The sequence below is a fragment of the Nyctereutes procyonoides genome, unplaced genomic scaffold, assembly GCF_905146905.1.
Source record: "Nyctereutes procyonoides isolate TBG_1078 unplaced genomic scaffold, NYPRO_anot_genome, whole genome shotgun sequence".
Lineage (NCBI taxonomy): Eukaryota > Metazoa > Chordata > Mammalia > Carnivora > Canidae > Nyctereutes > Nyctereutes procyonoides.
Genome location: NW_026575120.1, coordinates 27,118,478 through 27,262,656, shown reverse-complemented (window position 1 = coordinate 27,262,656; position 144,179 = coordinate 27,118,478). Strand labels below are relative to the sequence as shown.

Here is a 144,179-nt window from a genome sequence, read left to right as displayed (position 1 = left end):
TCTGGTGCAAGAGAGTGGTCTAGTTTCATTCTTCTGCATGTGGATGTCCAATTTTCCCAGCACCATTTATTGAAGAGAGTGTCTTTCTTCCAATGGATAGTCTTTCCTCCTTTATCGAATATTAGTATTCTATCATTCTTGGTTTATTTATACCACCCACTCCCCAGCCCCTCTGTTTGATTATTACTATTTTTTAGAGTTTTTATGGTAAAATTTACATACACTGAAATGCACAATTAATTGAACAGTTTTGACAACTAGATACACCTGTGTAACCTGTGCCCTTACCAGAGTTCCATCTCTTTTTTTTTTTTCAGAGTTCCATCTCTTGAAAGAATCTTCCTCTGTCCCCAGGTAACTCCTCAAGTCCCCCAAAAGCATCCAGTGATTTTTCTCACCTTAGATGAGTTTTGCTTATTCTAGAACTTCATATAAGTGGAAACATACAATATTTCTAAACCCTTTTGTGTCTGGCTTTCTTTTCTCTTGTGAGATTCTGTCATTTCATTGCAGGGATCAGTACACTAATGCATCCTTTTTTATTACTGAGTGGTAAAATAATACCACAACTTGTTTGCCCATCCTCATGTTGATGGACATTTGGGTTGTTTTCAGTTTGGGGCTATTTTGAGTGAAACTGTTATGAGCATTCTTTATATCCTTTTGTGAAGGATATATTCCCACTTATCTTGGACAGTGACCTAGATCTACAGCTGCTGGACTATAAGGTAGGTATATGTTTAACTTTATAAGAGGCTACCCCACCCTGTACCACACTTTTACACTCCCATCAGCAGTATATATGAGTTCTAATTGCTCTGCCTCCTCATCAACACTTGGGATTTGTCAGTCTTAAATTTTAGCTACTCAGGCAGCCGGGTGGCTCAGTGGTTTAGCACCGCCTTCAGCCCAGGGTCGAGTCCCGCGTCGGGCTCCCTGCATGGAGCCTGCTTCTCCCTCTACCTGTGTCTCTGCCTCTCTCTCTCTCTCTCTCTCTCTCTCTCTCTCTCTCTCTCATGTATAAACAAAATCTAAAAAAAAATTTTTTAGCTACTCTAGTGGATGTAAAGTAGTATCTTAATTTAGTGTTAATTTGCATTTCTGTAATGACTAAAGATATTGAGCATGTTTTCATGAGCTTATCCCTTTGGCCTAATGTATTTTTCACACGTGGTTCCCTTGTCCAGAACACTTACTATCTACCACCCTTTTCTAGTTAGCTACTTACACCTTATCTAGTCCTCAACTTATTGAAAGGAATCCTTCCTCCCAAAAAGTTAGGAGTTGAGGAAATCAGCCTGAAAGCTCTATCAGAAACAGTTTTCCAGAATCAGCATCAGCCACTGTCTTTTCGCAGTGCCCTTGAACCTTAAGGCAAGGAAAACTCTTTTCTTTTACCCTCCTCCAATTCCCAAATTTGGAAATACAAACAGCCCAAGTCGTATTTGCTCATTCATTTTGATGTTACCGGGGTCAGAAGCAGAAGCTCGTAGGGCTGGGACTCCTGTGGAGACAGGGGCTTACCATAAAATCTAAAAGGGAGTACCACGGGAAATCTTCTTGAACAGTAAGCACCTCAGCTTCAGTATTTCCCTTTGAAGGGATAATCCTGTGGCTTTCAAGCCTGTAGAGAAATAGGGTGATTACAGTTTACAGCATGAGAAAGAAATACTTCTGGACACCTGGGTGGCTCCGTGGTTGAGCTTCTGCCTTTGGCTCAGGTGGTGGTCCTGGGATCGAGTCCCACAGCGGGCTCTCTGAAGGGAGCCTGCTTCTCCCTCTGCCTATGTTTCTGTGTCTCTCATGAATAAATAAATAAAATATGAACATATAAACATAAACATAATAAAACAATAAAATGTAAGCAACCTAATAAGATATAGAAGTATATAATTTCTTTGGAATATAGACTCTTAAGTTACCATTGACTAGAAAAGCATCGCATTCTCTTGCTGTGTTCTGTAAAGCTTCTTCCTTGACCTGCTCCCAATGTCTGCTGAGAAGATAAGCAAAAAATGTTCTCAGGCTTCTCTTAGTCTGACCTCCAGGGATTGCCTGGGGGTCGAGGAGGATCCTGTGTGGGAAGAGTGTAGGACTGCTATCAGAAGGGTTACAGTTTATGCTTCTCCTATCTTTCCACCCTCGGTTGCTGGCCTTTTGGTTTCCTCCCATTAAAAAGAAGCTTTAGTAGTGTGTTTATAAACAGTTATGCCTCTGAGTAGGTGCTTTTGGCACACCATTTATATCCCCTGGTCACTCAGCATCCCTATGCATGCTGATAAGCTTTCTGCTGCCAATACCTGCATCCCTTAGCTCTCCCCACAGGAGCATTCTTGGTGCCCGGCGGGCTGGAAGTGCAGGGAGCTGACATCCCTGGGAACAGCCTCAAACTCATGACAGGTGGGAGTTAGTGGCTAAGCCCTCCATCTTTCTTATCCTTTGGGTGAGACAACTCTCGGGTCTGCTCTACACCACTTCCCAAAGTAGCACAGTGGAAATGAGCCCAAGTTCCCCACAGCTATAACATACTCATAAATTCATCTACTGGCTTCCTTCCCTTCCCTGGCTCACTGTCCCCTCCCCCACCAATGTTTCCTGAGATAGTCTTCCAAATAAACTCCTAACCTTGGTCCTAGTCTCAGGGCCTGTTCTGGAGAAACCAAGTGTAGGCTAGCTTAATAATACCAAGCAAACTCACTAATAAAATATTGGTATAAACATATTGTTAGTAAAGCTTCTAATACTTTAAATGGTTCAGATCCAGCATTCCTAAAGACCTAGAATTCATTTTGTTAAATTTACCTAGCATTATCCCCAAAATGTTACTGTTTGAGAATTCTTACGAGGTAAAGATCTAGTTTGAGGAGTAATCTCAAAACCAGGGATGTGTGTCTCACATATTTGAGTTTAGATGAAGAGTCAGCGAATCGATTTTTCAAAGCCAATTGGTAATAATGTATACTATTGTTTCCTAGCATATTAAGATACTTCTGTGTATAATAAAAGATATCCTCAACATGTTGATATTTTGGTTTTACTCTCTTTAGCCCATTTTTTGGAAACAAAAATGGGAAGGAAGTGTAATTTTGCTGAAGAAAGATCGCTGATGCTGGTGTATAGGTGTGCATGTATATGGACCCAGGAGTCCTCAGCATCCCTTGCCCCCCACATACCCAACTAAAATATTTTGGCAAGCTTGGGCTTATGGATGTGTCATGAGTTAAGTTCAGTAAATAACTCCACATAACATTTTAATAGGTCAAGAAAACACAAGAGTAGCACAAAATTGAAACTGTGTCAGGGATTCATGGCATAAGGTATTAGATATCTTCTGTCACCAAATATGCTTTGCTTCATTATCCATTAAAATATTTCATCTTAAATCCCAGTTCCAAATCCATAAATTCAGGCCTAAGCTTAGTGCCATATCCCCTCCTCAAAATAATTAACTTCCAGATGCTTTAATATTAATTTCACTGATGCCTTCTAGTGCCATATGCTTATCTCAAGATGCCTTTAGAGAAATTCTTGATGTCTGTTTTTGTGCCAGTACCACACCGTCTTGATGGTCACAGCTTCGTGGCACACCCTGAAATCCGGCATTGTGCTGCCCCCCCCCCCCCCCGCAGTGAGTTTCTTGGCTACTATTCCCGTGGCCATTCGGGGTCTTTTCTGATTCCACACCAATCTTCAGATCATTTGTTCCAGCTCTCTGAAGAGAGCCCGTGGTATTTCTTATAGGGATTGCATTATTTGTGAAAATTGCCCTGGGTCACATTGACATTTTCCCCAATATTAATTCTTCCAATCCAGGAGCATGGAACCTTTTTCCATCTCTTTGTGTCTTCCTCAGTTTCTTTCAGACGTGTTCTGCAGTGTTTTGGGTAGAGATCCTTTACCCCTTTGGTTAGGTTTCTTCCTAGGTAGCTCATGCTTTTTCTGGGTGCTGCAATTGTACAAATGGGATTGACCCCTTCCTCGATGTCCCTTTCCTCGGTCTCATTGTTCATGTATAGAAAGGCCACTGGTTTCTGGGCCCCGAGTTTGTATCCTGCCACACTGCCGAACTTGCTGTAGGAGTTCCAGCAATCTTGGGGTGGAGTCTTTTGGGTTTTCTAGGTGCAGTATCATGTCATCGTCGAAGAGGGAGAGTTTGACTTCTTCTTCACTGATGTGAATGCCTTTTATTTCTTTTCGTTGCCTGATTGCTGAGGCCATGACGTCTCATATTATGTTGAGAATAGCAGACTGTCTCGTTATCTCAGTGGCTTCCACAAAGGTGCCAGCAGTCAAGAACCAAGCAAGGCACATTCTGTGTATGCCTTCATGAACTGATGTCCTAGGACCCAGTATCCCTCCCACATATACCATGGCCCTATTAAACCCTTGGATCTTCAAATTGGCCCTGGATGGAAAAGAGGATGAATAATGTATTGATGGATTTAAAATCCAAAATGATGATCAAAACCAAAATGGAAACAAAACAAACCTTAAAGTAAGTAAGAATATGAATAGATTGTTTTCTGCCATCGGGAAGATAAAAAGTTACTTTAAAAAATTATAGTCTACATACTATTTGGGGTTATAATAAAGGGTTAACTCAGTGATTGAGGGTTACTCAAATCCTGCACATTCCGAAGAAAGAACTGGTCCTTGATGGCTCTTGGGAGATGCTCTTTGAACCTTTATCCTACCTGATAAGAGGGTTGCTGTATGCCAGAGGCTTTGGCCTTACTCTTATCAGTTTGATCATAGTTTATACTAACAATATGACTTATGGCTCATGCTGTTTTTTTATACTCGAGGCTCTGGGCCACAGTATGAGTTTGACCCCTGGGAAGACAGGAGTCTGAGTAGCTACAGTCAGTTACCTGGGTACCCCATGCCGGTGTGACTGACCTCCAGTTAAAATCCTGGATACCAAGGCTTAGGTGAATTTCCCCTGCTGGCAACACTTTACACATGGTGTTACTCATTGTTGCTAGAGAATGAAGCCTGTTGGTGAGACTCCACTGGCAGAGGACACTGGAAGCTCACTCCTGGTTTCTCCTGGGGTTTGCCTATGTGACTTTTTCCTTTACTAATTTCAATCTATATCCTTTTGCCCTAATGATTTGTAACTGGGATATAGATGCTTTTTCTGATTCTTATGTATCCTTCTAGTGAATTGTTGAAACTGAGGGTGATCTTGGGGGCAGCCAACACAAAGGGCATGCCATTCCTCCTACTGGATTGTAATTCCTTGAGGTTAAGAACCATCTCCTCTCTTTTGTGATTCTTTAATATCTCACAAATCACATGGAAGCAAAAAAATCTAGAGCTTGGTTCCTCCTGTTTTATTCCTTCCACCCTTTGTTTCAGTCCAAGTCTTTGCCTCAATTTTTTCTTTGCTCAATGGTTTCGTTGGCTTGTTTGTTTTTTGCCTCTTGTGAAGCAAGAAGCTTCTGCTGAAGAGGAGGGCCGGGGAGAGATAATTGCAGTGATTTCCCTTTCCCATTACTTCCCCTCTATAGTCATTTTTTTTCTTCTAGGTAAACATTGTTTTTAGAACATGAAGTATGGAGGAAAAGGAGTCTCGAAAGGGCTGGGGTCTGACAGGAGAAGGGGTGTATCTATTCCCTGGTATGAAGGACAAGAGTAATGAGGTGAGATGTAAACTGAGTGTTGACTCACTACGCTTTATGAAAAGAAATGTTTACAGACAGCTGGAGCAAGTCAGCTTACATGCTGGGAGCAATACCTGTGCAGACCATTCTGGAAATGTCTAAGGGCAGAGAGAAGTCCCACATTTTAATATTTGTCCTGCTCTGTGGAAGCAGTTTTATTGGAGTTTATTATGAGATTAGGAACTGCAGAGGGGAAAAAGAAGAAAGAAACAATGGAAATCTCATAGATCAAGAGCAAGTCAATCAGATGACCAAGATTAAAAAAAAAAAAAAGACTGTGAGAACAAGGAAGATAATAAGGAACAAATGAAAGAAAACAAATGGAATAAAGAGAAAAAGGAATAACACTTGCAGATAACAAGAGAACAAAACGTGGAGTTGCTAGCAGCTGGAAGAATGAGGAGATTCATGACACTGTAGGGAAGGGGCAAATAGGTGAGAAACGAGTGCGTGGACCAAAGTGGGGGTTTGAAAGGACTCTGAAAATTATGATGTGATTTATTCTGAGAAATAACTTATAAAATATCCTAGCACAACTCAACATCAAACAGAGCCAGAGCAGATGCCATTTCTACTTTCCAAGAAATATTTCACTTGATAGAATTCATTGTATACATTTGGACTTTTGAAAACTACCATTCTTTTGAGGTTTTTTCCCTAAAATTTACTCTATATGAAACAAATCTTCATTTGTTACATAGCTTTTGTTTGCTTTTATGATGGTGATACACATCAAGGATTACTTGTAGCTGTGCCTGCTTGTCTGTTCTATAACGTGTTCTTAATTTAGCCGAAAGATGGCTGACATAACCTCCCCAAGCCCCACATGTAGAATTTATTGCTACTGGGGAGCATATTTTCAGAATCCATGTAAACATATTCTACACATACACAATGACACATACATAATTTGACATAACTAGAGTCATAAGAAACATGATTTTAGGATTTTTTTTTAAATCAATGCTATGGACGAATTGTGTCCTTCTTTAAATTCACATGTTGAAACCCTAATCCCATATGTGACTGTTTTTGGAGATAGGGTCCTTAGGAGTCAATTAAGATTAAATGAGGTCAGGGATGCCTGGGTGGCTCAGTGGTTGAGCATCTGCCTTTGGCTCAGGGTGTGATCCTGAAGTCCCCAGATCGAGTGCTACATCGGGCTCCCCACAAGGAGCCTGCTTCTCCCTCTGCCTATTTTTCTGCCTCTCTCTCTCTGTCTCTCATGAATAAATAAATAAAACATTTTTTAAAAAAAGATTAAATAAGGTCATATGAGTAGAGACCTAGTCTGATAAAACTGGTGTCCTTATAAAAGTAGGAAGAGACCAGAGTGCATTCTTTCCCCCTCCTCTTCCCCAAGCACATGCAACATGGAAAAACCATGTGAAGACCTAGCAAGATGGCCATCTGCAAGCCAGGAAGAGAGCTCTTATCAGAAACTGAATTGGCTAGAACCTTGATCTTAGACTTCCTAGCCTCTTGAACTGTGAGAAATAAGCTTCTGTTATTTAAATCCTCCTGTTGGTAGTATTTTATTACAGTGGGTCAAGAAGCCTAAAAAACCCCAACAATACAGGTAGACACCTGTAGATTTATCAAATCACTTCAAATGATTACTTATAATTCCATTATACAAATTTATAATTACAAAACTATATTGACCGACATATAAACCTATATTAATTAGCTTATGGGCTAAGCTGGTATGACAATTCCAGCCCCTCAAACAATATCAAGTTTATTTTTCTTTTATGTAATATGCCCTAGTGTGTGTCTACAGCTCTGCTTCTCAATCATTCAAGGCAACATTTCCTTCTAGCTTATTACTCTGTCATCCCTTAAATTGTTGTCTTTGTCAACATGGCCCAACCGAGCCCACAAACACTATGTTTTCACTGAGAAGAGAGAGGAACTATGTTTTCACTGAGAAGAGAGAGGAACTGATGATTTCCATCAAGTAACAAAAGTTAGGCATTTGCTTCCACTCACATTATGTTGTCACGGAGCCACACCTAGCTTCAAGGTAAGCTACTCTTCTTCAGTGGAGTAGTCATACATCCTAAAACTTGGCAGAAGTAGACATTCTATTAGTAAAGGGATAAGGGAAAATTGAATCAGGTAGATGGGGGCAGAAATTTGTAATCTGACATATGACTATTTTTCAGCATTTCACTTGTCCCTGTGAACTTACACTGAATTCCTAGAAGTGAAATTTGTAGAACAAAGGTTGCACAATTAATATTTTTATATTTATTGCCATACAACTTTCAGAGATAATTTATATTACAATCCCACCAATGTTGTATGTGAATACCAATTTCCCCACCTCTTTGCCATTATTCTAATTAATCTTTGCTAACCTGAATTTTTTTTATTATTCATTTATGATAGTCACAGAGAGAGAGAGAGAGGCAGAGACACAGGCAGAGGGAGAAGCAGGCTCCACGCACTGGGAGCCCGACGTGGGATTCGATCCCAGATCTCCAGGATCGCGCCCTGGGCCAAAGGCAGGCGCCAAACCACTGCGCCACCCAGGGATCCCTAACCTGAATATTTTAAAAAAGGTAACTCAATATTGATTTTATTTTCATTTCTTTAATTAATGCTGAGACAGAACATATCTTCATATATTTGGGGGTCATTTGTATCTTTTTCATTTGTGATTACCTAATCCTGGCTTTTGCCTATTTTTCCTTTGAGTGCTCATCTTTTTTCTTATTGATTTGAAAGAGATTATTGTTTTTCTTATACCATATCTTGCAAAGAGGTTTTTCCTACGTGTCATTTCCTACGTGTCAAACGTTGCCTTTTAATCTTGCACATTTCTTATTCCATTAGGCAAAATTGTTAACTTTTTAATGTAGTCAAATTTATCATTTTTTGGTTTTCTGGCTTTTGATATTGTGGCATATTCAGAAATGCCTTCCATACAGAGATTACACAAGTATGATCTTCTAAGCTATATATTTTAATGGATAACACATCTGTATGGTGTAAAAATAAAAATAGAAAACTACACAGTGAAAAATCTTGCTGCTATGCATGGCCTCTTCGATCTCATTAACCTCATGACCCTCCTCCTCCTCTAGAAAATCCACTATAAACTCATGAAAGCAGAAATGGAAAAAAACATATTAGTATTACTTTGACCTCATGGACCCCCTGAGATAGCATTAGAAAACTTGAGGAGTTCCCAGACCACATTTAGAAAACCACTGAGCCAGCCCATGACTAGCAGGAAGAAGACTTCATGAAAGCTTGCTGAACAGATTCATTTATTAAATAATTAATTTTTACTACCCTTTCCATGTGACTGTTCCATAATATTATTTCTTTTTGAATTAAGCAGTTATGGAGGTTTGGAATGAAGACTAATATACTCCCACATATACTCCCACCTGGCTCTAACACTCCTCCTCGTGGTCACCACGGCAGCAGTTTGTTGCATGTATATACTTTTTCTGTTCATATGTATTCACATATACATGTATATTGGGGGTTTCATGCATATTCATATATACATGAGTATTGGGGATTTCGGGTTTCTCACTCCCCTCCCTTACACAAACACATGTGAATAAGATTGTGCTGTATAGATTGTTTCTATAACTTGCTTTTTTTACTTTACAGTCTGAAGATCATTTCAAATTTTTACACATAAATGTACTTCATTCCTGATAACAACCATGTAATAGAGTAACAGCTCTGTGATGTGAACATTTGTTTTTTAGGGGGAGGAAGGAAAGGAAAACCAAATTTTTTCTTGTTTCCATATGGATAACCAGTGGTACCAACAACTTTCATTAAATGGTTCATCTATTTCTTCCTAATTTGAAATGCTACCTGTAGCTGTTACCAGATTTCCATATATGCATGGATCTGCTTCAGATACTGTTTAATTAATCTCTGCCTATGTCTCTCTGCCTCTCTGTGTATGTGTGTGTGTCTCTCATGAATAAATAAATAAGATATTAAAAGAAAATTCTACTACCTTCAGAAGAATCCCAATCCTAATTCCTCCAAACATACTTTATTTAATCTTTTTTTTAATTTTATTATTATTATTTATTTATGATAGAGAGAGAGAGAGAGGCAGAGACACAGGCAGAGGGAGAAGCAGGCTCCATGCACCGGGAGCCCAACGTGGGACTCGATCCCGGGTCTCCAGGATCGTGCCCTGGGCCAAAGGCAGGCGCCAAACCGCTGCGCCACCCAGGGATCCCATATTTAATCTTTTTTTTTAAAGATTTTATTTATTTATTCATGAGAGACACAGAGAGAAAGAGACAGAGACACAGGGAGAGAAGCAGGCTCCATGCAGGGAGCCTGACGTGGGACTCCTCCCTGGAACTCCAGGATCATGTTCTGGGTGTGAAGGCAGGCGCTAAACTGCTGAGCCAACCCAGTAGTAGAATTTCTAGTCTGCTGGGAAGAATTCTATCCACAGAGAAGAAACAGGAATATAGGATATTGAGGAAGGAAAGCTGAATTCTACTCTGAACTGCAAATAATTAATATCTACACTCCAGGACTGTTGGACTGGAGCTGGCTTGTTGTTATGTTGGTTCTTGGCTGGCAAAAACTGATTACCAAGTTTTCAAGAATCTTGCAAGCTGGTTGTTAGACTATTAGTAGCTTAAAATTGGCCCTGGTGGGAGTATTTATACTATGGAAATCTATCAGATAGAAGCAAACATCGCAATGGGCTTTTTCTAGCAGGTAGAAGCAAACACTGAAATGGGCCTCTCTCCCCCTAGAGAGCTAGTTGTTAATCATCTACAGGCACATTACTGACTCTAGGTAAAAGAGATGGACTCAAACACATTCCCCATTTGCCTGGGACAGTCTCATTATATTGCAGTTTTCCTGATGTAGGTATGAATAGCTCCGCTTTCACTGCTGAAAGTGTCTACTTTGCACAATATATATTTGGTTATTCTAGCTCAAGGGCACTCTTATGGAGCAGTAAACTGTCCTCTGGCTTGTGGTCAGGCTCAGGGACTCCTTAGTATAAGACCCCAGTTGAGATTTGGACCTACAGAGTTTGAGAAACACCACATTCAACTATCCTCTTGTTTAACATCTTTAATTCATTCTCCTAAATACAGTGCTAATTAAAAATCCATTTTCAAAAAAAATAATTTTCACTAATTTTAATGGGAAGAATTATGATGCCTTAAATCCCAGCCCAAGATCTTATATAATTTTTGCAGAAAAATATAACAACTGGGATCCCTGGGTGGCGCAGCGGTTTGGCGCCTGCCTTTGGCCCAGGGCGCGATCCTGGAGATCCGGGATCGAATCCCACGTCGGGCTCCCGGTGCATGGAGCCTGCTTCTCCCTCTGCCTCTGTCTCTGCCACTCTCACTCTCTCTGTGACTATCATAAATAAATAAATAAATAAATTTAAATAAAATATATATATAACAACTAAATAATACAAATGTGTATAAGTAACAAGTGATAATTTGAAAATAAACAAACATGATTTGTATGTAAAACCTAATGTAATGAAGGTTAATTGTATTTGCCAAAAGATGAATTAAAGACCTGGTGGTGGGTGGAGGAGGAGGAAGGAGGGGAATCTAATGGACTTTCAGCCAGACATTCTGGGTCAGAGTGAGACACACTTGATAATTTTCTCTTTCTTGAGACTACAACCAGAAGCAGCTTCTTTTGTGGGCATGATCAATTTACCAAAATATATGACTGATTCAGAATTTTTCTTTATCTTCTCATAATTTGCAAAAACTTTATATACAATATGATGAACTCTCCTTTTAAAACATTCAAAGTATCTTATTTTTTCTCCCTCTTCATTCTGTTTATCACACCCACCTTTTTTGAATAGCTAGGTTTCTCATTCTTCTCTTCTTTCTGTACCATTTCCTTTCCACCAATATTTGAGCTTTTGGAGGCTCATACTATTTTGTAACTTGCAATGCTCTTAAAAATAAAATCATAATAAAAAAAACCCTTTAGGACAAAATGAAGGCTAACCAGAAAATCACTTCAAACACACTGAAGAATTCCTCTCACTTAATGCATGTGAAAAACAGACACAGTACAAGTTAAACATAGCACACAGGATCTGTTCCACATAATACCCTTTACCTAGAAATTGTGTGAAGTGAATTGGCGAGTGGGTCTTTGTCTAAAATGATAATATCAAAATACGGCTGCTTATAGAATATTCGTTTAATGTTTTTGAGTGAAAATATGCTATACTGGAAAAATGACTTGTCAGAAAAGTGACATTATGGCTATCGTGGTGGAAAGTTGTATACTGAATTGACACTACGGGTCAAGAATGATAAATACAAAAAATTTAGCCTGATGTGTTAAAATTCCATCCTGAAATCATTAAGCATTTAGACAAGTCTTATCAAATGTTCCAGCCAAGTCTTAGCTGCCATCGTTGGGAATGGAAGGAAGTGTGCATGCCCACACTTGAAATGGAGCAAGAGGAGAGAAGAGGGGGTGGCTATGTAGAACACAAGGGAACAAAAAAAGAAAGGAATTGAAGGGAACTAGCCATCCTTAAAGCCTCTAAAGAGAAGATGAACAAGTCAGATATAAAAGACTAAGAGTCAGATGGAATCAAACTTTTCAAAGGCCACATGGAAAGCTGGAAGACAGTGGTGAAAAGCCTTTAAAATCTGTATCTTTGGGATTTACCCCAAAGATACAGATGCAATGAAATGCCGGGACACCTGCATCCCGATGTTTATAGCAGCAATGTCCACAATAGCCAAACTGTGGAAGGAGCCTCGGTGTCCATCGAAAGATGAATGGATAAAGAAGATGTGGTTTATGTATACAATGGAATATTCCTCAGCCATTAGAAACAACAAATACCCACCATTTGCTTCGATGTGGATGGAACTGGAGGGTATTATGCTGAGTGAAATAAGTCAATCAGAGAAGGACAAACATTATATGGTCTCATTCATTTGGGGAATATAAATAATAGTGAAAGGGAATAGAGGGGAAGGGAGAAGAAATGGGAAGGAAATATCAGAAAGGGAGACAGAACATGAAGACTCCTAACTCTGGGAAACGAACTAGGGGTGGTGGAAGGGGAGGAGGGCGGAGGCTGGGGGTGAATGGGTGATGGGCACTGAGGGGGGCACTTGATGGGATGAGCACTGGGTGTTATTCTGTGTGTTGGCAAATTGAACACCAATAAAAAATAAATTTATTGTTTCAAAAAATAATTATAAAGAAAAATTATTGCCAATCCTGAAATTGTTTCTAGATTCACTTGATTTTTAAAAAGATAACATCAGGGATCCCTGGGTGGCGCAGCGGTATGGTGCCTGCCTTTGGCCCAGGGCGCGATCCTGGAGACCCGGGATCGAATCCCAGGTCAGGCTCCCGGTGCATGGAGCCTGCTTCTCCCTCTGCCTGTGTCTCTGCCTCTCTCTCTCTCACTGTGTGCCTATCATAAATAAATAAAAATTTAAAAAATTTTTTTAAAAAATAAAAATAAGATAACATCAGGGTGCCTGGGTGGCTCAGCGGTTGACCATCTGCCTTCAGCACAGGGCATGATCCCAAGGTCCCAGATCGAGTCCCACATTGGGCTCCCTGCATGGAGCCTCCTTCTTCCTCTGCCTCTGTCTCTGCCTCTTCTCTCTCTGTCTCTCATGAATAAAGAAATAAATGAAATCCTTAAAAAAAAAAAAAAGATAACATCAGTCCATAGCTCTGTGGTTATATGTATTCCTAACCCCTCACAAGCCTGAAAAGTAATCGCATAGGAACACTGTCTCTGCCCTGTTTTAACGTTAGAATCATAGTAAAATATTGCTTGTTACAGACTTTATGACAGGATGCCCTAAAAGGTTGTGAGGTCTTCCTGGAGTAGCCCTGCCCCTCTCATTCCTGCCTCTCAAGGAGAATTCATTCTCCTTTTCAGAACTTCAATGTCACTTATTTTGTGTTATGATTAACTGTCTCCTCATTATATTGTAAGGGTCAGAAGCTCAGCTTAATCATCTTACTACACCCACTTGCCTAGCATAGGACCTTGAACAGGATAGCCATGAGTTGAATGCTTCTATACCTGGAGTTATTTTTTATCTTTGGAAATCTGTTTAAAAACTTTTCCATTATTTCAGACTTCTTCCCCAAGGAAATCAAGGTAAAAAGAGAAAAATTTCTCCTAAAACCATGATTTCCTACAATTTGTTGCATAGGAAAAAAAAATGTTGAAATCCTGAGGTCCGATCACACTTCATCCCCGATAATATTTTCCTTCTTTCATGTAAGTATCAATCATTAAGAGAAATAACTATTTATTACATTCAATTCATTATTCATTGCTCATAAATATTTGAATGGAATCACTCCAAATGATATTTGGTAATAAAATATGCAATTTGAAGTCTTGTTTTCTATCAGAATAGTTGATTTCAGAACTTTTCAGAGCTTCAAGTGTACTCTTGTTCTAAACTGTACAATGAACAAATCCAGGTTGACCCTCATACTGCTGAGCATTTGTTCCTTAGAATTGAAAAAGTATATTCATTTAACTTCTCTAGACTGCATGACCAGAAGGTGCTATCTGCCATTTCTTTTTATAAAAGCATAGTACTATAAAAGTATGAGTGTGCTGGTGAAAGTATAAATCAGTTCAATTTGAAATATGTAGCAAAAATCCTTTTGTTAGGTTATTCATTTATTTATTTACTTAAGTAATGTCTACATCTGATGTGGGACTCAATTCATGGCCCTGAGGTTAAGAGTCACGTACTTTTCTGACTGAGCTAGCCAGGCACCCCACAGCAAAAATTTTAATTGCATGTAGACATTTGACCTCAAAATTCTACTCTTAAACTTTATTTTATGGAAAAGTATGCACAAATTTAAATAATTGCATATGTGCAGTTTTTTTTAAAAAAATCTTAGCAGTAGTTATGATGATAGCCAAACAAATAGAAATAACCCATAAACCAGTACTAAGTTTGCTTAAGTAAAATGTGTTGTGATCATGTAATAAAATGCTATGTAGCCTTTAAATATTCTCTTGTCAATAGGTGAAATACTAAGTTTCAAGAGACAAACAAAAAGAGGAAGAAGGAAAGAAGGAAGGAAGGAAGGAAAGACCTGAAAGTCTATATACCAGAAGTTTATATTTCACTGTTTTTTTCCGGAGTGAGAGTGCAGGTGATTTTCATTTTCTTCTAGGTGTTTTTCTGCTTTTCTAAGACTCTAGACAATACTAGGCAACAGATTTTCTAAGTAAAAATGCAAAGCAACCCAGAGCACATACCCTAATGTCAACTATGGACTTTGAATGATAATGCTGTGTCATTACAGGTTCATCAGTTGTAATAAATGTACCACTCCGGTAGGGAGTGGTGATAGTGGGGGAAGCTATATATGTGTGAGAGTAGGGAGTATATGGGAAATCTCTGTACATTCCACTCAATTTTGCTGTGAACCTAAGACTGCTCTAAAAATGGAAGTTTATTAAAATAAATATAAATAAATAAATAGGGAATAAAAGGGGAGGAAGTCAAAGCATTAGTACTGGTGTTGGGTAAAGTAATAGATCCAGTAACTAATCTCCTGATTTTGTTAATCATCTCTATCCTGCTTGTCTCTTCTCTCTGAATTATATCTTCTTTAAAACATTGGAACTTTGCATAGCTATAAGTTTACCTTCTATATGGTTCTTTAAATAATTTATGAAACATTTTACTATTTAAGAGAAGTAAAAGTGTCTCAAAAAATTTTTTTTTATTTAAGGGTGCTTGCCTTTTGTTGACTTCTTTGAAAAAATCAATTTGTAAACTTTTATCACAAATTAAAAATGAGGTTCTTAAAAATCTCAACTTGACCAGATATGAAACAATTTTAAAAACCTTTAAAGGTGTATTGAGAAAAAACAGGCTTTTTTTTTAACACGTTTATCATTACCAAAAAGAGACATCTTTAGGTAAAAATAATAAAAAAAAAAACCCCATGCTGCATAGATAATGCAGATAGTTCTATTTATCTGGTCAATGGGCAAAAAGCAAGCACTTAAGGTCTTCAGCTCCAATCTTTTGTTCATTTCTTATTGCTGGAATTTCATCTTCATTTCTCCATGTCGGATGACTAAACCGGATGATGGTGGAGACGGAAAGCCGGCATTTACTCAGCCCCGCCCTGCTCAGCCTCGGCGGACCAATTCTCAGCTGGTGGATCGGCTGCTCTTGTCTCTCTCTTTTTTTTTTTTTTAATTTTTTTTAATTTATTTATGATAGTCAGAGAGAGAGAGAGAGAGAGAGAGAGAGAGAGAGGCAGAGACACAGGCAGAGGGAGAAGCAGGCTCCATGCACCGGGAGCCCGACGTGGGATTCGACCCCGGGTCTCCAGAATCGCGCCCTGGGCCAAAGGCAGGCGCCAAACCGCTGCGCCACCCAGGGATCCCGGCATTTTATAATGTATGTAATTGTCTAATCACTATGTTGTACACCTGGAACTAGTATAATTTTATGTCAACTATATTTCAGTTAAAAAGTAAAAGATTTTAAAAGAAAAACATGTTGCATGGAAAGTAATTGATAGATTTTATATACAAAATTGTTGACAGTATTTTCCTTTGGTTGGTCAGAATATGGGCTCTTTTTACCCTTTTGTTGTATTTTTGGAAAGTTTCTAGAGTAAGTAGTCATGTTATTAATAATATTTTTTGGAACTTGAAAAATGTGGCAAGTCATATGTAAAGGGAAACTGGTGCAATTGTAATAAAGAAGCCAGGAAATCAAAGAGACAGTTTTGAGACAGCTCATGGAAGAGTGGCATTTCAATATATGGACACATGTGACAGAGGTAATTCCATGCTGTGTCTAAAAAATGAAGACTCAAAAACCATATGAAAAGTCCAAGGTTGCGTAAGCCAATATGAGGCGTGATTGAGTGTATTGATAGATAATGAGTGTAGGTTATGAGTTTGAGAAGGTACATTAGGACCATGTTATCCAGCAGGATATCTTAAATCATGTAAAGTTTGCTGAATATACATGCCTAGGTCACTTCCCAGAATTTGGTTTACAGGGCCTCTAACAGTTAATTTAGTTAATACTGTTAAATAGGAACTCCTTGCCCCATTGTAGTGTATTACACACTACAAAAAAATCTGGAAGGAAAGAAGTATACTTTTTGTAATGTGGGTTGCAAATTGAAGTCCAGAGTTCAGTTTTTCGTAATAGCATTAGCATTAACTAGGAGAACAATAAAGAATCTGGGTGTTTGGGACGCCTGGGTGGCTCAGCAGTTGAGCCTCTGTCTTCAGCTCAGGACATGATCCCAGAGTTCTGGGATTGAGTCCTGCATCGGGCTTCTGCATGGAGCCTGCTACTCCCTCTGCCTGTGTCTCTGCCTCTTTCTGTGTCTCTCATGAATAAATAGTAAAAAATGTTAAAAAAAAAAAAGATTCTGAGTGTTTTAAGGTACAAGTGACATTATCTTCTCTGCTTGAACATCAGCTTTCTCCATAGAGCCTTCCTCAGAGCCCCCAACACCTCCTTGTTCCTCAGGCTGTAGATGAGGGGGTTAAGCATGGGAATAATGATTACATCAAACACAAAGAGATGCTGGTCCATCTCTGAGGGGAGAGTGGAACCTGGAGTCATGCAGATAATCATGGCTGGACCAAAGTAGAGACTTACCACACAAAGATGGGAGGAACAGGTAGCTAGAGCTTTGTTTTGTCCCTCAGGAGAGTTCCTGTGGAGAACAGTAAGGTAGATGAATATGTAGGATGTCAGAATGAGTCCAAAAGGGATGAGAAGGAAAGCAATGCTGGACAGTAACACCACTTTCTCATAGATGGAGGTGTCCTCACAAGAGAGCTTCAGAAGGGCCATTATCTCACAGAAGAAATGGTCAATTTTCCTGGAGCCGCAAGTAAAAAAGTGCATGGCATAAATTGTGTGCATTAAGGAGATAAGCACACGCCCAGCCCATGAGCCAGTGGCCATTTGCATACAGACTCGGGGAGTCATGATTATGGGATATCTGAGGGGGTTACAAATGACCAAATAGCGGTCAAAGGCCATGAGAGTGAGAAGAATGCACTCAGCCACTCCTCGCATCAAGTACAGAAAAATTTGGACTCCACAGCCAATATGAGAGATAAATTCATGTCCAGAGAAGAAGTTAGTGGCCATCTTGGGGACAGTGGTGGAAATTAACATTAGATCCATGAGGGAGAGCTGGCTGAGCAGGAAGTACATGGGCATGTGGAGGCAAGCATCACTCCAGATCAGCAGGACCAGGATGGAATTTCCTGTGACTGCCACCCCAAAAATCAGACGGACAATAGAGATGAGGAACCTAGGATGCTGGGAGTCAGAGAAAAAGCTAAGGAGAATGAAATCTGTGGTGGAGGATTCATTTCCTTGCTCCATGCCTTAGTCTACTGGCTTGATCTAGAGGACCATGGAAGAAAAACACACACACTGTTATTGCTCTTCCCATATAAATGCACTACTGATTTGAATCTATTCTGGAAAGTTGAATAATTGCTGAGCAAATCCAGGGGGGCCTGGGTGGCTCAGTGGTTGAACATCTGCATTGGGTCAGGTCATGATCCCAGAGGGGCAGCAGGCACAGGAAGAGGCCTTCCCAAGGCAGCAGGGCCAAGCCCATGGCCCCGTGTGTGCCACCCTACGGCGACACAGTGCACAGGTGTTTCGGGAACCTGAGCTCCCGCATCAGTGGATTTGAGTGATGGGGCATCACCGCATGAGAGCATTGGGGTCATGCAGGTACCTTAGAGTATGCTCAGGGCCAACGCCAGTGCTTCTTGGGCATAGAGGACGCTGCTCGACAGAGACCCAGAGAGCTCATGGATGGCGATGGATGCTGATGGATGCTGATGGATGGTGATGGATGACGATGGATGCTGATGGATGCTGATGGATGGTGATGGATGACGATGGATGATGATGGATGACGATGGATGATGATGGATGGCGATGGATTGTGATGGATGATGATGTATGATGATGGATGGTGATGGATGGTGATGGATGATGATGGATGGTGATGGATGGAGATTGATGGTGATCGATGGTGATCAATGGACAGGTACCTGATAGACTAAAAGATGGGTGGGCAGATTATGGAAGGATAGACAGCTACCATGCCCGTTTCCCCTGAGAGAACCTCGCCTGCCTTCCTCTCCAGGTGTTTCTGGGGCCCTGGTACATGGGATGCGCGGTGTGTCTGTGATAACCCTCGGACTCCCCTGCCATCATCCCCCTCAGGTCGCCATTTCTTCCTTTTTTCTATCATTGGGTTCTGTCCTTGTTCTGCTCCACGTGTCACTCACTCACCCTGTGTCCAAGTGCGGAAGCTGTGCCTGCACCTGGGAGCAGACGTTACCAGTGCAGGGCGCTGTCAGCGAGTGCGCAGGATGTCCCGCGGGGCCAGGAGGAGGCGCAGGTTCGCAGCTTGTAGGTAAGGGAGCTCCTGCTGCCAGACAGTGGCAACGCCCTGCAGGGGCATATCCTGCCGGGCTGCACTCCCAGGACAGGGACACACATGTCCCCGAGACATCACTCTGACTGACCTGAGCTCAGGATGAGGCCCGGGTGGGACAGCAGTGTCATGTGGCTGCAGGTGAGCAACGGGATCTCATCACACAGTGAAGTCTTCTGGCTCTGACGCGCCACGGCCCAGCAGCACACCTTGCACACACTTCACACCTCACACCCAACACACACACCTCACACCCAACACACACACCTCATACTGCACACCCAACACAACACTTCACACACCTCACACAAAAAAACACACCCACCTCACAAACACCTCACACCCAACACACCCACCTCACAAACACCTCACACCCAACACACACACCTCACAAACACATCACTGTCCCCTTGTGACCTCATCACTCCCACACCAGCTTCCTGAGCCTGATGGCAAATTGATCACAAACTGAGGAGGACAAGCTGAGGTGTGTGTTCTCCTTGGTCCCACAGCCAGGCAGCCAGTCTGACCATGTTTAAGGCATGATGGACACCGGGCTTGTGAGCTCGGTCCTGGACACGGAGAGTCGCAGGGGGGTGACCCCCAAACAAGACAGGTAAAGAGTGGCTGTCATCGCAGGAGTCGTCAAGGGCAGAAAGCAGGCGCTCAGGCGCAGGGAGAGCAGCAGGAGGTGCCCAGTGTGGCCCGTGGGCCTGGGCCAGCTTCTCCCAGGGGCTGACGAGGGTCAGAGGGGCCCCGGCTCGGGAGGCCTGACCGTGGCCGAGGGGCCGGTGCGTGGGCTCGAGGGAAGGCCGTGGGCTGGGAGTGCACGGAGCGGGCCCCCAACAGCCCGGGAGCTCCCGAGGGTTTCTGGTCGGGACCCCACTTGCCACGTGGGGAGACTGCCCCAAGTCTCGGGCTGCACCCGCGCCGGCTTTTATCCAACACCAAGCATGCGTCCTCCGCGCTGACACTCTTGGGCTCTGCTGGCGCAGGGCGCAGACGCCGCAGGGACCGCTGTCCTGCTGCCCCGGGCCGGGCCTGGATGCGCTCGGCTCAGCTCTGGGCTGCGGGCGCCGCCACCAGCGCGGGCTCAGCGGCCCTCCCCAGGGACCAGGGCCGCAGGCTCCCCGCACCTGTCTCCCCGGCCTCTCCTCCCGGGCCCCCTCCCTGCTGCTGTCTGCCATGTGCCCCGTCCAGCACGCCCCGTGCAGCAGGCGGGGGCGGGCTCCCTCGCCTCCCCTCCCCTCCCAGCCCCTCCCGACTCCCTCCTGCGGGGTGCTGCAGCCTGGGCGCCTTGTGCCCCACTCCGCCTCCTGGGCTCGCTGAGCACCAGCTGCCTCGCGCTCACCTCGCTGACCTGTCTGCGTGTAAGATCTTGCCCCACTCCACCTGCAGTGGTGCTCCCTCGTCCCCTTCCCTCCATCCCCCTGCTACCTTCCTTCCCTCCCCCCAGCCCCTGTTGCCCCCCATCCCTTCCCCCCACCCCCTGCTGCCCTCCATCCCCTTCCCCCCACCCCCTGCTGCCCTCCATCCCCTTCCCCCCACCCCCTGCTGCCCTCCATCCCCTTCCCCCCACCCCCTGCTGCCCTCCATCCCCTTCCCCCCACCCCCTGCTGCCCTCCATCCCCTTCCCCACCCACTCCTTCCTTCTTCTTATCTCCCCAGCCTGTGGCTGCTGACTCTTCCAGCAGGACATGTCACTGCCCTTCACATTCTGTCAACTGCAGATGCTTTTCTGGTTAGGACATGTCCTCACATATTGAAGTCATATCTTACACGCGGGCCTCCTCCCTGCTGCTTGATGGGTTCTGGCAGCCCCATTAAGAGGACCTTTTCCAAGCCCAGCTAGCAACAGTCTCATGGGAATGTAATACATTTCTGTTTCCAAGAAGGCTGAGAACACAGACCCCCTCAGTCGGAGGGCCTCTATTTTCTGCATCTGCTGTGGAAGCACTGAGTGATGGAGGAGAGATGTTAGGGTTCAAAGCCCGGGGCCAAGAAAGAATTCTTGAGATGTCTTTAGTGCAAAAAGGTGGTTTTATTAAAGGACAGAGATGGGGACGGGACCTGTGGGGTTGTGAAGGGTGGCCGAGTATATACTCTCAAGTTGGGAGGGGGTCAGGGAGAGCGGGAGTCTCTGAGGAATTTGGAAGCCAAGTTTCCAGGACCCTAAGGGACCACCTACTGTTGGGAAAAGGTCATTGATTACCGTCTAATAAAACCTGCGTCCTGGGATCCCTGGGTGGCGCAGCAGTTTGGCGCCTGCCTTTGGCCCAGGGCGCGATCCTGGAGACCCGGGATCGAATCCCACGTCAGGCTCCCGGTGTGTGGAGCCTGCTTCTGCCTCTGCCTCTCTCTCTTTCTCTCTCTGTGACTATCATAAATAAATAAAAATTAAAAAAAATAAAAAAAAAACCTGTGTCCTGAGCCCCTTCAGATGGACATGGGTGGGCCATGTGCTTGGGGGTGATGCCAACACATATCTCGGGGGCTTTAGAGATGCAGGAAGTTTCTAAAGGAACTGTTATATGTTAGAGGAGACTCACGGGGTCCTGGGGTTGGCCCAAGGTTGTCTTTGTCCTCAGCAGGGTGTCCACATGGAGGCAGCTGAGTCCAGAGAGGAAGATCCCTCTGCCTGGTTTGAGGACGTGTCCGTGGGCTGCAGCGAGCAAGGAAATCTAAGTTATAATCTGCCTTCCTTTCCCACGTCACTGTGTGTGGAGGAGAGAACACAGTTGGGTCTTGTTTGGTTTCTCCTCCTGGGAGCATGTTTGTGGGGTGGTGGCAGGGTGCCTGTCCCACCCACTCCAAATACCCTCAGTGATTTAGTGAAATCACCCTACTAGAAATGGTACTGATCATACAAAAAAGAGGCATCTACAACTGAAATCCACCCTGACACGAGCAGCTGTAGGCTATGCCTTCATCCGCTCTGATGTGCGATGTTTGGAGTCGGCCTGCACAAAGTAAAGACTAGAGCATTTCAGGAGCGCAGGCCCTGGCATGGGTCGCCCCAGAGCATGCCAGTGATCAAGCCAGACAGCCAGTCCCACAGCAGGCACTTAACAAACCCCTTAGGGGGATCCCTGGGTGGCTCAGCGGTTTGGCGCCTGCCTTTGGCCCAGGGCGTGATCGTGGAGTCCCGGGATGGAGTCCCGTGTCGGGCTCCCAGCATGGAGTCTGCTTCTCCCTCCTCCTGTGTCTCTGCCTCTCTCTCTCTATGTCTATCATAAATAAATCTTAAAAAAAACAAAACAAAAAAAAAAAACCTTAGGTCTTGTTTTGGAAAGGTTTTCTCTTTTTGGTATATTTTCCCATAATGCTGCGAAGAAAATATGACGGGACTTGTTTAAAGCATAAGATCTATGATCTGTGGGGAAATCTAAAACTCATTTTAATTAATTGAGGTTAAAAGTTCTGTTCTGAAAATGTTATTTATTCGCATTAGAAAGTATGTGCTCTGGAGACATAAAAATGTTGAAGACATAAGAAAATAAAAAATAAAAAATGTTGCACAGTGTACTGTGTCATTTGAGTCCTAAGAGAGGCGACTGGGATTTTTTTCTGGTGGGAGAACGGGTTTCCCAAACTGGGGTCCTGTCAGCGTTTCAGGGAGCTCCACCCCAGAGGATGTATTTAATTTCAGATCAAGAACACATCAGACAGGACAGCAATAGTTTTTCAAAATATGCCTTCATTCTCAATCAACAGGATGACTGCTCTATTGATCCGCCTGAAGAGGGGATGAGAGCTGCTTCTGACAATACCCAAACCCCACGTCGCCCATCACACATCACAGAGTGGAGCATCTCAATGTCGTGGCAAAGGTGCAAAAGCAAATGCAGAGGTGAACTTCAAGACAGGGCCAATCCCCACTGCCCAAAATGAGGAGACAGTGCAAAGCAGAAGGGATGCTGGGCCTGGACACGAGCCGCCGCCTCTAGAGAACACATAGGATCACAGCAGGAGAGGGTTATCCAGCAGAAAACTGGCCTCATGTGCTTGGAGGGTCCGCAAGGCAGAAAGTCACTGCGGAAACCCCTTAAAAGCACAAAGCTGAAAGAAAATCAAAATGGCTGTGCTCACGCTTCAGCAAAGCTTAATTTCAACATGACCCTGACCTTTTACTCTCTTCTGCAAACCCCCCTCCTCCTTCTTAGGGTTTTGTTTCAGGAACCTACTACCACCCTAAGGACATAGGCATGAGACTGTCAGCAAGTACACCTTCCCTAGAAACAGGCCAGATCTTGATTTCCGGACAGCCTCCAGCCTCTGCCTTGGGTCGGGGGGTGGGGGTGAGGGGTTGGTTTGCAGGTTTGGAAGGCCAGAGTCTGTGCAGCCTCTTTCACCCTGCAAAGCAATAACACTATTGTATCTCTCTCTCTTTTTAAGACATTTCATTTATTTATTTGATAGAGAGAGAGAGCGAGCACAGGCAAGGGGAGGGGCAGAGGGAGAAGGAGAAGCAGACTCCCTACTGAGCAGGGACCCCAATGTGGTACTCCATCCCAGGACCCCGAGATCATGACCTGAGTTGAAGGCAGACGCTTCACCAACGGAGCCTGCCGGGCGCCAGCTATTGTACCTCTTTATCCCAAAGCCCGTCTTCATGAAACATTTTGGTTCCAAAGCTTGGAGGTCAGTCTTCAACATCAGAGGGAGAGGGAAAGGCCAGCTGGCCTCCCTGCCTGGCTTTTGATTAGAAAGAAAAAATAAGTCTTCCCTGAGAATGTGTTAGACAAGGCTTGTCCTCGCCTGTGTTTGGGGCAAGAATTCACACTATCTGGCTTCCACCAAAAAGCAAACTAACAAACACCCAAGCTGTGGGTTTACATCGTCCTGATACCTGTCAGGAGCCAATGCAAAGGCTCACTAGAGGAATGCACATAAAGGACCCCCATGCCACCAAAACGTTTCAATGCACATGAGTTCACAAATTTAGAAAAAAACAAACGTTTCCAGGTATATCAAGTAACAAGGAACAATGAGTGAGCATCAGCAGGAAAAAAAAACGAAAGAAAAAGGAAACAGACTTCAGGCAGTGAAATGCCAAATAAAAATATGAAATAAATACATCTAATAATTTAAAAAAGTGAACAGTGAATGTGGAAAATCTGAAATATTACAAAAGAAATCATGCAAATTTGTCATGCAGTCATTTGAGATGGAAAAAATAAAATTTTTCTTTATTGTTTTTTAAAATGAAACCTGGGGGAAGAGAGAATTCATTGAAATGAGATGTTGATAGTTGAAAACAGCAGATTTAAACAGATCAGGAATGAACAAACGTGAAGGCATGGCTGAAGAAATTAAGCAGAATGCAGTGAGAAAACATGGAAAATAAGTTTTAGGTACCCCTGGGTGGCTCAGTGGTTGAACGTCTGCCTTTGGCTCAGGTTGAGACCCCGGGATCAGGGACTGAGTCCCGCATGGGGCTCCTAGTGGGGAGCCTGCCTCTCCCTCTGCCTGTGACTCTGCCTCTCACTATCTCTGTGTCTCTCATGAATAAATAAATAAAATATTTTTTAAAAAAGAAGTTTTTAAAAGATTGGGATGGGAAACTGGCTGAGGTGGTGAATATCTATACATGTACACACCCATGTGTATAAGTAAGAAGAAACTAAATTATCCCAGAAGTAATATCTAAGATACAAGAGGGAATGAGGGGCAGGAGTGGGTGGGGATTGCAAGCTTGCAGACAAATCTAAACAAATAAGCTATATAAAATAATATTTATGATAATTTCTAACGTATAGAGTTAGGAAACCAAATAAAAGACTAGGCAAGTGCAGAACATAAATCAAGAGAAAGATAATTGTAATTACATGTCAGAAGACCTCATTCCATTTTAGAAAGAGATAAAACATGTCTTTCAACCAGTTTGTTAGGTCAAACATGCATGTGAAAGCGTTTGGTGCATGCAAACAGAATTTAAAAAGTAGATACCTTTCAAAATTAGAGGGTAGAAAACAAAGAAAAAATTTAAATGTCAAAGGTTATATACAGGGAAGAAAAAATAGTTGTTAGAAAGCAGGCAGAGAATCACAAACTAAAAGGCAAACGTGAATTTAGGTTTAAACAGGATGCACTCCCAATAACGTGAATGACTCAGACTTCGTGCTTGAAGGCAACCATGGTGGGACTGGATTTTAAGGTGTGGTGGAGAGCGATGTTGTTTAAAGAGGCCTGTCCTAAGGTGTGAAAACAAAAAACTCGAAAGTAAAATAACAAAAATACTGTGGTGAATAAATCCTCAGTCATCTATAGCCACAGAATGAACACATAATAAAATTCTTAATATTTTGCAATCTTTCTTATATTAATGAGAAAAGACCTCTTGCATATAGTGCACTTCACATTTGTGTGCCTATGCATTTCAAATAAAAGCAAAATCAGATGCCCAGGCAGTGAGGTCCACCCCATCGCTTTAATGACTAAGGTGAAGGATTCCTGGGAAGGGAAGGGTGCGCATTCTCATCGAGACTCACTGGTCGGAAGGCAGGTGCATCTCCACAGGTGACTAGGGATCCCAGGTGGTCAACTCAAATTCCCAAGAAGACGTTTTGTAGATTCAGTTGAAGGAACTCTAATTAATTTTTGGATTCCCGAAAGAAATAACAGATGATGAGTTGTCTTCTGTAACAGGAAGGCTTATGTTAGGGACGCCTGGGTGGCTCAGCAGTTGAGCGTTTGCCTTCAGCTCAGGGTGTGATCCTGGGGTCCCGGGATCGAGTCCCATATTGGGCTCCCTGTGAGGAGCCTGCTTCTCCCTCTGCCTGTGTCTCTGCCTCTCTCTGTGTCTCTCACGAATAAATAAATAAACACACTGCTCTTCCTGTCTCTGACACCTACCACATCAAGGCCATCCACCCACGAGTGATCTCGGTGAAGCACAGACATGGGCACGAGATTCCCCTCGGTGTTCACCACCCACTGATCTGTTCTGCACCATGGGACATGGGCGACACCAGGGTCTGAGGTTCAAGGGCTTGGGTTTCCTTTCTAGTCTCCCTGCCTCCCATTTGCCTTGGATTCCTCCCCTCTCCCAAATATCCTGAAGCGTCCCTCACCCCTGCCTTCCTCTCCATGTGGAACATGACTCTCTCTCTCCTTGGCCCAGATAACCCTTCAGGCTCAGTTTTTGTACAGTTGTCCTGTTGTCCTGAGCACGGTTGATGGAGGTGGGTCTTCCTGGCATCCTGTCCTTCCATATGCCAGCACCCATCACACAGGCCACCCCCTGTTCCTCCAAGCAAATCTCCAGGAAGACCACATGCTCTGAGGATGATGAGGAGCACACCGGCACCTCTCTGGGGCAGCTGAGGGGTGGCTAAGGTGTGGAGGAGAGCAGGTGTCAATAAGCAGTCGCTGAATAGCTAAGTGGAAGGTAGTCATAGAAAACTTCCACTTTAGATACAAAGAAGTCCATAGACTTAATTTAAAAACAAAAAATTTTGGGACACCTGGGTGGCTCCATGGTTGAGCATCTGCCTTTGGCTCAGGACGTGACCCCAGGGTCCTGGGATAGAGACCCACATTGGGCTCCCCACAAGGAGCCTGCCTCTCCCTCTGCCTGTGTCTCTGCCTCTCTCGCTGGGTCTCTCATGAATAAATAAATAAAATCTTTAAAAAAATATTTTAAGAACACAGGCTTTGGAGAGACTCCGTGCACAGTTCTGTAAAAGAAGAGGGTGGGAGGGGAGAGGAGGAGAGATGGAGGGAAGAGGGAGGAAGCAGCTGAGTCTGATTCTCTCTCTTTCTCAAGTCCTATTTCTCTGGTTCTGGAAGGAGAAGTAGGGGTTGGAATCAAGTGAGTTGGCTCAAAGTTGGGCTCCCTCAGGTGTGGACACTGTGACTTGGAGGGCAGGTGTCCAGCCTCCATGTCTTCCTCCATCAGGAGGACAATAGAACTGAGCTCCAAGGTCAGTCCATAATCGTGAGCTGGGGGATTGGAAGAACAGGGCCACTGCTGTGGGCCAGCTGGAGGCCCCGAATCTACGGACACTTCCCAGGAACCAGGCACCCCACCCTGCCCCTTGCTTCTAGGGCGGGACGTGGTCGGGACCCTGCGGGTGCAGCACCAGATGCCAGTGACAAGACCGCCTGCACGGGGAGGCCTCTGGCCAAGCATCCTTGGTGGAGATCTCCTCACCAACAGGGTCAGGGGTTCACAGACAACACTAGGAAAGAGCCAGCGGGGTCCGGATGTGCACCCAGGGCCACGTGGTCTTTGCTCCTTCCCAGGCCCCTAGACCCCCTTCCCAGGCCCCTAGACCCCGAGCCTAGGAACAAGTCTCCATGGTGTGGATGCTACCCCTGGGGCCTCCCTCCTGCCGAATGGACAAACAGCAGATCCGCTGCCCTGCCAGCTGTCACCTGGGATAAATTTTTTTTTTAAGATTTTATTTATTCATGAGAGACACAGAGAGTGAGGCAGAGACACAGGGAGAGACACAAGCAGGCTCCCCATGGGGAGCCTGATGTGGGACTCAACCCTGAGGCCCCAGGATCACGATCTGAGCAGAAGGCAGATGCTCAACTGCTGAGCCACCCAGGCATCCACCCCAGGATAACTTCTGTCTTATAGACTTCAGGAATATACGTTTGTGATGTGAGTGCACATAATTCAATGCTGAGAAGGAGACACTGACCTGAAGCTGTTTCATCAGTGGATAAACAAGCATGGGCCAAGCGTCCCTCCCAGCCCACGGCAGCCAGGGGACATCAGCTCTCCGAGGAAGGGTCACCCATGTGCCTCCTCAGCAGCCCCGTGGGCGCCATCACCCACAGGTGTGAGCCCATTTGGCACTTTGTTATTTATTATTATTATTATTGGTTATTATTATTTGTTATTACTTATTATTATTGCTTTGTTATTACTTATTACATATGTGGCATTCATGAAACGACGATGTGTGGGACAAACCAACAAATAGAGAACTAACATGATAGCTGAGGACTGGAGCGATTTTTTTCTACTTAAAAATTCTAAGTTTTTCTTGTCTTTATACAAAAAAAAATGTTTCTATAAAAAGGACTTTTGAAGGGCATCCTGGCCACAAATTCCTTGCTCTCTTTCCAACCCTGCATCATTTTAGGAAAACCCCTACATTCATGCTATTTTGACCACGCAGAAAGCTTTGCAACACACAGCGGAATGCCACGTTTCGAGTTTTATTGGCACCAGGCACTTACTCCTTCCCCGCTCAGAACGTGGTGCCCAGTTAAATTGTGGACAAGAGCCCTGCTCTCAAGCGTGACTCCACCAGCATCTAGTGGCTTCTCCAGCGGCAGCTTAAGCATGGCGTGCACGGGTCGGCCAGTGGCGCAGGGCCAGCCACGCTCCTGGCAATGCCTGGAGGATCTAGGTGGCACTGCCCCAGGGCACGGTGTCACTCACACCAGCCTAGGAGCTCCCTGGGGGCCTGAGGGTTTGTTAGGTGTTTACAGAGTTGCCTGAGGTTAAAACTCCTCTTAGAAATCACAGAAAGGGATCTGTGCGTGGAAGGGAGTGCTAGAATTTGGGGATCAGCAAGAAAATGGAAATAGGACATTCGTTTGCTCGTGCTGCCTGGTTTAACAGCATGAACATTGCATAAGTGAGGTAAAGAAGCCTCTACTTTTTGGACAATTTATACAAGAGCAGATTATGACCAATTTATTGTTTCTTTAAGCAAATGATGATAAGGTCACCTTGCGTGTGTCAGGCTCCATTCTAAGTGTTGGGGGCACACCGGTAAACCATCTTGGCAAGACCCAGACTTCCTGGGGTCCACATTTCTATGGCCAAGGCAGTAGACAAAAGGTTAGTAGACCCAGAAATTTAAAAAAAAAAAAAAATATATATATATAGGGCACCTGGGTGGCTCATGGTTGAGTGTTGGCCTTCAACCCAGGGCGTGATCCTGGAGACCGGGGATCGAGTCCCACATGGGGTTCCCTGCATGGAGCTTGCTTCTCCCTCTGCCTGTGTCTCTGCCTCTCTCTCTGTGTGTCCCTCATGAATGAATGAATGAATGAATGAATGAATAAATAAATAAATAAATAAAATTATATATATATACACACGCACACATACATATTTAAAATAAATAAAATTCTAAAATTTTAATTGGGTAGTTTGACAAGATTCTAGATGATTCAGATCTAGAGGTCAAAGAAAAGTTCTTCCAAGACATCTCTCTAGCTTCCTTTTGGAAAGCTAGCAGTGTCATTTTCCAAGGAATAGCAAATTTATCCAGGGAGGAGTATGACCAAGAAACAGGGACACATGCATCTGTAATGGCGGCTGGAGGGTCACAGACCTTCATGTACTCCACCTCCATCATCATGGTGACAACACCCATCATGTGAGCAGCACTTGGTTGACCCCTCATGTACCACTAGCGACCAGGCACCAGGCCCTCTTGGGCCAGAGTGCTGCGACGGTCCCCAGCCCCATTTCCAAGGAAATTTCACTAACTTTTATCCCCATCTGCCTCACAGCCACCCTGAGATAAGGCATTACTATCTTCATTTTTCCAATGAGAATACCAAGCCTCAGAAAGGGATGGGGTGCTAATTTTTACCTGCAAATGCTAAGGACACGAGAATCCTGCTGCATTTCAGAGAGGACTCCACATGGTGTCGCATCCTAGAGTTGGAGTCCTGCTCCTTCAGGAGTCCTTGGGCTTGGTCACCGAGAGAGAGCTTGTGGGCCAGATAGGCGTCCTATGAGCCAGAAACCGTAGAACCACAGCACAAGCCATTTGGGGGGATTACAAGCTAGATGTCGATATATGGTTGGGTGGTAAAAGTAATAGGGTGCATATAAAGTGTTTATAAACTGTAAAGTGCCATTAAGAATACAAGTGTTGGGGAGTCCAACAATGGATGGAGACATTCTCTGAGAACAGACTTAACATTTCAAAATTGTCAATGTGACCTTTCTCTTCAAATAAAAACAAGCTTTTTTAAAATGTGTTTGTTTCTTTTCATGGGAAAATCATGTAGCCTTTCCAAAACAACCCTGAAACCTTCTGAAATGGTGCGCAGGAAAGATTTGGTCACACTCTCCGCTGGTGCCATGAGTTGGTGCCAGACCAGTATGATAAACCCATGCACCCACACCAGGCCACCCCATCCAGCCTTCCAGGAGGCCACGGAGCCTCCCTGGGGACCTGTGCCCTCTTGAGTAACTCTTTCCAAGAACAAACGGTGTCGGCTACCCAGAATCCCACCTGGGGTCACTTGAGGGTTACAAGTGCTCCTGCCTACCTCCCTTTCCCTGACGAAGCCCCTACTGAGCCTGGCATGTAATTCACTTAAATCTGATGTGAGTTCTAAAGGTGCCCGAGGAAGGCTGGCGCTGCTTCTCTTTGACCGACCCCCGCAGGTGGAGGGTCACGCAGGTGCCAAGGCTGATGATAACCAGGGGTCCCATTTTGTTTTTCACACTAGAGTCATGATGCTTAGAATTTGCAACTTTGAAAATTCAAAAGCTCCTCCCGCCCCAATCTCCCCCTGACCCCCCTTCAAGTCTGCAATCCCTGACATAAGGGCGTTGGCCAGAATGCCTGCTACTCCCAGCCACGGAGGAAATAAAAGTGGCCACCCGGGGGGTGCTCTCAGATGTCCACTTATGGTGATGCCTCCAAGCCAGAGTGAGGTCAGCAGCATTTATTTCAGGACGGATTAGGATTAGGAGCATTTAGTTCAGGATGCCGGGAATTCCACAGGAACCTGTTTCCTCAACTGCGCCGTGGAGGCAGCGGTCTCTACCTTGCAGGTTCGCTGAGAAGGTGAAATGAGGTAGGAAAAAGAAAGAGATCGCCAGAGAGCCGGCGCCAGAACAGAGGGGACTTGGTGTCATTCTTTGTCACTGCCACTTGTCATGACTATGGGTGTGAGTGTTACTGTTCTCTGGGTGACCCAGGCCTTGTTTCCTCCTCCTTTCCTGGCAGCCGCACCCCACACTCTGCGTGAAGTGCACCTTTGCCTGTGGGAAGCGGGCGTGGAGAGCAGATAGGCCGGACCAGCTCTCAGGAAGAGCTCTTGGGGCCCAGGCCGGCCGCCTCCTGCTAATCGCCTGCTGATTTAAAAGCCACATGCCTGCCTTTCCACTGGCTCCATACGTTTCTCATTTGGAAACGGACACAGTTGCTTATTTCCACAGGAAAAATACCTTGCTTTCAAACAAGCCCGACTGCAATACTTTTCTTTAAAAATAGTGGTAAGATAACGATAGACTTCTTCAGAAGCAAGTGAAAATGACGTATGCCTGTTAGGTGAAGTCTCATCCACCGAGTAATGATGTAAGAGCTGCCGGATTCTGACGACCTTGAGAAAGCAGCGCATCTTGTCTTCGACCTGAGAACACACTGGAGTCAGGGAAACACATGGCAACGCGTGATGTGTTAAAAAACATGCCAATATGGGATCCCTGGGTGGCGCAGCGGTTTGGCGCCTGCCTTTGGCCCAGGGTGCAATCCTGGAGACCCGGGATCGAATCCCGCATCGGGCTCCCTGCATGGAGCCTGCTTCTCCCTCTGCCTGTGTCTCTGCCTCTCTCTCTCTCTCTCTCTCTCTCTGTGTGACTATCATAAAAAAAAAATGCCAATATGCTTAGCACCGTGTGCGTACACAGATGGCTATTTTGAATCAAAACCAACTCATACCCCAAATCACTGCCCTACTCCTCAGTCCTAACAATTAAGTTTTATATAAATTGGGAAATTCGTGGAGTAACAAGACCGTATGTTGTATTTCTAGGGTTTTGTTGGTTTGTTTGTGGTGCTAGAAACCAAACAGTTCTTTTTCTTGTAAATTCAAATTCATTTATGTTTTCAAAGGAAATCCAATCCATATGTTTCTTATTTATTTACTTACTGTAATTCATCAAAGCGCTATTTAGTGAGCTATTTATTTTTTTTAAAAAGTTTTTTTTTAATTTTTTTTTTAAATTTAGTTATGATAGTCACAGAGAGAGAGAGAGGCAGAGACACAGGCAGAGGGAGAAGCAGGCTCCATGCACCGGAGCCCGACGTGGGATTCGATCCCGGGTCTCCAGGATCGTGCCCTGGGCCAAAGGCAGGCGCCAAACTGCTGCGCCACCCAGGGATCCCTAGTGAGCTATTTAATGTCCAAAGAGTCTCCATCAAAGGACGTTTAAAAAACAAAAACAAGGAGGAGGGGCAAGATGCTGAAGAGTAGGGTCCCCAAATCACCTGTCCCCACCAAATTACCTAGATAACCTTCAAATCATCCTGAAAATCTACGAATTCGGCCTGAGATTTAAAGAGAGACCACCTGGAACGCTACAGTGAGAAGAGTTCGCGCTTCTATCAAGGTAGGAAGACGGGGGAAAAAGAAATAAAGAAACAAAAGGCCTCCGAGGGGGAGGGGCCCCGCGAGGAGCCGGGCTGAGGCCGGGGCGAGTGTCCCCAGGACAGGAGAGGCCCGTCCCGGAGAAGCAGGAGCTGCACCAACCCTCCCGGGCGGAAAGGGGCTCGCAGGGAGTTAGAGCAGGACCCAGGAGGGCGGGGATGCCCTCGGCTCCCTGGGACACTAACAGACACCTGCGAGCGCAGGAGAGTGCTCCGAGCTCCCTAAGGGCTGCAGCGCGCACGGCGGGGCCGGAGCAGCTCGGAGGGGCTCGGGCGGCGGCTCCGCGGAGGGCGCTGCGGGGCGGGAGCGCGAATCCCACAGCGCAGGCCCCGGAGCACAGGGCGCCGGGACACAGCCCAGGATCCGGCCTCCCCCGGGACAGGCAGAGGCCGGGAGGGCCCAGGACAGCAAGGACGCCCCTGCCCCAGCTGAGCAGATCAGCGGCCCCGCCCCGGAGCCTCCAGGCCGTGGAGACCGAGAGCTCCGGAGTTACTGCGGGAGCTGACTCCAGGGCTCCAGGGCTGGCCCCGCCACTGGGGTTGTTCCTCCTGGGCCCTCACGGGGTAAACAACCCGCACTGAGCCCCGCACCAGGCTGGGGCAGAGCAGCTCCCCCAAGTGCTAACACCTGAAAATCAGCACAGCAGGCCCCTCCCCCAGAAGACCAGCTAGAAGGACAAGTTCCAGGGGAAGTCAAGGGACTTAAAGTATACAGAATCAGAAGATACTCCCCCGTGTTTTTTGTTGTTTTTTGTTTTTTTTTTTTTATTTCTGATTGCTTCCCCCACCCTTTTTTCCCCCTTTCTTCCTTTTTCTCTTTTTCTTCTTTTTTCCTTCCTTTTTTCTTTTTCTCTTTTCTTTCCTTCTTTCTCTCCTCTCCTTTTCTCCTTTTCCCAATACAACTTGTTTTTGGCCACTCTGCACTGAGCAAAATGACTAGAAGGAAAACCTCATCTCAAAAGAAAGAATCAGAAACAGTCCTCTCTCCCACAGTTACAAAATCTGGATTACAATTCAATGTCAGAAAGCCAATTCAGAAGCACTATTATACAGCTATTGGTGGCTCTAGAAAAAAGCATAAAGGACTCAAGAGACTTCATGACTGCAGAATTTAGGTCCAATCAGGCAGAAATTAAAAACCAATTGAATGAGATGCAATCCAAACTAGAAGTCCTAACGACGAGGGTTAACGAGGTGGAAGAACGAGTGAGTGACATAGAAGACAAGTTGATGGCAAAGAGGGAAACTGAGGAAAAAAGAGACAAACAATTAAAAGACCATGAAGACAGATTAAGGGAAATAAACGACAGCCTGAGGAAGAAAAACCTATGTTTAATTGGGGTTCCTGAGGGTGCCAAAAGGGCCAGAGGGCCAGAATATGTATTTGAACAAAACATAGCTGAAAACTTTCCTAATCTGGGAAGGGAAACAGGCATTCAGATCCAGGAAATAGAGAGACCCCCCCCCAAAAAAAAAAACAATAAAAACCGTTCAACACCTCGACATTTAATAGTGAAGCTTGCAAATTCCAAAGATAAAGAGAAGATCCTTAAAGCAGCAAGAGACAAGAAATCCCTGACTTTTATGGGGAGGAGTATTAGGGTAACAGCAGACCTCTCCACAGAGACCTGGCAGGCTAGAAAGGGCTGGCAGGATATATTCAGGGTCCTAAATGAGAAGAACATGCAACCAAGAATACTTTATCCAGCAAGGCTCTCATTCAAAATGGAAGGAGAGATAAAGAGCTTCCAATACAGGCAGGAACTGAAAGAATATGTGACCTCCAAACCAGCTCTGCAAGAAATTTTAAGGGGGACTCTTAAAATTCACCTTTAAGAAGAAGTTCAGGGGAACAATCCACAAAAACAAGGACTGAATAGATATCATGATGACACTAAACTCATATCTTTCAATAGTAACTTTGAACGTGAACAGGCTTAATGACCCCATCAAAAGGCGCAGGGTTTCAGACTGGATAAAAAAGCAGAACCCATCTATTTGCTGTCTACAAGAGACTCATTTTAGACAGAAGGACACCTACAACCTGAAAATAAAAGGTTGGAGAACCACTTACCATTCAAATGGTCCTCAAAAGAAAGCAGGGGTAGCCATCCTTATATCAGATAAACTAAAATTTACCCTGAAGACTACAGTCCCTGAAGAGGGACACTATCTCATACTTAAAGGATCTATCCAACAAGAGGACTTAACAATCCTCAATATATATGCCCCAAATGTGGGAGCTGCCAAATATTTAAATCAATAACCAAAGTGAAGAAATACTTAGATAATAATACACTTATACTTGGTGACTTCAATCTAGCTCTTTCTACCCTCAATAGGTCTTCTAAGCACAACATCTCCGAAGACGAGAGCTTTAAATGATACACTGGATCAGATGGATTTCACAGATATCTACAGAACTTTGAATCCAAACTCAACTGAATACACATTCTTCTCAAATGCACATGGAACTTTCTCCAGAATAGACCACATACTGGGTCACAAATCGGGTCTGAACCGATACCAAAAGATTGGGATCATCCCTTGCATATTCTCAGACCATAATGCCTTGAAATTAGAACTAAATCACAAGAAGTTTGGAAGGACCTCAACCACGTGGAGGTTAAGGACCATCCTGCTAAAAGATGAAAGGGTCAACCAGGAAATTAAGGAAGAATTAAAAAGATTCATGGAAACTAATGAGAATGAAGATACAACCGTTCAAAATCTTTGGGATGCAGCAAAAGCAGTCCTAAGGGGGAAATACATCGCAATACAAGCATCCATTCAAAAACTGGAAAGAACTCAAATACAAAAGCTAACCTTACACATAAAGGACCTAGAGAAAAAACAGCAGATGGACCCTACACCCAGCAGAAGAAGAGAGTTAATTAAGATTTGAGCAGAACTCAACGAAATCGAGACCAGAAGAACTGTGGAACAGATCAACAAAACCAGGAGTTGGTTCTTTGAAAGAATTAATAAGATAGATAAACCATTAGCCAGCCTTATTAAAAAGAAGAGAGAGAAGACTCAAATTAATAAAATCATGAATGAGAAAGGAGAGATCACTACCAACACCAAGGAAATACAAACGATTTTTAAAACATATTATGAACAGCTATACGCCAATAAATTAGGCAATCTAGAAGAAATGGACGCATTCCTGGAAAGCCACAAACTACCAAAACTGGAACTGGAAGAAACAGAAAACCTGAACAGGCCAATAACCAGGGAGGAAATTGAAGCAGTCATCAAAAACCTCCCAAGACACAAGAGTCCAGGGCCAGATGGCTTCCCAGGGGAATTCTATCAAACGTTTAAAGAAGAAATCATACCTATCCTACTAAAGCTGTTTGGAAAGATAGAAAGAGATGGAGTACTTCCAAATTCGTTCTATGAGGCCACATCACCTTAATTCCAAAACCAAAGACCCCACCAAAAAGGAGAATTACAGACCAATATCCCTGATGAACATGGATGCAAAAATTCTCAACAAGATACTAGCCAATAGGATCCAACAATACATTAAGAAAATTATTCACCATGACCAAGTAGGATTTATCCCCGGGACACAAGGCTGGTTCAACACTCGTCAAACAATCAATGTGATTCATCATATCAGCAAGAGAAAAACCAAGAACCATATGATCCTCTCATTAGATGCAGAGAAAGCATTTGACAAAATACAGCATCCATTCCTGATCAAAACTCTTCAGAGTGTAGGGATAGAGGGAACTTTCCTCCACATCTTAAAAGCCATCTACGAAAAGCCCACAGCAAATATCATTCTCAATGGGGAAGCACTGGGAGCCTTTCCCCTAAGATCAGGAACAAGACAGGGATGTCCACTCTCACCACTGCTATTCAACATAGTACTGGAAGTCCTAGCCTCAGCAATCAGACAACAAAAAAACATTAAAGGCATTCAAATTGGCAAAGAAGAAGTCAAACTCTCTCTCTTCGCCGATGACACGATACTCTACAAAGAAAACCCAAAAGCCTCCACCCCAAGATTGCTAGAACTCATACAGCAATTTGGCAGTGTGGCAGGATACAAAATCAATGCCCAGAAATCAGTGGCATTTCTATACACTAACAATGAGACTGAAGAAAGAGAAATTAAGGAGTCAATCCCATTTACAATTGCACCCAAAAGCGTAAGATACCTAGGAATAAACCTAACCAAAGAGGTAAAGGATCTATACCCTAAAAACTATAGAACACTTCTGAAAGAAATTGAGGAAGACACAAAGAGATGGAAAAATATTCTATGCTCATGGATTGGCAGAATTAATATTGTGAAAATGTCAATGTTACCCAGGGCAATTTACAGGTTTAATGCAATCCCTATCAAAATGCCATGGACTTTCTTCAGAGTTAGAAGAAATTATTTTAAGATTTGTGTGGAATCAGAAAAGACCCCGAATAGCCAGGGGAATTTTAAAAAAGAAAACCATATCTGGGGGCATCACAATGCCAGATTTCAGGTTGTACTACAAAGCTGTGGTCATCAAGACAGTGTGGTACTGGTACAAAAACAGACACATAGGTCAATGGAACAGAATAGAGAACCCAGAAGTGGACCCTGAACTTTATGCTCAACTAATATTCGATAAAGGAGGAAAGACGATCCACTGGAAGAAAGACAGTCTCTTCAGTAGATGGTGCTGGGAAAATTGGACATCCACATGCAGAGGAATGAAACTAGACCACTCTCTTGTACCATACACAAAGATAAACTCAAAATGGATGAAAGATCTAAATGTGAGACAAGATTCCATCAAAATCCTAGGTGAGAACACAGGCAAACACCCTTTTTGAACTTGGCCACAGTAACTTCTTGCAAGATACATCCACAGAGGCAAGAGAAACAAAAGCAAAAATGAACTATTGGGACTTCATCAAGATAAGAAGCTTTTGCACAGCAAAGGATACAGTCAACAAAACTAAAAGACAACCTACAGAATGGGAGAAGATATTTGCAAATGACGTATCAGATAAAGGGCTAGTTTCCAAGATCTATAAAGAACTTATTAAACTCAACAGCAAAGAAACAAACAATCCAATCATGAAATGGGCAAAAGACATGAACAGAAATCTCACAGAGGAAATCATAGACATGGCCAACATGCACATGAGAAAATGCTCTGCATCACTTGCCATCAGGGAAATACAAATCAAAACCACAATGAGATACCACCTCACACCAGTGATAATGGGGAACATTAACAAAGCAGGAAACCACAAATGTTGGAGAGGATGTGGAGAAAGGGGAACCCTCCTGCACTGTTGGTGGGAATGTGAACTGGTGCAGCCACTCTGGAAAACTGTGTGGAGATTCCTCAAAGAGTTAAAAATAGAGCTGCCCTCACGACCCAGCAGTTGCACTGCTGGGGATTTACCCCAAAGATACAGATGCAATGAAACACCGGGACACCTGCACCCTAATGTTTCTAGCAGCAATGTCCACAATAGCCAAACTGTGTAAGGAGCCTCGGTGTCCATCGAAAGATGATGGATAAAGAAGATGTGGTTTATGTATACAATGGAATATTCCTCAGCCATTAGAAACGACAAATACCCACCATTTGCTTCGACATGGAGGGAACTGGAGGGTATTATGCTGAGTGAAATCAGTCGGAGAAGGACAAACATTATATGGTCTCATTCATTTGGGGAATATAGAAAATAGTGAAAGGGAATAAAGGGGAAAGGAGGAAAAATGAGTGGGAAATATCAGAAAGGGAGACAGAACATGAAAGACTCCTAACTCTGGGAAACGAACTAGGGGTGGTGGAAGGGGAGATGGGTGGGGGGTGGGGGTGACTGGGTGACAGGCCCTGAGGTGGGCACTTGACGGGATGAGCTCTGGGTGTTATTCTATATGTTAGCAAATTGAACACCAATGAAAAATAAATTTATAAATAATAAATAAATAAAAATTAAAATATTTAATTTTCCAGAACTTTCAATGTCTTAAAAAAATAAATTCGAACTCAAGAAGTGGAAAAAAATAGTGAAAGGGAATAAAGGGGAAAGGAGAAAAAATGAGTGGGAAATATCAGAAAGGTAGACAAAACATGAGAGACTCCTAACCCTGGGAAACGATCAAGGGGTGGAAGAAAGGGAGGAAGGCAGGGGGTGGGGGCGAATGGGTGACAGGCACTGAGGGGCACTTGATGGGATGAGCACTGGGTGTTATGCTATATGTTGGCAAATTGAACTCCAATAAAAAGAAATAAAAAAAAAAAGAAGCTTGATCAGGCAGTAACAACCCAAGAGAAGCAATATTGCAATTATTATTATTTGTTAGAGGACGGGCACCTGGGTGCCCCAGTTGTGAAGGGTCTGCTCAGGTGGTGATCTCAGGGTTCTGGAATCAAGTCCAGCTTTGGGCTCCCTGCACAGCGGGGAATCTGCTTTTCCCTCTCTTCTGACACTCCTCCTGGCTTGTGTGCTCTCTCTGTCTCATAATTAAATTTTAAATTTTTAAAAAATATTTGTTAAAGGAAAGAAATCCCAGCATTATTTGTTGAAGGAAAGGAAGGAAAGCATCGAACTGGAATTCAAGAAAAGGAGGTTGTATTTTATCAGTCACCTGGAGCAAGTTCACTTGCAAGTCACCCTCTGTAAATCACTTCACCCATAAGATGAGGGAATTAGATTATGATCACTAAGGATTTTATTTTAATATCTTTTTTGTTTTTGTTTTGCCTTAGTGAAAAAAGGCAGTAAGAAATTATCACATTTCTTGGGAAACACTTTCAAATTAGTCAAAGAATCAGGAAACTGAGCTACTGTCACCCCTGGGGGGGGGGGTCTTTGAAAAAATTGAAACTAAAATAAGAGTTGGGGCCATCATAAGCATTTTCTGAACAACTGCTGTTAAAGTGACAGCCCCTATGACTGCAATTTAGAATTGTCCCCCTGCGGGACTTATTTCCTTTTCTCAGCCATAACCTCCTCTGCTCTACTTTCTCCCATTCTGCAACTCAGCAACATGCAAGCTGAGCTTCAGGGAAACTGCAACAGCCAGAAAGCCCGGGGCTGACCGCGGAATCAGTGGCTAAGTGCGGACTCTCATTTATTAATTCAACAAGCGTTCGGAGAGCGCCCACTGCCGCCGCACACTGGGTGGGGAACCAGAGAAAAATATCCGTCTCTGCTTCCCGGAGCTAAGTCCAGGGCGGCGCGTGCCTGCCCGGCCCGCTGCAGACCCCAGAGCCCGAGCTCAGGTGGCCCGCCGGACCAAGCACGCCGATGTCACCTGCGACCGCGGGCCGCCCCTCGACCGCTCACACCCGACGGCACCGGCAGCGTCCGCGTAGTCCTAGACCCCGGGCTGGGCCGCCGGTCCTGCTTCTGTGGGGAGGGAGGGCGGGTGTTGTCCCTTCCCCCCGGCGAGCCGGCGTATAGTGCGGCAGGGGAGGTCCCGGCGGTCCAAGAGTCGCTCCGGGGGCAGGGCCTGCGCCCGGCAGCCCGCCCCGCAGTCCCCGCCCCGCGGCAGCCGTCGCCATGGAGATACGCAGGGCATCCTGGGAACGTTGCCTTTCCAGCGCGTGAACTCGGCCCCCACAGCGCCGCCTGAGGGCAGGAGGAGCAGATTGCTCTGGCGGCATCTGGCGGGTGTGTGCACCCTTTAACAGCATCCGGACCTCCCTCTCCTGCTCTCTCGACTGGGAAAACCGGAATTGCACCAGACTCCACAGCTCTGACGCTTTCTCTTTTGAGGGCTACCCAAGGTTAGATCTAGAGTTGATGAGCATATAAGTCAGGGAACTGAATCTTGTGGAACATTCCCTTTCCTACTGCAATTTTTGCTGCCCCGATTGCATCTCTTCAAAATGAAATTGTGAGTCATCGCACAGCCATTCACTACTGCATCCACCCCTCCCCCACTCACCTGCTCACCAAGCTGGTCTCTATTGCTTCGGCGTTTTGGGAAAGGTTTGGGCTGTCTTGGGCAACAGAAAGGCCTCCTTGAGGAACATCTTACCTAACTTGTCACAGACTTTGGAAGTTAGGCATATTCTAGTTTCTCCTAGAAGCTTTCTACTGTGACATTCACCAATTCAGCCACATAAATTTTCATTTCTATGTTTTGCTTATGCCTCTAAGATAAAGACTTTTGTAAAAACAAAACACTTCCTCTTGTCCTTAAAATACTAACATTTCAAACTGTCTCCCTTCTCTCATAAATTCTGGGCATTTGCTGTGCAAATTTCTGTTCAAATTTCCACACCAGTCAGAAAGGTCCAGATTGCCTTGAGATACTCATAAAGACTTACCAAGTGTGCTCAATGTCAGACATCCTACTAGGTGCTTCTGGCAGTAATGTAGTCCCAACAGGTAAATTTTGCAAGGATTCAGGTGACCCCTATTTTCATATTTTTCCTCTAATTTCCCCTATTCTAGCTTAGCTAAATGAAAAAGCCATCAGATGTGAACTGTCCATTCTACAACCAGGTCAACATTTGTAGCAGCAGCCCTCTCCTCCTATCCTCTAGTTACTTGGGAAAAGGCCAACTCCTCCACTTGTTTGGCTTCCTCTCTCTGCTACATCTTCACTGTCCTCCTTTTTGAGAGTCCTTCCCTATTAGCAGGCAGATTTGCTCTAGTATCAGTAACAGTGACTTTACTGGCTACTGTCAGCTTCTCTGCTCCACTTTATTTTTTTTAATTTATTTATTCATAGACACAGAGAGAGTAGCAGAGACACAGGCAGAGGGAGAAGCAGGTTCCACGCAGGGAGCCCGATGTGGGACTAGATCCCAGGCATCCATGATCACACCCCAGGCTGCAGGCGGCGCCAAACTGCCGCTCCACTGGGGCTGCCCTCTGCTCCACTTTAAACTTCTGGAAAGAGTTCTCTGTATAGCCTGTGTCCAATTCCCTATTCACACTGTGCACCAGCCAACCAAGATCTGCCTTTCTGCTCAAACACAAAGGAAAAGTGTTCTCTAAGTCAATATCTATCTCGATCCTGCCAAATCTTCTGGCCTTTTCTTAGCACCTGACTTCTCAGCAGCACTCATCTCTGTTGTTCTGCTTCTTGCAGTATTCTCTTCGCTTGGCTGTTGGGGCACCACTCCCTCCTACCATCCCTCCTGTCTCATACTTCCTTTTTGTTCCTTTTCCCTACTTCTCCAAATATGTTGACCCTGAAATTGCTAGGGTTACTGAGGACGTGGTTCTCCGTTCTCTACCCTCAGTGATCTCACAGCCAGGGAAGTTAAATATTTAATGCTGATGACCAAGTTTCTCTCTCCAGTCCAGACGATTGCTCTGAGCTCTAGACTCACAAATCTGTTAAGCAACTCCACTTGCATCTTTGCCTTTGCCTTTGAATAAAGAAAACTGTAGGAAGGTTTTGAACAGGAAAATGACATGATATGACTTTTCTTTTTAAAAATATTTTATTTATTTATTTGAGAGAGAGAATGAGCAGAAGCAGGCTCCCCACTGAGCAGGGAGTGTGATGTGGGGCCCAACCCTGGAACTCCAGGATCATGACCTGAAGGCAGATGCTTAACAGACTGAGCCACCCAGGCACCCCTGACTTTTTTTTAAAAAGGATCAATCTAACTGCTCTTCAGAGAACGGACCGTGGCAGGTAAGGGGAGGAACTGGAAGATCAGTGAGGGTAGTGATATAATCAGGCAAGATATACATCTATGTATATATCTTGAGAGAGAGTATGTGCTGGAGTGGGGGGTGGGGCAGAAGGAGAGAGAATCCTAAGCAGGCTCCATTGCCCGGTATAGAGGCTGATCCAGGGCTCGATCTCACAACCGTGAGATATGACCTGAGTGAGATCAAGAGAATGATGCTTAACCAAATGAACCACCCAGACACCCCTTAATTAGAGATTTTAAATTTTAGCTTTTATTTCCTGAATTATCCATGATCTGTCTGGGATATTTTTGTTACTATTATTCATCTTGATTTCTCTCTTTCCCATATAAGTTTTTTTTTTTTCCAAGTGTTTGATAATCCTTGCAGGTTCATACTTAAGAATGCAGCAGTGGAGAATTTAATCAAGGTCTTTGTGCATACAGGTGGGGCTTGTGTGACAGTTTCCTCTGGGGTGATTGGTTGTTTGGGAGTCCTCTAAGTGCCAGAAGGAGGAGGGCTTTTCTCCCAGACAACATCTACAATAATTATTTCTAGATGGTTTGTTCAATTTTCCTTGTTTTCTCGTGCAAGGTAAATACCAGCTGCTAGGCCTTCCTGGTGCTGGAAGTGGACAGTAGTGGAAGGAAAGAAGGAAAGACCTCAAAGAGTTAACAATGGATCTGCCCTATGACCCAGTAATTGCCCTGCTGGGGATTTACCCCAAAGATACAGATGCAATGAAACGCCGAGACACCTGCACCCCGATGTTTCTAGCAGCAATGTCTACAATAGCCATACTGTGGAAGAAGCCTCGGTGTCCATCGAAAGATGAATGGATAAAGAAGATGTGGTTTATGTATACAATGGAATATTACTCAGCCATTAGAAACGACAAACACCCACCATTTGCTTCAACGTGGATGGAACTGGAGGGTATTATGCTGAGTGAAGTAAGTCAATCGGAGAAGGACAAACATTGTATGTTCTCATTCATTTGAGGAATATAAATAATAGTGAAAGGGAATATAAGGGAAGGGAGAAGAAATGTGTGGGAAATATCAGAAAGGGGGACAGAACATAAAGACTCCTAACTCGGGATCCCTGGGTGGTGCAGCGGTTTGGCGCCTGCCTTTGGCCCAGAGCGCGATCCTGGAGACCCGGGATCAAATCCCACGTCAGGCTCCCAGTGCATGGAGCCTGCTTCTCCCTCTGCCTGTGTCTCTGCCTCTCTCTCTCTCTGTGACTATCATAAATAAATAAAATAAAATAAAATAATTAAAATTTAAAAAAAGAATGCAAAAAAAAAAAAGACTCCTAACTCTGGGAAACGAACTAGGGGTGGTGGAAGGGGAGGAGGGCGGGGGGTAGGGATGACTGGGTGACGGGCACTGAGGGGGGCACTTGACGGGATGAGCACTGGGTGTTATTCTGTATATTGGCAAATTGAACACCAATAAAAAATAAATTTACTATTTAAAAAAAAAGAAAGGAAAAGAAAATCTTGCTGTATGGTTTCCCAAATTCCTAAGTCAGGTCACCTTCTTGCTAAAAAAAAAAAAAAAAAAAGGACCTCTGTTCCTAAACTCTGTCCCCTAGTTGGTCTGGCCATGGCTGCTGTGGCTTCCCAGGCGGCAACATCAACTCTGCTGAAGGCTCTGGATGCCCTACCCGGCCTCAACTCCAGTCAGCCTCTATCATTGCAAACAGCTGGCTAAGCCTTTTCTTAATGTCAGGCTCACTGGGAGCACTGTAGGATTTTGTGTGCACTCTGACATGTTCCGCGAGTTTGGACTTATAAATGAAGCCCTTCCCACAGTCGCCACAGGCAAACGGCCTCTCAGGCCTATGGATGCGCTGGTGCCGCAGCATGTGTCCCTTCTCCCGGAAGTTCTTACCACACTCGGGGCAGCGGAAAGGCCTCTCCCCGGTGTGCAGGCCTTGGTGGCTGAGCAGCTGGGCCTTTAGGCGGAAGCTCTTGTCACATTTGGGACACTGGAAAGGCTTCTCCCCCGTGTGCGTCCTGACGTGTTCGATGAGCTTGGACTGCTTGGCAAAGCCTTTGCCGCACTTGCAGGAGAAGGGCATCTCCCCGCCGTGCAGCAGCTGGTGCGCCTTCATGTCCGCCTTGACTCGGTAGCTCTTGCCGCACTCAGGGCACTGGAAGGGTCTCTCCCCGGTGTGCAGGCGCTGGTGGCTCAGCAGCTGCCCCTTCAGGCGGAAGCTCCGGTCGCAGGCAGGGCACTGAAACGGCCTCTCCCCACTGTGCACGCGGAAGTGCTCGGTGAGCTTGGACTGGCGGGTGAAGCCCTTGCCGCACTCCCCGCACGAGAAGGGCCGCTCCTTGCTGTGCGTGCGCCGGTGCGCCTGCAGGATGCCCTTCAGGCGGAAGCTCTTGTCACACTCGGGGCACTGGAAGGGCCTCTCCCCGCTGTGCACCCGCAGGTGCTCGCGGAGCTTGCACTGGTGCGTGAAGCCACGGCCGCACTCCGCGCAGGAGAATGGCCTCTGCCCGCCGTGGCACAGCCGGTGTGCCCTCAACATGCTCTTCAGCCGGAAGCTCAGTTCGCACTCGGGGCACTGGAAGGGCTTCTCGTCTGTGTGCAGGCGCTCGTGCCTTAGCAGCTGGCCCCTCTGGCGGAAGCTCCTGCCGCACGCCGCACACCAGAACGGCTTCTCCCCGCTGTGCATGCGGGCGTGCTCCGCGAGCTTACACTGCTTGGCAAAGCCCTTGCCACACTTCCTGCAGGAGAAAGGACTCTCGCCACCGTGCGCACGCTGGTGGGCCCTCAGCAGGCCGCGCAGGCGGAAACTCTTGTCACACTCGGGGCACTGGAAGGGCTTCTCTGCCGTGTGTATCCTGCTGTGGATGGCCAGCCTGGACCGTGCGGTGAAGCGCTTACCACACTCCACGCAAACGAACGGCCTCTCGGGGCGGCGCTGCAGGGCCTCCGCGGGCCTCTCGGCGTGGTGGCGCTCGTCCCCGGCCCACCCGGGGTCTGGCTTCCCTCCCGACGGCACGCGGGCCAGCTCAGCCTCCCCGGACAGGGGAGGCTCATCCCCCTCGCCTTCACCGCAGACTAACCTCTCCCCGCTGGGCTGGCTGGGCGGGGCCTGCACGCTGCTCTTTGGGAGAAAGCTCTTGTCATATCCGGGGCCCTGGGAAGGCCTCTCCTTGTGCCACAGGCGGTGGCTGAGAAGTGTCTGCTTGTGCGGGAGGCACATTTTACATTCAGGGCACTGCAGGGGACTCTTCCCTGCGTGGACAGCCAGATGTCTAAGCAAATACTGCTTCAGGCGGAAGCTCCTCCCACAATCATGACATGGGAAGCGCCTCTGACACTGAGGGAGGCTCCGCTGTTGCTGTGGATCAGCTTGTTTGCGGAACTTCTTCCAGGACCTACGTGGCTGGTCTTTCAGGTGGCTCCCCTCATGCTTCTCTAAGTGGTCCTTCTTCCAAAAGCTTTCTCCACAGACAGCGCAAGGGTGCTGGGTGCCCTCCCAGGAGGGAACTTCCTGGAAGCCAGGGAGACCCAGAGTTCTAGGACTTGAGATTCCTTCTCTTTGGGTAGGCTCCCTGGAACTGTGGACTACTGGAAATGGAGCCTGCCTGTCATGTCTGTGTGGGTTCATGAGGGCCAGGCTTTGGTCAGGCCTGAAGGAAATACCTCCTACTCCTCCTGAAGGTTTAGAGAAGCACTGGCCTTCTAGTGGATCTACTTGGAAAAGGCATTTAGCTTCTACGGAATTCACAGCTTGTTGGCTTCCTGAAATAGGAAACAAAAATTCAGTCAGTATTCCTGTCTGTGGCATGACTAAAGGCTTATGTCACCAGGAAAGGGAGAGGTGATGGTGACCTCTGGGGACCTGGGAACCCAGCTCCCACTGAGCTCCACAACCAGGGACATTTCAATGTGGTTCTATTTCATGGCTGAGAGTTTAGTGAGAGCACTAAAACTAAACTGAAAAAAATATGTATCTTTAAAGAAGAAACTATAGGGGTACCTGGCTGGCTAGGCTGAAAGAGCATGTGACTCTTATCTCACAGTCATGAGTTCAAGCCCCACACTTGGTGTAGAGATTACTTAAATACAACTTTTACCTGCACCCCGATATTTATAGCAGCAATGTCCACAATAGCCAAACTGTGGAAGGAGCCTCGGTGTCCATTGAAAGATGAATGGATAAAGAATATGTGGTTTATGTATACAATGGAATATTCCTCAGCCATTAGAAACGACAAATACCCACCATTTGCTTCGACGTGGATGGAACTGGAGGGTATTATGCTGAGTGAAATAAGTCAATCGGAGAAGAACAAACATGATATGGTCTCATTCATTTGGGGACTATAAAAAATAGTGAAAGGGAATAAAGGGGAAAGGAGAAAAAATAAGTGGGAAATATCAGAAAGGGAGACAGAACATGAAAGACTCCTAACTCTGGGAAATGAACTAGGGGTGATGGAAGGGGAGGTGGGCGGGGGGGTGGGGATGACTGGGTGACGGGCACTGAGGTGGGCACTTGATGGCATGAGCACTGGGTGTTATTCTGTATATTGACAAATTGAACACCAATAAAAAATAAATTTATTTAAATAAATAAATAAATAAATAAATAAATAAATAAATAAATAAATAAATAAATAATAAAACTTTAAAAAAGGAAAGAAGAAGGACAGCCTAGGTGGCTCAGCAGTTTAGCACCACCTTCGGCCCAGGGCATGAACTTGGGGACCTGGGATTGAGTCTCACATCGGGCTCCCTGCACGGAGCCTGCTTCTCCCTCTGCCTGTGTCTCTACCTCTCTGTCTCTCTGTTTCTCATGAATAAATAAATAAAATCTTAAAAAAAAAAAAAGAAAAGAAAATACAGGGCCTAAACATAGGGCCAAAGCTTTGGAATCAGACTGTCTGGGTTCAAATCCCATCTCTCTACTGTGTAGCCTTTGTCAAGCTAAGTTCTCTTGGCTTTGGTTCCTTCTTCTGTAGACACAGGGACAGACACAGGGAAGCAACAGGACAAATGGTGGTCATGATTATAAAGTGACTTCCCGCATGTATGGTGCTGCGCATGTGCCTGGCATACCACAAGCACCTGTAAGTGCTCATCACCACCATGACTACAGGACCATCAGACTTGTGCCATTTTTTTAAAATTTTTATTTATTTATGATAGTCAGAGAGAGAGAGAGAGAGAGAGAGAGAGAGAGAGAGAGGCAGAGACACAGGCAGAGGGAGAAGCAGGCTGCATGCACCGGGAGCCTGACGTGGGATTCGATCCCGGGTGTCCAGGATCGCGCCCTGGGCCAAAGGCAGGCGCTAAACCGCTGCGCCACCCAAAGATCCCAGACTTGTGCCATTTTGATGTGCAGACATTCCTGGAGTCAAGAAGTCATGGCAGCACTGTCACTAATAGGCCCTAACACCACAGTTTCATGTGACCAAAGGGCTGTCCCTAAGGCCAGGCAGCAGGGCCTAGGTTCAGGTCTCCGCTCCTCATCCCTATGCCCAAAAACCTTTTAAAAAAGGTTTTCTGGAAGAACTGATAACGGGGTAAAAATTGAAATAACTTGTGGAGCAAAACTCCATTATTATCCAGAAAGAAGCAGCAAAAAACTAAACAAACTGTTGACATTTCTTGGAATGATGCTCCCATTGGCTTTGTCATTCCATACTTTAATGCTGACTTTTAAGAATCCAAAAATCTCAGGGGCACCTGGGTGGCTCTGTCGGTTGAGCAACCAACTCTTGGTTTTGGCTCAGGTCATGATCTTGGGGTTGTAAGATTGAGCCCCGAGTCGGGCTCTACACTCAGCAGGGAGTCTGCTTGAGATTCTCTCCCTCTGCCTTTGCCCTGTGTCCCACACCGCTTGTTCTCTCACTCTCTCTCAAATAAATGAAATAAATATATTTTTAAAGATTTTAATTATTTATTCATGAGAGACACACACAGAGAGGGAGAGACACAGACAGAGGGAGAAGCAGACCCCATGCAGGGAGCCCAATGCAGGACTTGATTCTGGGACCCCAGGATCATTCCCCAGGCCGAAGGGAGGCGCCCAACCACCGAGCCACTCAGGTGTCCCTAACATAAATATTTTTTAAAAAGGGATCCCTGGGTGGCGCAGCGGTTTGGCGCCTCCCTTTGGCCTAGGGCACGGTCCTGGAGACCCGGGATCGAATCCCACGTCAGGCTCCCGGTGCATGGAGCCTGCTTCTCCCTCTGCCTGTGTCTCTGCCTCTATCTCTCTCTCTGTGACTATCATAAGTAAATAAAAATAAATAAAAAATAAATAAAAAAATAAAAAGAATCCAAAAATCCCTTTTAACAAGAAAAAACAGAGGAGACCTAATTTTAGGTATTCAAGTAGAGTCAACAGTCTCCAGATAGGAAGGAAGCAATTTTGCTTCCTCGAATTTGGATAACCAGTCTCTGATTCCTGCCACTGTCTCCCTCGCCCTCCCTACTACTAGCAATAGCTTACATTTACTGAGCTCTTACTGTGTTTCATGTATCACTTTAACACTTTACATATGTTAACGTATATAGTCCTATAATATAGGTACTTTTATTTATTATCTTCATCTTATAGGTCAGGAAATTGAAATATAGATAGGTTGAACAACTTGTCCAAGGTGACCCAGAATGACAAGATCCAGACACAGACTCTAGAACCCGTACTCCTAACTACTATACTTTGTGTTTCTCTAGAATACACAGATGTCAAGCTTCAGCCCAGCCAAGCAGGAAGATGAGATCAGAGAACTGAACAAAGATACACATTGTGATGTCTTAAGGATAGGGCCCTACATTCTTCATACTCACCCCAAAGCAGATGTCCCCCGATAACTGGATCAAATTGCAAATCAGCAGAAGGGCAAATTATGTTTCCTGATTTCTGTAATTCTCCCCAGTTCTTGAAGAACTCTCTCCCCTGTTCAATCCAGGATATTAGTTCTGGTTTGGGAAGTCTGCCATCTGCACAAAGAAGTCAGACAGGGTACTTTGGTTTCTTTCAGCACTAAGTTTAAAACACACGGAGTTGCTTTTATGTTTCAAAATGTACTCCTGGGAGGTGGGCGGGGGATGGGGGTGACTGGGTGACGGGCACTGAGGTGGGCACTTGACAGGATGAGCACTGGGTGTTATTCTGTAAGTTGGCAAATTGAACACCAATAAAAAATAAATTTATTAAAAAATATACTCCTGGGAAAATGTATGAGACAAGATGTCAAAAAATAGATTACAGGTTTATGCAAGGAGGAGTAAAACTGCCCACACATCCTAACTGTACTTCCTAATCTATCTGGACCTGTTAAATCAGTTGTACTATTTAAATCCTGTCTTGGTCCCCATATGCCTAGCAGTATGTATTGTCATGGGTTTCATAAAACTCACTATTAGCATGCTTTGAGAATGGTGGAATAGTACTGCAGGTACCATGGGAAGAAAGAGGGTTTGTCATTATATGGTCTCATTCATTTGGGGAATATAAAAATTAGTGAAAGGGAATAAAGGGAAAGGAGAGAAAACGAGTGAAAATACCAGCGAGGGTGACAAAACATGAGACACCTAACTCTGGGAAATGAACAAGGGGTAGTGGAAGGGGAAGTGGGCAGGGGGCATTGGGGTGACTGGGTGATGGGCAATGAGAGGGGCACTTGGCAGGATGAGCACTGGGTGTTATGAAATATGTTGGCAAATTGAACTCCAATAATTTTTTTTTTAAAAAAGGGTTTGTGAAAAAAAGGGGGGGGGGTTGTGAAAATAAGAACTGGAATGCCTTGGGATGCCTGGGTAGCTTAGTGGTTTAGCACTGGCTTCAGCCCAGGATGTGATCCTGGGGACCCAGGATCAAGTCCCATAGGGCTCCCTGCATAGAGCCTGCTTCTCCCACTGCCTGTGTCTCTGCCTCTCTCTTTCTCTGTGTCTCTCATGAATAAATAAATAAAATTTTTTAAAAAACTGGAATGCCTGTCCTAGATAATTTCACAGTAGGTAGCTTTCCAGCTGAAATATTGTCAGAAGTCCACTGATTATAGTGTTAATCACAACCCCAAACATGGTGGAGTTCTGTTAGAATAAAGTGTTGTAATGAAGTGTTGCAAGCAATGAAATAAGCAAATGAAAATAGTTACAAGATTCTCTAATATGTGACCCCATTTCCCTATAAGAAATGTTTATTTTACATATTTTCAAGTAAAACTTTTTAAAAATAATGTCTATTTAACAGAACCTAAAGTATGCTTCATAGATTGTTAAAGGGAGATCAGTGTATGGTTTATATCAGAGAAAGAGGGTCAGCCAGGTAATGCCTCAGGGTTAAAATGTCAAAGTGATGTAGTACATGTGGAGACTGATCACTGTTCTAGATTCCTCCTTGCCCTCTGAAATCTGCCTTCAATCTCCAAGAATTCATGAGGAAAGGAATCACTATCTTTTATTTAAATCCATATACCGATTCTCAGTCTTCATCTGTTGAAATCCCAGCATCTTTTAAAATAATAAAAATAAAAAATATATAAATAAAACCAAGAAAATAATTCAATTTACATTAACACCAGAAATAACACACTAAAGAATAAACTAAATTAAAAAAAGTAACACTTATACAGTAAAAATTAAAATATTGTTGAAAGAGATTTTAAAGGTGATTAATAAATAGATATCTCAACATTTATGAATAGGAAGGCTTAACATTATTAAGATAACAATATTCCCCAAATCCAACCTACTTTTTTTTTTTTTTTTGCAGAAATTGACAAACTGATAATGGTAATCAAAACAGTGTGGTATTGGCATGAAGATACACACACAGATCAATGAAACAGAATTGAGAATCCAGAAATAAAACTTCTCCATTTATGGTCAATTGATTTTCCCAAAGGACGCCAAGAGAATTCAACAGGGAAACGAACAGTTTTTTCAACAAATGCTGTTGGGACAACTGGATATCCATATGCAAAAGAAGCTGGATCCCTACCTCACACCATATATAAAAATTAACTAACAATGGATCAAAGACCTAAATGTAAGCACTGAAACTGTAAGTCTCTTAGAAGAAAACATAAAAGTAAATCTTTGTAACTGGATCAGGCAATGGTTTCTTAAGTATGATATCAAAAGCTCAAGCAACACAAGAGAAAAGAAACTGGACTTCATAAAAATTAAAAACTTCTGTGCTTCAAAGGATACCCATCAAGAAAGTGAAGAGACAACCCACAGAATGGGAGAAAGTACCTGTGAGTCATATATCTGATAATGTTCTGGTATCCAGAACAAACAGAGAACTCTTAAAAATAACAAAAAGACAAATATACCAATTTAAAAATGGGCAAAGTATTTGAATAGACATTTCTCCTAAGAAAATATGCAAATGAAAAGATGCTCACGATCATTAATTATTAAGGAAATTTAAATTAAACCCACAATGATATACCAATTTGAATCCATTTGATCCTGATGTTTGGGACATAATTTTGGGGTGGAACAGGATTAACAATATAGGATTATATTTCTTTCTCTACAGATTCAATTACTTTAATTGGTTCTTTGGCAACAATAAAAATACATAATGTCTTGGATTGTGTTTTAGAAACAACACTGTATACATAAAGACTGGAAAACTTACTTATGGCAATGGAATAGATATAAAGTATTAGAAACCTTGCAATATAAAGGAAGTCATGTGGCCGCGAGGAGGTAGCCAGAGAGGTGGCAGGAAGCACAGAAGAACTAACTGCATTCTCTTCATACACTGAAGGAAACAAGAGATATAAAGTTGATGGAACTTGATCTAGAAATTTGAATTATAAATGTATCCAAGAGAGGCATGAAAAAAAAACAAAACTTAGGAAAAATGGAAAAAAGGAGATAGCAGAAAGTTTAAGTGAGTTAATGCCTCATTTTTCATAGCAATAAGTAATGCTGCTAAACTTGATAAATCAAGTAATAGGGATGTAAGCATGATAGACTGGAGACAAGCACAGTAAGAACTAAAACAAAAAAGGTTAACAATGGTGGCCTTGGGCAATTAACAAGTGCAGGAGTGAGGAGGAAGCAAAGACTATCATTCATTTGATATATAAAACGTATATATATATATATTTGTATATATGTATATATAGCATATATGTATATACATAGATGTATATATGTGTATATTGTATATGCATGTGTATATATACACATGTAATATATATGTATATTTTTTTTACTTGTTTATATATTTAGTTTTTATTGGTGTTCAATTTGCCAACATATAGAATAACACCAAGTGCTCATCCGTCAAGTGCGCCCCTCAGGGCCCGTCACCCAGTCACCCCAACCCCCCCACCCACCTCCCTTTCTACGACTCCTAGTTCGTTGCCCAGAGTTAGGAATCTCTCATTTTCTGTCTCCATTTCTGATATTTCCCACTCATTTTTCCTCCTTTCCCCTATATTCCCTGTCACTATTTTCTATATTGCCCAAATGAATGAGACCATATAATGTTTGTCCTTCTCTGATTGACTTATTTCACTCAGCATAATACCTTCCAGTTCCAACCACGTCGAAGCAAATGGTGGGTATTTGTCATTTCTAATGGCTGAGTAATATTCCATTGTATACATAAACCACATCTTCTTTATCCATTCATCTTCCGATGGACACCAAGGCTCCTTCCACAGTTTGGCTATTGTGGACATTGCTGCTAGAAACATTGGGGTGCAGGTGTCCCGGTGTTTCATTGCATCTGAATCTTTGGGGTAAATCCCCAACAGTGCAATTGCTGGGTCGTAGGGCAGATCTATTTTTAACTCTTTGAGGAACCTCCACACAGTTTTCCAGGTGGCTGCACCAGTTTACATTCCCACCAACAGTGCAGGAGGGTTCCCCTTTCTCCACATCCTCTCCAACATTTGTGGTTTCCTGCTTTGTTAATTTTCCCCATTATCACTGGTGTGAGGTGGTATCTCATTGTGGTTTTGATTTGTATTTCCCTGATGGCGAGTAATGCGGAGCATTTCCTCATGTGCTTGTTGGACATGTCTATGATTTCCTCTGTGAGATTTCTGTTCATGTCTTTTGCCCATTTCATGATTGGATTGTTTGTTTCTTTGGTGTTGAGTTTCATAAGTTCTTTATAGATCTTGGAAACTAGCCCTTTATCTGATACGTCATTTGCAACTATCTTCTCCCATTCTGTAGGTTGGCTTTTAGTTTTGTTGACGGTATCTTTTGCTTTGCAAAAGCTACTTATCTTGATGAAGTCCCAATAGTTCATTTTTGCTTTTGTTTCTCTTGCCTCTATGGATGTATCTTGCAAGAAGTTACTGTGGCCAAGTTCAAAAAGGGTGTTTGCCTGTGTTCTCACCTAGGATTTTGATGGAATCTTGTCTCACATTTAGATCTTTCATCCATTTTGAGTTTATCTTTGTGGATGGTGTAAGAGAATGGTCCAATTTCATTTTTCTGTGTGTGGCTGTCCAATTTTCCCAGCACCATTTATTGAAGAGACTGTCTTTCTTCCAGTGGATAGTCTTTCCTCCTGTGTCAAATCTTAGTTGACCATAAAGTTGAGGGTCCACTTTTGGATTCTCTATTCTGTTCCATTGACCTATGTGTCTGTTTTTGTACCAGTACCACACTGTCTTGATGACCACAGCTTTGTAGTACAACCTGAAATCTGGCATTGTGATGCCCCCAGATATGGTTTTCTTTTTTAAAATCCCCCTGGCTATTCGGGGTCTTTTCTGATTCCACACAAATCTTAAAATAACTTGTTCCAACTCTCTGAAGAAAGTCCATGGTATTTTGATAGGGATTGCATTAAACGTGTAAATTGCCCTGGGTCACATTGACATTTTCACAATATTAATTCTTCCAATCCATGAGCATGAAATATTTTTCCTTCTCTTTGTATCTTCTTCAGTTTCTTTCAAAAGTGTTCTGTAGTTTTTAGGGTATAGATCCTTTACTTCTTTGGTTAGATTTATTCCTAGGTATTTTATGCTTTTGGGTGCAATTGTGAGATTGACTCCTTAATTTCTCTTTCTTCAGTCTCATTGTTAGTGTATAGAAATGCCACTGATTTCTGGGCATTGATTTTGTATCCTGCCACACTGCCAAATTGCTGTATGAGTCCTAGCAATCTTGGGGTGGAGTCTTTTGGGTATTCTATGTAGAGTATCATGTCATCTGCAAAGAGGGAGAGTTTGACTTCTTCTTTGCCAATTTGAATGCCTTTAATGTCTTTTTGTTGTCTGATTGCTGAGGCTACGACTTCTAGGACTATGTTGAATAGCAGTGGTGAGAGTGGACATGCCTATATTGTTCCTGATCTTAGGGGAAAGGCTCCCAGTGCTTCCCCATTGAGAATGATATTTGCTGTGGGCTTTTCATAGATGGCTTTTAAGATGTGGAAGAATGTTCCCTCTATCCCTACACTCTGAAGAGTTTTGATCAGGAATGGATGCTGTATTTTGTCAAATGCTTTCTCTGAATCTATTGAGAGGATCCTATGGTTCTTGCTTTTTCTCTTGCTGATCTGATCAATCACATTGATTGCTTTACAAGTGTTGAACCAGCCTTGCATCTCGGGGATAAATCCCACTTGGTCATGGTGAATAATCTTCTTAATGTATAGTTGGATCCTATTGGCTAGTATCTCGTTGAGAATTTTTGCGGCCATGTTCATCAGGGATATTGGCCTATAATTCTCCTTTTTGGTGGGGTCTTTGTCTGGCTTTGGAATTCAGGTGATGTGGCCTCATAGAACGAGTGTGGAAGTATTCCATCTCTTTCTATCTTTCGGAACAGCTTTAGTAGAATAGGTATGGTTTCTTCTTTCAATGTTTGATAGTATTCCCCAGGGAAGCCATCTGGCCCTGGACTTTTGTGTCTTGGGAGTTTTTTGTTTGTTTGTTTTTTTAATATTTTGGTCATTCTTGCTTATTTTTTTTAAAGATTTACTTATTTATTTATGATACACAGAGGAGAGAAAGAGAGAGAGAGGCAGAGGGAGAAGCAGGCTCCATGCCGGGAGCCCGACGTGGGACTCGATCCCGGGACTCCAGGATCGCGCCCTGGACCAAAGGCAGGCGCTAAACTGCTGAACCACCCAGGGATCCCCCTCTTGGGAGGTTTTTGATGATGACTGCTTCAATTTCCTCCCTGGTTATTGGCCTGTTCAGGTTTTCTATTTCTTCCTGTTCCAGTTTTGGTAGTTTGCCTAATTTACTGGCGTATAGCTGCTCATAGTATGTTTTTAAAATCATTTGTATTTCCTTGGTGTTCATGGTGATCTCTCCTTTCTCATTCATGATTTTATTAATTTGAGTCTTTTCTCTCTTCTTTTTAATAAGGCTGGCTAATGGTTTATCTAATTAATTCTTTCAAAGAACCACCTCCTGGTTTTGTTGATCTGTTCAACAGTTCTTCTGGTCTCTATTTCATGGAGTTCTCCACGAATCTTTATTAACTCTCTTCTGCTGGGTGTAGGATCTATTTGCTGTTTTTTCTCCAGCTCGTTTAGGTGCAAGGTTAGCTTTTGTGTTTGAGTTCTTTCCAGTGTTTGGATAGATGCTTGTATTGCGATGTATTTCCCCCTCAGGACTGCTTTTGCTGTATCCCAAAGATTTTGAATGGTTGTATCTTCATTCTCATTAGTTTCCATGAATCTTTTTAATTCTTCTCTAATTTCCTGGTTGACCCTTTCATCTTTTAGCAGGATGGTCCTTAACTTCCACGTGCTTGAAATCCTTCCAAACTTCTTGTGATTTAGTTCTAATTTCAAAGCATTATGGTCTGAAAATATGCAGGGGACGATCCCAATATTTTGCTATCGGTTAAGACCAGATTTATTTAAAAAAAAAAAAAAGACCTGACTTGTGACCCAGTATGTAATCTATTCTGGCAAAAGTTCCACGTGCACTTGAGAAGAATGTGTATTCAATTACATTTGGATGTAAAGTTCTGTAAATATCTGTGAAATACATCTGGTCCAGTGTATCATTTAAAGCTCTTGTTTCTTTGGAGATGTTGTGCTTAGAATACCTGTCAATTGTAGAAAGCACTACGTTCAAGTCACCAAGTAAAAGTGTATTATTATCTAATTATCTCTTAACTGGTTATTAATTGATTGATATACTTGGCAGCTCCCACAACAGGGCATAAATATTGATGATTGTTATGTCATCTTGTTGGATAGATCCTTTAAGTATGATATAGTGTCTTCATCTCTCACTACAGTTTTCGGGATAAATTTTAGTTTATCTGATGTAAGGATGGCTACCCCTGCTTTCCTTTGAGGGCCATCTGAATGGTAAATGGTTCTCCAACCTTTTATTTTCAGGCTGTAGGTGTCCTTCTGTCTAAAATGAGTCTCTTGTAGACAGCAAATAGATGGGTCTTGCTTTTTTATTGAGTCTGAAACCCTGTGCCTTTTGATGGGGTCATTAAGCCAATTCACGTTCAGAGTTACTATTGAAAGATATGAATTTAGTGTCATCATGATACCTATTCAGTCCCTGTTTTTGTGGCTTGTTCCCTTGGACTTCCTCTATTACAGAATCCCCCTTAGTATTTGTTGCAGAGCTGGCTTCGTGGTCACATATTCTTTCAGTTTCTGCTATATTGGAAGCTCTTTATCTCTCCTTCTATTCTGAATTAGAGCCTTCTTGGATAAAGTATTCTTGGCTGCATGTTCTTCTCTTTAGGACCCTGAATATATCCTGCCAGCCCTTTCTGGCCTGCCAGGTCTCTGTGGAGAGGTCTGCTGTTAATCTAATATTTCTCCCCATAAAAGATAGAGATTTCTTGTCTCTTCCGCTTTAAGGATCTTTTCTTTATCTTTGGCATTTGTAAGCTTCACTATTAAATGTCGAGGTGTTGAGCATTTTTTGGGGGGGGGGATCGATGTATTTTCTGGATCTGAATGCCTGTTTCCCTTCCCAGATTAGGAAAGTTTTCAGCTATGATTTGTTCAAATACATATTCTGGACCTCTGTCCCTTTTGGCGCCCTTGGAAACCCCAATTAAACGTAGATTTTTCCTTCTGAGGCTGTCATTTATTTCCCTTAACCTATCTTCACAATCTTTTGTTTTCCTCTTTTTTCCTCATTTTCCCTCTTTGCCATCAACTTGTCTTCTACGTCACTCACTTGTTCTTCTATCTCGTTAACCCTTGTCGTTAGGACCTCTAGTTTGGATTGCATCTCATTTAATTGATTTTTTTTTTATAAATTAATTTTTATTGGTGTTCAATTTACCAACATACAGAATAACACCCAGTGCTCATCCCGTCAAGTGTACCCCTCAGTGCCCGTCACCCATTCACCCCCACCCCCCGCCCTCCTCCCCCTCCAACACCCCTAGTTCATTTCCCAGAGTTAGAAGTCTTTATGTTCTGTCTCCCTTTCTGATATTTCCCATACATTTCTTCTCCCTTCCCTTATATTCCCTTTCACTATTATTCATATTCCCCAAATGAATGAGAACATACACTGTTTGTCCTTCTCCGGTTACTGTGGCCAAGTTCAAAAAGGGTGTTGCCTGAGTTCTCCTCTGGGATTTTGATGGAATCTTGTCTCACATTTAGATCTTTCATCTATTTTGAGTTTATCTTTGTGTATGGTGCAAGAGAGTGGTCCAGTTTCATTCTTCTGCATGTGGATGTCCAATTTTCCCAGCACCATTTATTGAAGAGACTGTCTTTCTTCCAGTGGATCGTCTTTCCTCCTTTATCGTATATTAGTTGACCATAAAGTTCAGGGTCCACTTCTGGGTTCTCTGTTCTGTTCCATTGATCTATATGTCTGTTTTTGTGCCAGTACCACACTGTCTTGATGAACACAGCTTTGTAGTACAACCTGAAATCTGGCATTGTGATGCCCCCAGATATGGTTTTCTTTTTTAAAATTCCCCTGGCTGTTTGGGGTCTTTTCTGATTCCACACAAATCTTAAAATAATTTGTTCTAAGTCTCTGAAGAAAGTCCATGGTATTTTCATAGGGATTGCATTATACGTGTAAATTGCCCTGGGTAACATTGACATTTTCACAATATTAATTCTGCCAATCCATGAACATGGAATATTTTTCCATCTCTTTGTGTCTTCCTCAATTTCTTTCAGAAGTGTTCTATAGTTTTTAGGGTATATTTTGAGAACCATTTGAATGGTAAATGGTTCTCCAACCTTTTATTTTCAGGTTGTAGGTGTCCTACAATGAGTCTCTTGTAGACAGCAAATAGATGGGTCCTGCTTTTTTATCCAGTCTGAAACCCTGCACCTTTTGATGGGGTCATTAAGCCCATTCACGTTCAGAGTTACTATTGACAGATATGAGTTTAGTGTCATCATGATATCTATTCAGTCCTTGTTTTTGTGGATTGTTCCACTGAACTTCTTCTTAAAGGGGAGTTTTAAGAGTCCCCCTTAAAATTTCTTGCAGAGCTGGTTTGGAGGTCACATATTCTTTCAGTTCCTGCCTGTCTTGGAAGCTCTTTATCTCTCCTTCCATTTTGAATGAGAGCCTTGCTGGATAAAGTATTCTTGGTTGCATGTTCTTCTCATTTAGGACCCTGAATATATCCTGCCAGCCCTTTCTGGCCTGCCACGTCTCTGTGGAGAGGTCTGCTGTTACCCTAATATTCCTCCCCATGAAAGTCAGGGACTTCTTGTCTCTTGCTGCTTTAAGGATCTTCTCTTTATCTTTGGAATTTGCAAGCTTCACTATTAAATGTCGAGGTGTTGAATGGTTTTTATTGATTTTAGGGGGAGATCTCTCTATTTCCTGGATCTGAATGCCTGTTTCCCTTCCCAGATTGGGAAAGTTTTCAGCTAGGATTTGTTCAAATACATATTCTGGCCCTCTGGCCCTTTCGGCGCCCTCGGGAACCCCAATTAAACGTAGGTTTTTCTTCCTTAGACTGTCATTTATTTGCCTTAATCTGTCTTCATGGTCCCTTAATTGATTGTCTCTTTTTTCCTCAGTTTCCCTCTTTGCCATTAACTTGTCTTCTATGTCACTCACTCGTTCTTCCACCTCGTTAACCCTCGTCGTTAGGACTTCTAGTTTGGATTGCATCTCATTCAATTGATTTTTAATTTCTGCCTGATTGGATCTAAATTCTGCAGTCATGAAGTCTCGTGAGTCCTTAATGCTTTTTTCTAGAGCCACCAGTAGCTGTAGAATAGTGCTTCTGAATTGGCTTTCTGACATTGAAGTGTAATCCAGATTTCGTAACTCTGTGGGAGAGAGGACTGTTTCTGATTCTTTCTTTTGAGGTGAGGTTTTCCTTCTAGTCATTTTGCTCAGTGCAGAGTGGCCAAAAACAAGTTGTATTGGAACACGGGGGAGTATCTTCTGAATCTGTAGACTTTAAGTCCCTTGACTTCCCCTGGAACTGGTCCGTCCAGCTGGTCTTCTGGGGGAGGGGCCTGCTGTGCTGATTTTCAGGTTAGCACTTGGGGGAGCTGCTCTGCCCCTGCCTGCTGCCGGGCTCAGCGGGGGTTGTTTACCCCGTGGGGCCCCAGGAGGAACAGCAGCAGTTGCTATGGCAACTCTGGAAGCCTGGATTTAGCCTCCGCAGGAACTACGGGGCTCGGGGCTCTCGGTTCTCTGTCCGCAGGGCCTGGAGGCTCCGGGGCGGGGCCGCTGATCTGCTCAGCTCGGGGCAGGAGCGTCCTCGCTGTCCTGGGCCCTCCCGGCCTCTGCCTGTCCCAGGGGGAGGCCGGATCCTGGGCTGTGTCCCGGCGCCCTGTGCTCCGGGGCCTGCGCTGTTGGATTTGCGCTCCCGCCCTGCAGCTCCCTCCCTGGAGCCGCTCCCGAGCCCCTCCGAGCTGCTCCGGGTCCCGCTGTGCGCGCTGCAGCCCTTAGGGAGCTCGGCGCACTCTCCCGGGGCGCAGGTGTCTGTTAGTGTCCCAGGGAGCCCGAGGGCATCCCCGCCCTCCTGGGTCCTGCTCTAACTCCCTGCGAGCCCCTTTCCGCCCGCCCGGGAAGGTTGGTGCAGCTCCTGCTTCTCCGGGACGGGGCTCTCCTGTCCTGGGGACACTCGCCCCGGCCTCAGCCCGGCTCCTCGCGGGGCCCCTCCCCCTCGGAGGCCTTTTGTTCCTTTATTTCTTTTTCCCCGTCTTCCTACCTTGATAGAAGCGCGGACTCTTCTCACTGTAGCATTCCAGCTGGTCTCTCTTTACATCTCAGGCCGAATTCGTAAATTTTCAGGATGGTTTGAAGGTTATCTAGGTAATTTGGTGGGGACAGGCGATTTGGGGACCCTGCTCTTCCGCCATCTTGCCCCTCCCCTTCATTTAATTGATTTTTAATTTCTGCTTGATTAGATCTAAATTCTGCAGTCATTAAGTCTGAGTCCTTTATGCTTTTTTCTAGAGCCACCAGTAGCTTTATAATTGTGATTCTGAATTGGCTTTCTGACACTGAATTGTAATCCAAATTTTGTAACTCTGTGGGAGAGAGAACTGTTTCTGATTCTTTCTTTTGAGGTGAATTTTTCCTTTCAGTCATTTTGCTCAGTGCAGAGTGGCCAAAAACAAGTTGTACTGGGAAAAGGAGAAAAAGAGAGAAGAGAAAAAAGAAAAGAAGAGAAAAAGGTGGGGGGGAGCAAACAGAAAACAAAAAAGGTGGAGTATCCTCTGATTCTATATACTGTAAATCCCTCGACTTCCCCCTGGAACTTTCCAGTGCTGCTTGGTCAATAATTTGCTTTTCCCCTGTCCATCTAGCTGGTCTTCTGGGGGAGGGGCCGCTGTGCTGATTCTCAGATGTGAGCACCTGGGGTAGCTGCTCAGCCCCTGCCTGGTGCGAGGCTTAGTGGGAGTTGTTTATCCTGTTTATACTGTGACGCCACTGTGAGGCTCAGTGGGGGTTGTTTATCCTGTGAGGCCCCAGGAGGAACAACAACAGTGGCGGTGGCCAGCTCTCCAGCTCTGTTGTCAGCTCCCGCAGTAACTGCCACAGCTCTCAGTCTGCAGGGGCCTGGATGCTCCGGGGGTGGGGCCGAGGATCTGCATAGCTCAGGGCCCGCTCCTGCGGCACGAGCGTCCTTGCTGCCCTGTGTCCTCCTGGCCTCCGCATGTCCCAGGGGGAGCACCTTATCCTTGGCCCCAGCCCCCGGCTCCCCGGCCTGTGTTGCTGGAATCCCGCTCACTGGCCACGCAGCCCCCTCCAGGCGGATACTCCACCCGAGCCCCTCCAAGCTGCTCCCGAGGCCCCGCGGGGCATGTGCTGCAGCCCTTTAGGGAGTTCGGCAGCGGGGTGTGGGGCGCTCTCCCCGGGGTGCAGGTCCTCCGTTGGTGTCCCTGGGAGCCTGAGGGCATCCCCGCCCCTCCTGGGGTCCTGCCTGAGCTCCCTGTGCCTTTCCGTCTGGGAAGTTTGGTGAAGCTCCTGCTCCTGTGGGCCTGGGCTCTCCTGTCCTGGGGGCACTCGACACACAGCCTTAGCCCGGCTCCTGGCGGGGCCCCTCCCCCTTGGATGCTTTTTATTTTTTTCCGTCTTCCTACCTCGATAGAATTGTGAACTCTTCTCATTATAGCATTCCAGCTGTTCTCTCTTTAAATCTCAGACTGAATTTGTAGGTTTTCAGGATGATTTGAGTTATCTAGGTAATCTGGTGGGAACAGGTGACTTGGGGACCCTACTCTTCCGCCATCTTGCCCCTCCTCTGTCTATATATTATATTATATACACATATAATATATAACATATATGTGTGTGTGTGTGTACACACAAAGACCAAGTAAGCAAGAAAGCTAAAAAGAACCCATTACCATAACCATGATGAGACAACTGCTGTTAAACATTTCAGGGTATAGCCTTACAAAATCTCTTTGCAGGATCCCTGGGTGGCCCAGCGGTTTAGCGCCTGCCTTTGGCCCAGGGCGCGATCCTGGAGACCCAGGATCGAATCCCACGTCGGGCTCCCGGTGCATGGAGCCTGCTTCTCCCTCTGCCTGTGTCTCTGCCTCTCTCTCTCATTCTGTGTGACTATCATAAATAAATAAAAAATTTTTTTAAAAAAAATCTCTTTGCAGGGAAATATTCTAGCTTTTCTGAGTTATACAGACCCCACTGTAAAAACTGACAGGTAGGGACATCCTAGGGTAAAGATATATGGGCACATTATGGACACGAGCCAGGAGTGCTCCCATATGGAAATCACAGCAACCAGTGTTGGTGACTAAAAGCCCTGACTTAGTTACTTCTGGCCACAATACACATCAAACAGTCTTGAATATTCTCACATCACAATGTCTACCCCTGAGTAGGATTAGCAGTGCTTACAAGGTATTAACAAAACAGGACTTGTGGGTAAAAAATACCTTTCTGAGTTAATTTCTGAGAAATCTGACATAACAAACAGTAGCACCAAGTGACTGACACCTCTCCCAGACCCAGTTCTAGGACTTACCCACAAAATTGAACACTTCTTACCTAGAGAAACAAGAATCTCATAATTGGTTCTCATTACATGCTTGTAAAGCTCCTTCTGCCATGCCTCTAGATTCAGCCATTCGTGCTCAGAGAAATAAATAGCAACATCCTCAAAAGTCAGAGGTAGCTGAAATTATAGACATAATACATATATAGGCATTAGTACTTCAAAAGGACTTCAACTCCTTCTCATCAAGTTATTTTTGCTTCTTTTTTTTTAAAGGTAAACTCTTATCTCCAAGGTGAGGCTCGAACTCACAACCTTGAGATCCAGAGTCATATGCTCTATCCCTGAGCCAGCCAAGTGCTCCTCCTCCTCAATTTAAAAAAATAACTTTAGTAGTGGACACTGTTTTTGTCTATTTAGCAACTTCTTCCTCGGGAACTACTCCTTCCCCCACTGCAGCCATGTGGTTCTGCTGTTAATCACTACACTGCCCAGAGCTCTTGATGCTTGTTCAAACTATATACACATATGGATAGTAAAGAATTTTTCTTTTCTTTTTTTAAAATAAGGTTGAAGGCAGCCTGGGTGGCTCAGCAGTTTAGTGCCATCTTCAGCCCAGAGCATGATCCTGGAGACCCGGGATTGAGTCCCACATCGGGCTCCTGGCATGGAGCCTGCTTCCCCCTCTGCCTGTGTCTCTGCCTCTCTCTGTCTCTCATGAATAAATAAATAAAATCTTTAAAATAAAAAATAAAAATTTAAAAAGGGTGAATAAATCACTGCGTAACTTCCTTCACTTAATATATTACAGGTATCTTTCCAGGTCAATGTGTATAAGCAAAACCAGGTTTTTGTAAATTGCATTATATTTCATGAGGTGGGTATATATACACCACCACCACCCCACACCCCACCCTGTGATGGTACATAGTTTCCATTTCCTTTATAAATTACAAACAATGCTCTGATATGCTCCTTGATATATTAATGCTTTTACCTCTGTAAGATAAAACCTAAAAAGGAGAACTACTAAATCAAAAGATATTAAACATGTTGTTTAATAAATACCATCCGATTGCCTTCCAAAAAGAATTTGGCATTTCTGCTGTTGTTAATGAGACTTCTTTCTTTACACCTTTGCCAGCACAGGTTGTTCTTAAACTTTTTTTTGCCAATGTGATGGGTGAAAAACTGTATTCATTCTTTTAATTTGCATTAATTTGTGAGGCCTAGCATCCTTTTCATACTTTCAGTGGGGGGGCATTCCACATCTTTGTGAATGTCTATCTACTCAGGCGCCCCTCACACTGCTTTTTTTTTTTTTTTTTTTTGTATTATACTTTTCAGGAGAACCTCTTTTGTGGCTTCAGGGTTTAGTATCTTGTTTGGAAGACTTCTTATTCTAAAATTATAAAATATTCTCCTAAATTCTTCATAACATTCGTACAACTTTTATTAGAATTAGACTTTTTTTATGTGCTTCAGTAAAATTTAGCTTTCTTCATATAGACCTTATATAATTCTTGATATGTTAATTCCTAGGGACTGTAGAGGGGTTTTGTTGTTGTTACCATGTTTGAGGGGTTTATCCCACTAAATTTTCTAATTATGAAAACTTGGAAAGTTAATTTTTATGTTTATTTTGGAAATGAATTCCCTTGTTGGCTAACACTTTCAATTGACTGCCTTGGAGTGTCTAGAGAAGGAGATCTACAAATTAACATTTCTTTTAATGATTTAAGCCTGACTTTCTTACTGTACTGGCTGGAATGATATCAAGTAATAGTGATGATAGCATGCATCTTATTCTTCAAAGGAAGTGTTTGTAGTGGTTTACAAGTAATAATTTTTGGTTTCCTTTGACTTATTAACACCAAGATGCCTCTTTTTAAAAATATTTTATTTATTTATTTATTTATGAGAGACACAGAGAGAGGCAGAGACACAGGCAGAGGGAGAAGAAGGCTGCCCGTAAGGAGCCCGATGTGGGACTTGATCCCAGATTCTGGGATCATGCCCTGAACTGAAGGCAGACACCCAACCACTGAGCCATCCAGGTGCCCCCCCACCTTTTTAAAGATTTTATTTATTTATTCATGAGAGACACACAGAGAGAGGAAGAGACATAGGCAAAAGGAGAAGCAGACTCCATGCAGGGAGCCCGATGTGGGACTCAATCCCCGAACTCCTGGATCACAACCCGAGCCAAAGGCAGATACTCAACTGCTGAGCCACCCAGGCATCCCGATGTCTCTTGTTCCTAGAATACTAAGAGTTTATCAAGAATTGGTTTTGAATTTCACTACTTTTCAAAACAATGCATTAGAAAAAATAATGCATGCAAATGTGTTTAAAAAAAAAAAAAAACCCACACTGGGATCCCCGCGAGGAGCCTGCTTCTCCCTCTACCTATGTCTCTGCCTCTCTGTGTATCTCTCATGAATAAATAAAATCTTTAAAAAAATAAATATAAAACATTTTTATTTTTTATTGTGGTGGCCTTGGATAAATTGAACACTTTCTAAGGTATGTAACTAGAAACACGTAAACTATGTATTTGTTAAAGTACTCTAATTACTTGGCTTTTTTCAAAATATACTTTTTAAAAAGTTTTTCATTCTTTTAGGTAATCTCTACACCCAATGTGGGACTTGAACTCACAACTCCAAGATCAAGAGTTGTAACATGCACTACCAACTGAGCCAGTCAGGCACCCCTGTTGTTTTCTTTAAATTGGATTTAACTCCAAATGTTTTGCCATGTGTTATTTTTCTTGGGTATTAAAGTACAGCCTGTGTTAACTTTTATTTTTATTCACTTTTGTTATATTCAATATGAAACTTGGATTTATGTTTTTAAATAATTCCTTTACATTTAAATTAGAAATTATTTTAAGAAAAAAAATTATTTTAAGTTTAGTGAAAGTCATTTCTACTGTTTTTAAAAATGTGAATTTGATCTAACATGATTGATTAACATAGGGAATAATTTGCCACAAAATTTTTCACTTGCTTATATGCAATTTTGTCTGTGAGAAACTTGAGGTTAGTTCTACCTAGGGACAATTTTACCTGAGGGGCCATTTGGCAAAATCTAGGGACATTTTTGTCATGATTGGGTGGGGACTGCTACTTGGATCTAATGGGGAGAAGCCAAGGATGCCAATAAACATCCTACAATGCACAAGATAAGCCCCCCACAACACAAAATTATCCAGTACAGAATGCCAGTAGTGGCAAGGGTAACAAACTGTGCTAGCTGAACAAAGAGAGCCGAGTGGGAATATACATATGCATACTCTTGAAGAATCTCTGAGCTACCTCAGAGTACCTTGTTTTATAAACCCTACCTATCCACACCTGGTGTTACAACTTTCCAACTGATTTCAGACAATGGTCCTTCCACTTCACAATAATTCACAAGCACTACTCCTTGTACACAATTCCATTAGCAAATTTCAGGTAGTTTTCAAGATAGTTTATTTTTTAATAATTTAACATGCATAAAACTGTGCTTTCATTAAGTTCTTTACTTCGTAACATGTCACTGACAGAAGAAAAAATAAAATAAGATAAAGAGATGGAGGCAAACCATAAGACTCAACTCTAGGAGACAAACTGAGGGTAGCTGGAGCTTCTGCCTTCGGCTCAGGTGGTGATCCCATGGTCCTGGGATTGAGTCTTGCACCAAGTTCACCGCGGGGAGCCTGCTTCTCCCTCTGCTTATGTCTCTGCCTCTCTCTCTCTTATGAATAAATAAATAAAATCTTAAAAAAAAAAAAAAGAAACTCAAGTCCATTTTAGTCCCTCATCAACACTGTTCTTTTTTTTTTTTTTTTTTAGATTTTATTTATTTATTCATTATAGACTTAGTGAGAGAGAGGCAAAGACACCAGCAGTGGGAGAAGCAAGCTCCATGCTGGGAGCCCAACGCAGGACTCGATCCCAGGACTCCAGGACCACGCCCTGGGCCAAAGGCAGGCGCTAAACTGCTGAACCACCCCAGGGATCCTGCAAGTTTTTATACTCAGTCCTATTTTTTCTTCCAAGAAGCAAACATTATGATGCATGTAACTTTTCAGTGTGTGTTTTTAATTTTTACATACACCTAAGTAACTATAAATAAGTATTGCTTTGTCTTTTATGCACAAATCCTTTATAATACTGCAGCTTGCATTTTTCACTCAACATTTTGAGATCTGTCCATGTTGATATACAGAGAACTGATTTAATTTTGTGTCTTGCTCCATTGGCTGAATATGTCACAATTTTTAATCCATTCTTTTACCGATTGACCATTTGTTTTCAGATCTCTTAACTGCATGTTCAGATCCTTTGCCTATGTTTTTAATGGGTCACTTGTCATTTCATTTCTGGGACTTACTTTATGTAATTTTAAAAAAAGATTTATTTGATGGGGGGAGAGAGGGAGCGAAAGTCTTAAGCAGACTCTGTGCTAAGCTCAGAGCCTGACTTGGGGGCTTGATCTCATGACCCTGGGATTAAGACCTTAGCTGAAACTGAGCTGGATGCCAAACCAACTGAACCACCCAGGTTCCCCCTTTATGTAATTTGATACTGATTAACTGTTGAGCAAACTAGGTTACAAATACTTTCTCCTTGTGTATAGCCATTTATTTATGCTTATATTGTACATGAATTTTTGGTTTCAATGCAAAGGTATCAATCTTTCCTTAAGCCATTTTGCTTTCTGTTTTAAAAAAATTTTATTTAGGTTACAAAGATATTCTACAATTTTCTTCCAATAGGCTTAAGTTTTGCTTTTCATGTTTAGATTTTAAATTTATCTAGAATATAATTTTTTATGGTATACAGTGGTAATCTACTTTAAGGCTTTTTTCCAACTGGAAAAGTCAGTTGTCCCAACATTGGCTTTGAAGTTCTCTGTATTACTTTCTGAAAGCTGCTGTAACAAAGTACCCCAACTGGGTGGTTTAAAATAATAAAATACATTCTCTTATAGTTCTAGTGGCTAGAAGTCTGTCATCAAGGTGTCAGCAGGGCCATGCTGTCTCTGAGCCTCTAGGGGAGAATCTGTTCCAAGGCTTTCCCTTAGCTTCTGGTAGTGGCTGGCCACATCCTTGGCATTTCTTGACTCAAAGGTGCATAATTCCAATCTTTGTCTCTACTGTAACAGGCTATTCTCACTTTGCATGTCTGAGTCTCTGTATCCCTGCTTATAAAGATACCAGTCACACTGGATTAATAACCTACCCTATTCTGATATCGTCTCATTTTAACCAATTAAATCTGCAACAAACTTACTTCTGATAAGGTCACAATCTGAAGTTCCAAAAGAACGGATTTTGGGGAGACACTATTCAACCCAGTATAGTCTGCATCTGGATTCTCTTTGGGTTTCCACTGCTCTGTGTGTCTACTCCTGCACAAAACAGAACTGTAATAATTCTATGGGCTTTTTTTTTTTTTTTAATGATAGTCACACACAGAGAGAGAGAGGCGGAGAGAGAGAAGCAGGCTCCATGCACCGGGAGCCCGATGTGGGATTCGATCCCGGGTCTCCAGGATCGCGCCCTGGGTCAAAGGCAGGCGCCAAACCGCTGCGCCACCCAGGGATCCCAATTCTATGGGCTTATAGTAAGTTTTATTACCTGGTAGGGCAATTCGCCTTACGTTGTTCTTTTTCTCAGAATCATACTTTTGACCTTTATTTTTCCAGATGAAATTTAGAACGTTTGTCTAAATTCACAAAAATCTGCCATTTTAATAAAACTGCCGTAAACTTACATATTAACTTGGAAGAAAAGTATCATTTTTACTGTATTCAGCCTTTCCATCCGTAGGCCTGGTTACTTCCCATTTATTTATAATTTCTCCACAAAGGTGTTGCATATCCTTTGAATATTTAATCCTAGATATTATGTTTTCTTAGTGGAGACTGTTAACGCTATTTGGAAATAAATAACTTTAGGAATTCGTTTAGCAGTCAGGAAAAATGGTCAATAGACAAGTGTCTAATTAAAAAAAAAAAAAAACAAAAACCGTAATGGCCATCCCTGTAAACCTCGAGTACAACAGACATTAAATAATCAAGTACGTGCACTCTGCCTAGGTCTCTACAACCTATTCTACTCCCTCCAAGCCGTCTTCCTTCCTCCTTACACTCAGCACAAATCAGCGGCTGAATTATCTTACTCGAGCCGCGGACGGACAATCACCTCAACCCTCAACATCTTAAACCTTTCAACACATTTGTTGTGAATTCAGTAACCGCGATGTAAAAGTGGCAGCGCTGACACGCACCGCGGGCTCTGGACAGATTTCTCCCCCGTCCCCCGTCCCCCGTCCCCCGTCCGCCCCCGGCCCAGACCCGACCCGCCGCTCAGTTTGCGGGCGGGCGCGCGGCCGCCGCCGAGCCCCAGACGCGGGGGCCCCCAGCTCCTGACACTCGGAGCCTCGCGCGGCACCGACTCCGTTCCCCCGCCCTCCGCTGCCGCCCTGCGAGGACCCCATGGGCGCCCGCCAAGCCGGAGCCCCAAGACCCGCCCCGAGCCCCGACCCCGGCGTCCGCGCGGGTAGCCTTTCTTACCGGAGCCGGCTCGGCCATGGCCCTCCGCGCCCCCGCCCGGCTCCCGCCCCGAGGCGCCCAACCGACACCCCCGGCGGCCCGCGACACCTTCCCACGCGCGCGGCCTCTCGCCCCGCCCAGCCCAGCCCCGCAGGCCCGCCCCCGCGCGGGGCACGCCGGGACTTGAGCGCGGCCCCGCCCCACAGCGCCCCCAGCGCCCCGGAGGAGCCCTGGGTGGCCGCCGCAGCCGCCTAGGCTCGGCTTCCTGCAGCAGCAGCAGCAGCAGCAGCAGCAGCAGCAGCAGCGAGGTGGGTGGGGGGTCCCGGCGCCCTGCGGGAGTTTCCAAACCAGAGAGACCCAGACCCAGAAGCGCTAAAAGGCTCTGGAGAGAGGGAGAGCGACAGGTGGACGTGCAGAGGGAGCTGCAAGTGGGGAAGAGACTTGCTCTTCCCTGAGCCCGGGACGGAAAGGGGATGCGGGGATTGATTGGTTCCTACCCTAAGGGGACCCCAGGCCAGGGTAGGATGGTCTGTGAGGCCATCCCGGGGACAAGGCGAGGGAGGGGAGCCGGCCACGGGGGTCAGGAGCAGCTCCCCGCACTGCGGAATGGGGAGTCTGTCCTGCCGGGCACGCTGAATGTGCGCAGAGTGTGTCTCAGAATCCTTCCGCCAGGGGCCCGGGAGGCTGGGAATTCATTCTCAGGGAGTCAGACAGACACCTGGCATCGCTGACCCCATGGACTTACGGTCTCTAAAATCAGAGAAATTGTCTTATAATCTGTATGCGAAATGGACCTTAAATTTACCCGTCTTTCACTCTTAAGCACCCTGCGTGGTTGAAGTGCTGAGGTGCTGAGATATATGTAATTGCTACCCCACCTTACAGGTTTTCTTTAACAAATTTTTAAGAAATGTATGAAATTTAACAATGAAGCAAACTTGAAAATAAATAAAAGTTGTTTACAATTCTGGTACTTTCATGGAAATGCTCTATTTCCTCATATAAATCTCCAGTCCCTGTCCACAGACATGTACTTTTTATATGATTCTGAGACACACATACTTTTTGTTTTTCACTTACCACATCAAAGTTCCGTGTTTCTCATTATTTTACAACTATATTCTTAAATGGATATAATTCAAAGTAACATTAATCTGCTAGCATTGCCCTAACAAAGCACCACAGACTGGGCAGGTGAAAGACAGAAATTAACTTTCTTAAGTTCTGGAGGCCAGAAGTCTGAGATCAGGATGTCAGCAGAGTTGCTTTCCTAGGAGGACTCTCCTTGGTTTGCAGATGGGCACCTTCTTCCTGAGTCCTCCCAAAGTTGTTCCTCTCTCTAGGTGTTCAGTGCCCTACTAATCTTTCCACATTGGACTAGGGCCCACCTATAATGAACTCATTTTACCTCAATTGCCTCTCTAAAGGCCCTGTGTCCAAATACAGTCCTGTCCTGACTCCAACATATGAGTTTTGAGAGAACATAGCCCATAGGAGGTAAGGTAGTATGAAATTATTAGGGGCAGTTTAAGAAGAAATGTGGCCATAAATAATGCTGCTTGAATACTTTCATATACATAGTCTTAAAATATCAAAAGTACAAAGTGCAAAGGAAAGACCAATACATTAAATTAGATTAACATTTAAAACTTTTTAACATCAAAAAACACAATAGCATAGCCAAAATCAGGTCAGACTGGGAAAAGATATTTGCAACAAGGAAAAGCATCCAGAGAATATAAATTAACTTCTAAATATCAAAAGACTACAGAGGAAAATGTGAAAAATACCGAACACTGAATTCACAAGTAGGGGGGAAATGAATAGGCAATAAATACACAAAAATGTTCTATCTTGTTAGTCAGGGAAATGCAGCATCTACTTAGGAAGATGTGCATATCCTATCACCCAGCAACTCTTACCTTGGTGCTATTTTTGCATTATTTACATAGGAGCCATATTTAAGAAACTCTACAGCAACACTGTTTTAAGGGCAAAAACAGAAAACAGGTGAGCAGTGTAAATGTCTATCACCCAGAGGATGGGTATCTTGTGGGGGTTTTTCCCCATACTCTACAAACTAGTAGCAAAAGTAATGAACTATAGCTAAAAACAGCATACACGAATAGCATTAATATAATGTTGAATAAAAACGCATGTTGCAGATTACATACAGTATGGTACCTCTTACAGAAACTTTAGAACATATAAAATAGCACTAGATATTTAGAAGTAATATATAGGAAAAGCATACTGATGTACAGAAACAAATACTCAATGGAATAGTAATCTGTGGGAGCTGGGATGGGGAAGGAGTGAGGAGGAGATCAAAACCAAGGCTATACAGGTGCTCTGCCTGTACAGATGACCCCCAATTTGTGATGGTACCACTTAGGATTTCTCAACTTTACGGTGGTGTGAAAGCACTATACATTCAGTAGAAACTATTCTTTGACCTTTTCCTGGGCTGGTGATATGCTGGAGGATCCTCTCTCTTGATGCTGGAGAGCTACAGTTCCCAATCAACCCTGCATTCATAAGGGACAAAACCCAATACTCTTACAACCATTGGTACCCACACCGCCATTGTTTGTCACTTTCCATACAATATTCAATACATTACATGAGATAGTCAACACTTTATTATAAACTAGAGATAGTCAACACTTAATTATAAACTAGACTTGTGTTTGGTGGTTTGCCCAATTGTAGGTTAATGAAGTGCCTTGAGTACATTCAAGGTTGGCTGGGTTAAGCTATGATGCTCAGTAGGTTTAGGTGTTTCAAACAATATTTTCAACTTACGATAAGTTTACTGGGATGTAACCCCAATCTAAGCTACAGATCTGTACTGCTAATGACATTACTGAGCCAAGGGCTCACAGGTGAACATTCTTTACACTTTCTGAGTATCTTTAACATTGCAAGATACATTTAAATAAATTAAGTCATCATTGAGTTTTGCTATCTCATGGGGAAAGACACAGGCTATAAAAACACAATGTCAAAACAGTAATTTTTAAAAATTTATTCGAGAGAGAGAGAGAGGCACAGAGACACAGGAGAAGCAGGCTCCATGCAGGGAGCCTGAGATGGGACTTGATCCTGGGTCTCCAGGATCACAGCCTGGGCCAAAAGCGGCGCTAAACCGCTGAGCCACCCAGCCTGCCCTTATAATACTATTAACAGAGGAAAGTATGAAGCACTACAAGAGCACCAGGGAAGTTATCAGTTAGCTATCTCCAGAGGAAAGGTTCACTGAAAACTGCCTTTGGGGGGCACCTGGGTGGCTCAATGTTTGAGCACCTGCCTTTGACTCAGGTCGTGATCCTAGGGTCTTGGGATTGAGTCCTGCATCAGGCTCCTTGTCAGCCTGCTTCTCCCTCTGCCTATGTCTCTGCCTCTCTCTGTGTGTCTCTCATGAATAAATAAATAAATGTTTGAAAAAAATCGGGAACTTCTAAAAATATTTTAAGATTTTATTTATTTACTCATGAGACACACAGAGGGGCAAAGACATAGGCAGAGGGAGAAGCAGGCTCCCTGCAAGGAGCCCAATGTGGGACTCGATCCGGAATCCCGGAATCGTGCCCTGGGCCAATGAAAGATGCCCAACCACTGAGCCACCCAGGCGTCCCACTGAAAATATTTTTTGAGAATAACATTAGAATTGCATTTTAGGAGAAGCACTCTGTTACAAGAATGATAAATGCACTGCAGGAAAAACTGTTAATAAGAACACTGTCAAAATTTTTTTAAGTTGGCTCAAGTTAGTGGTGATAGCAGAGATAAAGAAGGGCATTTGTTTGGGAGGAATTTGGGAGACAAGTTGGGTACAAGAAAACCTAGATCATTATCAGATTTACAGCTTTGGAGATTGGTTAGTATAACTTTAGAGGTGGGAAATACAAGAGAGTGTAAGGAAGAGGTACAGAGTGAGGAGTCTTATTCTGGGCATTTTGTGTTTGAGATGCCTGTGGAAGCCAGAAATATTCAGGAGAAAGTTGACTATGGATATGGATTTGTAGATTTGAAGTTATCAGCACCTAAGAGATAACAGGTGAGGGTAGCAAGAGAGAGATGGGCAGACACATACAGCTAGCTGTTGGTTTTGGCAGTGGGGGGTGGTGCTTCTTCCCCATTCTTGGTATTTTCTTCCATTTGGGAAAGCACAGCACAGCACTCCCAATCTCTGTACTTCCTCATTCACTTTGCTCAAGTCTAGTGTAGATCACCAGGTTCTCCAATATTTAGTTAAGGCTAAATGAGGTCATAGGATCAGTGTCCTAATAAGCGGAAGAAACACCAGAGATCACCCACCCCCACTTTGTACCCAGGGGAAAGGTCATATGAGGACCAGGGAAGCCAGTTCTCATCAGACACCAACCCTGCTGGCACCTTGGTCTTAGACTTGTAGCCTTTAGAACTGTAAGAAAATAAGTCTCTGTGGCTTAAGCTCCACAGTCTGTAGCATTTTGTTAGGGCAGCCTGAGCTAATACACCCATAATGTAAGAAACTTTTATCACAGGAAGCTTTATTACAAGACGGAGAAGAGAAAAGTTTAAAAGAAAAGCTCTAACTCCAATTTCACAGGATGACCAGAATGCTTTCAGTTTTCTTTCTTCCAGTTTCTCTGCTCACTAGATGAAATGTTCTAAAACTTTCCAAACAATTTCACTTGAAAAGATCGTCACTCAGTACACCTGGGGAGGGTCCCCAGGGCCTGCATTTTCAACATGTATCCCAGGCAAAGGCATGGAGTTGTCCTGAGGTACGCTGGTGAAGAGAGAGGCCAGCCAAGGTTGACATGCAGCCCACAGGTACCCTGGCACAGGTTAGGGAAAGTTTTTCTTGCACAAAAGCACCACTGACTCACCAAGAGGCTTGTTCCCACAGGAACATACCAACTGGACATGGCACCTTTCCTATCTGTATAAACACTGATTAGTAGGGCAGCCTTGGTTCCAGCTGGTCATCCGTGACCACCATGTACAACAAAAATGGAAAACTTATATAGGCCCCAAAATTCCCTAAGGAAGCAAATCTACACATTTTTGTAGGAATGATGTTAAAAGATTGACAGCCCGAGAGACAGGGGAAAGTTTGCTAGAACAGGCTGGAAAAATTCACCTTACAATGACAGATTAAGCCACAGAACAAAAAAATAGGAGTGATGCCGTGGACCAGCAATAGTTTTTCCTTTGGATTTTACCTAAGAGACTCCAACATTAAGGCAAGTATGTTTCTTGGAGAACTGACATACACTATTGAAAACGCGGGGGGTTACAAATCATTGCTTGTTACTCACCATGGTGGATTTTTAGGTGATTTAAATTAACTCAGAGGGAAATGACAGTTATTGCATCGTTGTTAACAGAGGAGATGGGAGACGACGTTTATTTTTGGCAACAGAGAGAAATTCTCCTGAGACACCGATGTTCTCTCAGCATGTGAGAGAAAACGAAAATTTGCTCTGAGAGAAAACTGATAATGTAAACGAAAATCTAAATAAGGAGGCCTGGTAACGGGAAGCAGAAGGAAAATGTTCCTTCCGTGATGGGCAGCTCTTGCCCGTGGGAATCACAGAGGGGAGATGCCTCTTCCTGGAGGCGTCTGGATTATTTGGAACCTTTGTGCACCCTGCCTGCTTGTGCATGTGGCCGGCGTATCGGAAGCCGGAGTTTTGTGAATTCTTCATCCAGCTTACGCCATGGATCCGAAAGAAGGGCTAGCTCGACCTAAAAGCTGTCGCTGCTTCCTTTCCTCACAGAGAGGTTTGACCTAGACACCGAAGGGTCTTCCCTGGCATGCGCCGCGATGTGAGTGTGGAGTGCCCCCATGTATGTAAAGCTCCTTCCGCACTCATCACAAGAGAAAGGCCTCTCCCCTCTGTGACGGTGCAGGTGGGTCTTCAGGCTTCTCTTCTGGAGGAAGCCCTTGCCACATTCGGAGCACCTGAAGGGCTTCTCTCCACTGTGCGTGTGCAGATGGACCTTCAAACTCCCCCTTATGCAGTAGCTCTTGTCGCACTCCGGGCACTGGAAGGGCTTCTCACCGCTATGGACACGAATGTGTTCCATGAGCCTGTACTGCTGAGTGAAACTTTTACCACATTTGACACAGGAGAATGGCTTTTTGTCGCTGTGCTGGAGCAGGTGGCTCTTCAAATTCCCTTTGAGACGGAAACTTTTATTGCATTCGGGACACCGGAAGGGTTTCTCCCCACTGTGGATTCTCTCATGTTCCGTGAGCTGAGACTGCTGAGTGTAGGTCTTACCGCACTCACTGCAGGCAAAGGGCCTCTCACCGCTGTGTACCCGCTGGTGGAACTTCATGGAGGCCTTCCAGAAGAAGCTCTTGTCACATTCGGGACACTGGAAAGGCTCCTCCCCGCTGTGAAGTCTCCTGTGCTCGGTGAGGTGCGAGTGTCGGCTGAAGCTCCGGCTGCACTCGGAACAGGAGAACGGCTTCTCTTTGGTGTGGACCTTGAGGTGCTCTGTGAGCCGCGACTGCCGGGGAAAGGTCTTCGTGCACTCGCCACACGAGAACTCCTTCTGCCTGCTGTGGACTCGGCCGTGCCGGGCGAGCTTCGAGGGCCGGGTGAACCTCTTGCCACACTCGGCACAGGAGAAGGGCTTCTCCTCACTATGTAAACGCTGGTGGGCCTTCATGGCGTTCTTCCAAGAGAAGCTCCTGTCACACTGCGGACACTGGAAGGGCTTCTTCCCGCTGTGCTGGAAGAGATGGGCTTTTAGGCTTCTCTTTAGGCGGAAACTTTTCTTACACTCAGGGCACTGGAAGGGCTTCTCTCCCGTATGAACTCTGATATGTTCAGTGAGTTTTGTCTTGTGTGTGAATTGCCTCCCACACTGGTCACAAGAAAACGGCTTTTCTCCACTGTGTATCCTCTGGTGGGCCTCCACGGCAGCCTTCTGAGAGAAGCTTCTGCCACATTCTGGACAATGGAAGGGCTTCTTCCCACTGTGCTGGCAAAGGTGGGCCTTCAAACTGCTCTGCAGGCGGAAGCTTCTGTTGCACTCTGGACACTGGAAAGGCTTCTCCCCGGTGTGCACCCTGAGGTGCTTAGTGAGCCTGCACTGCTGGATGAAATCCTTGCCACACTGCTCGCAGGAAAATAGTTTCTCCCTTTTGTGCAAACACAGATGCTTCCTCAGAGTGGCTTTACACTGGAAGGTCTTGTCACATTCAGGGCATGGCAAGGGCCGCTGCCCCATGTGAACAAGCCGGTGGTGAGTGATCAGGCTGCATTTGAGATAGTAGCTCTTCTCGCACTTACCACACTGGAAACGCTTCTTCTTACACAGGATCATCCGGTTCCACCTGAGTTCAGAGTTTCCTCTGGATTTATTTTTGTACTTTAAGTATTTACAGGGCGGGCTCTTGGAGTGGTTTCTTGTGTGCTTGACCAAGTCGCTCTTTAGCTTAAAGAACTTTCTACAGACAAAGCAGGAATAAAATCTTGGTCCTGGGGGAATTTCCAAGTGACTGGGGGTACCTATCACCTTATGCCATGGATTGTTCTTATCCTGATTAGATGCTCTGAGGTCGAAGTTTTTATGTATAATCCCCATTTCCCGACGACTTGGATGCTGTAAGGTGGCTCTTTGATCTGGTAAGATCTTTCCTTCCTCCCCTGGTAAGGTAGCACACAAACCCTGCTTTAGGAGACCATCTAAATGGCCTTCTTCCTCTTTTGCCCCAAGAGTTCCTTGGTCACCTGGAGAGAAAAAAAGAAGACCCACCCTTACCAGTAATGTGTCTGTGCAATGATGGGGTCAAGAATTGTCTTTGTATCTTTAATAGCACCAAAAAAAGAATCTCATTGATTTTGATGACTTTTGTGCATCTGCCTAACACAGGTAAATTATATTTAAGTTTTACTTTGATATGCAAATCTGCCCATTATGTTGTGAAAAAATGGCTTAGTGTGGGGGAAAAAATTGCAGGCTAATTTATCTTGTGAACGAACTTATGGATGACCCCCAGAGGGTAAGCAGAAGTTGAAAGAAAATAAAAATGAATTAGTCTGGCCAGACCCAGTGGCTCAAAGGTTTAGTGCCGCCTCCGGCTGGAGGTGTGATCCTAAATACCCAGGATCGAGTCCCATGTCAGGTTCCCCGCAGGGATCCTGCTTCCCCCCCTGCCTGTGTCTCTGCCTCTCTCTCTCTCTCTCTGTGTCTCATGAATAAATTTTTTTTTAAAAAATGAATTAGTCTGGGAATATGAACATTCTATTCTATTTCCTTAAATGTGTGACATAAATTGCACCATATTTAAGTATGAAGGCTTTGGATCAGGGATCCTTGGGTGGCTCAGCGGTTTAGTCCCTGCCATCAGCTCAGGGCATGATCCTGGGGTCCCAGAATCCGGTCCCACATCAGGCGCCCTGCAGGGAATCTGCTTCTCCCCCTGCCTGTGTCTCTGCCTCTCTCTGTGTGTCTCTCATAAATAATGAATAAAATCTTTTTTTAAATTTATTTTTATTGGAGTTCAATTTGCCAACATATAGCATAACATCCAGTGCTCATCCCATCAAGTGCCCCCCTCAGTGCCCGTCACACAGTCACCCCAACCCCCCACCCACCTCCCTTCCACTACCCCTTGTTCGTTTCCCAGAGTTAGGAGTCTTTCATGTTCTGTCACATAAATGAATAAAATCTTTTAAAAAAGAAGGCTTTGCTGGGGGTTTACCCCAAAGATACAGATGCGGTGAAATGCCGAGACACCTGCACCCCAATGTTTCTAGCAGCAATGTCCACAATAGCCAAACTGTGGAAGGAGCCTCGGTGTCCATCGAAAGATGAATGGATAAAGAAGATGTGGTCTATGTATACAATGGAATATTACTCAGCCATTAGAAACGACAAATACCCACCATTTGCTTCGACGTGGAGGGACCTGAAGGGTATTATGCTGAGTGAAATAAGTCAATCGGAAAAGGACAAACATTATATGGTCTCATTCATTTGGGGAATATAAAAATTAGTGAAAGGGAATAAAGGGAAAGGAGAGAAAATGAGTGAAAATATCAGTGAGGGTGACAAAACATGAGAGACACCTAACTCTGGGAAATGAACAAGGGGTAGTGGAAGGGGAGGTGGGCGGGGGTTGGGGTGACTGGGTGATGGGCACTGAGGGGGGCCCTTGGTGGGATGAGCACTGGGTGTTATGCTATATGTTGGCTAATTGAACTCCAATAAAAAAAATTAAAAATAAATAAACAAACAAAAAGGCGGCTTTGGATCATATACTTGCCCCTTCTACCACAGATTTCAGGAAAAGGTTTCTGGAAGCAATGCTAATAGAAAGTATCTTTCTAAAAAAAAAAAAAGTATCTTTCTTATGAATGTCAAATGGCAATTTACTAAATTCACAAAGAATACTATGGAGATAATTCCCTTTCCCAAGAAACTGCATTTTAAGAAAGGCATTAATATAAGTATAGTCACTGTTGTTCCCAAAGTAAAACCATGATGACAGGAAACTGAGTTAGCTCCTTATTCTCACCCACAAAAACTGGAGAGGACAATTCCAGAAGCTTGCCTTAGCCTCTGTATTTCAGAACTGCTTTTTCTCCCACCTGTTGAACTGGGCCTAAGGGCCCTCCTTTTTAAGTCTCTTAACACAGGAAGAAACATCACCTGTCAGGAAGGGTAGGCCTTCCCCCAGAGGAGAATCTGATTAGGCTCTGAGGTCATGTTTTGTTTTGTTTGTTTTTGTTTTAAGATTTTATTTATTTATTCATGTAAGGCATAGAGAGAGGCAGAGACAAAGAGGGAGAAGCAGACTCCCCACAGGGAACCTGATGCAAGACTCGATCCCAGGACCCCAGGATCGCACCCTGAGCCAAAGGCAGGTGCCCAACCGCTGAGCCATCCAGGTGTCCCTGCTCTGAGGTCATCTTAACAACAATATAGATTTATGTTTCCAACCAAGTGATATCATTTAGTAAGTTCGTGTTTCATGGCTGATGTCTCAATTATACTTACCTATCTCTTTGAATCCTATTTCTTATCACTTACTAATTATTCCAGGCAGAACAGTTGTGATTATTGGGAAAGTACCACCAGGCACACAAGGCTAGTCACTAAAGTTGTTCATTCTTTGGTACTCAGAAACCTCTCTAGGTCCTCCCTTTCTACGGGATGAAGTCACATATCCACGTTGGCATTCCTAGCCTCAGATAATCTGCCATTAATTTGTTTCCTCTTCTCCATCTCCCATACTATCTCAAGAATAACATTCAGCTATACATTTTCTAAATACAATGGGCCTGTTCCCACCTCTGAGCCTCAATTCATGTACAACCCATGATGATCTTCTCTAACCAAATCTGCCTATTCTTTGCTATTTTAATCCTAATTCCTTAGGAGCACCTGGGGGGCTCAGTCCTTTGGGCATCTGCCTCTGGGCTCAGGTCATGATCTCAGGGTCCTGGCATTGAGCCCCGCATTGGGCTCCCTGCTCAGCGGGGAGCCGGTTTCTCCCTCTCCTGCCCTGCTCGTGCTCTCTGTCTCCATCAAATAAATAAATAAATAAATAAATAAATAAATAAATAAATAAATCCTTTTTTTAAAAAAAATACATAAACAAATCTTAATTCCTTAAAAGTCCTCCTGGGAAACTACTATTTCTACTCCACTCATTCTCCTCTAAATATCTATAGATATTTATATCTATACTACTACCACTGCCACTTATTATTTTATTAAATTGCATACAGTTTTATTTATTTATTTATTTTTTTACAGTCCTGTTTTATAGATGACTAGTCCCACAGTTCAATATAATCGACTAACTTAACTGCCGTGTCAAGTCAGTAAGACAATAAACTCCTACAGGAGAATATATATACATCTAGATATATAGATATCTCCATCCACCCCCTAGCCTAAGTAATAACTAACCGTCCTATGAACATAGGGCTCAAATATTCGTTAGATGAATGAAATAAGAGGCGGTGGCAATGAAATGAAGTCCTTGGGAATTCTTTTATTCTTTTGATGGACCTAGCCATACATCCTGAGTCCAAATCCCCTCCTCTTCAGGAGAATCCTTTAACTTCCAGGAACTTAGAAGATCTCCATTTAATAAAACATTAGCATAATCTGAAAAATGACACTTTCCCTAAGTATTAAAGCATCTCCAATGTTTTTCTTATGATACAAGCAATTTAAAAAGAAATTCTTTAAAAAAAATTAATTAAATAAAATAAAAAGGAATTCTTCAAAAGGAATTAAAAGAAATGAACACCCACGTTCTAAAAATCTGTACGATAAAAAATAATCATTATAATACCAAATTGGACAGTTTTCCATTTCTCTTTTTTTTTTTTTTTTTTAGTTTTCCATTTCTCCATACTCAAATGGACACAACACTGTGACAGAGAAGGCAGTTTGCTCCTCAGGACTTCACAAGTGGGTCCTTTACTTGCTCTTTTACAGGTAATTCTTTCCAGGGTTTTGTTTTGTTTTGTTTCCTGAAACATACACAACATCCCTCTTTATAAAAATAATATTCAAAAAAAATAATAATAATAATATTCTTTTTTTTTTAATTAATACAGTCCTAAATTTGCTTCCCACTTGACTAAAAAAACCTAACATCCTCCATCAAAATAATGCTTCTTATTCACTATGTCCAGCTGACCATCCAGATTCAGGAAAATGAAATCAGTTATGACCCTAAATCCATCATACTCACCAAAATACAGCAACTTTCCAGTCCCCTGCAAGTCCCACTGCTCATCAGTAGAAGGGCTACATGCCATTCTTTTCTCTAAGGGTCCCTGGTCTCTGATTAACAGCATTCTCCCTTGTTCTATCCAGATGATCAGATCTGGCTTGGAAAAAACACGACCTACAAAGAGAGTCCACATAGATTCAGTTTGGGTTTACCTGAGTACTTCACTAAATGTGATTTTTCACAGTTAACTTTGATTCCTGAAGATAGGACATCAAAGTTAAGTTAAAAAAAATTGAGGGCAGGGCAGCTGGGGTGGCTCAGCGGTTTGGCGCCGCCTTCAGCCCAAGGCGTGATCCTGGAGACCCGGGATCGAGTCCCACATCGGGCTCCCTGCATGGAGCCTGCTTCTCCCTCTGCCTGTGTCTCTGCCTCTCTCTTTCCCTGTGTCTCTCATGAATAAATAAATAAAATCTTAAAAAAAAAAAAAAAGTCTTGTTGTGAAAGGAAAACTATCAGTAATAGATTATTTAAAAAAAAAAAAAATTTGAGGGCAGCCCGGGTGGCTCAGCAGTTTAGCACCACCTTCAGCCCGGGGCATGATCCTGGGGACCCGGGATTGAGTCCCCCATGGGGCTCCCTGCATGGGACCTGCTTCTCCTCGGCCTGTGTCTCTGTCTCTCTCTCTCTCTCTCTCTGTCTCTCATGAATAAATAAAATAAATTTTAAAAAATTGAAACCTGTGAAATTACATGAATGAACAGATATAGCCTAACCAAGACTGTTTGCTTAAATGTCCTCTGCAAGAGGCAGCCCAGGTTTAGCTTAAATGTTTGCTTAAATGTCCTCTGCAAGGGGCAGCTCAGGGTCTAGCACCGCCTTCAGCCCAGGGTGTGATCCTGGAGACCCGGGATCGAGTCCCATGTCAGGCTCCCTGCACAGAGCCTGCTCCTCCCTCTGCCTGTGTCTCTGCCTCTCTCTCTCTGTGTCTCTCATGAATAAATAAAATCTTTTTTAAAAATGTCCTCTGCAATATTTTTCATAATTAAAGGAAACAGAGAAGGGGCACCTGGGTGGCTCAGTCAGTTAAGCATCTGCTAAGGGCAGCCCCGGTGGCTCAGCGGTTTAGCGCTGCCTGCAGCCCAGGGCCTGATCCTGGAGACCTGGGATCGAGTCCCACATCAGGCTCTCTGCATGGAGCCTGCTTCTCCCTCTGCCTGTGTCTCTGCCTCTCCCTCTCTCTCTCTCTGTGTGTGTGTGTGTGTGTCTCTATGAATAAATAAATAAATACATCTTTTTTTTTAAATAAATACATCTTTAAAAAAAAAGCATCTGCTAAGTATCACCAGCATCATGAGGTCATGATCTCAGGGTCATGAGATCGAGCCTGTGACCCCTTGTGTCAGGATCTGTACAGGGCATGGAGCCTGCTTAAGATTTCTCTTCTCAAAAAAGATTTCTCTTCTCTCGCTCTGTCCCTCCCAGTTATTGCTCTTAAGAAAAGTAATCTGGCAGGGACCTGAAGTGCTTGTTAAAAACGTAGATTCATGGACCTGAGGCTGGACCTGCTAAATCCTAATCTCTGGGGCTGATACCTGGATGTCCTATAAAAAAAAATTCGTCTGTAAATAATGCCCTTTGGGTTTTACCATGTGGGAAAATCAGACTGGATTTTTCCAGTCTAGCTGTGGACACTAGCTGTGATAACGCCAAACTCAACAATGGATCAGCGCATGGCTCTAGTTTCTGGTGTACCTTACTGGCCTCAGACTGCTTAGCTTGACCTCCAAATGCTGAGGTGTCCCAGTGCTCTATCCTATCTACATATTCTCCCTAGATGATGCTGTGTAGCCCTGAGGTTTAAAACACCAGATTTGTGGGCTGCCCAGGTAGCTCAGTTGGTTAAGCAGCTGCTTTAAGCTCAGTCCATGATCCCAGGGTTCTGGGATCAAGCCCCTCATAAGGCTCACTGCTCAGTGAGGAGTCGGCTTCTCCCTCTACTCACAGTTCACCCTGCCTGTGCCCTGTCAAATAAATAAATAAAATCTTAAAAAACAAAACAGCAGATTTGTGAATCCAGTTCTGATCTTCACTTGGAATTCAGTCTCACATGCCTAATTATACATATTTCCATATAAATGTCAAATAAGCATCTCCAATCCTTTGTCATGTCAGTAAATAAAACCATTTCCTTCAACATACTTAAGTCAAAAATCTGGGAATTGATTCTTCTTTTACCTTGAGGCTCCACATCCAATCCACTAGCAAAATCTGGGATGTTACCTCCAGAAGACATCCAGATCTTGTTTATTTCTATTTTTATTACTAACTACCTGGTTCAGCTGCCATAAAGCCTCACCGGCACTGCTAAGGTTCTTGGCTGGTGTCTCTCCCTTCATTGCTGTGCACTACCATTCATTCTCCATATAGCAACCCAAGTAATTAATTGTTAAAACTAATTTTGACATATTACTCCTACGTAAATCCTCTCATCATCTTCCTTTTGTGTAGAATAAAATCCTAGAGGCCATTCCTCTTCTGGTACCACTGTCTCCTTCTCCTAGAGTTCTACACATGTGTTACAGTAGTCTTCCCGTGGCTCCCACCACACACTGACACACTGACCTCTTGTATTACAACCCTTGAACTTCTGCACAAGTCCTTCCTCTGCTTAGAATTCTCATCCCCCTGATTTCATACAATTGACTCATCTTGTCCTTCATATCGCAGATGGGAGAAGTTATAAACCCCAAAGGAGGAAGACAATGCCACAGGCTATACTGAGATCACTCATTAAAGTGATAACAGTAGATAGAAATGGCTTTAATGATACAAGAATGAATTAGAGCAAGTGGGATAAACAGCAAGGTGTATCTCCTCAAATTTCTCTTCAAGTCGGCCCTGAGTATTTCTCTGAGATACCTAAATGTCCCATTCCACTGCTCCTTCTCCCTCTACCAGGGAACTTTCATCCCAGTTCTTATAAAAATAGAAAATTCATCTCATTTAGGCAACATAAGTAGGCATCAAAGTATCACTTAAAAAATAAAAGAGTACATTTTTAAAAAAAAAGACAGATTATTTAGTAATTCAGGGCACCTAAAGTGGCTCAGTGGTTGAGAGTCTGCCTTTGGCTCAAGTTGTGACCTCAGGGTCCTGGTTTTTGTTTTGTTTTTTTTTTTAAGATTTTATTTATTTATTTATTCATGAGAAACACAGAGAGAGAGAGAGGCAGAGACACAGGCAGAGGGAGAAGCAGGCTCCATGAAGAGAGCCCGACATGGGACTCGATCCAGGGTCTCCAGGATCACGCCCTGGGCTAAAGGTGGCACTAAACCGCTGAGCCATGGGGGCTGCCCAGGGTCCTGGGATTGAGTCCTGTATCAGGCACCCTGCAGGGAGCCTGCTTCCCATCTGCCGGTGTCTCTGCCTCTCTCTCTCTCTGTTTCTCATGAATAAATAAATAAAATCTTTTTTTTTTTTTAATGTCATTTAGTAATTCTAACTGGGAGAAACAAGAGAAGGTTTGGGTGAAAAAGACTGCAGAGTTACTAAGAGTGAGGAGTGCAGATACCACTACATAAAAAAGGACAAGTTAAATATTCCCAGACTGTAACAGGAAGGACATATTCTGAGTGTAAATTAGGCACAGAATCACGTTCAACCAGTCAATATGTAACACAGAGCAGAAAGCCTATTGGTACTAGGTTGGTTCCCCAAAGGGTTCCTTTGAAGCCCATCTTACCCAGGGAATCAAGAGTCTCATAATTGTTCTTCATCACTTGCTGATACATTTCCTTCTGCCACTTCTCCAGGATCTCCCACTCTTGCTCAGAAAAATATAAGGCCACATCATCAAATGTCATCGTTACCTGGAATCACAAACAGCACATACATATTTTTTCACTTTCAAGCTACTGTCTTTGAACATCTATGTTCTTAAGAGTAAAAAAAACAAAAAACAAAAAACAAAACAAACAAAAAAAAAAACTATAAAGTCTCGTTCTCTCTGGATGATGCCATGAAGGATGTTAATTAAGGGGTCACAGAAGTCTACTGGACCCACATAGTGAATGAATGACGGGGAGACCTTTGAGCACATACACCATCTGGAGGGGGATCCTCTACTTAGCAGCAACCAATTATTGCTATGCGAGACTTTCAAAAAACCTTATTTTGAAATAATTGTGGACTCATAGGAAGTTGCAAAGATGGTACAGTACAGAAAGCTTCCCTGTATCCTGAACCTATTGGGGGAGGGGGGATGAGCAGCAGAAGGGAAGAAAATGCATTCCACTAGTAAGATTATTAGAAATGAAATTTCAGTAAAGTAGAAGGAAAACTTGCATACGTAGGCAGATTATACTTCATTGAATTTAACAGTTTCCCGGATTAAGCTCAGGATACGCCTTTTAAACTCTAAAACCAGTGTTCAAATTTTCCATTAATAACCCCAACTGGGGGATCCCTGGGTGGCGCAGCGGTTTGGCGCCTGCCTTTGGCCAGGGCGCGATCCTGGGGACCCAGGATCGAGTCCCACGTCGGGCCCCCGGTGCATGGAGCCTGCTTCTCCCTCTGCCTGTGTCTCTGCCTCTCTCTCTCTCTCTCTCTCTGTGACTATCATAAATTAAAAAATAATAATAATAATAATAACCCCAACTGGTTTCAAGTTTTCTCTCACTTCCTGGAGGGAGCAATCTCCAGTTCCTCCCATTTCCAGTCTTCCTTCCCCTAACTTTTTTCATCGTTTATACAGACGAGCTCCTCCGAGGCTACATTCACCAGCAGAGCGCAGAAGAGAAATTTGGGTGTTCAAAGGCCCCGACACTGGGAGGGAACGGCCGGTGACCCGGGAGCCCGAGAGCCCGAGAGCCCGAGCAAGACCCTGGATTTCTCCAGGTGGCCCCTCTCAGCGGCTCAACCGCAGAATCAGTCGAGCACCTAAACCGCGCCTCCACCCGCCCGGGGCTCAGAGCCCATCCCGGATCACGGGCATCCCCGCGCTGCCTCGCTCCCCGATTCGGACCCCACGCCAAACCGCGACACGGACGAATCGCGATAAGGCCCGCATCCCCCAGGGTCCCTCTTACCGGAACCGCCTCGGCCATGGCCCTTCGCGCCCCCGCTGGGCTCCCGCCCGGGGAAACCGAACCCCGATCCCCAGGGCGGCCGGCACCTCCCCTGCCGCGCGTCCTCCCGCACCCCCCAGCCCCGCAGGCCCCGCCCCCGCGCGGGGCACCCTGGGACTCGATCGCGGCCCCGCCCCACAGCGCCCCCTGCGCCCCGGAGGAGCTGCTTGGGTCGCCGCAGCCGCCTAGGCTTGCCTTCCTGCACCTGCAGCGACAGCGAGGTGGGCGGTGGGTCCTCGCGCTCTGCGGGAGTCTCCAAACCAGGAAGACCCAGACCCAGAAACGCTGAAAGGCGCTGGAGACAGGGAGAGCGAGAGGATTAGTTCCAACCCGAAGGGGTCCCCAACCCAGGATAGGATCTTCTGTGAGGCTATCCCGGGGGCAAAGCGAGGGAGGGGAGCCGGCCAAGGGGGTCAAGGAGCAGGTCCCTGCCGCGGGCACTGGGGAGTCTGTCTCGCCGGGCACTCAGAGTCTGCAGAACCCCGCTCAGAATCCTCCCGCCAGGGGCCGGGATTCATCCACCAAATCCTGCCCTTCTACACTGAGGTCACTTCTGGTCTTCCTCGGATGCAGGCAGAGTTGATGTTTAACTGCAGGTTTTTGTAGATACATCTTCTTAGGTTGAGGATGGTCTATTCTATTACTAGTTTGCTGAGAATTTATACTATGAGTGAGTGTTTTGTTTTTTCCAATGCTTTTTCTGCATAGATTTCTATTATTGTATAGTTTTTTCCCTTAAGCAATTAACAGACTGATTAGGTGGGATTGATTTCTGAACATTGAACCAACCTTGCATTCCTGCCATAAACCTCACAGCAGAAACTATGGAGGGTCTGAAATGCCGACGCTCTAACAGGCTAAAAATCACCCTGCCATAGTTTCATAGATGTGACTCATGGGTCACAGGCAGCATGAGCTATATGTTCACATCATTCACTTGCCCCCAAGTCCCATGGGAACGATATGGGGTGACCCAGGAGAATGCTGCACATATGATGTGTTTGTCACAGGTGAGGAACCCAAACCTCAGAATTCCCATTCTTACAGTAGAGCTGCTAGCAATTTGCTCAATTACTCTGATAATCTTTTATTTTGTATTTAGGTCATTTACACTAAATGTAGTTGTTGATATATTTGGATTTACATCAGTCATTGTATTATTAGTCCTCTGCTTATCTCTGTTTTTCATTTCTGTTCCCTCTTCTGAGTTAGTTGAACCTGTTTTAGTATTGCACTTTAGTTTACTTATTATAATTTTCACTGTATCTTTTTATGTTTTATTTTCTGGTTGCTTTAGGAATTACAAAATACACATTTCATTTTCTTTTATTTTTTAAAGAAAGCAACTTTATGGGGATATAATGAATAAACCATACAGTTCCCCAATTTAAAACATACAGTTGAGTGACTTTAGTATATTCACAGCTTTTTTCTTTTTTAATTTATTTTTTAGATTTTATTTATTTATTCATGAGAGACACAAAGAGAGAGAGGCAGAGACACAGGCAGAGGGAGAAGCAGGCTCCATGCAGGAAGCCCAATGTGGGACTTGATCCTGGGACTCCAGGGTCACGCCCTGAGACAAAGGCAGACACTCAACTACTGAGCCACTCTTCTTTTTTAATTAATAGACTTTTTAAAATCAGTTTTAAATGTACAGAGAAATGAATATTAAGTACAGAGAGTTCTCATTACTCCCTTACCTTCCCTCACTTCCCCGTATTAAAAGAAGCATGCAGGACTTTCAAAATACAAAAATCCAAGGAAAAAGAATTGCACAATGACCTATATAAAACTGTAGAAAACTCAAAACTCTGATTGTTTCAGAACTACTTGAACTGACTTGTACTGTTATTAACAATGTAAGAGCATAACATGTTTCCCAACTTTTTGCAACATTTAAAAAAAAAAGATTTTATTTTTAAGTAATCTCTATACCCAACATGGGGCTTGAACTCACAACCCCAAGATCAAGACTTGCATGCTTCACTAACTGAGCCAGCCAGGCACCCCTACCAACATTTTTCATTTCCTCTGAAATCCATGTTATGCAGCTAGAACTTAATTTTGTTTTGATTTGTATTTATTCAATCACTACTGAGGCTGTAGACTTTTCTAAATAGAAAAATGTAGTCATATAAGTATAGATTCTCAAGGAGTTATAAGAAATAATACAGAGAGCCATGTTTACTGGTACTCGTGTGTGTGTGTGTTTATGTGTGTGTATTTAGTTTTATGAGGCTATAGTCTTTTCTATGCATTAATTCCTTTTTTCTTCTCTGTAAACTCTTTTTTAATTTCTTATTTGATAATTCACTGGTGGATCCTAGAAAAAGAGCTTACATATTTATACAAACTTCCTATCACCTTATGTCACAGTCACCTCACAAAAATCTAGTGATTTTTCTCATATTTTCTTGACTTGGTAACATGACTCACTGGATTTTTAAATTTTTTAAAAAGATTAAATTTTCTTAAATTTTAAAAAGATTTTACTGATTTATTTGACACACACAGAGAGAAAGAGAGCCGGTGGCTATTTCTTCTAAAGCTCCTAGTGATCCTCAAAGTTGGGGGCATGTTTTTTTTCTAGAGTGATTACAGTTTTCAGCCTAAGTAAGGTCTGGCTTCTGCGTTTACAATTTCTTTTACTGGGATACTCAAATTATATTCTGAGGGGACCAGAGAAGTAAGCATTTTAAGAACACCATTACATGTTACACACTTGCTGTGTAGATGAAAGCCCAGTGTCTTGATGTCACTTCCATATTTTCAGAAAGAAAGAAATTATGAATAGGCAAAGGCAAGGATGCAGGTATTTTCATAAAATTCTGCTTAGTTTCCTTAACTATCCATGCCAGGTCAGCCTCTTTGTTCTACATGAGGAATGAAGATATTTCCCTACATGGCCTTATAAGAATCTTGCCCCAAGCTTTAGGACAACATATCTCCATTCCCCAGAGTTCTTTCTGGCTGACTTCAGGAAATCCTAACCCATAAGGAAGCCAAATATGGTAAGAGGACCCAGGTTTGGATGTTGACTCAACCATCTGCCATCTTTGTGACACCAGGCAAGTCATTTGAGCACCCATAACTTGTTTCCATATCTGAAGGGTTGCTATAGTAATTGAGATAACACAGATAAATAACTTTTACCATAGTATCAGGCATTCATTCCTCCTGGCCTTGCTTCCTTCCCACCTCCCTCAATCTTTGATTGTCCAGTATACTGATAGGTATTCTTTCATCCTACCTGGAAGTCTCCTTGGTTCTCTTCTCTCAGAGTCTTCTTTTCTCTCCTAGCCTGAATCTCTTAGTCCTATGTTATTTCCCTGCAAATGATTCAGCATAAAGCCAACATATTAGGCAAAAATCACATATAGTCAAAGTCACCTTAAACATCTCTTAAGTTGCTCCTCAAGTATAAAAAGTACAGTAAAATGGTTTTATGCAACTCTGTACAGCAATTCTTACACATGCTAATGTTTCAGAACCACTAGCTTAGATCAAAGGAAGGAAGAAAATGAAATTCCATTAGTAGATATCTATACATTCAAACCATTCTGCCTCTAAAATATTCATCAAATCTCTGGAGGTAGTGAGTGAATCAACAAATGTAGAAGAAAGTGTTGCTGCTTGCCTATTGTGCTTACTCCATTCCATATTAATGTTAAATCTCTATAACCTTAACATAGTCAGTAGACTTCTTCAGTGAGAGGATTACTCCACTGACACAGGATGTAACTTAAGAAGTATCTATCACAAGGGAACACTATGATAACTAAAAGCTATTGTGTTTGTGCTTATTCACACAGTGCTTGGCATACAGTAAGCATTTAACATAAGTTAGCAATTGTTTTTATTACCTTCTTGAAAAGAAGCAAATAAAGGATGTCAAATCCCAGAACCAGGTGGAAAACTGCCTTTCTCATTTCACTGCGAAGCACCATAAAAAGAGAGAGAGAGAGAGAGAGAGAGAGAGAGAGAGAGAGAGAAGCACTGTATACACTTAAATGAAAATATATATGACCAGTCCTTTTTAAATATGTGGTTAAGAGAAACCAAGATTCTGGGCAGCCCTGGTGGCACAGAGGTTTAGTGCCGCCTGCAGCCTGGGGTGTGATCCCGGAAACCCAGGATCGAGTCCATATCGAGCTTCCCGCACGGGGCCTGCTTCTCCCTCTGCCTGTGTCTCTGCCTCTCTCTCTCTCTCTCTGAATGAATGAATGAATAAGTAAAAAAATCTTAAAAAAAAAAAAAGAGAAACCAAGATTCTGAAAAATCACACATACTCTCATATAAGGAGGGAGAATCTTACCTACACTTACCAATGCTACTCTAATGTTTTATTTCTACTTTTTCTCTCCAGGGGTTACTAAGCCAGGATCTGTTCAAGTTACTGGGATTCATTGTTCACTGTTCTTAGGTCCAGTAGGTGCTAGAAATAAGGAGATAGATGTACATTAATTCCCAAAGAGAAAACACTCTAAGCTGCAGTTAAGACTGTAATGGTTACAATTATCCAGTTTGAAGTCTGATTTGCATCACTAAATAGAGGCAAATATTGCTGTTTTCTCCTTCTTAATAAGCAGAAGACAAAATCTTGTTTTCCAAACAGGAATGAATGGGGGAGTCTATATTGAATGCAGGAATTTGGGGAGAATGTGGCAGTTTGGTCCCTGGTTGCACATTAACAGATCTCTGTCATAGTGTTTTGTTTGGAAACCATATTAGCTAGGCCTACCAGCTGTAATGGGCAAAAATGCATCACTTGGTAGTCAGATTACCTTTTCCTTTCTAAAGATCTGGCCCTCCTAATCTTTTTTTTTTTTTTAAGACCAAGCTCTTTTTTTTTTTTAAAGATTTATTTATTTATTTATGATAGACATAGAGATAGAGAGAGAGGCAGAGACACAGGAGGAGGGAGAAGCAGGCTCCATGCCGGGAGCCCGACGTGGGACTCGATCCCGGGACTCCAGGATCGCGCCCTGGGCCAAAGGCAGGCGCTAAACCACTGAGCCACCCAGGGATCCCCTGGCCCTCCTAATCTTACATCAAGGAAGCTTTTCCAGTTACAGTGAACATAAGAAAAAATAACTTAATTCAAAGCTCTCTGCCTGTGACTGTTGGAGAAAATGTAATAACAATCCAGATAGAGAGTTCCTGAAAAAACTCCCTTAGAGACATATATGAATTTGTAAAATGTGGATTTGAAAAAAGTGGTCATTGGAAGCCTTGGGAATTTGTTGTTGCTCATCATCTTATCGAATTAAATGACCTTTGTTGTCCTGGCTATATTTTTTGCTTTCGTGGTGTGAAAATTTCTATTTCTTGGACAGTGAAACTTGGAGAAATCCAGTGTGAAAGTCTCATTTTGGAAGTAACAGAGAGTGTTCCTCTGGGATTTGCAACCCCCCAGACATGGTCAAAAGTTTCCTCTGATAAATCTCAAAACAGCCTCTACTGTGCCAATGCTGAGAAATTCCACAAGTATACCAATTTAGTAAGTACTTTGTGCTGTGAAAATGCCAGTGAACCGGGCAGCCCTGGTGATGCAGCAGTTTAGCACTGCCTGTAGCCCGGGGTTTGATCCTAGGGACCTTGGATGGAGTCCCATGTCAGGCTCCCTGCATGGAGCCTGCTTCTCCCTCTGCCTGTGCCTCTGCCTCTCTCTCTCTCTCTCTGTCTCTCTCTCTCTCTCTCTCTGAATAAATAAATAAAATCTTTAAAAAAATAAAAAAGAAAGAAAAAAGAAAATGCCAGTGAACCAAAAGTATCTTAAAAATGATACAAAATGCTTCCAAAGCCAGGCTGAAGTTTTGAGGCATTATTGTTTCTTTCATGAAGATTTCTTCAAAAAATGTAAAGGATTAAAAATAAAAAAAAATAAAAAAACAGAGAGAGGAGAGCCTTTCTAAGCAAGATGCCAAAACCAAAAGTCATAAAACACTGAACATGTTCATATAAAAATTTTAAATTTCTATTTGGCAAGATGCTAAATGGCAGATATTCTTTCTAGGTAAAGTATATATTATGTGAAAAACAAGTGTTTAATTTATGTACTATATAAAGAGCTCATGCAACTTAAAAATATCAACAACTCGGTGGAAGGGAAAATGGTGGTGGAGTAGGAGGACTCTAGGCTCTTCTCATAACACCAATACAACTAGATAACTATCAAGTCATCCCAAATACACCAGGAATTGATCTGAAGACAGAACAAATTCCACAACTGAAGGTAGAGAAGAGGCCAAATAGAAGATAGGAAAAGACTTGTAACTTGGGATAAAAAATGGATCCTGGGGGATGCCTGGGTGGCTCAGCGTTTTGGCGCCTGCCTTTGCCTCTGGGCGTGATCCTGGAGTCCAAGGATTGAGTCCCACATCGGGCTCCCTGCATGGAGCTTGCTTCTCCCTCTGCCTGTGTCTCTCCCTCTCTCTCTTGCTCTCTGTCTCTCATGAATAAATAAATAAAATCTAAAAAGAAAAGAAAACAAATGGATCCTGGGTGCTGCAATGAGGAGACAGCTGCACACTTGGAGAAGCACAAGAGACAAACTAGCACACAGGGAAGTATATAGAGAAAATGAATCCACATAGCAATTGGCTTGGAAAGTGAGAGGGGATTAAAGCCTGGAATTTTGGGGTGCCTAAGTGGCTCAGTTGGTTAAGTATCTTCAGCTCAGGTCATGATCCCAGAGTTCTGGGATCAAGCCCTGCATTGGGCTCCCTGCCCAGTGGGGAATCTGTTCTTCTCCCTCTGCTCCTCCCCCTGGTTGTGTTCTCCTTCTCCCTCAAATAAAATAATTAAAAAAAAAAAGCCTGAAGTTTTAAAGATCAGCATGCTTGGCTATGGGAGAGCTTGGAGGACATTAGGGCTGCTTTTGGAGAGAAGTTGGGGTAAACAGCCCACAGACATACAGAATGGAAACAGCAATATGAAGAGTGGATGGGGCACACAGTGGGGATGTTAGTTACTCATCTCAGAGCATGCCCCAAAGAGGCAGCATTCTCAAGAGACCCCTCCAGGAACAAACTGTCAGGAGCCATTTCCCTGACTGGCCGTCATTACATATAAACATAGGGCAAACAGTCACTACTTAACTTGCTTATACCAAACCCTGACCCTCTCCAAACTCTGGTGGAACCACTCTTCCCAGTTCCAGTGCAGTGGGGCCGCTGAGGCAGCCCAAACCCCTGCCAACACCAAGTCTCACAACCAGAAGTTTTACAAGGCCTTAGTTCTGGTGGTGGTACAACGAGTCTCAATTCACGAGCACATCTAGTGCAAAACATGCCACATTCAGGCCAAGGACCAAATCTTGCCTATGACAGGCAGAAAGAACCTCTACAGATGACTGTCCTGAAGGATAGAGTGGCTAGGACACAACAGGAGAGAGTACACAGAACCCTTTGGAGGTGCTCTGAGAAGTGCCAGGCCCCAGAGAACAGACAATACTACAAAGTAGGGCACTCCAGGACCTTTTCTTCATAAGAAATTACCCTTAAGAACAGGAGACATGGGCAGCCCCAGTGGCTCAGGGGTTTAGTGCCAACTTCAGTCCAGGGTGTGATCCTGGAGACCCAGGATCGAGTCCCACATCAGGCTCCCTGCATGGAGCCTGCATGGAGCCTACTTCTCCCTCTGCCTGTGTCTCTGCCTTTCTCTGTGTGTCTCTCATGAATAAATAAATAAAATATATTAAAAAAAAAGAACAGGAGACATAGCAGACTTTCCTAACATACAGAAACAGGCACAAAGACTTAGACAAAATGAAAAGACAGAGGAATTTGTCCCAAATGAAAGAATAGGACAAGGCCATGGCAGATCTGAGCAAAACAGATATAAGTAACATGGCTGATGGAGAACTTAAAGCAATGATCATAAGGATACTCACTGGACTTGAGAAAAGAGAGGAGAACATCAGTCAGATCATTAACATAGAGATAAGGAATAAAATAGTAGAGATAAAGGGCTCAATAAAAAAAAAGAATACATGCTTGATAGAATGAACAGCAGAGTGGAGGAAGCAGAGAATGAATTAATGACCTAGAAGACAGAGAAATGGAAAGTAAAACAAAAGAGAGGAAAAAAAATAATTATGCAAAATGAGAACAGATTTAGGGAACTTAGTGATTTCATCAACTGTAAAAACATTCATATTATAGGAGTCCCAGAAGAAGAGAAAAAAGGGAGCAGAGAATTTATTTGAAGAAATAATAGCTGAAAACTTCCCACATCTGGAGGGAAGGAAACAGATATCCAGATTCAGGAGACACAGAGAACCCCCAACAAAATCGATAAAAGCAGATCCATACCAAGACATATTATAAGTAGGGACACCTGGGTGTCTGCCTTCGGCTCAGGGCGTGATCCCAGGAACCTGGGATGAGTCCCACATCGAGCTCACTGCAGGGAGCCTACTTCTCCCTCAGTCTATGTCTCTGACTCTCTCTGTGTTTTTTATGAATAAATAAAGAAAATCTTTTTTTTAAAGACATATTGTAACTAAAATGACAAAAATATAGTAATAAAAAGTCCTAAAAGGAGCAAGACAAAAAACAATTACATAAAAGGAACCACATAAGACTATCAGCAGATTTTTCAGCATAATCCTTCCAAGCCAGAAAGGAGTGGCATGATATATTCAAAGTGCTGAATGAGAAAAATCTGCAGCCAATAATATTTAGCAAGGCTATCATTCAGGATAGATGGACAGATAAAGGGTTTCCCAAACAAAAACTAAACGAGTTCATGACCACAAAACCAGCCCCATAAGAATTATTAAAGGGGACTCTTTGAGTGGAAAGGAAAAACCAACATGACAGAAATGAAGGTAGGAAACACAGAAGCAGTAACAATGAATATTTCTTTTTTTAAAATTTTTATTTATTTATGATAGTCACACAGAGAGAGACGGGGGCAGAAACACAGGCAGAGGGAGAAGCAGGCTCCATGCACCGGGAGCCCGACGTGGGACTCAATCCCGGGTCTCCAGGATCGTGCCTTGGGCCAAAGGCAGGCGCCAAACGACTGCGCCACCCAGGGATCCCAACAATGAATATTTCTGAAAAAATCATTCAGGGAACTCACAAAATAAAATGATGTAATATATGACACCATATACCTAAAATGTGGGGAGAAGTAAAGAATGGGTTCGAACTTAAATGATCATCAACTTAATAGAGACTGCTATATGCAGATGTTATATACAAACCTAATGGTAATCACAAGTCAAAAACCACTAATAAATATGCAAAGAATAAAGAGAAAGAAATCCAAATATATCACTTAACAAACCCAACAAACCATGAAAGAAAGACAAAAAAGATCAGAGAAAATCTTCAGAAACAACCACAAAACAAGTAATAAAATGGCAATAAATAAATGGACACCTGGGGGGCTCAGTGGTTGAGCATCTGCCTTTGGCTTGGGTTGTGATCCCAGGGTCGTGGAATCAAATCCCGCATCAGGCTCCCTGTGGGAAGTCTCCTTCTCTCTCTGCCTATGTCTCTGCTTCTCTCTCTGTGTGTCTCTCATGAATAAATAAATAAAATCCTTAAAAAATATGTATCTATAAATAATTACTTTGAATATAAGTGGACTAAATGGGGCAGCCCAGGTGGCTCAGCAGTTTAGCGCCACCTTCAGCCCAGGGCCTGATCCTGGAGACCTGGGATTGAGTCCCACATCAGGCTCCCTGCATGGAGCCTGCTTCTCCCTCTGCCTGTGTCTCTCTGCCCCCCTCTCTCTCTGTGTGTGTGTGTGTTTCTCTCATGAATAAATGAATAAAATCTTTTAAAATTAAATAAATAAATAAATAAATAAATAAATAAATGGACTAAATGCTCCAGTCAAAAGACATAGGATGACAGGATGGAAAAAGCAACAACAACCGGGATCCACCTATGTGCTGCCTTGTACAACAGATCATTTAGAGGCCTAAACATACCTGCAGATAGTAAGTGAGGGAATAAAGAATTATTTATCATGCAAGTGGATGTCAAAAGAAAGCTGGAGTAGAAATACTTTTATTGGACAAAATAGACTTTAAAACAAAGACTAGGGAATCCCTGGGTGGCTCAGTGGTTTAGCGCCAGCCTTTGGCCCAGGGCGTGATCCTGGAGCCTCGGGATCGAGTCCCGCGTCGGGCTCCCTGTATGGAGCCTGCTTCTTCCTCTGCCTGTGTCTCTGACTCTCTCTCTCTCCTCTGTGTCTTTCATGAATAAATAAATAAAATATTAAAAAAATAAAAAAATAGGGCAGCCCCGGTGGCGCAGCGGTTTAGCGCCACCTGCAGCCCAGGGTCTGATCCCGGAGACCTGGGATCGAGTCCCACATCAGGCTCCCTGCATGGAGCCTGCTTCTCCCTCTGCCTGTGTCTCTGCTTCTCTCTGTGTGTCTCTATGAATAAATAAATAAAATCTTAAAAATAAATAAATAAATAAATAAATAAATAAATAAATAAATAAAAATAAAAAATAAAAAAATAAAACAAAGACTATAGGGGTGCCTGCGCAGCTCAGTTAAGCATCCAACTCTTGATATTAGCTCAGGTCTTGATCTCACAGTTCTAAGTTCAGGCCTTGTGTTGGGCTCCACACTGTGCATGGAGCCTATTTTAAATATAAAAGTAAATAAATAAATAAGTAAACAACAAAACAAAAACTACAACAAGAGACAAAGGACAGTATACAATAATGAAGGGGACAATCCAATAAGAAGATATAATGATTGTAAATATTTATGCACCAACTTGGGAGCACTGAAATACATAAAAGTTAGTAAACATAAAGGAACTGATCGAAAATAATATAGTAATAGTAGGGGACTTTATACCCCATTTATATCAATGGACAGATCATCTAAACAGAAAATCAACAAGGAAACAATGGCTTTGAATGACACAATGGACCAGATGTTTAACACAAATGTATTCAGAATATTCCATCCAAAAAAAGAATACACATTTTTTTCAGGTGCACATGGAACATTCTCCAAATAGATCATATATTAGGCTATCAATCATGCCCCAATAAATTAAAGAAAGATCAAAGTCATACCATGCATCTTGGGATCCCTGGGTGGCGCAGCGGTTTGGCGCTTGCCTTTGGCCCAGGGCGCGATCCTGGAGACCCGGGATCGAATCCCACGTCGGGCTCCCGGTGCATGGAGCCTGCTTCTCCCTCTGCCTCTGTCTCTGCCTCTATCTCTCTGTGACTATCATAAATAAATAAAAATTTAAAAAAAAAAAAACAAAAAACAAAGTCATACCATGCATCTTTTCTGACCACAATGCTATGAAACTAGAAGTCAACTACAAGAAAAAATTGGGAAAGACCACAAATAGATGGTGGTTAAATAATATGCTAGGGGCAGCCTGGGTGGCTCGTGAGTTAGTGCTGCCTTCAGCCCAAGGCATGATCCTGGAGTCCCGGGATTGAGTCCCACATCAAGCTCCCTGCATGGAGCCTGCTTCTCACTCTGCCTGTGTCTCTGCCTCTCTCTCTCTATCAGTGTCTCTCATGAATAAATAAATAAAATATTTTATAAAAAAATAAATAATATGCTATTAAATAATAAATGAGTCAAGCAGGAAATAAAAGAAGAAATTTTTTTATTTTTTTTAATTTTTTTTAATTTATTTATGATGGTCACACAGAGAGAGAAAGAGAGAGGCAGAGACACAGGCAGAGGGAGAAGCAGGCTCCATGCACCGGGAGCCCGACGTGGGACTCGATCCCGGGTCTCCAGGATCGCGCCCTGGGCCAAAGACAGGCGCCAAACCGCTGCACCACCCAGGGATCCCGAAGAAATTTTTTTAAAGTACATGGAAACAAATGAAAATGAAAACAGAATGATTCAAAACCTCTGGGATGCACCAAAAGCAGTGCTAAGAAGGAAATTTATAGCAATACAGGCCTCCCTCAAGAAGAAAAATCTCAAATAAACTAACCTTAAAGGAGCTAGAAAAAGAACACTAAAACCTAAAACTAACAGAAGTAAGGAAATAATAAAGATTAGAGCACAAATAAATGGTATAAAAACAACAACAAAAACAATAGAGCAGATAAATCAGGAGCTGGTTCTTTGAAAAAGTCAAGAAAATTGATAAATCTCTAGTCAGACTTATCAAGAAAAAATAAAAAAGAGTTAAATAAAATCACAAATAAGAGGAGAAATAATGATCAATACCAGAGAAATACAATCATTACAAGAATAGTATGAAAAACTATATGCCAGGCAGCCCCAGTGGCTTAGTGGTTTAGTGCCACCTTCAGCCCAGGGCATGATCGTGGAGACCCGGGATCAAGTCCGAAGTTGGGCTCCCTGCATGGAGCCTGCTTCTCCCTCTGCCTGTGTCTCTGCCTCTCTCTCTATGTGTGTCTCATGAATAAATAAATAAAACCTAAAAAAAAAAAAAGAAAGAAAGAAAGAAAGAAAGAAAGAAAGAAAGAAAGAAAGAAAAGCTAGATGCATCACAATTCCATACTTCAAATTATATTACAAAACTGGAGTAATCAAAACAGTATGGCATTGGCACAAAAATAGACACATAGATCAATAGAACAGAATAGAAAACCCAGAAATAAACCCACAATTATATGGTCAATTAATCTTTGACAAAGCAGGAATGAATATCCCACAGGAAAAAGACAGTCTCTTCACAAATGATGTTGGGAAAACTAGACAGCAACATGCGAAAGAATATAACTGGGCCATTTTCTTACACCATACACAAAAATAAATTCAAAATGGATTAAAGACCTACATGTTATACCTGAAGCCACAAAAATCCTGGAAAAGAGCACAAGCAGTAATTTTCTGATATAACCCAATCAAAAATAAATATTGGGAAAAAAATATTAGGACTATATCAAAATAAAAAGATTCCACACAGAAGGAAAGCAATCAACAAAACCAAAAAGCAGCCTACTGAATGGGAGAAGAGATTTGCAAATGATATTTCAAATAAATGGTTAGTATCCAAAATATACAAAGAACCTATAAAACTCAACACCCAAAAACACAAAGCAAATAATTCAATTAAAAATGCTCAGAAGACATGCACAGACATCTCTCCAAAAAAGACACACAGGCCAACAGACAAATGAAAAGATGCTCATCATCACTCATCATCAGGGAAATGCAAATCAAAACCACAATAAGATATCGCTTCACACCAGTAAGAATGGCTAAAATAAAAAACACAAGATGGTCACCAGGGTGGCTTAGTCCATTAAGTGTCTGCCTTCGGCTCAGATTATGATCCTGACATTGTGGGATCAAGCACACATCAGGCTCCCTGCTCAGTGGGAAGTCTGCTTCTCCCTCTGCCCTCTGCCTGCAGCTTCCCTGCTTCTACTGTCTTTGTCAAATAAATAAATATTAAAAAAGAAAAAAAAAGCAGATGTTAATATAACTACCTCAAAATTCCACAAAGACAAACTCATGTACATTATAATAAATAGGGAAAGGGGTTATAAGGGAAAGGAGGGAAAATGAGCAGGAAAAATTAGAGAGGGTGACAAAACATGAGACACCTAACTCTGGGAAACGAACAAGGGGTAGTGGAAGGGAAGGCAGGCAGGGGGATGGGGTGACTGGGTGATGGGCACTGAGGTGGGCACTTGATGGGATGAGCACTGGATGTTATACTATATGTTGGCAAATTGAACTTCAATAAAAAAATATTTTAAAAACTCGGGGATTTACCCCAAAGATTCAGATGCCATGAAACGCTGGGACACCTGCACCCCGATGTTTATAGCAGCAATGTCCACAATAGCCAAACTGTGGAAGAAGCCTCGGTGTCCATCGAAAGATGATGGATAAAGAAGATGTGGTTTATGTATACAATGGAATATTCCTCAGCCATTAGAAATGACAAATACCCACCATTTGCTTCAACGTGGATGGACATGGAGGATATTATGCTGAGTGAAGTAAGTCAATCAGAGAAGGACAAAAAGTGTATGTTCTCATTCATTTGGGAAATAGAAATAATAGTGAAAGGGAATATTAGGGGAGGGAGAAGAAATGTGTGGGAAATATCAGAAAGGGAGACAGAACATAAAGACTCCTAACTCTGGGAAACGAACTAGGGGTGGTGGAAGGGGAGGAGGGTGTGGGGTGGGGGTGAATGGGTGACGGGCACTGAGGGGGGCACTTGACGGGATGAGCACTGGGTGTTATTCTGTATGTTGGTAAATTGAACACCAATAAAAAAATAAATTTATTTAAAAAAATAAAAACAACTCATGTACAACACATATATGATAAATCATCTTTGAATCATGACTCAAAATATAGAGATAGCATAAAAAAAAGAACATTTAGATAACATGAGACATCCAAAATACATTTTTTTTCTCTCTAAACAATGAACTTTTCCGGGATTCCTGGGTTGCTCAGTGGTTTGGCACCTGCCTTCGGCCCGGGGCATAATCCTGGAGTCCCGGCATCAAGTCCCGGAATCGAGTCCCACATCAGGCTTCCTACATGGAGCCTGCTTCTCCCTCTGCCTGTGTCTCTGCCTCTCTCTCTGTGTCACTCATGAATAAATAAATAAAGTCTTAAAAAAACAAAAAACAAAAAACAGGGCAGCCAGGTGGCTCAGTGGTTTAGCACCACCTTCAGTCCAGGGCCTGATTCTGGAGACCCGGGATGGAGTCCCACATCAGGCCCTCTGCATAGAGCCTGCTTCTCCCTCTGCCTGTGTTTCTGCCTCTCTCTCTCTCTCTCTCATGAATAAATAAATAAAATCCTTTTTAAAAAGGTATTATTTAAAAAAAAACAATGAACTTTTCAAGAATTCTTTTTACAAAACTACCTCATGGTTCGGTATCTGTGAAAGCTAATGCTTTTTAAAGCTTTTAGAGAAAAAAAATAAAGCTTTTAGAAATAATTGCAATAGATTATCTTCCACCATTTCAGTAGTGGAAGAGAAAGGATTTTTGAAATTTGCCAAAGCCATGGATTCTATTTTTTTGTTGCTGTTGATGGTAGCAAAGCAAGGATTATTGAATGATAGTGAAGCAAAGTTTATTGAGTGATAGTACAAAGTTCCCAAAGAGGGAGGAAGGCCGAGAGGGTTGCCCTAAGCTATGGATTCTAAATATTGATTTATTTAAGAAAACATTCCCAAAACTTTTTTCCTGGTTTATATTTTGTTATGCACAAAAAGGTTCATGAAAATGTTAAATGTATTCCCGAAGTATACGGTGTGACATTTGGACACAAGACTGGAACAATTAACCTTGATTTTTTAGGTGTAACAATACAGAAGATAACCTTCCTTACTTGATGAAAGATTCTTGTGTCTCACACAGTGAATCTGACCATGAGAAATATTTATGGAATATAAAATCAGTAGACAAAGGCACAAAATTATCATTGACTATACAACAAATATGGTAAAGGCTATGAGCACAAACATATTGTAGTTTGTTTACATCCTTCAGTTTTATATTTGGAAAATGGCTATAGCTTTAAAAGTTGTAATAATGGGGCTCCTAGGTGGGTCAGTCAGTTAAGCATCTACCTTCCACTCAGGTCCTGATCTCAAGATTCTGGGATGGAGCTCTGCACCGAGCTGGAAGCCTGCTTCTCCCTCTCCTGCTCCCCCTGCTTGTGCTCTCTCTCACTCTCTCTGTCAAATAAGTAAAACCTTTTTTTAAAAAGTTGTAATAAAAAATGACGGGCTGCAAGCAGAAAGGTTGTAGACTACTTCCATAATTTTTCTACAGCCAATGTCAAATTATACAATACACAAGAGATTGTGAAATTGCCACATGCATATATATATACAAGATATTTATTTTTTTTTATTTAAATGTATTTTTTTTATTTTTTATTTATTTATGATAGTCACAGAGAGAGAGAGAGAGAGAGGCAGAGACACAGGCAGAGGGAGAAGCAGGCTCCATGCACCAGGAGCCCGACGTGGGATTCGATCCCGGGTCTCCAGGATCGCGCCCTGGGCCAAAGGCAGGCGCCAAACCGCTGCGCCACCCAGGGATCCCTATATACAAGATATTTAAACAAGGTAGAAAGTAGCTATTATATCTCTCAAAGGTTGATGGATAAGGCCTTAATTTTGTATTTCTCAGAAGCATTACCAATATAACAAGACCTGTTAATAACCAATAGCTGGTTACATAGAAAGCAGTTTGTTTATTGGAACTTGCTGAATAAATTGATGTGCCTTAAGAGTGTAAGTATTGGGACGCCTGGGTGGCTCAGTGGTTGAGCGTCTGCGTTCGGCTCAGGGCAAGATCCCGGAGTCCCACATCGGGCTCCCCGCATGGAGCCTGCTTCTCCCTCTGCCTGTGTCTTTGCCTCTCTCTCTCTCTGTCTCTCATGAATAAATAAATAAAGTCTTTAAAAAATGCAGGCTCCACTGGGTGTTATTCTATATGTTGGCAAATTGAACACCAATAAAAAATAAATTTATTATTAAAAATAAAAAAAAATAAAGCTAAGAATTTGCTTTAAAAAAAAATGCAGGGGGATCCCTGGGTGGCGCAGCGGTTTAGCACCTGCCTTTGGCCCAGGGCGCGATCCTGGAGACCCAGGATCGAATCCCGCGTCGGGCTCCCGGTGCATGGAGCCTGCTTCTCCCTCTGCCTGTGTCTCTGCCTCTCTCTCTCTCATTCTATGTGACTATCATAAATAAATAAAAATTAAAAAAAAAACAAAACTTCAGTGGATGAAATTGTTTCAATGGAATCTTGTCATGGCCTAAGAAGTTATCAAGGTCAAGAATTAAAAAGGGGGGCAACCCTGGTGGCGCAGCGGTTTGATGCCGCCTGCAGCCTGGGGTGTGATCCTGGAGACACGGGATCAAGTCCCACATCAGGCTCCCTGCATGGAGCCTGCTTCTCCCTCTCCCTGTGTCTCTGCCTCTCTCTCTGTCTATGAATAAATGAATAAAATCTTTAAAAAAAAGAATTAAAAAGGAACAAAGTATCATAATAATTTCCTATTAGAGGAAGAAACACAATAAATTGGTGGCAGCACTACCATATCATGCCAGCAGAAGTAGCCTTACTACCATGAAGCTCAGTTGAAAATATTTTATTTATTTTTTATTTTTTTGAAAATATTTTATTTAGCAATACAAATGAGCCGGTTTAATGGCCTTAAAAGCCTCCAGCAGTCGACAGAGTTGAGACATCACTGTTCCTGTCTTAGGTCAAACTTTAATATTTTAACTACTGCGTTTTTAATAATAAAATCATAGAAATGAATTTGCTTTCTAAGAAGGTTTGTGGGTTGTTTTTTTTTTTTTCTTTTCTTTCTACAAGTTCATTATGTTATGGTAACATTCGCACTTAGAAAATAGCAATTTTTAACTAGCACACTTTCATCATTTGGCCAATATATATATATATATATATATATATATATATATATATATATATATATATATTTTGGCCAAAATATATTTTCAGGCTGACTTCAAACTACAGGTATAGCTAGCAGTCTAAAATAAGAAACAGCTTGCGTGCTCAGAGCAGGTGCCCCACCAGGATGGTTCTCATACTTTGGTGATTTGTTACTTTGGCTGTGATGGACATGGACTTGATCCACTTGTTGAAGTACAGGCTTGGGAGGATTTCCACTCGTGTTGAGCACGTCTGAAAGGAGGACTGTGCTAGAAACTCAGGGTTATGTGGTCATCGTAGCTGCAAGCACACACTGGTTTTGTCAACCCGAAACACGCAACCTCCAGAGGTAACTTAACGCTCGCTCGGCTCGCTCTCTCCTGCGCACTAGCACAGACCCAGCAAGCCACAACTTCAATAATCCGAGGGGTGAAGACGACTGTCGATTTAAGTTTGGTCGATTTAAGTCTTCGCCCCGCTGGCCACATTTGCTACTTCTGCAAAAGACCAACGTCTCTGCATCACAGACTGGGCGCTTCGGCACAACGCACCAGCCCTCCCCCGCCGGTTGAGCACTCGCCCTCCGCCCATTGCCCCCTTCCCAAGCCGGGCGCCCTCCCGCCGGAGCGCCTCCCTTCGGGCGGTGCCCGCTCACCGGGCCTTCAGGAAGAAACGCGCTCCCCCAGAAAGAGCCCGGGTTGGGGGCTGGGCCCCAAGCCCTTTTCCGCTCAAGGCGGGGGCCGGGGGGGGGGGGGCGGGTAGGTGACCGAACAGCCCCCGGGCGCGGCGCAACCACCGCCGGGGCGGAAGCGGCCGCCGGGCCGGCAGGGGGCGCGCTGCGGCGGCGGCGGCGGCGGCGGCGGCGGCGGCGGCGGGCGGGCCTGCGGGGCGTCTAGGCCGGAGCCGTCCCCAGGGCGCGCTCGGTGCCCATACAGCGCCAGCTGAGGGGCCGCTGCGGGCCGAGCGCCGCTAAGCCTGCCCGCCCCCCGGTTCCCCCGGCCGCCGCCGTGCCTCCGCTGCGTCCCCGCGCCCCGAGCAGCCGCGCGAGCCCGGGCGGGGAAGGCAGGGTCCAGAGGCGGGGGTCGGCCTGCGTGGGGCCGCGCGGCGGCAGCGGCGACGACTCCAGCGACTCCGGGGACTCCGGGCGGGACAGCGCGGGGCCATGGCCGAGGCGGCCCCGGCTCCGGTAAGGGCGGCCCTGGTGCCGAGCGCTGCGAGCCCGGGACCGGCGGACCGGCGGGGCGCCCAGGGCGCTGCGCCGCGGACCCGCAGGGCCCCGGAGCACCGGCGCTGCCGGGGCCCCGCTGGCCGGGAGGAGCCCGAAGCTCCGGGGGGGACGCGGACGCCGAGCTCGCGGCTGGGAGGGCGCCCCCTCCCCCATCGCCAAGTCCCCGCGCCGCGGGTGCGAGGCCCAGGGCGCCGCTCCCCGTTTGGACGTGTGGGGCGGAGAGAGAGCGCGTGTCCCGCTCGTCAAAAAGGAGCGAGCGCAGAGGGGCTCCCGGCGCCGGGGGTCGGCCCCCCTACGGCCGCGGCCGCGGCCCGGGCCAGGCGCTCGGTCTGGTGTTTGCCTCGGCCTTACTCGGCGCGGAGTCCGGGCGGAACGCCCCGGCGGGTGCGCCGCACCTGAGCCTGGCGCAGCCGCAGACGCCGCCGGCGCCCGGGGTGGGGTCTGACCGAGCCCGCCAGGCCGGAGGCCGCTGTGACCGAGCGGCGCGGGTTCCGTGTGTTTATTCATCCCGCGGCTGTTTCCCGCAGGCCCGCAGCCTGCCAGGCGGTCTCCCAGCTGCCGGGGCCGCACAGACGCCCGAGAGAGGCCCTGCGCACGGGAGCCACGGAGCATGCCGTGGGATGGTCAGCTAGGAAGGAAGCCTTTGGTCACCCCAAGGAGAGCCGCTTCAGGGGGTCAGGGGCCCGAATGGGCAGTTGAGGAGTGCCTGGAATGAGAAGGAAGGGAAAAGAGGGAACAGTAGCAGTGAGGTGAGTAGAGCAGAGGGGAACACCGCCTCTGCCCTGGGACCTGTTTTCCTTTTTTCCGATTTTAATATGGTAGAGATGATCACGTCTCTGTGCCAACCTTATCTAAGAAATATGATGGAAACTAGAACTTTAAATTTTCTAGTAGTCACTTTCGAAAAGTGAGGAATTGTTGGAATCAGTCTTAATGTATTTTATTTAACCCAGTGGTTACAAAATATTTCAGTGGGTAACCAATATGAAGAGCTTAATGAAATTTTACATTTTCCCCCATACTAAGTGTGCAAAATCTGGTGTGTACTTTATCCTAACTGCACATCCCAATCAAAATAACCACATTTCAAGTGCTCAGTAGCCACACGTGGCCACCCTAATGAATAGTGCTGGTCTGTCTTACAAGAATCAGGAGTGATTGAAATACCATAAAAAAAAAAAAGAAAAGAACAATGTCCCTAAAAACGTGGAAGGAGTTGGCATTCAGGGCATAAGTGGAGAGATTCGTTTTAAACAGGGTGAAACGGGGGATCCCTGGGTGGCACAGCGGTTTAGCGCCTGCCTTTGGCCCAGGGCGCAATCCTGGAGGCCCGGGATCGAATTTCACGTCCAGCTCCTGGTGCATGGAGCCTGCTTCTCCCTCTGTCTCTGTCTCTGTCTCTCTGTCTCTCTCTCTCTCTCTCTGTGACTACCATAAATAAATAAAAATTAAAAAAAAATTTTTTTAAACAGGGTGAAACGAGATCCCTGGGTGGTGCAGCAGTTTAGCGCCTGCCTTTGGCCCAGGGCGCGATCCTGGAGACCTTAGGATCGAATCCCACGTTGGGCTCCCGGTGCATGGAGCCTGCTTCTCTCTCTGCCTGTGTCTCTGCCTCTCTCTATCTCTCTCTCTGTGACTATCATAAATAAAAAAAAAAAAATAAAATAAACAGGGTGAAACTTTCCTGTGGGAAGGGAGAAAGCATGGATTAAGTTAGTGACAAGTTTGAAGTGGGAAGGGGTGTGGGGGAAAATGGAGAAAGTTAAAAGAGTTTCAGTCTCATTACTCCAGTTTTCTTCTCAAAGGAGGAGGCTGTGTTGTCCCCCCGGAATTGAGGGATTCTGCAGTGGACCAGAGCCTGAGTGTTCATGTATGCTCCTCACACCAGCAGCACCAAAACACAGAATCTCGATTCTCCTCCCAGACCTCCTGGATCAAAGTCTGCCTTTTAGCAAAATCTCCAGATGATTTTTATTGCACATTAGTTTGAGAAGCACTGTACCAGAAGTTTAAGGAGTGTGCCGGGGTTTGTAGTGGCCATGTCATGGAATGGGAAGAGGAGCTTGGGGGGAACCAGGCAGCACTGAGTTCCTGCTGAGCCCAAAAACCAGTGGTGTGTCTGGTTCTCTCTGCTGTGGGACTTTCTTTAGTACGGTTTAGCAGCCTGCTTAGAGGAAGAGAGAAAGAACAGTTAGATGGTTTCAGAGCTTGTGCCTGTGAGGCAGAAGGGGTTGAAGGTGGTTGAAATGATCAGCTGAGGAAGAAAACAAAGCCTGGAACAGGCTCGCCAGCCTGGAGCAAAAGACATGGTCAAAGCAAGTAGCTAGTGGGCTGGAGAGATGGGAGGTTGTGGTCAGGAGGGTGTTCTCAGATGCATGGAGTTGGAAGGCTCTGTAGAGGTCATTCTGGTCCAACCTCCTATTTGTTGTTGGAATTTATTTTTAATACACTTTTTGTTTAGTAGCATTTTCAGTGACGGGACAGCCTGTTATGTTCTTGGAGAGATCTAGTTTCAAAAATTATTTATATAGGCCAGAGTTTGCCTGCCTGAAAATTCCATGTTGTTTCTAGTTCTGCCCTCTGGAGTAAACGCAGTATAATATTAAACAAGTCTGTTCTGCCTTCTGTTTTATAGCCATCAAATATTTGACAATAGCCATCATGTTTCTTCATACCCAACATTCTCAACTTAATTAACTATTACTGAGTGGTATGATTGTGGTTTGTAAGCAGGGTGGTGGACAGGGCCAAAGCATAAATCAATAAAGGGCTTATCAGAGGGCAGTGAGTTCAGTGAAACCTGGAAAGATCTGGTGTCCTTAGGCCTTTTCCAGAAATAGAGGGTACAGCAGCAACCTGAGCCTCCAGACAGTTGGCTCTAGGGCCTGGCATCCCAGGGAATATGCCAGGCTGGTTCTTGATCCAGTTTCATTCATTTACTTACTTAATTCATCGCTGAACCACCAAAGCAGTTCTCTTGGCTTTCGATGCTGACGAGTCCCATTAAGATGAAGCTTATGGAGGCAGTGTGAAAACGATATTTAGAATAATCTCAGTTGGTTAACTGGTTAACCAGTCCTCCTTTGATTTCAGTTTGCATTAGGGCTCCTTCCGACACTCAATGTCTTGTCTCATCTCTCCACTGCATGTAGACTTCTGAATGGGACTCCGAATGCCTTACGTCGCTGCAGCCCCTTCCTCTTCCCACGCCCCCAGCAGCAAATGAGGCACACCTGCAGACTGCGGCCATCTCCCTGTGGACAGTGGTGGCAGCTGTGCAGGCTATCGAGAGAAAGGTGGAGGTCCACAGCCGGCGACTCTTGCACCTAGAAGGACGGACGGGGACAGCAGAGAAGAAGCTAGCCAGCTGTGAAAAGACGGTGGCTGACCTTGGAAACCAACTGGAGGGCAAGTGGGCTGTGCTGGGGACCCTGCTGCAGGAGTATGGGCTGCTGCAGAGGCGGCTGGAGAACTTGGAGAACCTGCTGAGGAACAGGAACTTCTGGATTCTGCGGCTGCCACCCGGCATTAAAGGAGATATCCCGAAGGTAATTCCCTCACTTGTTGATGGAAAGTGGTGCCCCTAGTCCTTAGACTGGGAGGAAGGGATGGTGTTGGCCAATCTGGCTAAAGGAAAGGTGAAGGTGGCTTTTGTTTACCTATTTGGGGAGCATTTTGTGTTCAGTGTAGCGATAATTTGAAGTGTCAAATTCTTTCCTTTAAAAAAAAAATTTACTTATTTGAGAGAGAGAATGAGAATAAATATGATCATGAGAGTGGGGGTGGGGAGAGGAGGAGGGAGAAGCAAGTTCCCTGCTGACGAGGGGCTCGATCCAGGACCCTGAGATCATGACCTGAGCTGAAGGCAATTGCTTAACTGGCTGAGCCACCCAGGCGCCAGTGGAAAACTCTTTCCAACTCAAAGTTGACTACCTGGCAGATAGATTTTTTCCTCTTACGTTTTTTCCTACCCTTTGCTGCGGAGTCACTTTTTTCTTTGTTAACCTGCTTGCCACAACCTTGATGTGGAAACTAAGTATCATTTAAATCAGCTTGTCTGAATCTGTTGGTAGTTCTGGTGAAAAAAAGGAGGAAGAGGGAAGAGCTGTAGAGTAAATATAAGGGTTTGGGGCTCTCTGTAGATCTAGGATTAACGTGATCTGTCCTTTAGCATCTTTTACAGAAGTTTGCTGTGGTGCTAGGACCTGGCCCTGCTGGAGGGAGTAGCCCACAAACCAAAAGCCATGGAATTCTTAAGCCATGTATTCTTAAGCCATGGAGTACAGCTTTGTGGCAGCTAATTTCCTTAAGCACATACTGTTTGCTCCATATCTGTATCCTAAAGGCACAGCATTAAACAATTCATTTAAGAGTCCCTGGAGCTTATATTTTAGTGGAGAAAGAAAGATAAACAAAATAAATACATTTAAGTGTGTAGATAAAAAATAAAAGTGCTATTTAGTGATTTATTTTATGTGGGATTTCAGAGAAGCTATCATAAAGATGCTAATATTTAGGCTGAGACTGAATGACAGGAAGGACCCAGCTGTGAGAAGATCTAGGAAAAGCTTTCTAGGCAGAACAAACGCCCAGTGCAAAGTCCTGAAGGGCATGGGGAAAGGCCCATTAACTGGTATGTAGTGAACAGATAGGCATATGCCTATTTAAGTGGGTAGGGGTCAGGTCATTCAGGGCAGTGTTTTTCAGCCCTGACTTTACATTTTGGTGAGTATCACAACTAGAGATTCCAATTTAGTGGGTCCCAGATGGGGCCTAAACATTAATAGTATTTACAGCTCCATAGTGGAGTCTAATATGCGATTGGGGATGTGAGTCACTGATGTGTAGAGGATCTGGAGGCCAAGGAGAAGAATTGGTTTTATCGTAGGTGTAATGGAAAGAAAGTGAAGTGTTGTTTGTTTTTTTTTAAGATTTTATTTATTTATTTATTCATGAGAGACACAGGCAGAGGGTCTGCCCCCCCATCTCTGTGTCTCTCATGAATAAATAAATAAAATCTTAAAAAAAAAGAAATCGAAGGTTTTAAGCAGAGGAGCTCTATCTGGTTTATATTTTAAACAAATCACGTTGGCTGCTCTGTGGAGAGTGGGTCAAGGTGGTAAGAACAGAAGCAATAGGCAGCTGTAATAGTGGGAGGGATGAAAGTAGGTTGGGTGAGGGTAACAGTGGTAGAGACGAGCAGTGGACAGGTTCAGGACCTTTGGTGGAATTGATGGGTTTGGAGTTACTGATGGGAATTAGCGAATGGGGAACAAAGGACAATGATCTTTGTAAATTTACTCTATGATAATGCACCTAGAACTTAATGTTCTCAGTGCTTTAGTTATTTTCATAAGAAACCTAACTTGCCCAAGATTGTATAGTTCAGAAATACAAATAATAGAGTGATATCGTTACCCATTTGGCTCCAGAGCATATGCTTTTCCTACCTCAAGTTTACTGACTCAGGCTTTTGGCTTGAAGAACCGGCTGGAATGTGGTGGCATTTACTGAGATGGGAAATGCCTTGAGGAGTGGGAGGGAATGAGGACGTCTCTTTTGGCAGCAGTAGGTTTGAGATGACCGTGACATATGATGGTAAGTGGTCTCTGCCACTCAAAGATGAGAAATATTTGGCAGACATTGGTGCACAGATCATGTTGTAAGTCATGAGGCTGGAAGTGATTGCCTCGGGCGAGAAAGTGGGGAAGCAGGAGAAAGAGTCCAAAGACCATGCCCGGGAGCAGGAAGAGCCAGCAAAGAAGGCTGAAAAGGAGTGGTCAGTGAGGTGGGAACAAGACGGGAAAGTAGGTGGGGTCACAGAAAAAGGAAAAGCATTTGAGGAGAGAGTTGTCGTTTTGTTGCATGTTACTAAGAGGTCTAGAAAGATGAGGACAGAGTATGATTTGGCAACAGAGACCTAGCTGGTGACCTTGCCAAGAGTTCTCTTGCCCTGCGGGGAGGGTGAGGATGGGGGGAGGGGGGGTATAGAAATCTGAAAGGGGGCAAATTGAAGAGTGAGTGGGAAGAGAGAAGGATGACCGATGCCTCTGTCCAGGCATGCAGGGAGGGACATCAGCTCACATCCGACAGAGAACCTTCCCCATTGTGTTTCACTTGTGTGTCTGCAGCCTCTCTGGGACTTCTGTGGGACAATTTAGACTAGTATTTGCCACAAGATTAGCAGAGAAGGTAAGTTAAAGTGTGTATCCATTGTCTTACCTTAATAAGACATAATAATGTCTTAACATTTAGATTATCGGGTTTTGGCTCAGGTCATGAGATAGAGCCCCATGTCGGGCTTTGTGCTTGGTGGGGAGTCTGCTTGAAAGTCTCCTTCCCCATCTCTGTCTGCCTCTCTCCCTCCCCTTCTGCCCCTCCCCCCCAAAAAATAAGATCTTTTTTTGTTTTTTGTTTTTTTTTTTTTTAAATAAATTTTTATTTATTTATGATAGTCACAGAGAGAGAGAGAGAGGCAGAGACACAGGCAGAGGGAGAAGCAGGCTCCATGCACCGGGAGCCCGATGTGGGATTCGATCCCGGGTCTCCAGGATCGCGCCCTGGGCCAAAGGCAGGCGCCAAACCGCTGCGCCACCCAGGGATCCCATCTTTTTTTGTTTTTTAAGATTTTATTTATTTATTCATGAGAGACACACACACGGGGGGGGTGGGCAGAGAAATAGAGGGATAAACACTTCATGCAGGAAGCGCAATGTGGGACTTGATCTCGGGACTCCAGAATCATAACCTGAGCCAAAGGCAGACTTTCAACCACCGAGCCACCCAGGCATCCCAAATAAATAAAATCTTAAAAAAAAAAAAAAAATGTAAACTCTCCATTTTAAACTCCGAAATCATATATAAAATAATGTGATGTTTCTTAAAGGTGTTTTTTAAAGATTTTATTTATTTATTCATGAGAGATACAGGAGGAGAGAAAGACATAGGCAGAAGGAGAAGTAGGTTCCCTGCAGAGATTGGATCCAAGGACCCCAGGATCACACCCTGAGCTGAAGGCAGACACTCAACACTGAGCCACCCAATGTCCCTCTTAAAGATTTCTTCATGAAATTAGAATATACTGAAGATTAACTGGCTTTAAATGTGGGAAGTAAAGTTTGTGTCTTTGCTTTGTTGAAAATGTTCTTATTCTGTCCTTTTGAGGGCCAAGATCAGAATAATTTTTCCACAGCTTTCTTCTTAGTTTCAATTTTTATTTTTTTTTATTTTTTTATTTTTTTTTTATGATAGTCACACACACACAGAGAGAGAGGCAGAGACATAGGCAGAGGGAAAAGCCTCCAAAGGCAGGCGCCAAACTGCTGCGCCACCCAGGGATCCCAATTTTTTAATTTTTAATTTAAAATTTTTTAAAGATTTTATTTATGTGTTCATGAGAGACACAGAAAAAGAGGCAGAGACACAGACAGAGAGAGAAGCAGGCTCTCGCTGGGAACCCGATGTGGGACTCCATCCTAGGACCCTAGGATCAGGCCCTGAGCCAAAGGCAGATGCTTGACTGCTGAGCCACTCAGATGTCCCAGTTTCAATTTTTTAAATTGTGGTAAAAAAATTGGGTGGCTCACTTGGTTAAAGACCTGCCCAAGGCTCAGGTCATAATCTCAGGATCCTGGGATTGCGTCCCATGCCCGAGAATCTGGCTCCCTGTTTGGTGGGGAGCCTGCCTTTCCTCTCCCTCTCCATCTGCCCCTCCCTGCTGCTCGTGCTCTCTCTCTCCCCCCGCAAACAAAATCTTTAAAAAAAAAAATTGTGGTAAAATAAATACAACATAAAAGTTACCATTTTTGCGATGTTTAATGTACAGTTTAGTGGCATTAAGTACATTCATGTAAAGTGTGACCACCATCCCCACTGTCCATCTTCAGAACTTCCCAAACTGAAACTCTATCCCCATCAAACACTAAGCCCCAGCCCTAAGGAGCCCTAAGCCTCCTGCCCCAGCCCCTGGGGCCAACCTTCTGCTTTCTATCTCTGTGAATTTGACTATTCTTGGGACCTCATATGAGTGAAATTCTACACTATTTGTCCCTTTGTGACTGGCTTATTCCACTCAGCATAACACCCTTAGGTTCACCTGTGTTACAGTGTGTCAGCATTTCCATTTTAAGGCTGAATGATACTCCATTTCTCTTAAGATTTTTTTTTTTAGAAATTTTAGGACCTATGGTCTTTTTTTTTTTTTTAATTTTTTTTTCTTTTTAACTTATTCATTCAGAGAGAGAGAGAGAGAGAGGGGCAGAGACAAAGAGGGAGAAGCAGGCTCCATGCAGGGAGCCCGACATGGGACTCCATCCCGGGTCTCCAGGATCACATCCGGGCTGCAGGTGGCACTAAACTGCTACACCACCAGGGCTGCCCTCTAAGAATTTTTTTTTTTTAAGATTTTATTTATTTATTCATGAGAGACACAGAGAGAGAGGCAGAGATACAGGCAGGAAGAGGGAGAAGTAGGCTCCATGCAGGGAAGCCGATGTGGAACTCGATCCCAGGATTGTGGGATCAAGCCCTGAGCCACCCAGGCATCCCTCTTGCAGAATTTTAAAGGCATTGATCCTTTGTCTCATAACATGAAATACCATTGATAAAAACCTTTATGCCAAATCAATTCCAAATTAATATTTTTGTATTCCAAATGAATATCAAACCCATTTGTAAGAAATCAATTTTCTTCTCTCTAGAAGTTTTCTTTCTTTTCTTTTCCTTTTCTTTTCTTTTCCTTTCCTAAGATTTTATTTTTCAATTCATGAAAGACACAGAGAGAGAGGCAGAGACATAGGCAGAGGGAGAAGCAGGCTCCATGCAGGGAGCCTGACGTGGGACTCGATCCCGGGACTCCAGGATCACGCCCTGGGCCAAAGGCAGGCGCTAAACTGCTGAGCCGCCCAGGGAGCCCATCTAGAAGTTTTCATCTTCCATTTGTACTTGTTTTTCTAAAATGTGTTGAGGGTGTGTCTGGAGGTAGGTCTTTTAATATTTGTGTCAGGTGCTTAGTATGATCTTTCAGTCAGAAAATGGGTCTTTCCAGCTCTGGGAACTTTTCTTCCATAATTCCATTTTTATAGTATTTCATCCGCATTTCCCCTTTCTGGAAAGATGGATCATCATCTTTGTCTCTAACTTTCTCTTCTTGTTATTCACCTTTTTAGAGTTCCCTGATCTTTCTTTCCAGTCTTTCTAATCATTTTAATACATATTTAATTTTCTTTTTTTTTTTACATATTTAATTTTCAAGAATATTTCTAGCTCCTTTTTTTTTCAGCAGCCTGAGTTTTTTTTAATGGATGCAATATTTGAATTTCTCTGGGAATACATATTAGAGGTCTGTTTGATTTGTTAGTTCATTGTGGTTTTTTCCTTCTAGGATAGTTTGTAGTGTTTGTTCATCTTGGTGCTGTAATTTTTTTTTAAACACTGAGTATTGTTAGGTTGTATATTGATAAGTGAAGGATTCAACTGATTAGTAGGTCAATTATAGGAGGACTGTTTTCTCTGCCACCATGTGAGTCTGTTTAATCAAAAGACCTTTTCTTAATAAGAGAGAGCTGTCTCTACTGATGCTAGATGTAGGTGGGCTTTGCTTTGAGTTACCGTGGCAACGAGCTAGTAGGGAGCCCAAGGACCACCAAGATGCCAGAGTAAGGCTGTTCTGTGTTGTCAACACCCACCCTGGGTTCACAGGCCGTCTCCAGGAAGCTATTCCATTTCCTTAGAGGTGATATGTATGGTGTCAGCTTTTGGGTAAATCGTCAGTCTGCTTCTGGGATGACAGCAGAAGGATCCCTGCTCTTCCAAAGACAGACCTTCAAACTGCAGCTGTCATCACTTTTATTCCTGCTCCATGTGTCTGCCAGCTTTGAGCTTGGAATTCTCTGGATTCCTCAACTGTAGTCCCTCCTATGCGTATCACAGAGCTGCAGCTTCCTTACACGCCTTGGGTCCTAGTACATGCCTGTACTCTGTGTCTCAGTGAGAAACTTTTCAAAAATTCTGGTCCAGTGATGGCTTCTCCTCATTCTTGCCACCACTTTAGATTTAGTCCTTGCTGATCTTTTTTTTTTAATACATTTATATTTTATTGGTGTTCAATTTACCAACATACAGAATAACACCCAGTGCTCATCCCGTCAAGTGCCCCCCTCAGTGCCCGTCACCCATTCACCCCCACCCCCCGCCCTCCTCCCCTTCCACCACCCCTAGTTCGTTTCCCAGAGTTAGGAGTCTTTATGTTCTGTCTCCCTTTCTGATATTTCCAACACATTTCTTCTCCCTTCCCTTATATTCCCTTTAACTATTATTTATATTCCCCAAATGAATGAGAACATATAATGTTTGTCCTTCTCTGATTGACTTACTTCACTCAGCATAATACCCTCCATGTCCATCCACGTTGAAGCAAATGGTGGGTATTTGTCGTTTCTAATGGCTCAGTAATATTCCATTGTATACATAAACCACATCTTCTTTATCCATCATCTTTCGATGGACACCGAGGCTCCTTACACAGTTTGGCTATTGTGGACATTGCTGCTAGAAACATCGGGGTGCAGGTGTCCCGGCCTTTCATTGCATCTATATCTTTGGGGTAAATCCCCAACAGTGCAATTGCTGGGTCGTAGGGCAGGTCTATTTTTAACTCTTCGAGGAACCTCCACACAGTTTTCCAGAGTGGCTGCACCAGTTCACATTCCCACCAACAGTGTAAGAGGGTTCCCTTTTCTCCGCATCCTCTCCAACATTTGTGGTTTCCTGCCTTGTTAATTTTCCCCATTCTCACTGGTGTCAGGTGGGATCTCATTGGGGTTTTGATTTGTATTTCCCTGATGGCAAGTGATGCAGAGCATTTTCTCATGTGCATGTTGGCCATGTCTATGTCTTCCTCTGTGAGATTTCTCTTCATGTCTTTTGCCCATTTCATGATTGGATTGTTTGTTTCTTTGGTGTTGAGTTTAAGAAGTCTTTATAGATCTTGGAACCTAGCCCTTTATCTGATACGTCATTTGCAAATATCTTCTCCCATTCTGTAGGTTGTCTTTGAGTTTTGTTGACTGTATCCTTTGCTGTGCAAGAGCTTCTTATCTTGATGAAGTCCCAATAGTTCATTTTTGCTTTTGTTTCTTTTGCCTTCGTGGATGTATCTTGCAAGAAGTTACTGTGGCCGAGCCAAAAAGGGTGTTTGCCTGTGTTCTCCTCTAGGATTTTGATGGAACCTTGTCTCACATTTAGATCACATTTAGATCTTTCATCCATTTTGAGTTTATCTTTGTGTCTGGTGCAAGAGAGTGGTCTAGTTTCATTCTTCTGCATGTGGATGTCCAATTTTCCCAGCACCATTTATTGAAGAGACTGTCTTTCTTCCAGTGGATAGTCTTTCCTCCTTTATCGAATATTAGTTGACCATAAAGTTCAGGGTCCACTTCTGGATTCTCTATTCTGTTCCATTGACCTATGTGTCTGTTTTTGTGCCAGTACCACACTGTCTTGATGACCACAGCTTTGTAGTACAACCTGAAATCTGGCATTGTGATGCCCCCAGATATGGTTTTCTTTTTTAAAATTCTCCTGGCTATTCGGGGTCTTTTCTGATTCCACACAAATCTTAAAATAATTTGTTCTAACTCTCTGAAGAAAGTCCATGGTATTTTGATAGGGATTGCATTAAACGTGTAAATTGCCCTGGATAACATTGACATTTTCACAATATTAATTCTGCCAATCCATGACCATAGAATATTTTTCCATCTCTTTGTGTCTTCCTCAATTTCTTTCAGAAGTGTTCTATAGTTTTTAGGGTATAGATCCTTTACCTCTTTGGTTAGGTTTATTCCTAGGTATCTTATGCTTTTGGGTGCAATTGTAAATGGGATTGACTCCTTAATTTCTCTTTCTTCAGTCTCATTGTTAGTGTATAGGAATGCCATTGATTTCTGGGCATTGATTTTGTATCCTGCCACGCTACCAAATTGCTGTATGAGTTCTAGCAATCCTGGGGTGGAGGCTTTTGGGTTTTCTATGTAGAGTATCGTGTCATCGGCAAAGAGGGAGAGTTTGACTTCTTCTTTGCCAATTTGAATGCCTTTAATGTTTTTTTGTTGTCTGATTGCTGAGGCTAGGACTTCCAGTACTATGTTGAATAGCAGTGGTGAGAGTGGACATCCCTGTCTTGTTCCTGATCTTAGGGGAAAGGCTCCCAGTGCTTCCCCATTGAGAATGATATTTGCTGTGGGCTTTTCATAGATGGCTTTTAAGATGTGGAGGAAAGTTCCCTCTATCCCTACTCTCTGAAGAGTTTTGATCAGGAATGGATGCTGTATTTTGTCAAATGCTTTCTCTGCATCTAATGAGAGGATCATATGGTTCTTGGTTTTTCTCTTGCTGATATGATGAATCACATTGATTGTTTGACGAGTGTTGAACCAGCCTTGTGTCCCGGGGATAAATCCTACTTGGTCATGGTGAATAATTTTCTTAATGTATTGTTGGATCCTATTGGCTAGTATCTTGTTGAGAATTTTTGCATCCAAGTTCATCAGGGATATCGGTCTGTAATTCTCCTTTTTGGTGGGGTCTTTGTCTGGTTTTGGAATTAAGGTGATGTGGCCTCATAGAACGAATTTCGAAGTACTCCATCTCTTTCTATCTTTCCAAACAACTTTAGTAGGATAGGTATGGTTTCTTCTTTAAACGTTTGATAGAATTCCCCTGGGAAGCCATCTGGCCCTGGACTCTTGTGTCTTGGGAGGTTTTTGATGACTGCTTCAATTTCCTCCCTGGTTATTGGCCTGTTCATGTTTTCTATTTCTTCCTGTTCCAGTTTTGGTAGTTTGTGGCTTTCCAGGAATGCGTCCATTTCTTCTAGATTGCCTAATTTATTGGCGTATAGCTGTTCATAATATGTTTTTAAAATCGTTTGTATTTCCTTGGTGTTGGTAGTGATCTCTCCTTTCTCATTCATGATTTTATTGAGTCTTCTCTCTCTTCTTTTTAATAAGGCTGGCTAATGGTTTATCTATCTTATTAATTCTTTCAAAGAACCAACTCCTGGTTTTGTTGATCTGTTCCACAGTTCTTCTGGTCTCGATTTCGTTGAGTTCTGCTCAAATCTTAATTAACTCTCTTCTGCTGCTGGGTGTAGGGTCCATCTGCTGTTTTTTCTCTAGGTCCTTTATGTGTAAGGTTAGCTTTTGTATTTGAGTTCTTTCCAGTTTTTGAATGGATGCTTGTATTGCGATGTATTTCCCCCTTAGGACTGCTTTTGCTGCATCCCAAAGATTTTGAACGGTTGTATCTTCATTCTCATTAGTTTCCATGAATCTTTTTAATTCTTCCTTAATTTCCTGGTTGACCCTTTCATCTTTTAGCAGGATGGTCCTTAACCTCCACATGTTTGAGGTCCTTCCAAACTTCTTGTTGTGATTTAGTTCTAATTTCAGGGCATTATGGTCTGAGAATATGCAGGGGACGATCCCAATCTTTTGGTATCGGTTCAGACCTGATTTGTGACCCAGTATGTGGTCTATTCTGGAGAAAGTTCCATGTGCACTTGAGAAGCATGTGTATTCAGTTGAGTTTGGATGTAAAGTTCTGTAGATATCTGTGAAATCCATCTGGTCCAGTGTATCATTTAAAGCTCTAGTTTCGGGATCCCTGGGTGGCGCAGCGGTTTAGCGCCTGCCTTTGGCCCAGGGCGCGATCCTGGAGACCCGGGATCGAGTCCCACGTCGGGCTCCCGGTGCATGGAGTCTCTGCCTGTGTCTCTGCCTCTCTCTCCCTCTCTCTCTGTGTGACTATCATAAATAAATAAAAATTAAAAAAAAAAAAAAAAAGCTCTAGTTTCTTTGGAGATGTTGTGCTTAGAAGACCTATTGAGGGTAGAAAGAGCTAGATTGAAGTCACCAAGTATAAGTGTATTATCATCTAAGTATTTCTTCACTTTGGTTATTAATTGGTTTAAATATTTGGCAGCTCCCACATTTGGGGCATATATATTGAGGATTGTTAAGTCCTCTTCTTGGATAGATCCATTAAGTATGATATAGTGTCCCTCTTCATCTCTCACTACAGTCTTCGGGGTAAATTTTAGTTTATCTGATATAAGGATGGCTACCCCTGCTTTCTTTTGAGGACCATTTGAATGGTAAATGGTTCTCCAACCTTTTATTTTCAGGCTGTACGTGTCCTGTCTAAAATGAGTCTCTTATAGACAGCAAATAGATGGGTCCTGCTTTTTTATCCAGTCTGAAACCCTGCGCCTTTTGATGGGGTCATTAAGCCCGTTCACGTTCAGAGTTACTATTGACAGGAGTTTAGTGTCATCATGATGTCTATTCAGTCCTTGTTTTTGTGGATTGCTCCACTGAACTTCTTAAAGGGGAATTTTAAGAGTCCCCCTTAAAATTTCTTGCAGAGCTGGTTTGGGGATCATATATTCTTTCAGTTCCTGCCTGTCTTGGAAGCTCTTTATCTCTCCTTCCATTTTGAATGAGAGCCTTGCTGGATAAAGTATTCTTGGTTGCATGTTCTTCTCATTTAGACCCTGAATATATCCTGCCAGCCCTTTCTAGCCTGCCAGGTCTCTGTGGAGAGGTCTGCTGTTACCCTAATACTCCTCCCCATAAAAGTCAGGGATTTCTTGTCTCTTGCTGCTTTAAGGATCTTCTCTTTATCTTTGGAATTTGCAAGCTTCACTATTAAATGTCGAGGTGTTGAACGGTTTTTATTCTTTTGCGGGGGGGGGGATCTCTCTATTTCCTGGATCTGAATGCCTGTTTCCCTTCCCAGATTAGGAAAGTTTTCAGCTATGTTTTGTTCAAATACATATTCTGGCCCTCTGTCCCTTTTGGCACCCTCGGGAACCCCAATTAAACATAGGTTTTTCTTCCTCAGGCTGTCGTTTATTTCCCTTAATCTGTCTTCATGGTCTTTTAATTGTTTGTCTCTTTTTTCCTCAGTTTCCCTCTTTGCCATCAACTTGTCTTCTATGTCACTCACTCGTTCTTCCACCTCGTTAACCCTTGTCGTTAGGACTTCTAGTTTGGATTGCATCTCATTCAATTGATTTTTAATTTCTGCCTGATTGGATCTAAATTCTGCAGTCATGAAGTCTCTTGAGTCCTTTATGCTTTTTTCTAGAGCCAGCAATAGCTGTATAATAGTGCTTCTGAATTGGCTTTCTGACATTGAATTGTAATCCAGATTTTGTAACTGTGGGAGAGAGGACTGTTTCTGATTCTTTCTTTTGAGGTGAGGTTTTCCTTCTAGTCATTTTGCTCAGTGCAGAGTGGCCAAAAACAAATTTTATTGGGAAAAGTTGAAAAGGAGAGGGGAGAAAGAAGGAAAGAAAAGAGAAAAAGAAAAAAGGAAGGAAAAAAGAAGAAAAAGAGAAAAAGGAAGAAAGGGGGAAAAAAGGGTGGGGGAAGCAATCAGAAATAAAAAAAAAAAAAAAACACGGGGGAGTATCTTCTGATTCTGTATACTTTAAGTCCCTTGACTTCCCCTGGAACTTGTCCTTCTAGCTGGTCTTCTGGGGGAGGGGCCTGTTGTGCTGATTTTCAGGTGTTAGCACTTGGGGGAGCTGCTCTGCCCCAGCCTGGTGCGGGGCTCAGTGCGGGTTGTTTACCCCGTGAGGCCCCAGGAGGAACAACCCCAGTGGCGGGGCCAGCTCTGGAGCCCTGGAGTCAGCTCCCGCAGTAACCCCGGAGCTCTCCGTCTCCACGGCCTGGAGGCTCCGGGGCGGGGCCGCTGATCTGCTCAGCTGGGGCAGGGGCGTCCTTGCTGTCCTGGGCCCTCCCGGCCTCTGCCTGTCCCGGGGGAGGCCGGATCCTGGGCTGTGTCCCGGCGCCCTGTGCTCCGGGGCCTGCGCTGTGGGATTCGCGCTCCGGCCCCGCAGCGCCCTCCGCGGAGCCGCCGCCCGAGCCCCTCCGAGCTGCTCCGGGTCCCGCCATGCGCGCTGCAGCCCTTAGGGAGCTCGGAGCACTCCCCTGCGCTCGCAGGTGTCTGTTAGTGTCCCAGGGAGCCCGAGGGCATCCCCGCCCTCCTGGGTCCTGCTCTAACTCCCTGCGAGCCCCTTTCCGCCCGGGAAGGTTGGTGCAGCTCCTGCTTCTCCGGGACGGGGCTCTCCTGTCCTGGGGACACTCGCCCCGGCCTCAGCCCGGCTCCTCGCGGGGCCCCTCCCCCTCGGAGGCCTTTTGTTTCTTTATTTCTTTTTCCCCGTCTTCCTACCTTGATAGAAGCGCGAACTCTTCTCACTGTAGCCTTCCAGCTGTTCTCTCTTTAAATCTCAGGCCGAATTCGTAGATTTTCAGGATGATTTGAAGGTTATCTAGGTAATTTGGTGGGGACAGGTGATTTGGGGACCCTACTCTTCCGCCATCTTGCCCCTCCTCTCTAGTCCTTGCTGATCTTATTTACAGTCATTTCAGTAGAGCTCTGGGAGGAAAGAGAAATATATATGTGCTTTAGTTCATATTCTTGAACCAGAAACCCATCTGATCCTTTATTTTTGTCATTTTTGTATCATATGTGTTTCTGTTGTAACATATCACAAATCTCTTGTGTAGTGACATTAGATGAAAATATGCTGTTGAGAGCCTACACTTGCCCCCACCATGGCTTTAGATGCTGAGCAAAATGTAAAATGAGTAATTTATAGTTCTGGCCCCTAAGAACAAAGTTCCTAGTTGGAGGGAAAAAGAAATTCCACAAATGAAGCAATTGGAAAATAAAGCCAGTTGCCTCATAGTATCGTATAGACCTTTGATTCTTAATGGTATGTTAAGTTTATGAAAACAAGTGGGTAGTCTTCTTATTGAATTTTTTAATTTTTGGGAAGAAGTGTGAGTATGTGTGTGTATAGTAGTTTCCAAGAGTCTTTCTTGTTCTCTGATTTTCTTTTCTTCATAGAATCTTGTTTTATTTTATGGATGGTGTAATATCTCTCAAATTTTTGTGGGGATACTAATTAGGAAGTGATGATGGTATGTTTTGTTTTTCAAAATCCAAGGTATTTCTGTGTTTTCCACAGTTTCTTCCCTTATTTTAGTCTTTCTTTTTTTTTTTTTTTTTTTTAATGATAGTCACACACAGAGAGAGAGAGGCAGAGACACAGGCAGAGGGAGAAGCAGGCTCCATGCACCGGGAGCCCGACGTGAGATTCGATCCCGGGTCTCCAGGATCGCGCCCTGGGCCAAAGGCAGGCGCTAAACCGCTGCGCCACCCAGGGATCCCTATTTTAGTCTTTCTTATTCATGCGGCAGGCTTTTCTAACTGGTCCTTGATAGTTAGTGCTTAGCTCGTGTTTAAGAGTTGAACTGTAGGGCAGCCCAGGTGGCTCAGCGGTTTAGTGCCGCCTTCAGTCCAGGGTCTGATCCTGGAGACCCAGGATTGAGTCCCACGTCAGGCTCCCTGCATGAAGCCTGCTTCTCCCTCTGCTTCTCTTGCTCTCTCTCTCTCTGTGTTTCTCATGAACAAATAAATCTTTAAAAAAAAAAAAAAAAGTTGAACTGTAGAAACCTGACCAGTGATAGGAGGGTGAACTCCAGTGATAGGTGATGAACAGCTAAACACCAGGATGAGGAGAGCTTTATGCTAGGTTCCTGGGGAGGCAACTCTTGTATTTCTTTACAGAAGAACCTTCCAGTTTTTGCCCTGGGAAAAGTACTGAGCTTTAGACAAAATAATGCCAGAGGGCAAGGGGATTCTGTTCTGCATATGACTGTTCCCTATATGAAGCCTAAATTCCAATTAGGCAGGCTTCATAATTGTCCTCTGAAAGTACTGTCCAGTCTTCCATGCCTTCCACGTGTTTTCCCCTTCCCATCAGGCCTGTTTATAACCTGCCTGTCTTTTAGGACCAACCAGAGCCCTACCTCTTCTAGATTTCATCCTAGCCCCATTACAACTCAATATCCAAAATTTCTTGTCCATGTCTCATTTTGAATATAATCATATGCTTATTTTGGGCAGAAACCATTTTTTAAAATAATCTTGGCGATTAGGATAAGCCTTGTACTTAATGGATATTCGGAATATTTGTATTACATGAATTAAGTACTGCTTTGCATTTGTGCCTGTCTCTATGCGGGACTGTTTGCTTACAAGTAATATTCTCTAACCTCCCAAAACTCATAGCCCTAAAGTTGATTGCCTTTCTCTTTGAAAACATCTTCAACTCCTGGAGGTTGGATCTGTGCCTTAAGTTTTTTCTGTATCCTCCCAGCAACTTACACAGTTTTTTGTTTTGTTTTGTTTTTTTTATGACAAGTAGGCTCTCAGTAAGATTTACTGAATGCCTGAGTTGTAGCAGGAGGGACTAACCCCAGTGTGATTATAATTTCAGGTGCCTGTGACATTTGATGATATCTCCATCTACTTTTCCACTCCTGAGTGGGAAAAATTGGAAGAATGGCAAAAAGAACTTTACAAGAATATCATGAAGGGCAACTATGAGTCTCTCATCTCCATGGGTGAGGCTAAGCTGTCACCTTTCTTTGATTGCTCCAAGGGGTGACCACAGCTCCAAGGGGGCTTTGAACAGTCCCTTGTCCACCAGAAGTCCTCATTTTTACTCTATCCTCACTTCACATTCTGGTCACGAGCAAAGATTTCCAGTTCACTCTTGCTAAATGGGAAATCATCATCTCTCCTTCTGCCAATTCGCAGGACAGAGAATACAGCTCAGGGTTCTGGGTGTGCCAGTGGGATGGTTTCTGTGGGTATCCTTCACTTTGAAAGGGTCTTGCTCTCGCCCTTGAAGCACACTGTTACTGTTACTCAGTGAAAGTAGCAGGCGGGCAGTGCTACAGTAGCACACATGCCATTCCCACACATTACCTCTCCTCTTACATGCTTTCCAGATAGATATTATCCACACAGGAAGTGAATGGTTGGGGCAAAGTGATAAAGATGCTGATAGAAATCCTCTGGGACCATGAACCTTAAAACCTACAGTTCAGCCTTAATGGCAGTTAATTAGTTGTCATCTTCATTGATCTCTTTGTCATACCCTCTTTGCTTTCTTCCTCTCCTAGATTATGCCATGAATCAACCTGATGTCTTATCTCAGATTCAGCCAGAAAGAGAACATTCTACAGAGGACCAGGCAGGACCAGAGGAAAGTGAGATTCCCACAGACCCCAGTGAAGGTAAGTAACAGAAGAGATTATCCACTGGTTATCTCCCTTTCCTGGTCAGAGACAGTGGCTCAGAACTGAGTAAGCAGGGCTTGGGACTCCTAGAGCCTCTCCATGCTAAAGCAGCTAGACTGTGAATGGATCCTCAAACATTTCAATAGAAGAGAGTACTTAGAGATTGCTGGTCCTTTACCTTCTTCCATCAGTACCATGCATCTGAGGGCTATTAATGGTATTCCATGACAAAAGTTTTGAGATTTAATTATTTAGTAAGATAAACATGTCCTTAGATGGCAAGGGAAGCAGTTATGCTCATATGGGGGGAAGTGGCTTCAGTGAATACACACACTGCTGTTCAGAAATGCTGGGGGCAGGGCAGCCTGAGTGGCTCAGTGGTTTAGGGCCACCTTCAGCCCAGGGCGTGATCCTGGAGACCCGGGATCAAGTCCCATGTCCCCTGCATGGAGCCTGCTTCTCCCTCTGCCTGTGTCTCTGTCTTTGTCTCTGTCTTTCTCTCTCTCTCTCATGAATAAATAAATAAAATCTTAAAAAAGAAATGCTGGGGGCATTGGTTCCTCAGAGACACACTTAACCAGCAGACCCCAGTGATGTCTACCTGGGCAAAGTGGACTTTGCCTGGTTTGGGAGCCAACCATCATTAATGACCTCTCTTTAGTTTATTTGGTTGGTAGCTACTTGGTATTGTGTGGGAAACACTGCTCACCCAAGTCTCATTGTACTGTTTCTCTCAAGTCTTCCTTCTGCTATCAGAAAAAGCTCATCATTTTGTTTTTTGCTGGATAGAAAGCTCACAGAAAGTTCATCCTTCAGACAGCTCTATTAGATAAACTTTTCTTACAACCCATCCTCTCTCCCATACACTGTCGTTTTTCTTCTAACATGTATTATGAAAATTTCCAAACAGAAAAGTTGGAATAATTTTGCAGTGAACACCTAGATACCTAACCACCTAAATTCTACCACTAATATTTTACTCTACTTCATTATCATGTATTTATCCCATCTCTGAATTCCTGTGAATCCATCCTATTTTCAGTTCATTTCCAAATCAAGACATTGATATACTCCCCCATAAATAGTTCCATATGAATATCGTTAACCTAGAGTTTAATATTTTTTCTTTTGAGGTCAATTGAACATACAATGAACTGCTCAGATCTTAACATTCCCTGACTTACAAAGAATGCATGTGTCTGCCAAACATATTATTTTTTAAAGATAATTTTTTAGGGCAGCCCGGGTGGCTCAGTGGTTTAGTGCCGCCTTCAGCCCATGGCATGATCCTGGAGACCCAGGATCAAGTCCCACATCGGGCTCTCTGCATGGAGCCTGCTTCTCCCTCTGCTTGTGTCTCTGCCTTTCTCTCTGTGGCTCTCATGAATAAATAAATAAAATATTTTTTTAAAAAAGATAATTTTTTAAAGGTTTTATTCATTTGAGAGAAAGAAAGCAAGAGACAGAGCATAAGCAGAGGGGGAGGGGCAGGGGCAGACAGAGGGAGAGAGAGGACAAGCATACTCCCTTCTGAGTAGGGAGCCCAACGTGGGGCTCTAGCTCAAACCTTTTGACCTGAGCTGAAGGCAAGCGCTTAACCGACTGAGGGACCCAGGCACCCCTAAACATATTTTAAGAATGTGTGGGTGAGGGCAGTCCAGGTGGCTCAGTGGTTTAGCGCCACCTTCAGCCCAGGGTGTGATCCTGGAGACCGGGGATCAAGTCCCACATCAGGCTCCCTGCATGGAGCCTGCTTCTCTGCCTGTGTCTCTCATGAATAAATAAACAAATCTTTAAAAAAAAAAAAAAGTGTGTGGGTGATTGTATTAAGCAGTATAACAGGTTTAATTTGATTAACTTTGGGATGCCTGGGTGGCTCAGCAGTTGAGTACCTGCCTTTGGCTAAGGGCATGATCCTAGAGTCCCGGGATCAAGTCCCACATCAGGCTCCCTGCATGGGGCATGCTTCTCCTTCTGTCTATGTCTCTGCCTCTCTCTCTGTGACTCTCATGACTAAATAAAATCTTTAAAAAATAATAATAATAATTTGATTAACTTTTATATCATAGATATATAAATAATCTAAAATCATATCACAAAGATAGGTGACTTGATTATAGTAATTATTAGAAATTACTCCTTGGTTTACAATTAGTTATCTGAAAAAAAAAAAACAATTAGTTATCTGACATAGTTTTCAGCTAATATAAATCAGTGTGTCATTTTATTTTGGGGGACAAATGGCAGAGATGTAAAGTAACTTGTTTTTGTATGATAGTATGATACATGAAAGTTTCATTTAGCTGCCATCTTGACAGTTCAGTTTTACTGTGGCTTTTTTCTTTTACTTTTTTTTTTTAATTTTTTTTTTTTTTTTTTTTACTGTGGCTTTTAAACTCCCTTTGTGGTTAGTCAACCAAATATGGCTTTTTTGTTTGTTTGTTTGTTTGTTTTTAAGATTTTATTTATTTATTTATTCATGAGAGAGAGAGGCAGAGACACCCTGGGCTGAAGGCTGAAGTGAACGCTGAGCCACTGGGGCTGCTCCCAAATATGTTAATATATGTTAATATAATATAATATAATATAATATAATATAATATAATATAATATAATATAATATAAAAATAAAGCAAGCAGTGTAAGCACTGAATTTCTTTAATACTCTGAGTTGATTCTGTGTAGTTTTAGTTTACATTGCTCATTATCAGCCTAGATATTTACTAGAACTTGAGGATAGGATTCAAATGATTTGGACTAATAAATATATAGCATTTTTTAAAAGATTTTATATACTTACTTGAGAGAGAGGGTGACAGCAGGAGGAGGAACAGAGGGAGAGGGACAGCAGACCTTGTGCTGAGGAAGGAGCCTGATGTGGGACTTGATCCCACAACTCCAAGATTATGACCTGAGCCAAAATCAAGAGTCAGACAGTTAACCAACTGAGCCACCTAGGCACTCCTCTATTTTATTTCTTTTTTAAAAACATTTATTTATTTGAGAGACAGTGTGCGAGGATAGGAGGTGGGGGCAGGGGTAGGAGAAGGAAAGAGAGAATCTCAGGCAGATTCCCCACTGAGCACAGAGCCCAACGCAAGGTATAGTCTCACCTCCCTGAGATCACCACCTGAGCCAAAATCAAGAATTGGACACTAAATGGACTGTGCCATACAGGAGTCCCTCAGTACTTATTTTCTTTTAAAATATGCTCCAGGAGCACCTGGGTGGCTCAGTTGGTTAAGTGTCTGACTTTGGCTTGGGTCATGATCTCAGGATCCTGGGATCAAGCCCAAGTTGAGCTCTGTGCTCAACAGGGAGCCTGTGTCTCCTCTCCCTCCCTTCCTGTTCTGCCTCTTGCTTTCTGTCTCTCAAATAAATAAATAAAATCTTAAAAGTGTGTGTGTGTATGCATGTGTGTATGCGTGTGCGTGTGCGCGCTCTAGGCTGTGCTGGGGGTCCCAAAGGCCACCTCCACATGTGGTCCTTCACTAGAAGGACACACAGGATTCAGCGTAAAGTCATGCTTAGGGTTAAGGTTTATTACAGCAAAAGGACACAGAGCCAAACTAGCAAAGATCAAAGTCGCACAGGCAAAGTCTGGAGGGAACCAGGGATAACCTTCCAGAATCCTCTTACAGTACAGTCTCGCAAGACACATGCCGTTCCTCCAGCAGTGAGTTGTGATATGTGCAGAGTGTTGTCTCCCAGGGAAGCTCATGAAAGACTTAGCATCCAGGGGTTTCACTGTGAGCTGGTCACATAGCCATCCTTTGCCTCACACATACCGAAATTCTGGACTCCCGGAAGGAAGACAAATGTTCAGCATAAACTGCACTGCACAGTTTAGGTCTGGTGAAGCAGTCCTGACATTTAGGGGAATTTTTCTATCAGCAGAGGGATAGAAAGCTTACAGGCAGGCAGCCTGGGTGGCTCAGCGGTTTAGCACCACCTTCAGTCCAGGGTCTGATCCTGGAGACCCGGGATCGAGTCCCGCGTTGGGCTCCCTGCATGGAGCCTGCTTCTCTCTCTGCTTGTGTTTCTGCCTCTCTCTCCCTGTGTCTCTCATGAATAAATAAATAAATAAAATCTAAAAAAAAAAGAGAGAGAAAGAAAGCTCACAGGCAGTCCTTCTGGGAATAGGTGGTCTCAGACTACCTATCTTAGATTTTCTTTACCCTCAGACACACGAAAAAATCCTTATTCCTTTCAATAGAGAATAATAAACTGTCTGGTTATTAGAGGCCAAAACAGATTGTTCCACACAAATATTAGGTAGAGGTACTCATTTTAGGCCACTTTACTGATGTATATAATAAAATATCTTTTCGATAGATTATTCTCCATATAGGGTTCTTTTTTTTAGCTTTACACCCAAAGAATCTCTCTCTCTTTTTATTTTTTTATTTTTTTATTTTTTATTTTTTATTTATTTATGATAGTCACAGAGAGAGAGAGAGAGAGAGAGAGGCAGAGACACAGGCAGAGAGAGAAGCAGGCTCCATGCACCGGGAGCCCGACGTGGGATTCGATCCCGGGTCTCCAGGATCGTGCCCTGGGCCAAAGGCAGGCGCCAAACTGCTGCGCCACCCAGGGATCCCCTCTCTTTTTATTTTCTTCACTTTTCAGCAAGCAGCTTCACTTCTCTAAAACAACATCATATTTTCAAAAGTCAATTTTCGTATACCATGTAATTTGTTCTTAGGCCCCCGTGTGTTTATATTGGAATATTGATGTACTTTTAGAAACCTTAATTTTCTAAAGTACCATTGGATTTTATCCATATTTCTTATAAAGCCCATAATTTATTATTGTATTTCATTTTAGAGCTTTAGAAGAGCTGTGCATTATAATTAAATATATAGTTTGAATGGGTAGAGTGGATTTGAGGATGGTAATGGTACCATGGGACACCCCTTCCTTTTTATGTCCAAATATCTGGGAATTAATTTTACATTCTGTCTTTATCACCATCATCTGAATCCGATGAAGGAAAATAGAAATTATCATATCTCTTGAGGGAATAGTCATTGATGCCCACTGTCTTGGGTAAAATTGCATACAATTAGTGGAAAATAAGAAAAAAATTAGTGGAGAATAGCAGTGAATGAGAGAAGACAAAAATACAATCTTGAGATTTTCTGTAGTTCTTCTTTAATTGTATCACTAGGGCCAAGTGCAGACCAGCTATGTGTGTGCAGCCACTATTTGGTCACTAATGGTTTGAATATTGATCTCCCAAGTTTTTAGAATTCTTTGGAGAAAAACTTGACCCAGGAAGTTCAAATGGAATAATTACTGAAAGTCCATTATCTTTGCCCTTCGTCTAGTTCAGAAGCCATTAATTCAAACCAAGATTGTAGAAGACTCCAAAACAAAGCAGATTCATTTCTAAATCTTGCAGTCCCAGGGAGACTTCATGGTCATTGTTTAAGGTGCATTGCCATGATGCCCTGTCTGCACCTGTTTTCTCTAGTCCAGCAAAGCCATCTTTTCCTAAACTAAATCAGTGATTAAGAGCATGTGATTTAAAAAAAAAAAAAAAACATGTGATTAAGGCAATGTGATAACCCTTTTATTTTATTTTATCCTATGTGAGAACAAGAATCATCCTGGGAATGATAAAACTTTAAGGTTTTAACTTACTACACAAGTACTTAACACAGTCACCTGGCAACGTTTCAATCCCACACCTATTTCACAGAAATTTTCAAAAAAAGTTTTTATATTTTTACCAATGGTTGTTTCATGTCTTAGGTATTGTTTGTAGTCTGCTCAAAAAGTCCAATCTCAGGAACATTTTAACTTGGTTTAAAGAAAATTTCAAAAAAAGTTTCTATATTTTTACCAAGGATTGTTTCATTTCTTAGGTATTGTTTGTTGTCTGCTGTTGTCCAATCTCAGGACCATTTTAACATCGTTTATAATACCTTTATACATATCTCAGAACCTCAAGGTTCCAGCTTTTCAGACAGCATGAGTCCTTACCCTGTTTAAAGCACACACATAGGGACGCCTGGGTGGCTCAGCGGTTGAGTGTTTGCCTTCGGCCCAGGACATGATCCTGGAGTCCCAGGATCGAGTCCCATGTCAGGGTCCCTGCATGGAGCCTGCTTCTCCCTCTGTCTGTATCTCTGCTTCTCTTTCTGGGTCTCTCATGAATAAATAAATAAAATCTTTAAAAAAATTAAAAAAAGTAAAACACAAAAATCAGATTTCCTCATGGTTAAACTAACATTGAACCAGTGTAGACATTAAATTTTTATATTGTGATCAGCTTTTCTATTTTTTATTTATTTATTTTTTTTTAAGATTTTATTTATTCATAGAGAGGGAGAGAGAGGCAGAGACACAGGCAGAGGGAGAAACAGATATCATACAGACTCGATCCAGGGTCTCCAGGATCACGCCCTAGGCTGCAGGCGGCGCTAAACTGCTGCGCCACCAGGGCTGCCCTCTTTTTTTTTTAAGATTTTTACTTATTTTAGAGAGAGAGCTAGAGCAGGGGTAGGGGCAGAGGGAGAGGGAGAGAATCTCAAGCAGACTCCCCACTGAGCATAGACCCTCCTATAGGAGGCTTTATCTCATGACCCTGAGGTCATGACCTGAGCCAAAACCAAGAGTTGAAACCCACTGAGACACCCAGGCACCCCTCAGCTTTTCTATTTTTAACTTCCTCTCAAACCTAGAACCTCAGCATTTTTCCATTTCCTCCTACTTGACTAGTATTCAGTTTTTCCCTGTCCTCTGGCATTTTCCAAAGCCTGCTGCCAGCATGAACCCATAATTTTACTTTTATTCTATGTTTAAGTATCCACTGTTGTGATTTCTTAGGCCTGTGAAGAATGTGCTTTTGGAGCTGTTGTGGTGGCCTGGCCAGCAGTTGCCATATAGTCACCATGCAGGTGTCTTTATCAGGCCATCACAGTATTCAAGTTCTCCTGCTCCTTTCATTTCACATCCAAAAGGTCCTCAGGCTGTACTGCCACCACTCCCACCAAATTATAGTAGACACTACAATATTCTGTGTGTTCTATGACAGTGCCAACACCCAGGTTCTTAATAAAATCAAAATTTCCTTAGTTACACTAATCTAGTTAAATGACCAGAGGAACTTTTAGCAACTTTTTTTTTTTTTTTTTTTTTTTTTTTTTTTAGCAGCATCATTATTAATGATGGGGTTAGCTTCCTGGGATTTCCCAAGTTCAGTGAAGATATACTTAGCCAGTGGGTTCTAATACCAACAGCCGCTTACATTTCTGGAGAACTGGGTTTTTTTTTTACCCTTCCATAGCTTTTATGATTGGCTGCTGACTAATGTAACAAAAGATTGGAAAGAATCCAAATTCCCATCAATAGGGCACTCTTGAATAAACAATGGTACCGCTACATAGTACAGCTATAAAAAGGAATGAGAAAGACCTCTGTATACTGTTATATGCAGATGCCCAGAATATATTGTCAAGTAAAAAATTGGAGTCCAGAACAGTTTGAGTAGTATGCCATATAAAGAGGGATAAAAGTGAAGATGTATATATATTTGCTTGTATTTTCACAAAGAAACAATGAAAGATTAACACAAAAACCAGGGATGCCTGGGTGGCTTAGCAGTTGGGTGTCTGCCTTTGGCTTAGGGCGTGATCCTAAAGTCCCGGGATCAAGTCCCACATTGGGCCTCCTGCGTGGAGCCTGCTTCTACCTCTACCTATGTCTCTGCCTCTCTCTGTGTGTCTCTCAGGAATAAATAAAATCTTAAAAAAAAAAAAAAAATCAATGATGTCTGGGTAGCTCAATGGTTGAGTGTCTGCCTTAGGCTCAGGGCATAATCCTGGGATCAGGGATCAAGTCCCATGTCTGGCTCCCTTCATGGAGCCTGCTTCTCCCTCTGCCTGTGTTTCTGCCTCTGTCTCTCTCTGTGTCTCTCATGAATAAATAAATAAATCTTTAATAAATAAAAAATATCAGGCTGAAATAATTAAACTGAATATATGTGTGTAACATAAATACATAGATTTCTTCCAAATGACTAAAACATAATATTTTAAGTATGTATCCCTAGAGGAGGTATTTTAACTATATATCCCTAGAGAGGATATATCCTTAAGCCTAAAAGAAGCACAAAATAATCTTAGATTGAGTTCATATTTTTGTTTATAATATTGGTATTATTTTGACACAAGTATTCAAATAAAGCTATATTAATGTCGGGCAGCCTGGGTGGATTAGCATCGCCTTTGGCCCAGGGTGTGATCCTGGAGTCCAGGGATTGAGTCCCACATGGGGTTCCCTGCATGTAGCCTGCTTCTCCCTCTGCCTGTGTCTCTGCCTCTCTCTTTCTTGGTCTCTCGTGAATAAATAAATAAAATCCTTTAAAAAAAATTATATTAATGTCATCAGGAACCAAACTTGTCACGGTAAGGGAGAAAAGGTACAAGTATAACATCAAAGGATTTAATTAAAACCCTGTAATCTTAAATATGAATCATAAGGGATCCCTGGGTGGCGCAGCGGTTTAGCGCCTGCCTTTGGCCCAGGGCGCGATCCTGGAGACCCAGGATCGAATCCCACGTCGGACTCCCGGTGCATGGAGCCTGCTTCTCCCTCTGCCTATGTCTCTGCCTCTCTCTCTCTCTCTGTGACTATCATAAATAAATAAAAATTAAAAAATATATATATAAAAAAGTTTAAAAAAAATATATGAATCATAAATATTAGTATAAAGTCATGATACTTTTTCTAAAAGGTATGTATTTTAATAGCCCTGTCCATGGAAAAGAGCTAGAAGCAACAACAACCTATGAGCAGTTGGCATCCTTATCTCCAGATTGCAGTCTCTAAATTCCATTTCTCAGATCAGTGATTGTATGCATGGAACAGGAAATGTACAAGATGGGGATCCCTGGGTGGCTCAGCAGTTTGGCGCCTGCCTTCGGCCCAGGGCATGATCCTGGAGTCCCAGGATCAAGTCTCGTGTCAGGCTCCTTGCATGGAGCCTGCTTCTCCCTCTGGCTTTTTCTTTGCCTCTCTCTGTCTTTCATGAATGAATGAATAAAATCTTAAAAAAAAAAAAATGTACAAGATGAACCTGGGATAGTCAGTCACACCAGAAATAAAGGAAACTAGATTTTGATGATGTGAAAAGACATAGAACTTCTCTGAAGAAGCTCCTGCTGGCCAAAGAAGGGACAATTTGAGCAATGAACTGAAACATCCTGTGGCTTCTTAATGATAAACCAAAAAAAAAAAATGTCAAAACCACTTGAATGACACTTGGAGGTTTCTAGAGCACTAACTCCTTCAGGAAATTGATGAAGAGGGGCAATTAAGTATTTGAAGTCTTATAGTGAGGATTCCTGGGTGGCTTAGCAGTTTAGCACCTGCCTTGGGCCCGGGGTGTGATCCTGGGGTCCTGGGATCAGTCCCGCATTGGGCTCCCCTGCATGGAGCTTGCTTCTCCCTCTGCCTGTGTCTCTCATGAATAAATAAATAAAATCTTTAAAAAAAAATAAATAAAAGTCTTATAGTTTTGATGAATAGAAAGTTCATCCTCTGGATATCTCCTTAAACCCAGTCTGTCTCCACCTGCTTTTCTCTATTTTTTTTTAAGATTTTTTTTATTCATTCATGATAGGCATAGAGAGAGAGAGAGGCAGAGACACAGGCAGAGGGAGAAGCAGGCTCCATGCCCGGAGCCCAACGCGGGACTAGATCCCGGATCTTCCAGGATCATGCCCTGGGCGAAAGGCAGGTGCTGAACTGCTGAGCCACCCAGGGATCCTCCTGCTTTTCTCTTTATATATGTGTGTGGGTATAAAATATGAGGGAAAAGTAAGATACAGTAGGACTATGTTTAATACATTTCATCCTGTAGTTTAGGGAGTTGGAAAGGCAACCTGCCCCACAGGCTAAAGCCTGTGTCTTCCCAGTCTCACTGCATAACCTGACCACCTTCTGGGCCTCAGTTTTCTCCAACCTCATATTTCTGCTGGCACACCTTCAGATTTCAGGGGTCTCTAACAGTGAGTTCTGCTTATTTGCTACACATAAACCCAGAGCCTACCTACAAGGCTTTTTTGAGAAATAATATAATTAGAATTTACTGTCTGTACCTTGTCAGCTTGTCAGCTTGTCCCTTTAGGCCAAAAAAAAAAAAAGGCCATCTAGGCCTTGGCTGGGCTAGCACGCACAGCTGTTTCTGTGCTAACCAAATGAGCCATGTTATGTGCACAGCCTTTAGAGGCTGTTCTTTTTTCTTTCCAGAAGAACTCCACCCCCCTTCCAGGCCTAAGGGACTCACAAAGACTATTCTCCCCACTCTTGGGGGTTCAGGAAACAATGAGCTGTATCCTTTAATAGGCAGAAGTAGTATGATCTTTTAGAGCCCGGAAACCTGAAAAGTATATTTCTGAGGAGTCCGACCTGTGTTTAAATGGACCTGACTTTGTACTTCTGGGATTATGTTTTTAATTAACCTCTAAGAAAAACTTTTTTGGTCAATCTTGGTTTCTTCTGCTTTTTTTCCTGCTATGTTTTAAAGCAAACATTTGATAATATGGCATTTTACCATAAATATTTCCTTACTGACAATGTATTTAACCCTCTGAGGGCCCTCTCTACCAAAATGGAGAAAATATTCCCTGCTTCATTATTTCATTTAAAAAAAAAAAAAGCTGTGAAAAAAATTAATAAAATAAAAATTTAAAAAGCTATGAAAGAAAAAACATTTCGGAAGTAAGAGTGCTAACAAAATGGAAGGCACTGCTGATTCTAGATGTATGTCAGGGCATTGTCCTCTCCAAAATAAAACCTATGAGTTGTTTTATCTTTTTTTAAGATTTTATTTATTTATTCATGATAGACATAGAGAGACAGAGAGAGAGAGAGAGACAGAGAGAGAGAGAGAGGGGCAGAGACACAGGCAGAGGGAGAAGCAGGCTCCATGCCGGGAGCCCGACACGGGACTTGATCCCGGGACTCCAGGATCATGCCCTGGACGAAGGCAGGCGCTAAACCGCTGAGCCACCCAGGGATCCCCCTCTGAGTTGTTTTATTTTTTTATTTTTTTATTTTTTTCTGAGTTGTTTTAAAATGAGGGGATCCTTGGGTGGCTCAGCGGTTTGGCGCCTGCCTTTGGCCCAGGGCACAATCCTGAAGTCCCGGGATCGAGTCCCACGTCGGGCTCCCGGCATGGAGCCTGCTTCTCCCTCTGCCTGTGTCTCTGCCTCTCTCTCTCTGTGTGTTTATAATAAATAAATAAATAAATAAATCTTAAAAAAATAAAAATGAAAGAAAAATAAATAAAATAAAATGAAATGAAAACAGTGAGGGATGCCTCAGCAGTTGAGCGTCTGCCTTTGGCTCAGGGTGTGATCCCAGTCTGGGGATTGAGTCCCGAATCGGGCTCCCTGTGATGAGTCTGCTTCTCCTCTGCCTATGTCTCTGCCTCTCTCTCTGTGTCTCTCATGAATAAATAAAATCTTTAAAAATAAGAAAAAATTTAAATAAAATGTAAACAGTGAATCGAGTATATCATATAAAAATACATAAATTCAGATTTATGTATTTATTCAGCCTAATAAATTAGGCTTCATTTTGAACTGGTTCTCTAGATGTGGTATGCTTTTTTTTTTCTTTTTTTTTTTTTTAAGTCTGGTTCAGTTTTGGTTTTGTAGTTAGAAATATTTGGGCAAGACTATTCAACAAGCTAACACAATCATTTTCACTTTCTGAGTCAAGCCCTGAAGGTCATTCTCTTTTTTCCCCCAAATAGAGCCTGGCATTTCAACATCAGATATTCTGTCTTGGATCAAACAAGAGGAAGAGCCCCAGGTTGGGGCCCCACAGGAGACCAAGGACAGTGACATGCACAAGGGCACCTATGCTGGTGAGTGAGGAATGGGAGATGCTCACACCCAGGACACATTTAAGCCATGACTCACAGAGGAAGCGACAGATGAGAGGGGATGTAGAGGCAAGAAGTGGAAGAAGAATGGGGAAAAAGGAGAAAAGACATGCTCAAGTAAGTTAGAGATGAAAATGAAATCAAACCAAGGATGAATTTTTAAGTGAGAAAACACAGTCTTTTTAAGTGTAAAGACAAAGTAGATTTGTTAGAGGAAAAATAAGTGCGCACAGGGTGCTCAAGCATAAGAATGGAGACAGACAGAAGCATTTGAGGATCATGTAGAAAGGACAGAACAGAAATAGGAGGAGACAAGCCGTAGTGACAAGAGTGTCCTTGGAGAGGTGAGAATGTTGACAAGAGCTCTCCCTCAGGACAAACAGTGGTGGTAGAAGAAGCAAAGAGCTTCCTTCCAAAATCCTTAGCACCTATATTTTGCCATCTGAATTGTAGAAGAGATGCTTAAGGCCTGAAGGAACCCAGTCATTTATATGACTTAATGCAACCTATTTTTTTTAAAGATTTTATTTGTTTATTCATTCATAGAGATGCAGAGAGAGAGTAGCAGAGACACAGGCAGAGAGAGAAGCAGGCTCCACGCAGAGCCTGACGTGGGACTCGATCCAGGGTCTCCAGGATCATGCCCTGGGCTGCAGGCGGTGCTAAACCGCTGCACCACCGGGGCTGCCCAATGCAACCTATTTTTAAACATCTTCTATTCCCTGTGTTCTTTTAGACTGTAGGAAACAGAAATAAAAAATAACCATTTCTGCTCCTCAGGATATTTATATCGGGCACACATGCATCAGTACTGGGCATGCCTACTGTTAACTCTCCAGGGTGAGTGGGATGGGCAACTTCTATAAAAGAAATGAGGGGTTTAGAGAACATACATATGTCAGTTTTAGCTTAGGTGTCTAGATAAGGCCCACAGCAGACTGCGGAGCCAGAATTGAGCCTGACAAGACTCGTGTGATAAGGTTGGGCATAATTTGGGAAGATGGCAAGAGGGGTGCAGGCTGCAAAGAGGGGGGTGCAGAATGAGCAGAGACACAGAGGCAGAAACACAGACTTGATTTTCAAGTAAAGTGAAGAGCTATCCGAAAGGATTCATCTAGCAGACTGAAGAGGAATAGGAGTACATGAATGTGTAATTTTAGGCCCTGTCACAAAAGGCCACAGAATCAAAGTCCGGGAGCAGAGAGAGACCTAATGGAAGTAGCACTGGCAAGGTTGATGGCAGGGTTTCTCCTTTCCCGAACAGGGAGCATTGAAGAGGCACAGCAGTGAGCTCTCTGATGATGTGCTGCGGGGACTGTATGTGCTTTGATGATTATCTCAGACCTCCACTGAGCTTCCTATCTGAGCCAATTAAGAGCTTAGAGCAGTCTGCTAGAGCTCGTGGGTAGGATTACTGGGAGTTGCCCTGAGACAGCTGTTGACAGGTGTGACTCTGAGTCCTTTCTTTCAGATGAAGAACTTGTCATCAAAGCTGAAAGCCTTGCCAGAGCCTCCTTGTGCCCAGAGGTTCCAGTCACCTTCTCTTCTCCACCACCAGCAGCAAAGGATACTTTTTCAGATGTGACTTTCAAAGGTCAGCCCTCTGCATCCATGGCACCTTTCGGGCGTCCGGCTGCCGACCTGGCTGAAGCCTCTGAGGGACAAGTGACTTTTACTCAGTTGGGTAGCTACCCCCTGCCCCCTCCAGCTGGGGAGCAGGTCTTCTCATGCCACCACTGTGGCAAGAGCCTCAGCCAAGACATGCTGCTGACCCACCAGTGTAGCCACACGGGTGAGAACCCATTACCCTGTGCCCAGTGCCCGAAACACTTCCCCCAGCACGCTGACCTGGGCAGCAGCTCCCAGCCCCATGCTAGCGAGACGCCCCCCACCTGTCCACACTGCGCCAGAACTTTCACTCACCCGTCCAGACTCACCTACCACCTTCGGGTGCATAACAGCACCGAGCGCCCTTTCCCCTGCCCTGACTGCCCCAAGCGCTTCGCCGACCAGGCCCGGCTCAGCAGCCACCGGCGAGCTCACGCCAGCGAGCGGCCCTTCCGCTGCGCCCAGTGCGGCCGGAGCTTTAGCCTGAAAATCAGCCTCCTGCTCCACCAGCGGGGGCATGCACAGGAGCGGCCCTTCTCCTGCCCGCAGTGCGGCATTGACTTCAATGGCCACTCAGCTCTGATCCGCCACCAGATGATCCACACGGGCGAGCGGCCATACCCGTGCACTGACTGCAGCAAGAGCTTCATGCGCAAGGAGCACCTGCTGAACCACCGGCGGCTGCACACGGGCGAGCGGCCCTTCAGCTGCGCGCACTGCGGCAAGAGCTTCATCCGCAAGCACCACCTCATGAAGCACCAGCGCATCCACACGGGCGAGCGGCCCTACCCCTGCGCCTACTGTGGCAGAAGCTTCCGCTACAAACAGACACTCAAGGACCACCTGCGCTCCGGCCACAGTGGAGGCTGCGGGGGTGACAGCAACCACTCCGGACAGCCGCCTGACCCCCCGGGGCCCCTCCTAACGGGGCTCGAAACCTCTGGCCTAGCTGTTAACACCGAAGGTCTAGAGGCCAATCAATGGTATGGGGAAGGGAGCGGAGGAGGAGTTTTGTAAACCTCGCTCGTTTCATGGTTATCTGCGCTCTCCGGTTATCTATGCCCGTGAGCCCCTCAACCCCCTGCAGCAGTCGCCGTTTGGCACGTCGATGAGTTTGAGATCTTATACCCTTGACTAGAGACATGCTGGAATTTGGGACCTTGGCAACATCACAAGAACACCACATTTTGAAACCCAGAGAGACCTGGAAAGGAGCCCAGCATCCCAATCTTTACAAAAGTATTACCTAAGCAGAAGTTATATAAGAATGTTGCAGAGAGAGAGGTTGCAAAGCAAGATTTGGCCTCCGTCAATCCATCACAGGGTGATAAGTTGTTAATGATTGATGCTCTAAGTAGAGACAGGTGTATGGGAAGAGCCTCCAGAGTTTGAACCCCATGATGGGGCCTGGGGATGTTTAATTGAACCTCATTCATTCCTTGATGGTAAGATGGTTGTTAGAAGAAAGTGCTGGAGCCTCAGGCCATGGTACTGCTTCTCCCTGATAAGAGCTAAAGTCTGCTCATGTGTTCATGTTCTGCCTCTCCCAAAATGATAACTCAAGACTGCCTTCCTAGGTTTCCTAGATTAATTCTAATACATTTTGTTTAATATTAGGGGAGCAAGAAGGCTGACTTTAAAAGCTTCTTAAGGAGAACAGTTCTTTGAATAGTTTGATTTGAAGAATTCAAGCTCTTAATGGCATTTAAACCACTAGGAACATTTGCCAAGGTCCTGGCTAAAAAAAGTGGGAGCAGTGTTCTCAGCCCTAGCTTTAAAATCTAGAGAACCCAGAGAAATGACAGAACAGCCTAAAATTTGTGCCTGAACTATGTTTCTCAATAAGGAGTCATTCACGTCATATTTTTCCTTATTTTCATTCAAGCCAATAGGCTGATTTTCCCATTCCTAGTGTCATATTCTTGACAGTCCTCAGCAGAAAAGACCATACCACTTTCCAGAAGCATTATGGAGCTTCAGAAATTGCCAGTGGATCTCAGCTTTCGTTTCTTCAGTAGTGAGACAATGGTGCTATAATGCAGCTTTCTTGAGCCATCAGTGTGTATGTTCACCCCTCTGACTGTCCCATTGGCAAGGGGCAGGTTGAGGAACTTTGTAGATCCCTGAGCATACAGACAAAGTCAGCCTCCTGCTGCTTTTTCTGCTTTTAGGAACCTTGGCTACCATGTGTCCTTTTCTTTGAGGACATTCAGTCAGGGGAGAGCATCTGAGCATGGTCCTACTCTTCAGTGGCTTTGCAGTTGGACATAAGACCCTTGCCCTTTACAGATTGCAGATTTTCATCTGCAAGATGAGGCTAGTGAAAGGAAAAAAGTGAGCCTCTAGAAATTCAAAACAAAACAAAATCATAAAACTTGTGATACATTTCTTTTGTCATATCTCTGGCTTCTATCCAAGCAAAGCCAAATAAGATCCCCCAAATCAAAGCAGAGACATTCTTGTTGAAACTTGACTGAGCTCAATCTGTTTTACTCTTGCTGGGTGACTGAAGTGGGAGATAGAGATTGCCCTAAGTCTTGGGCAGTAGGGCTGTTTATTCCTACACTCTCTTCCCCCTGAATCTTTCCAAGATGCCTGGAAACAAGGTCTGCAAGTACTTAGAACACTTTCTTGATGAAATGATAAAGGAGAGACCCATTTTTTCCTTATCACTTAACCCAGCCTAGCTTTACCTAAGCACACTAGGAAAATGTGTTACCCTAGCTAGCTTTGCTCCTGGGAAAGCTCTGTTTGAACATGCTGCTCTTTAGGATGATTGCATTTATGGAACATCTGCTCTGTGACATTCACAATATCAGGGGTCACGGGAGACTTCAGAAATGTATGTTAAGACCTAGTTTGCTGCCGTAATTTGTAGTCTGAAGGCGATGAAAAACCCAGTATAGAACAAACCAAGACAACAGATGAACAGAGCCATGGCATATTGGGATTAAGAGCTTTCTAGCTAGAATCTAAACCCATACTATGGGTAAATGTGGGGGTTCTGGGGCTCCCAAAGTCAAGGTTCCAGCTTCACCGCTGACTTGGTTGAAACTTAGTGTGAGACCTGGTTTACACCTTGGTCTCCTAATTAAAAAAGAGAAGAATCAAAATACTGTCTTTAGGTGGTGAGCTCCCTTTTCTGGTAGCATTTAAACATTTGCCAGGGTGTGCTTGAAAGGGATTCCTACATTAAGTGTGATGTTGGTCTAGATAACATCAGAAATTCTTTTTTTTACTCAAAGATTTAATGGGAACACAGAGCTTGTTAATGAAGGAGACCTGGGTGTTAAAATGCTGCAGATAGATCCCATGGTCCTCTCTGCAAGGAACTGTAGCCAGCAGGAGCCCAAACTTCAGCAAGAAGTGAACACGGTTCAAATACCAATGAGGCAAGAGCCATGAATCTGAGTCAAAGGTAACAGGCAGGGCCATGCCAGAGAGATGGAAGTAGGTGTTCTCCTAATCCTCAGGAGAACACACCAGGAGTTTTCAAGTGTGCATTCTGGTCTCCTTTCCCTCCACCTATCCTCTACAAGGTAGAACTCCAGGCCAGCTCTAGATTTTGTTTGCTTAAGATTCAAGAGTGGATCCATAAAATGCCCTCAGTGGAAAAGTTAAGTCCAATGGGAAGGTTTCAATGTGTGGAGAAACTTGGTCCATCGAGGGTTCCTGAGAGAAACTGGGCATTTAACTGCAGTTGACGTACCTGAGGATTCGTTGTCCTGACCAGACAAGACAGGAGAACCCAGAAATGTGCTCTTCATCAGTCTGCCCCCTGGGCTAAGACATCTGTCACACACAAATAAGCATATCTCCTCGGAGTAGATCGAGATATGGACTATAACCAGATTCACTCTTTGCTTACTAAGTATTTCATTGTCACCATTAGATGAGCCTCTGTTTCAGCCACAGATGTGAAAATAAATGGAAGTTGATTGCTTGTCTAGAAAGTGAGAAAAGTCTCTGATCCTTTTTGCTGGATATTTGATATTGGAAACACCAAAGCTAGGCTCTGGCTAGAGCAGTCTTTACATAACTTTCTCATCATTAGTAATAAGGGTTGCAGAGTTCCTTGGAGGCTGCTGGGCTTCTTTTTGGAGCATTTTGGAGAAAGCCAGGTGACCATGCCTATCTCAACCAGACCCTCTGGCTTACTGGGGAATAACAGATGTTCATTGTTTCAGTTCCTTTATTCACTCCAAATGAGATGGAGAACCCAGTCTGTGCTCATATTTTCTCTGAGGAGAGTCAGAACACCCCTGTCCTCTGCCACCCTCCTCCCCATATCCCCTCACCCCCCTCCCCCTCCCCATATCGTAGCCCCTTAGACAACGAAAAGCTGTCTGAGGGTTGATCAGTAGCAATAAGTAAAAGCCAGTCTTTCCCATAATGGCTTACAGATGAGGAACCCTTATCATCAGATGTTTGGTGGATACCTCGACCCTATTTTGTTCACTCTACAACGGAACTCACTTCTCACAGAGTCTACATACAAGACATTCTTAGAAGAGGGAAGCGTCAGGCTCTTACAAGCGAAAGGACCTCAAGTTAGGTCAAACTGGCAGGGAGTGGAGGAGGGAGGAGGATGGGGGAGTGCACAGAACCTTAACTTAAGGACACACGTGGGTGAGTATAGCTTAATGGGCATAGACTGTGAGTCAGACCTGTATTCGGGTCCTGGCATCATCAGAACATATGTTACTTAACCATCATGAGCCTAGTTTCCTTATCTGTAAAATAGAATGATATCTGTGTCTCAGAGGTGTTCAGGCTCAGAGGGAAAGGAAGCCTGTGTGAGAGTCTTAGCACGGAGCCTGACACACCAAAGGCATCAGTACAGCAACTACCAAGAAAGGTGTACAGGACCAACCAGAAATGGAGGGTCAGGGATCCCTGGGTGGCGCAGTGGTTTGGTGCCTGCCTTTGGCCCGGGGCGCGATCCTGGAGACCCGGGATCGAATCCCATGTCGGGCTCCCGGTGCATGGAGCCTGCTTCTCCCTCTGCCTGTGTCTCTGCCTCTCTCTCTCTCTCTGTGTGTGACTATCATAAATAAGTAAAAATTAAAAAAGGAGGGTCAAACCTGCGCTGTTCTATGGAAGCACATGATTGATGTCTCAGCTTTTTGCCTGCCATCTTTTGCTTCCGTTTAACCTGTTCGCATATTCTATCTTTTCTGTACCTTTTTGCTCCCATAAGTTTCTGTGTACCGTGACACCATGTGGCTCTGATTCTTTTTGCCCTTCAGATTCTGAAGTGTGGGATCTGGCTCAGCTCCTCTTCCCATACCAGTCCATGCAAGTTTCCAGCCAACCCTTGGATTGGTTGCCCTTGATTACATGCTCATCTAGATTCTGTCAGCTGTACTCAAGAGGAAAGGTCCTGTGTTCCCAACACCAGAGTCTGTGGGCCTGGTAGATTTACTTGGAAATGGCAAATGGTGGCACAGTCCTGCACTCCTAGTACTACTAGGATAGGGAAGTTACTAGGGGTAAGACCACCTGGATAGGGGTGAGAAACTGGAGTCTGGTCCTAGCTAAACACTGTCTACCTACTTGATAAGGAGTAAGCCACTTAATTTGTGCAGATCTCACTTTCCTAATTCAGTCAGAACACAATGGTAATATAAACTCCCTTCCAAGACCAAGACCACAGATTTTTTCATATGGGTCCTGTTTTCCTTGTCTGGTTTCTCCCTACATTCTGCCCTATTGAGAGATTGCTTTGACACAGCAGAACAAACACCTCCGAGAGGTATGCGTTCTTAGAATCTCATTCTAACCATACAATTACTCCAAAGCCATACAAACTGACAAAGTTCTAGCAAAACTATAAAATTTTAAATACGCAGTGTGCATTTGATTGCATTTTTTTTAAACCCAGGAAAATAAAAAGACATACCAGAACAGTAATGATGGTTTTAGGGTACTCAGGTCATTCAGTGTGGTTATTTTTCCCTCCAAGTGTTTATAATATAAAATATTTTTTAAATTTTTTTTTATTTTTTATTATTATTTATGATAGTCACAGAGAGAGAAAGAGAGAGAGGCAGAGACACGGGCAGAGGGAGAAGCAGGCTCCATGCACCGGGAGCCCGACGTGGGATTCGATCCCGGGTCTCCAGGATCGCGCCCTGGGCCAAAGGCAGGCACCAAACCGCTGCGCCACCCAGGGATCCCTGTAAAATATTTTTATACAGCATTTATAATGCTTTTATAAGAATAAGAATTATTGGAATGGAAAAGTTCTTGGAAAGGAAGTCAGGAGGCCAGAGTTTTAATCTTGCCCTGGTTTTCTCATTCCTAGTATGAGGATAATACCCACTTTACCAACTTTACATAGATGTTGGATACTCAGACAAGGGAAGGTCTCCAGAAGTGCTTTGAAACATTTCAGACCTAAGAAAGTGTTGACATAGTAGATGCAGAATTACTTGTTGACTAGTTAAACAATTTCCTGGATGTTGTTGGTGCTTCTCTTCATTCAAGACTGGGCAGTAGTCATTTCTTCGCTTGCGGTCGGCTTGCCTGTGCTGGGGAGAAGCTAGCCTGAGATTGCATTTGGGGAGCAGTGGGACAACAGTATGTGTGAGCAGAGGTTGAAGACAAAGTTTGCTGCAGAAAGTGTCGGGTCGACCTATTTAATGCGTTGACTTCTACCAGCAATTTATAAAGGATAACCAGTTTTATGTACACGAGGAATTATAACAAGTTAGGAAGGCAAGTACATTACTGGAGATATTGGGTTCAGCAACCAGAAAATAGGAAAGAAAAAATATATGTCAGTTACTGGCTTTGAATTAAAGTTTAAAAAAATTGTGTAGGAAAAACAGGATCTGCAAGCCAACCTCACTGAGTAAACACCAGGGAACAATAATTAAATCAATCCTGTATTTATTAGCCACTAAATAATAATTCAGGACATTCATTTCCACGTGGTGATTCTGTGAGCTGAGACAAGCACATCTGGAAGGAGACTATTACACTGGTTT

General features: G+C 43.7%; 4 protein-coding genes across 4 annotated transcripts; 1 reads left to right on the top strand and 3 right to left on the bottom strand.

Annotated features, from left to right (window-relative positions):
• Positions 1–15,960: 15,960 nt before the first annotated feature.
• On the bottom strand, positions 15,961–18,073 carry LOC129516148 (olfactory receptor 56-like). The gene has a single exon (XM_055335477.1). It carries the CDS (start codon positions 18,071–18,073, stop codon positions 17,126–17,128), a length of 948 nt encoding a protein of 315 aa, XP_055191452.1. The 3' UTR covers positions 15,961–17,125.
• Positions 18,074–41,924: 23,851 nt separating this feature from the next.
• Positions 41,925–69,152, bottom strand: ZNF786 (zinc finger protein 786). The gene is made up of 4 exons (XM_055335149.1): positions 69,085–69,152; positions 62,568–62,694; positions 48,961–49,113; positions 41,925–45,900 (listed from the first exon to the last, which is right to left on the bottom strand). The coding sequence occupies exons 1-4, from the start codon at positions 69,100–69,102 to the stop codon at positions 43,811–43,813; spliced, it is 2,388 nt and encodes a 795-aa protein (XP_055191124.1). The 5' UTR covers positions 69,103–69,152; the 3' UTR covers positions 41,925–43,810.
• A 2,448-nt stretch (positions 69,153–71,600) lies between these two features.
• On the bottom strand, positions 71,601–85,960 carry ZNF425 (zinc finger protein 425). Its single transcript, XM_055335150.1, has 4 exons — positions 85,858–85,960; positions 84,513–84,639; positions 80,789–80,944; positions 71,601–76,802 (listed from the first exon to the last, which is right to left on the bottom strand). The coding sequence occupies exons 1-4, from the start codon at positions 85,873–85,875 to the stop codon at positions 74,803–74,805; spliced, it is 2,301 nt and encodes a 766-aa protein (XP_055191125.1). The 5' UTR covers positions 85,876–85,960; the 3' UTR covers positions 71,601–74,802.
• Positions 85,961–104,171: 18,211 nt separating this feature from the next.
• Positions 104,172–141,149, top strand: ZNF398 (zinc finger protein 398). Its single transcript, XM_055335354.1, has 6 exons — positions 104,172–104,472; positions 107,667–108,062; positions 122,870–122,996; positions 123,561–123,674; positions 135,448–135,561; positions 137,051–141,149. The coding sequence occupies exons 1-6, from the start codon at positions 104,449–104,451 to the stop codon at positions 138,202–138,204; spliced, it is 1,929 nt and encodes a 642-aa protein (XP_055191329.1). The 5' UTR covers positions 104,172–104,448; the 3' UTR covers positions 138,205–141,149.
• The last annotated feature ends 3,030 nt before the right edge of the window (positions 141,150–144,179 follow it).

Bases quoted from the DNA above. Each gene is read 5' to 3' on its own strand.
- LOC129516148 (XM_055335477.1), bottom strand. From the start codon at position 18,073: ATGGAGCAAGGAAATGAATCCTCCACCACAGATTTCATTCTCCTTAGC.
- ZNF786 (XM_055335149.1), bottom strand. The intron at 49,114-62,567 runs GTAAGAAGTGTT...TTCTTTGTGCAG, and splicing joins TGAGATTCTTGTTTCTCTAG to ATGGCAGACTTCCCAAACCA. The intron at 45,901-48,960 runs GTGAGTATGAAG...TTCCTATTTCAG, and splicing joins CGGGGGACATCTGCTTTGGG to GAAGCCAACAAGCTGTGAAT.
- ZNF425 (XM_055335150.1), bottom strand. The intron at 80,945-84,512 runs GTAAGATGGGCT...CTCTCTTTGTAG, and splicing joins TGAGACTCTTGATTCCCTGG to GTCGTGTTTTTTCCAAGCCA. The intron at 76,803-80,788 runs GTGAGTATGATG...TTTTCTCTCCAG, and splicing joins TGGAAAGTTGCTGTATTTTG to GTGACCAAGGAACTCTTGGG.
- ZNF398 (XM_055335354.1), top strand. From the start codon at position 104,449: ATGGCCGAGGCGGCCCCGGCTCCG. The intron at 104,473-107,666 runs GTAAGGGCGGCC...CACTGCATGTAG, and splicing joins CCGAGGCGGCCCCGGCTCCG to ACTTCTGAATGGGACTCCGA. The intron at 122,997-123,560 runs GTGAGGCTAAGC...TTCCTCTCCTAG, and splicing joins TGAGTCTCTCATCTCCATGG to ATTATGCCATGAATCAACCT.